This window comes from Myripristis murdjan, chromosome 18 (assembly GCF_902150065.1).
Source record: "Myripristis murdjan chromosome 18, fMyrMur1.1, whole genome shotgun sequence".
NCBI classification, from domain to species: domain Eukaryota; kingdom Metazoa; phylum Chordata; class Actinopteri; order Holocentriformes; family Holocentridae; genus Myripristis; species Myripristis murdjan.
Genome location: NC_043997.1, coordinates 23,621,310 through 23,742,978, shown reverse-complemented (window position 1 = coordinate 23,742,978; position 121,669 = coordinate 23,621,310). Strand labels below are relative to the sequence as shown.

At 40.6% G+C, this 121,669-nt stretch overlaps 5 protein-coding genes across 8 annotated transcripts; 3 read left to right on the top strand and 2 right to left on the bottom strand.

The window, feature by feature from the left end:
* Nucleotides 1–209: 209 nt before the first annotated feature.
* hmgb3a (high mobility group box 3a) lies at nt 210–14,518 on the bottom strand. The gene is made up of 6 exons (XM_030076037.1): nt 14,420–14,518; nt 8,587–8,635; nt 8,333–8,473; nt 6,085–6,224; nt 4,512–4,686; nt 210–2,163 (listed from the first exon to the last, which is right to left on the bottom strand). Exons 1-6 carry the CDS (start codon nt 14,473–14,475, stop codon nt 2,032–2,034), a joined length of 693 nt encoding a protein of 230 aa, XP_029931897.1. The 5' UTR covers nt 14,476–14,518; the 3' UTR covers nt 210–2,031.
* Nucleotides 14,519–22,311: 7,793 nt separating this feature from the next.
* cd99l2 (CD99 molecule-like 2) lies at nt 22,312–45,197 on the top strand. Its single transcript, XM_030075679.1, has 10 exons — nt 22,312–22,502; nt 28,471–28,518; nt 29,864–29,911; nt 30,839–30,937; nt 34,067–34,147; nt 41,257–41,325; nt 41,476–41,529; nt 41,661–41,780; nt 42,416–42,481; nt 44,161–45,197. The coding sequence occupies exons 1-10, from the start codon at nt 22,445–22,447 to the stop codon at nt 44,220–44,222; spliced, it is 705 nt and encodes a 234-aa protein (XP_029931539.1). The 5' UTR covers nt 22,312–22,444; the 3' UTR covers nt 44,223–45,197.
* A 7,101-nt stretch (nt 45,198–52,298) lies between these two features.
* On the bottom strand, nt 52,299–72,256 carry mtmr1a (myotubularin related protein 1a). 2 transcript variants are annotated; one of them, XM_030075677.1, is made up of 19 exons: nt 72,184–72,256; nt 71,988–72,094; nt 69,797–69,902; nt 66,341–66,391; nt 65,197–65,284; nt 64,010–64,104; nt 63,800–63,907; nt 63,409–63,507; nt 62,775–62,858; nt 62,317–62,466; nt 61,104–61,292; nt 60,487–60,672; nt 59,077–59,235; nt 58,930–58,977; nt 58,097–58,189; nt 57,838–57,951; nt 56,511–56,554; nt 56,277–56,409; nt 52,299–54,537 (listed from the first exon to the last, which is right to left on the bottom strand). In XM_030075677.1, exons 2-19 carry the CDS (start codon nt 72,092–72,094, stop codon nt 54,370–54,372), a joined length of 2,022 nt encoding a protein of 673 aa, XP_029931537.1. In that variant the 5' UTR covers nt 72,184–72,256; the 3' UTR covers nt 52,299–54,369. The 2 variants fall into 2 exon arrangements, with proteins under 2 accessions (XP_029931537.1, XP_029931538.1); XM_030075678.1 differs by lacking the exon at nt 66,341–66,391 and adding an exon at nt 68,971–68,994 and having other exon boundaries at nt 71,988–72,213.
* Nucleotides 72,257–73,788: 1,532 nt separating this feature from the next.
* On the top strand, nt 73,789–107,226 carry mtm1 (myotubularin 1). 2 transcript variants are annotated; one of them, XM_030076058.1, is made up of 16 exons: nt 73,789–73,851; nt 82,454–82,534; nt 85,664–85,736; nt 88,957–89,051; nt 90,196–90,306; nt 91,868–91,969; nt 92,129–92,212; nt 93,727–93,876; nt 94,841–95,026; nt 97,962–98,144; nt 98,390–98,545; nt 99,309–99,356; nt 99,524–99,616; nt 100,465–100,578; nt 100,997–101,173; nt 102,253–107,226. In XM_030076058.1, the coding sequence occupies exons 2-16, from the start codon at nt 82,478–82,480 to the stop codon at nt 102,442–102,444; spliced, it is 1,821 nt and encodes a 606-aa protein (XP_029931918.1). In that variant the 5' UTR covers nt 73,789–73,851; nt 82,454–82,477; the 3' UTR covers nt 102,445–107,226. The 2 variants fall into 2 exon arrangements, with proteins under 2 accessions (XP_029931918.1, XP_029931919.1); XM_030076059.1 differs by lacking the exon at nt 82,454–82,534 and having other exon boundaries at nt 73,790–73,851.
* A 3,339-nt stretch (nt 107,227–110,565) lies between these two features.
* Nucleotides 110,566–121,437, top strand: LOC115376586 (C-C chemokine receptor type 5-like). 2 transcript variants are annotated; one of them, XM_030076265.1, is made up of 2 exons: nt 110,566–110,608; nt 120,304–121,437. In XM_030076265.1, the coding sequence occupies exon 2, from the start codon at nt 120,318–120,320 to the stop codon at nt 121,434–121,436; it is 1,119 nt and encodes a 372-aa protein (XP_029932125.1). In that variant the 5' UTR covers nt 110,566–110,608; nt 120,304–120,317; the 3' UTR covers nt 121,437. The 2 variants fall into 2 exon arrangements, with proteins under 2 accessions (XP_029932125.1, XP_029932126.1); XM_030076266.1 differs by lacking the exon at nt 110,566–110,608 and adding an exon at nt 116,479–116,574.
* Nucleotides 121,438–121,669: the final 232 nt, after the last annotated feature.

Genomic DNA, 121,669 nt, shown 5'->3' with positions numbered 1-121,669 from the left:
TTATTTTTCAGAACATTAGCCGGGGGGAAGTTGACCTCAAAGGCAGGAGACTAACAGTTCATGAATTTATATATATATTTTAAATGGATGAATTATCCTTTCAAAACTACTCAAATAATATCCAGCAAACACACACACACACACACAACGCACGCACACACAACCTTTTGATATGTGCCAATATAACTGGTGGGAGGGGCTTCCTTTAAAAAGTCCATATAGGAAAATACAGACTAAGACGATAATATCGGAAACATTCACCCTTAAACAATAAGGCATATATATGAATAGATGGTTATACATTATACTACAACTTCTTTAAATGCATATAGGTCCAGTGAGTTAATGCCCCTGTGGGAAGACACTAGGTAGCACCGCTGAGGAGCATCCACACACACCAACACCCAACACACACATCCACCGCCACCGCTGGAAAATGATTAAAGGAAAAATCCACCCTGACACACTGAAACACTGCTAATGGCTTACTTTACTCTGGGTCCTTTTAAATGTTAGGTGTGTTTTTCTTCTTCCCATCGTTAGCTGGCCACATGTCGGCAACGTGACGTCACTGGCAGGATATTTAGAGCACAACTTCAGTGCAGTTTGACAGCGGGAAAGGTTTCAGCGATCTAGAGCGTCACAGGTTTTTGGTGACAGCGAGGGCTTCTTTAAAGAGCCGACATTTTGCACCAACATTCAATCATACAATCATACAAGACAGATACCCATCGTACAAGATAATGTTACCAATTTCTGCACCAACAGCGATAAGGGGCTCATCTCAGATATTTCGGCTTTATGTCGGATGATGGAAAAAAGAAGTGATAACTGAGGTAATTCAAAAACACTTAACAGGCCGACAGACTCCATTGTTCATAATACTTTATAGCACGTGAGCTGGCAGAGTGGCATTTCACAGCTGAGCAGATGGTGGTGCAGACTGTGCTAAGAAAGAAAGACGGTTATTGTTCAACTGTAAAATATGAAGTGGCCACCAACACATATCTCTATCATGACTATTTGATTACCAAAACTGAGGATTCTTTGTTCAAAATGTGCATTTTTTTTATGTATCAAAGAAAAACACTGGCCAATATAATTATTCTTAGCTGAAGTTTTTTTACTCCCAAATATCAACAGTGGTGTTGGACCCAAAAATCCAGCATCGGTCAGGCTCTAGAAATCATTAGTTAACCCTCTGAAGCCCATGAACCACAGGGTAAGGCTTTGAAATATTCTTTTTAATCCTCTGAACAAAATTCCCTCTATTTCTTTTCAAACATATCTCCACAAATTCCTACTTTGGCCCATGCAGGTGGATTTTTTTGCTGGAAAAACATATAAAATACACATGTATCTACATATAAAAGAATTAAAACAATGATAATCCTAGCCTAAACTAAAAATGCAAAACACACATACATACAGGATTTTGTTAACAGGACTAAAATCAGAAAGTCAAGGAAAGGTTATTCAATAAAAGTAGCTTTTTAGATGAGAATCTGCACTTCCTCAGCCAAAGCAGTAATTTTTAAGAGATATTTTTGAAAAGACATGAAGGGAATTTAGTTCAGGGGGTTAAAACACATGTAAAAATGTCAGCCCAGCCGTGTGATGACGGCTTTCAAAGGGTTAAAGTAGAAACAGAAAAGGTGAGTTGAGGGAAAGTGGGTACAAAAACAGGTGAGGGACAGAGTGACGACAATCCACCACAAAATAACTTCACAATTTTATGATAATTAAGAGTGTCAGAGTATTCAAGGGTGGACTTTTCCTTAAACTGCTTCAACACTCGCATGAGCACACGATATTAAACATACAGACGACACTTAAGAAGCAGGAAGAATAAAGAAGTAGAGGCTACAAAACGTTCTAAGAAAGAAAAACTGTCATCAGTGTTTCCTTCATCCCAACACTAACGATGCAAATCACCATAGCAACAACCACCATATTAACAAAGAATTATTGCCAATAAAAATAATAGTTTTCTATTGCAATAAATTAATGCAAAGCAAGACAGGACATATTCTATTCATCATCATCCTCGTCGTCTTCCTCGTCTTCGTCATCGTCATCCTCCTCATCGTCATCGTCGTCGTCATGGTTATGCATCATGGGTTTCGGGCCCAGCTTGCCCTTTGACTTGTAGTCTGCAACATCCTGCAACACAGGACAGACAGACTGTAATCCCATTTTTGGATTAATGGAGGCTAGTCCTCAGCACGGGCTCTCTCAAATTTTTTGAACTCTGTATTTTTTTTTTTTTTTTTAATAAAAAATACAAACTGTATCAGACAATTCAATTACAATCGCAGCACAGCACACAAGTTATTTAATCTAAAAACGTTGCAGAATTGGGTTGGGCATTAGCCTGATCCCGGCTATACTGCATAATTCCAGTTGAGTGGTATCTGCTTTGTATGGCGGCATATTGGGGCCACAAAAAAATTACTGAGCCAGGGAGGAAAGTTAATATTCCAAGAAAAAAAAACTCAAGAATTATCAAGATTAAAGTTGTAAATTTATGACAAAGAAACTTTGATAATAAAGTGGAAAACTTCTGAGAAAAAAACTTCTGAGATCATCAGAAATTTGCAAGAAATTCTGAGATTAAAGTCGTAAATGCATGACAAAAAAAACTTAAAAATTCTGAGATTATAAAGTCACAAATTCATGAGGAAAACACTAGTTTTTCTTCTCTGGGATTTAGCAAGAAGGAAATCCTGGTGATTTGAGCCCAGAATCACAATCTTCTCATCAGCATCTGGACTTTGAAGAAACATTGTTGTGACTTGGGACTTCTTACTAAATCCCACTGCAAAGTAAAATCGGATTATTTTGTTTTTCCAAGTTTTTTCTCATAAATTTGTGAGATTTTTCTCATAAATTTGAGGGTTTTTTTTTTTTTTTCATAAATTTAATACATAAATCTCAGAAATTCTGTGTTGTCTCTCAAACACACATCAATCACATGTTCAGGCCAAACAACTGCTCATGTGTAATTTCATTAACTGGCAACATTAGCATTGCATGGTTTGAAGCTATTGAGTCAGTTTGTGTAGTATAACTTGGCATAAAAATGTGTTTGCTAGATAGATATCCCGTTTACTTGCTAGTTACCAGTTTTGAAAACAGTGTTACTACTGAATCGTTTGAGATGGCAGTCATTCTTTATTAGCCTGCATCATAAAGTTTTGGCCTCTTACTTGCAAAGTGGAACAGATCCTAAAAATTCACAGCTAAGACAGCTTACACCTGTAAATAATAATGACAGGTAGGTCATTTCATTTGTGTCATCTGTCATGTGTCATGTGTGTGTGCGTCAAAAAAATAAATGGATGGACGGCGTCCCTGCTGTCTACTGTCACTATCTAATAAGGCACAACTGCCGGATAAATAATGGCAAAACGGCAGATGATGTCGGCATTGTGGTCTGTGGTCTGGTGTTTATTGGTGTGTGGGAATCAGCTGGTGCTTCTTCCTCTGAGACGGTAACTCAGCACATGTTCACAGCTGTGAGAGCTTCTGAAGCAGAACCCTGCCGTGTCGCCTGCTTGCCTGTTCACAGTTCAATCATGAGACCACAGGCTGAGAGACGCCGGGTGGAGTTTACCTCACACACTGAGGCAGAGGGGTTGCTGGTGTAGGGATCGACCACTATTGATTTTTCAGGGCAGATACCGATACCAATTATTAGTAATCCAGGATGCTGATAAACGACATTTAGGGCTGAGATCTACTTGGAGTCAGTTTTAAAATTGCTGTATCAAGATTTACAGTATTAGAAAATGCCAACACAAACTTTACTTTGAATTTTAAAGAATTAATTAACATTTTTACTGTTATTGTTATTTAAACTGCAAAAAAAAAAATCTTTAAAAAATTTTTGAGGAGAAAAAAGAACATTTTCAAAAATAACCTGAATTTTTGGAAAATAAACAGACAAGAAAACAATATTGGTAATTAGAAATCAGTGCATCCTCGCTTGATATCAGATTCCCTGAGTTTTAAATGCTAAATCCAATGGGAAAAAAATGAATGGAAACTTCCTGTGGCGTCTGAGTGGTTATCAAATTGACAATCATGTAAATCGATTATCGACACATTACTTGGTCGATCCCTACATTGGTGTGTGGATTTTACTTAAAGCCAGAATCAGTCCAGAAACTGTTTTTTTTGCATCAAAACTGTCAGACTTGTTAGATTGTTTTAACTCTGTATGCCTGAACGCTACCATTATGATTGAACAACAGCAGAATTGCTCAAATTTGGCAAATCACAAGCCTCTGCAATTCAAACGCACTGCTAGATTTCACACCCATAGTTATTGTTGTTTTTGTTGGCGATCCAGTCTGATTGTAATGTTACAGAATGTGGACAAGATAAATGATCCCTGTGGAGAAACTGGATGTGCTTCTGCTGAGCCAAACAATACAGCTTTGAGTCCACTGTGTATAAGGCAGAAAATTATTAGAATAAGTAAATGGATACATAAAAGCCAGTCAAACCTTGTTGTACTTGTCCTTCAGCTTGTTGGCCTTCTGCAGGTAGGGCTGCTTGCTGCTGTCCGCCAGGTTGTTCCACATCTCTCCCAGTTTTTTGGCGACATCCCCGATGCCCAGACTGGGATCCTGGGCCTTGACCTTTGGTCGGTACTCGGAGCAGAAGATGAAGAAACCAGAACTGAAAGTGGAGGAAAACAAGGGAAGTAAAGATATTAATGATGATGAGGAAATCAGAAATGAATGGATTACAAACTCTAGAAAGTTGTCATTTCTGAACTGACTTTGTGATTATCACAGCAGCTAATCATGAACAGACTGACTGACATGGATTCCTCCGTGACTTTTATCTTGCCCTGCACGTGCATGGTACTCCTTTCCCCCAGAAAATCACATTATAGAAAAAGCTGCTGCTCGGGTCTGAACTAGGACAAAACCACGAGAGCACATAACGCGCTTTCCATGAGCTACAATGGCTGCAGTGTCTTGATTTTAAAGTCTTGCTCGTGGGTTTTCAAGCACTACAGGGCTTAGTTTTTCCTTGTAATGCGCACTCCTCACTCCTGCACAGCCTTTTACATGTTCTGAGGGTTACCACCACCATGACAGCTGATGCTCTTATTAATGTTTTTAGCCCTCAGCTTTGAATTTCCCTGCCCCTGTGCACCAGAGAGGTTGCTTCAGTGGATATTTTAAGGCACTTGAAAATTTGAACTTTCATCACAGTGGTGGATCTCAGCTGGTGTTGCCTCACAATACAAACTTGTCAGGAGTCATAAGTCATGGTCCACATGTTGGCGAACTGAATAGCCCTTCAGTTTGATTTTGCAAAATGAAAAGTGCAGTAAACTGCAACACTTTCGTGCACTCAACCCTCTGAAATCTACACCGAATTCCCTTTAGCGCTTTCAAAAATGTTGTAAAAATCACTATTTTGGCTTATGAAGATGCCAAGTTTTCTTGCTGGGTGGAATGTGCAGGCTCTCATCTCAACGACAAGTCCACCTTTTCAAATGCTGAACAACAGTGGCTAACAGCCCTGTGGAGGACTGGGAGTCTGTCCTGCTGAGAGAGTGAGCGGCTGGGAAAGCAGCAGCTGCCCTGTACGGCGGCCTGTTAGGGCCACTGTGGGGAGAAAAAACACAGCGCCGGGGAGGGGGGGTGATATTCAGGAAAACTCCAAATTTTTGAGATTAAATTAGTAAATTTTACAAGAAAACAAAAAACTTGAATATTTTCTGAGATTAAAGTGGTAAATTTATGAGGAAAAAACTAAAACTAAAAAATAGTTTTTCTTATACTATTGCATTTAGTAACAAGGAAATACTCATGATGTTAGCCAGTGTTGTGACTTGGGCTGTTTCAGAAGAAAACAATACCGTGATTCATAAATTTGTGACTTTGTAGAAATTATTTTTTTTTTCTCAAATTTTAGAGGTTTTTCTTGTGAATTTACCACTTTAATCTTGGAAATTCTGAGCTTTTCTTCTTGGAATATGACCCCAGGCTCCATAGTTTTTTCCTCTACAGTGACCCTGTATGCATATAGGGCATATAAGTGTGTGCGTGTCTTCCATACGGTGGTCTCTTGGGCGCGTTGGGATCCTTCTTCTGTCCCCTCTTCCTGCCAGGCGCGTAAAGCTGCATCTCCTGGTCAAAGCGCATCTTGTCTTGCCGAGCCAGCTCCTCAAACCTGCTCTTCTCCTTACCGGACATGGACTGGGGACGGAACAACAAGAGCTCTCAGTAATCACTAAGTTCAACACTTACTCAAGTGACACACAGTGGCACACAGTGGAGTGCAATATTCAGGCTTACAGTACAACATGCAACTGTTTTTATTAGCATAAGGCAAAACAAATAGGATGTCCAAGAACAAATAAAGTAAGAGGAGTGTGGACTAACAAAACACTTCCTAACTCAAGGAGAAATGTTGCTTCAAATAACTACCCTGCCACTCCATCCATATGGAGTCAAAGTGAAATCCTCACAAACAGGGTGAGAGTTTAAATACTGCGAAAGCAAAAGCCAGCTCTGATTTCATGTGACTGATAAAAGAGCAAACACCTTTGACCCGAGTGACCTGACGTCCGAAAAAATTTGATAGTTCCAAATTATGAGCAGTTGTCCCGAATTCAGCATCTGTTTGTCCCGATAACTAGACTAAACTTGAGTTTGGATTAGTTATAGCTAGAGCTGCAGCTATCGAATATTTTAGTAATCGAGTATTTGACCAAAAATTCTGCCGAGTAATCGAGTAATCGGATAAAATGTGTTTTTGCCAAGATAAAGAGCAATTGTGTAATATATATATATATATATATATATATATATATATATATATATATATATATATATATATATATATATATGTACGGTATTATAACATTACAAATGTATTACATTAAAGGACAAGTTTTAGTCTTAGTCTTGTGTCAAATGCCCTTATTAGTTTTAGTCATATTTAGTCAACTTGTATTCTTTTTTTGTTTAGTCACATTTTAGTCGACGAAAAGTCTTGGCATTTTAGTCTAGTTTTAGTCGAAGAAAATCCAAAGTATTTTAGTCTAGTTTTAGTCGACTAAATTACAAAGTATTTTAGTCTAGTTTTAGTCAATAGTCTTTTTTTAGTCTTTGACCTGCATCATGTTGGCTTTTTTTTTTTTTAATTTAACAATATATTAAATTATTATTATTTTAAAAATTTAAATTGCTTATCAAACAGACCTAACAATTCAGCTACCAATGAATGAGCAGTAGTATGCATGTGATAACATAGATTGAAAAATAAGCCGAAGTGATACCTCTTCTCTGAATAGACAAGCTAAGCCAGTGTGCTGCTGTTAGCCAATGAAAATATAGCGGAGTGGCGACTCTTCACTTTTTTACACAGTCTATGTCAGTGCGCTGCTGTTTTAACTTTGTTCTCACCGCGCTACGCTTCAGACAGCGCCGGTGGGTGTGTGCTCCTCAGTCACACACACACACACACACACACACACACACACACACACACACACACACCTCGGCATGAACACACAGCAGCGCAGGAGGAGAAAAACTAACGCGCGGTTGTGCCACATTAAAAATAGTCCGTGCGAAACACCGCGGATTTATATTTTTATTTCTTTATTTATTAAGCGATTCTTCGAGGCAGGAAAAATTACCCGAGGCAAAAAAAGAATCGAGGTACTCGATTACTTCGAGTAATCGTTTCAGCTCTAGTTATAGCCAAATTAATTAATTAATTATTTTGGTGTTGCCCATAGACAAAGCCAACATGAATTATGGCTGTTGAAGATAGCAGATTTTTTTTTTTTTTTTTTTAGACTTTAAGTTCCTTTCATTATGTTCCATACCACTGCATACTTTAGACCAGTTCACGGAGTATTTCTATACTTTTTATACAAGTTAAATTCATAAATAACAAAAAATAAAATAAAAAAATTATACACAAAAATATACACACACTCATATTGGGGGGGTACTGGGCCATGGACCGGGGGTTGGGGACCAAACTAAAATTACAGGGAAAATATCTTCTTCCAGTTTTTTCGTGCTGTGGCAGTTTTATGCTGCCAATGGCTAACATCCTGTTGGCCTGACAAATACCCCTTTTTACAAAAAAGACCAAATCTAACACTGAAACTAATAAAAACTACACTAAAACTAAGCGCTTTCTTAACTAGACTAAACTAGCCAACACATTTGAAAAACGAATTAAAACTAGTCTTAAATGGAAAACAAAGTCAAAACAAAGTAAAAATCAGAACTAATGAAAAATGCCAAACTATAAAGGCACTGGAGCCAGATGGTGACGGTCTCACCTTCCACCTTCCAGAGCACTTTCTGGAGAAATCTGCGAAGCTGATCGGGACCTCTGGGCTCTTCTTGTTGTGCTCCTCACGGCACGTCTGGATGAAGAAGGCATAGGCTGACATGCGGCCCTTGGGCTTCCTGGGGTCCCCCTGTGTGATTGAACAACGTTAGATATTCCACCAGCCAGGCTGATTCAGAGCAAACACCTGCTCAGATAATCCATTAGAAGGAAGCAGAGCAGAGAAGAGCAGTGGGAACTGACCTTGGCCATCGTGCTGATGTGACAGGAGGAGGTCTGGACTGGAGAAAACCTGGACACAATGAAGGACACAGGTTTTATTAGGCTCTTTAAAGCTCCTCTGCTGGTTTGTGTGAATGGTTGTGTTAGGTGGAAGTCAGGATGAGAAGCACATTGGAGTTTTAGTTCGACAAAACAGTCCAGAGAGGCAGAAATATTCTCAATGGCTGAATTCAACTTGAATGGATGGAGCCACAGACCCACAGTTTTCCTGATGAATGCTGACCTGAACTGCTCACTGGTATGGCAGCGTATAAAGGCTAATTTATGCTCAACATTAAATATGGATATGGATATGGACGGAGCCTTCTGTCCATACTCTGTGTTAATTTCTGCATGTTTTTGGAAAAGCTTACGGATACGGACGAAACAGAGCAGCTACACCGAAAATCATGAGGGAGGTGCAGCCGATAGTTCAAGAGAGACCAGTCTGTGAGCGAGGCATGAAGACGAATTTTTAAAAATTGATAATTCTAGAGGAAATAATTCTCTGTCCTCCTGTGGTGATGTGTTCAATGACCTCACGGACGACCGTCTACATAACCTCCGCCTCTGCCTCTTTGTAGCAGACACATAGAAGCATGTGGGCAGTCGTGGTTACATCGTTTGAAATGGATGGATTTATTTTCGGACGTAGAGGGAGCATCAATGAGCCTTTAGGGCCACTTTAGGAGGACAAAAATGTTACAGAGCCAGAATATCCAAAATTAAAGTCAGAAATTTATGAGAAAAAATTCAAGTCTTACATTTGTGAGTTTTTTTTTTCTCATAAACTTACCACTTTAGTCTAGTCGACTTTAATCTTGGAGATTCTGAAGTTTATTTCTTGGAATATTAACCCCTCCAACCCCTCTGCTCCGGAATGGTTACAAATGAGTAAAAAACAACAACAACAAAAAACAACAACAACATACAGTACAGGCCAAAAGTTTGGACACACCTTCTCATTCAATGCGTTTTCTTTATTTTCATGACTATTTATATTGTAGATTCTCACTGAAGGCATCAAAACTATGAATGAACACATGTGGAGTTATGTACTTAACAAAAAAAGGTGAAATAACTGAAAACATGTTTTATATTCTAGTTTCTTCAAAGTAGCCACCCTTTGCTCTGATTACTGCTTTGCACACTCTTGGCATTCTCTCGATGAGCTTCAAGAGGTAGTCACCTGAAATGGTTTTCACTTCACAGGTGTGCCTTATCAGGGTTAATTAGTGGAATTTCTTGCTTTATCAATGGGGTTGGGACCATCAGTTGTGTTGTGCAGAAGTCAGGTTACTACACAGCCGACAGCCCTATTGGACAACTGTTAAAATTCATATTATGGCAAGAACCAATCAGCTAACTAAAGAAAAACGAGTGGCCATCATTACTTTAAGAAATGAAGGTCAGTCAGTCTGGAAAATTGCAAAAACTTTAAATGTGTCCCCAAGTGGAGTCGCAAAAACCATCAAGCGCTACAACGAAACTGGCACACATGAGGACCGACCCAGGAGAGGAAGACCAAGAGTCACCTCTGCTTCTGAGGACAAGTTCATCCAAGTCACCAGCCTCAGAAATCGCAAGTTAACAGCAGCTCAGATCAGAGACCAGATAAATGCCACACAGAGTTCTAGCAGCAGACCCATCTCTAGAACAACTGTTAAGAGGAGACTGCGCCAATCAGGCCTTCATGGTCAAATAGCTGCTAGGAAACCACTGCTAAGGAGAGGCAACAAGCAGAAGAGATTTGTTTGGGCCAAGAAACACAAGGAATGGACATTAGACCAGTGGAAATCTGTGCTTTGGTCTGATGAGTCCAAATTTGAGATCTTTGGCTCCAACCGCCGTGTCTTTGTGAGACGCAGAAAAGGTGAACGGATGGATTCCACATGCCTGGTTCCCGCTGTGAAGCATGGAGGAGGAGGTGTGATGGTGTGGGGGTGTTTTGCTGGTGACACTGTTGGGGATTTATTCAAAATTGAAGGCACACTGAACCAGCATGGCTACCACAGCATCCTGCAGCGACATGCCATCCCATCCGGTTTGCGTTTAGTTGGACGATCATTTGTTTTTCAACAGGACAATGAGCCCAAACACACCTCCAGGCTGTGTAAGGGCTATTTGACCAAGAAGGAGAGTGATGGAGTGCTGCGGCAGATGACCTGGCCTCCACAGTCACCGGACCTGAACCCAATCGAGATGGTTTGGGGTGAGCTGGACCGCAGAGTGAAGGCAAAGGGGCCAACAAGTGCTAAACACCTCTGGGAACTCCTTCAAGACTGTTGGAAAACCATTTCAGGTGACTACCTCTTGAAGCTCATGGAGAGAATGCCAAGAGTGTGCAAAGCAGTAATCAGAGCAAAGCGTGGCTATTTTGAAGAAACTAGAATATAAAACATGTTTTCAGTTATTTCACCTTTTTTTGTTAAGTACAGAACTCCACGTGTTCATTCATAGTTTTGATTCCTTCAGTTAGAATCTACAATGTAAATAGTCATGAAAATAAAGAAAACGCATTGAATGAGAAGGTGTGTCCAAACTTTTGGCCTGTACTGTATAAGCCATTGTGATTCATATTCACAATGGATGAGGATGAACCCTGTCAGTTCTGGTGGGCCTGTAACTTTTCCTCTAGCACCACCCTTTGGCCAAACGTCAAACTTGATATTTCATTCAAAATTGGTGGGAATTTTTCTCTGAAATTCGGCAAGCTCTTTCATGATACACAGAGCATGCTTTTATTTTGGTGACCTGTGACCTTTACTTAAGCGCCACCCTCAGGCCAAAATGTTAACTTGTATAGGATATATCACAAAATCTAATTAGTGGACTGGTGTGTTTGGTGAGTTCACACTCCCCAAAACAAGATTCCTCGATTGTAGTGACCCTATAGCCTTTCCTCTAGCGCCACCCAAAGGCCAGACATTTGACTTGATGCAAAATACACGAATGGACTGCACTGCGATTTGTTCTTTCCAAGAGAATCAACCCGATCCAGCTGATGTGTGAACCCGGTGTCAGACACAGTGATAGGACAGACAGTAAACACAACAAACAGACAACAGATACCGCAGCTTTATGGTATATGCCTGTACAACTAAAAGTTCATCTTTCCATTGTTGTAGTTGCGATTTTCCTGCTTTTCACTCCAAAGGGGCACAAATTTTTAACAGCAATTAACAAATTTAAAAAGACTAACTGTGGCACAAGTATGCTAATTACTCCAATTTTGACATAATTCCCTAGTTATAAATTAAGTAATTATGAATTAATAAAAAATTGTGATAAAGTATTTGAAATATTCCTATATGGAAATTATCCGTGGTTTTACAATGGTACGCAATGTTTAATGAAAACTTTAGAAAACTGTTTTTTTTTTTTTTTTCTTGGCATGAGTACTGACCATGGTCTGAGTTTTTCTACACTTTTTGCAGTATTTTGGTAGTCACTAGTAGAAAAATGACCTGCATAAACTTATTCATGTTTTAAAAAACCTCAAGAATGATAATTATTAATATTTCATCTTGATTATTTCATGTTTGTCTACCTTTAATTTAAAATGTTTAATACTGCTTTAATGGACCATGGTTAGGAGTATTCAAATGCAGCCGCTCAAGGGTGCACTAATTTCTTTTTGCAGTTGCAAAAAATCGCATCCATCCTTATTTTCCATTTCCAAAACAATGAAAATATTTTCCAGGACCCTCTCGTGGCCCCCGCCTACACGTCTCGAGCCGCTGGGTCTCCGTGCTGCTGCGTGTCGCTCCTGAGAGCTGGTGCGTCAGTCCGGCCAGACTGAGGGAACACAGCGGCGGTGCCGAGCCGCTGTCATCAACCACAATTATTCATCTTCCATTTTGAGAAACGCGCCTTCATGAGAGAAACACCTGTTTATTTTCCTCCCTTTTGCTGTTTTCGATCTTGTTTCTTCATAAATGTGATTGTTTTGTGTTTTTCTAACCCGCAGTGTGGTGTACACAGTCAGTAATATAGCCATTGTGCTGGGACTACTGGTCTATACACAGCTCAGCCAAGCTTCCCATTGACTAAAATGGCTTCTGCACAAACGACAGGGGAAGAAGAGTGTGAAGTTACGCAGAATTAACAACACAACTTCCGGTTGTAACTTTCAAAATAAAAGGCTTTCTTGCCGTACGTAGGGGGTTTGAACATTCTCACCAGTCACTCGCATGATAAATAACGTTCTCACCAGTATCTATAACGCCATCGCTAAGAGATTTGTTTCAAAAGTAATTTTGCTGCTCCAATAGACTATGATCAATTGACACAAATTGAATACAAATTCAGTGCAGCATTCCTGCAGTTTATGAGCAAAGCAGCAGTAAAAAAATAATCAGCTGTTTATCAAAAAATATGTAATAGACCGTTACTCCAAACCTCATTTTACTAACACATATAACTGCATTGCTATATTAAAGTAGACATGCTGTCAGGAATTTATGAGTACGGATCTCTTTTTCTATTGATTTCATCACTGATTTTTTCTAAGTGTCAAATGTCCCGTCATGGTTCAAAGTTTCTGTCTTAACGCGCATACAATACACTATCAAACTGCAGACTCGCTAACTGGGGCTCTAATTTTGAAATCAGATTTATTTCGTTTCCGGTATAATCGTGTCTAAATGTGGCACCTTGACGGGAAGGCACAGTGATGCGGAGTAACAAAGCGCTGCACACCCCCTCTGCTTTAAAGGCCCGTACGCCCAACCACGACAGTACAGCGAGAACAAAAACACAGCGCTAGACAAAATAAAGTCCTCTCTTTGGGACGGGACAGAGGCTCGGCAGCTGTCACGACCAAAATCGGCGACACACGACAAGTTTAGTGAAGTTGCAGCTCTGGCTTGGTGCAGTGCCGTCTCTAACAAAGACAGTGCGCCAGCCATTGCTAGTGACAGCATTTTTCCTGGAGAACGCAAGAAGTTGCAAAAATGTGAAAGGGAGATCAAATGGAAATTTCTTTAATACAGGGAGGTAGAGATAGAAGAATGGAGACGGAAACGAAAAGCAGATGCGTCATTGGAGCTCCAGAAGTCTTTTTTTCTCCAAAAAATCGCCGTCCGTGCTGTGTGTAGAAGCAGTTTCTTGTCAATGGTTTACACGGCCAGCCATTTTAACGCACAGGCTGAGCGTTCATGTGAGCGGAGAGCAGCAAAACACCAAAAATCATCTTCCCGTCGTGCATTTGCCATTGTTTTGACATCATTGAATAGAGATAATAAAACCGAGTGGGAAACGAATATTAACTGCGTATTTTTTTGCGTAAAAATCTGATTTCACAGCGTAATCTCGTTCAGTAGGAAGGAGACTGCTGGGCTCAGACAGGGCGCAGCCAGCCATATTCAGTGTTTAACACACAGCACACGGCTCAAAATTACACTTAAATAACTTTTGGATGGCGCAAACTTTTTAAAAATACCACCGACATTAACATAGGCAAGGGCAACACACGTTCCCTTCGTGAAAGACGGTCGTGTGAGCCAAATAAAACAGAAAAAGTCATTTTATTCGGATTTATCAGAAATACTTGGAAAATTGCTATATTTTGACTATACAAACAGGGAAAAAAACACCGCAACCGTGCTATATTAATTAACAAACACATTTTTACATTTTAGAAATTTCAGTAACGACAAGTCTACTGTTAAATACCACAAAATCAGGTAAAAAGCTGCAGATAGCGTGGAAATAAGAATAAATAACTGGCCACAATGAGAGTGACAACAAACCAATTTAGTGCTAATGTCATGTTAATGTGTCTGAGCATCCCGGGAGCATGGACAGAACGTACCTGCGTTGTGTTGATGAGCTCTGTCTGTGTTCCCAGCTCTCTGAAACCACACACATTCACCAGCTCAAACCACATACACACACATACAGTCTCAGCCATCGCGCTAGCTCAATACGAGAAGAGCCTGATTGGCCGAGAGCAGTCCGCGGTTTAAAACAGCCTCCACTGCAGCTGATTGGCCGCCGTCCGGCTCACGATCCCGGTGCCCGTCGTGCTGTTGGAGGAGCGGTAGGCCGGGCAGAGCGAGCCGCCGGCAGCACCGGAGCCATGTGACAGTTCGGTCTGCTCCCTCATTAGCTGCTGGAGCTGGCATTCAGCTCTGCGGGGAGGTGAAGGCAGAGGAAAGTCGGTGCTGCTTGATGTGGTGCTGGTAGCACAGGAGGTGAAGTGGCTGAGGTGAATGAACTTCCCACCAGTGGTGCCCTTGTGCAAGGCACACAGAGCTACAACCTGCCACTGTTCTCTTTGAGTGATGCTGCTTTCACACAGTGGCTGAAAGTCATCCTACTCTGACTTTTGATAGGGGCTGGCGAGGAGCTGGAGCGGTTGTCTAGTAATCAAAGGGTTCCTGGTTTGATCCCTGGCTCCACCAGAGAGTGTGTCAAGTGTCCTTGAGCAAGACACTGGCCCCCTGATCCCGCTGGGCAGCCTCTGCGAATGTGTGAATGTGAGGCGAACATTGTAAAGCACTCTGAGTGGCCAGTAGACTAGAAAAGCACTAATGAAATACAGTCCATTCACCATCTGACTGTTCACATAACATGCCCTGCTTTGTCCAGGATTGTCCCAGTTTCAAGCTGGATTTCCAGAGTCCTGACAAATGTCTGCAAAACACTAAAATGTCCTGGTTTTCAACATTCACTACCAAATTGTCCTGTTTTTATTCATACCCACAATTTAAATCAAACATGCATGTGTTATATACCAAGAGGGAAATGTGTCACTGCGCTTGTGCACTGACAAATAGCTTGTGTTGTGTTTTAAAAGCTAGGCTATCTGGCCAGCAGTGCATATGCTGTATAACACCAATACAATCCTTGTGTTTTGTGTTCACTAGTGTTGTTATACGGTTTTCAAAATGTTTTTTGGTGGTTTTTGGGAGATAAAACAGTTTTTGGTCTGCTGGGGTGCTGTCCATGGTGCTGCAGGGTGTGCTTGGTAGGTGTGCTAAGTGCTGAAATAAGTCCTGACGAAAACACCTGTGGTGTGTGCATGAGTGCATACACATGCATGCATGTGCAAAAACGTGCGGTACACTTAAGGGTCCTGTTTTAAGGGTTTGAAATTATGGTCACCCCACTGGTATCAGTGTGAACAGATGTGTACCATGACCCCACAACACAACAAGTGCCGCTGAACAATAAAAAATATTATTGGCACAGTTCATCATCACAATTAATAAAATAATGATGCAAGCTTTCATTTCTTGAATTATTTGCTGTGATCATAAAGCTGCTTATTACATTCAGCTCAAATAATAATAATCACTTCCAGCTCCTCTGAATTGTGACTTATGGTAATTATGATGTTTAGGTGCAGTTAAACTTGTTATACTGTTGTTTTGGTTTTGTAGTGAAGGTTTGAGACTTATGCAAATATTATATATATTCACAAATATTATGCATTCACAGTAAGTGTGAGGAGTGATTATATAGAAGTCATGAGGTTAATAGCAACATTAATAAAATGTTTGGCTTGGTTGGGGAACCGTAACACATTGGAAAACATCTGTTACAGTCAAAACATAACAAAAGCATGTGTGAGGACAAACTAACAGCAGGATGTTGCCCAGGGTGTTCCTCACTGAAGCATTATGTAACGTAACTAACTCTTGTAATACTTGTAATGGACTTTGGTGATGGCAGGCATCTAATCGGAGGTCAGAGGCGATGACACCCTGGTTGGTGAATGGCGCTGGGTCTGTGCAGACGGGTGGTCTCGACATTGAGGAGCTGGTCTTAACATTGTTTATAGACAGTGATCAGCTGCTCTGAGTTTTAAAAACATGTCCCCCAGGATTAGGGAGCTAAGACAGCCTTTGTCCGGCCATTGTTTCCAATGCAGGACATCATGGTCCATGGTGCTTTTAGGGGGTTGATTGATGCAAAAATTGTGCCTGCACTGAATGATTTAAAACTTTCTGTCCTTTGTTATTGAGAAAATAATGCATTACTGCAGTCCCCCCATAACCCACCTGTCTCCACACTGGGGCCCACAGGTTGAAAGTCACTGGCCTAGACAGAGGAAGAGCATCGATCCCTGATCCCTGGTTCATCCCTGGTTCCAGACCAGACAAAGTTTCTGCTGGAACTGGGTGTCCCAAGAGGCTGGTCTTATCAATAAGGCACCACTTAGTGGAGCCACCTCTTTTAGCACTTTTTCAAACATGAACCTACTTGTTTTTGTAGAACAGATGGATGAAAGTGCTTTCATTAGACAGTCTTTATTTATCCTATCAAATGATATCAAACTTTATTCTATCAGTAGCAATTCTACTGATAGCTGTAACAGTCATAATACCTCTTACAAACACCAATTCCTATGAAACTGAACCTGCTTAACCAGTTAAAGCACCAATTGTAATTGCACTTCCCTTCTCGTAGTCTTTTCTGAGTCTTAATGGAAAAGTTGGATAGACAACCTCCTGATAGCAACAGCATTTTTGACCCTGAGGAATGTTCCTGGGGGGAGATGGGTTTTGCCACTTGAGTTCTGGATAATGTTACCCGCTGTGGAGTGAGTGGAGAGGGGTGAAAGAGGATGAGTTATGGAGGAGGTGTTGCGTCGAAAACATACAAGCATTGGGGCGAGGGGGAGACATCTAAATTATAGGAGAGAATTCTACTTTATGCAAATTTAAGGTGGTTCGAGCTCAGCCAGACACTTCCCAGCTGGTGGAACCCTCTGTGCATGTCAAAAAGTTTTCTGATTAAGTATTATTAATATTCTGATGAAATGCTTTGGGGAATGTAAATGCACATTGTATCAGATCACTTCATTGGTTTCACCTCAGTGATTTCGCTCAGTTTGAAGAAATATTATCCATGTGACTGCAGCTCATGATGGTTTGCAGTCAAACAACTAGGCTGTGGTTCACTGGCTAAACAAGCTGATATGCAACTGTATGTAACCACTGTGTAACCATATGTAACCACTTCCCAGTCAAAATCAGCACAGAAGTTAATAATATTTTGTCAGTTCTGTTTAGATAATTCAGTTGAACCAGAGATAGGGAGATACTCCACCTCCAGGGGGCGATGTAGAGCGCTACAACTGGGCTTCATAGAGTAAAAATGAACCGCGGTCAGTGGGACTCTTCCAGAAAATCAGCTTTTTGAATTGTTATATATATATATATATATATATATATATTACTCTATGGGGAAAATGATGGTTAAGAAGATTTACATTTGTATGTGCTTAGATGAATGAAATGTAAGAACCCTGATCCCCTACGAACAGCAATTTCACATCAGCTTGTAATTATGTCTTCATTGTAAATATTGGGCCATGGAACAATGAAAGGAATAGTCCAGTTACTGGTAAATATTTGGAATCAGATAGTTATAATTTCATAACATTTAGCCCAACTGGCATCCAAATATTCAAATTTCCACTCTGTTTGGGAAGATAAGATGAAGTAAGACGTACCTTTATCAATCCTCCATATGGGGAAATTCAAATTGACACAGCAGCACAGGGGATGTAGTTAACATGATGGAAGAAATTTCCCTAAAGCCTACACATCAAAAAGGTAAGTAAAAATATAAATAAAATAAAATACTATAGATCTAATAGATACATGCATTGTGCATTGTGTGATGTCTGTGCATATATATACATGATATGCGATGCCTGTGCAATGTCTGTGTGTGTACATATGATGCTGGGTCTAAAAATATGCTGCCTCAGCTTAGCATAGAGAGGGTGAGAGGGGTCGTCCATGATAGCTGTCAGCTTCCCTCTCATCCTCTTCTCCATCTCTGTCTCCAAACTGTCCAGTTCCATCCCCACCACAGAACTGGGCTTCCTCACCAGCTTACCCTGTTTGTTGGTGCCAGAAGCCCCGATGCCACCTCCCCAGCACACCACAGAAGCCAGTCTGGCCACTACAGACTGGTATTATAATATCCATAGCAGCCTAGTGCACACATTAAAGGAGCTGAGCCTCCTCAGGACAGTGCAGCCTGCTCTGTCCTTTTCCTGTAGAGGGCCCCAGTGTTGTCCCACCAGTGCACTTTGTTGAGCTGCACCCTGTCAGAGTAGCACGTGTCTGCAGTACTGGAGGCTGCATTTTCAGGACCGCATTTCTAGGACTGTAGGAAATGTGATGGACCACCAAACGACAGAAATGACATTTTTCCCCTTACTGAGACTGTGTCCTTTCTCCAGTTTTAGAGCCTAAACCTAACTTTTCCCTAGCCTAAGCCAACTGTTTTCTTATGGCTAAACCTAACCTTTCCTTAACCTTAACCAAATGGTTTTGTTGCCTGAGCGTAACCTTTCCTTTACCTTAACCAAGTGGCTTTGTTGTCTGAACCTAACCTTTCCTTAACCTTAATAAAGTGGTTTTGTTGCCTGAACCTTAGAGCCTGGGGTCCTAGGACTGTGGTTATTTGTAACTCCATTCTAACAAATAATATGGAATCAAGACAAAGATCTCTTGTATAGTATTGTCACAGGGTATCATGCCACAGTGCACAATGTACAGAAGATCACAGCCTTACGTAAAGAGCAATTGTTTGCTTTGCCCACAATTCTCATCTATCTGCTTCTCCGGTGCTTTCCCATCGAACACATCGAGGATGAACAGGCTCTCTCATCTCTCTGCTTCACCAAGGTCATCTTGACAATTATCATGAACATAGTTGCTGCGCTCAGAGATTCACTGCACATTCCTGTGTTAACAAGTCCCACTTAGGGAGAAACATCACCTATTATTTTATTACACACAATATGCACTTAGAGCTTATTACTTATGTCTTAAACAGCACAGACTGAGGTAAAACATTAAATTAATCATAATGACTACAGATTGAAGGTAATTAAACATCAGATATGATCATATATGACTACACGTTATAACTTGAATGTGCAGATCATCATAGATTTCCCTCACACAGCCCTGAGAACTTGTAGGTGTGTACCATTTCCACTTCCTCCCCTAATGATGACAGGGGTGGGGGTCTCTTGCTGTGTCAGAGGTCCACCACCAGATTCTTGGTTTTTCCCTTGCTGAGCTTTAGTGGCTGCTGTTGATGATGTTTTTGACTAGTGATCCAAGGAGTCATCTGAGAACATCTGTAAGTGCCATGTTCCTGAATTGAAGCAGAAATCAGAGGTGTAAAGGGTGAACAAATACAGTGACAGCACCATTCAAGTGCTCAGCACTGCCCCTCATGCCCAAAAGTCTCACAGCAGTCAATGTCCGTGGTTCAGCTTCCTCTCTGTATAGACTTTGGCTGGACTCTGGTCTCCTCTGCAAAGTAAGTTTCATTCCTGCAGTCACCTCTACTCTCATAGAAATGAATGACTGACTCCTGTAGTTGTGTGCAATTACACCCAGTGACTTGGACATTTTTAAACCAATTTTAAGGGACCACATAGTGATTTTGCATTTTTAGCATAGTAATTACAACATGTATATAGGCACTTAATGGGTCTATCTTTTATAAATAGATATGTAGATAGATATTTATTGATCCCAAATTGGGATAAATTGTGAAATTCTTTTATCCAATCGTTGGTTTCCATTCATTTCACTACGATTTGAAAATGAACTTTCAGAGACTTCAAACTTTCTTCACACCAGTATTCCATCATTGTAACAAAGTCCTCCATATTGGTTTCCCTAAAAGCAGCAGCACTGTTGTGTTTTGAGAACTTGAAAGTGGGTGGAGTGAAACGGTCTCTCCACCAGGAAAAATCAAACCCCATGTGGGAAACATTTTTTCCCTCCGCAATGTCACATTAACTAGTGGTTGTGGAACAACTACAGGTGTGGTTACATTACTACAGATATGTCTATGTTACTACAGGTGTGTTATTTTACCACAGATGTGTTATATATAGGGTGAGGGCCGTAAAGCAGGGTGACGTCTTTTGAAGATTATTAATGTCAGGTTTTAGTTCCCCAGTGTCCAACACACTCAAAACAACTGTGTGTAAAATGTTGATATTTCTTATATGTTTTATACAGTTAAAACAGCCTGCAGGTCAAACTGACCCCAACTAAACAGTGATGTGTAGAAAATGTGTCCAGTACACTGAATACGTATCATCATGTTAATTTTCTATTCACCCACTTGTCCCCATTAAAACGGAGAAGTTATTAAATATGAGGCAAAACATGATGATAATCATGTATTTAGAGACGTTAAATACTGAATGGGATCAAACTGAGCCCAAAGATAACAGGAGGGTTAAAGCCCTGCTGTCTAAAAGCACTCAGGCAGACCTAGTTGGAAGTAAAAAGTGAACATACAGCCCAGCCAAGGTCACTCCTACACTCAGATGAGCCACTGCCTTATAATTAGAGTAAAGCTGTTGGTTTCGGGCAGGCCGAGCCGGGTTGTCCGGTGCGGGCCTGCCTCAGACCTGCTGCAGAGCCCCTGTCCCTCACCGGAGGCCCCACACAGACAGGACCCGCCCTTCTCTCGGTAATGTGAGGCTCCACGCCGCCGCTCTCTCTCCGGTCGCACTGCGGAGAGGGGCGGCGTCAAGCTGCTGCACACACACGCTGACACACAAACCGCTGCCCGAGGCCTCCTTCACAATAAAACTACAGCCACCAGAGCGTCACAAGAGCAACTCCGACTCCTGTGCAGGAAAACTAACCAAATAACGAAAACAAAACTGAAAAACATCTTCATTACCTGAAAATAGGGAACAGGGCTTTCCAAAAATGATAACTATCTGAAAGCTAACCAACACATTATTAAAGTTAAGTATTTTGCCAAAAATTATAGTAAGCATCTTCCTGCACAGTGAGTGTCAACCACAAATCCTGTTGTGTGTGTTTGCATGAGATCGCCACAGTGGCAAAGACAATTGAACAAAGTGACGAACTGTTATGTCATTCATATTGGAAGAAAAATAAAAGAAAAGTGTGAGGATGCTATGCGGGATGTTAACAAACACAGCCGACTTGATGCTTTTGAGTTACACTGTGGCCAAGCTGTTGATTTTCAAGGGGTGAATATCAAGCTGAATAACAAACGTCCAAAATAAAACTCAATTAAAATAAATAAACATAAACCAAAATAAAATGATAACAACGTATAATGACAGCAGCAGCAGCAGCAGCAGGAGCAGCAAGAACCACGATAATAACAAAAACAACAACAACAACAACAAATAAAAATAAAAATAACGATAGTAATACATAACAACAACGTCATCATCATCATCATCATCAACAACAGCAATAATATTAATAATAAAATAAATATCTCTGGCAAAAAATAAATAAAATAAAATAAAATAAACAACAACAACAACAACAACAACAACAACAACAACAACAATAATACAAGTAATTGCATAGTAATGGAATAATAATAATAATAATAATAATAATACATAACTCTGTCAAAAATGAAATAAAATAAAAAAAATAATAATGTAATATAGATTCCCCCTTAAATATGATTAGTGTTCACTGAGGTATTTTGTTTTATTCAATAATGCTGCATAATAATAATAATAATAATAATAATAATAATAATAATAATAATAATAATAATAATAATAGTGATACATAACTCTGAGGTATTTTGTTTTATTCAACAATGCTGCACCGCCCTGGTCAGCAGCCTGGGCTTTATATTTTGAAAGGGCGTAACCGGAAGCTCGGCTGTGTATCTCGTGTTCTTGACGCAGGCCAGTGAGCGCACCGACTCTCTGCTGGAGATCCCGAGCGCACCGGCACACGCCTAAACTGCTCCGGCCGAAAGCCCCGCCGCCCGCTGTCTCGTCGCTCCGCTGTTGTCCGCGCCTCCGCCTCGCCCGCTCCAGAGTTCCGCCATGGGAAGCCGCTCGCTGTGGTCGCTGTGTCTGCTGCTGGCGCTGCTGCCGGCCCAAGGTAAGGCTGCTTTGTCCTGCAGACCTCAGCACGTCCACATGTTCCGCTGCCGCTGTGTGCGCGGCTGGTCAGGCACCGCTTACACCACTACAGCCACTACAGTTATCATAGATTACACCGATTATTATAGGCATATGATGGATCCCGTTATTTTTAAATCAGGTCTGATAGATCCTGTTAATCTGAGATCCAGATGCTGCAGCTGCTCTTTAATCCACTCCAGCATCTGTCTGCTCTCCAGCTACATCCACATTTATGATATCACCTCTCACCACCACCAGGATGTAATTTATCACGTTATGTGTGACTGGTGATGAAGAGTGATGAAATTAGTGCAATCAGTGACCTCCTGTCTGAATGCACAACCCCAGACAGGCCCTGTGTTCCTGTGTATAACACCAGTTTCATACGACTTAACCATTGTCTCTGCTGTGAATTATCATGGGATGGATCAGCCTGGAAAGGTGGTGAACCGAGCAGATGGAAGAGGAAAAAAAAAAACGTTAGGTGGGGGTGAGGGCAGAATATAAAAGAAGAGCCTTCGTCAGGTTGCTTTCGGCAGGCTGGTCACATAGTTTGCTGGTACCAGACCAGGATGCAGCGGGCGGCGAGCACAGACACACCATTATACAATCCAGCAAACACACACACACACTCTGACGCACAGTTTCTCTTATTATTATTTCCATTATCATTATTACCGTTGGGTATTGAAAGGTGTCTGACCCCAACCTCCTCCCCTTAAAAAAATGGGGATTTTGGTGTTAAATGTCTTGGGCTTGGGTGGGTCTCACACACACATATTTTTACACACATGTGCACACACACACACACACACACACACACACACACACACACACACACACACACACACACGCTGAAGATAACATGATGTGTTGAGCAGAGTGCATTATTCTTGGCTGAAGTCACCCCTCCCTTCGTCTCCGTCTGTCTTTTCAAAAGGTTGTTCCCCCTGCCATTGCAGCTGCAGATTCAAACCTCAAGGGAGTGACCCTCTCTCTCTCTCTCTCTCTCTCTCTCTCTCACACACACACACACACACACGCGTTTGATTGGCAGACAGTGTGTTTAGCTGATCTTTTTCAGTTTCACTGCTTGTTTGTATCTTTTGTGGTAAATTATGCTCGGTAGTGCAGTCGACAGACAGAGAGGATTAGTGTGCCGCGGGCACAGTTTGACTCCAGGGCTGGGGTTTAACAGTGTGTGTGTGTGTGTGTGTGTGTGTGTGTGTGTGTGTTTGTGTGTGTCAAGATGCCTACTGAAAGCGGAAATTGAACCAACATGAAGTGTCTTAGTGAGATTTTGGTTTTCCCCTAAGGTTTTCCCCTCTAGAGAATACTGACTTTAAATGTGGTTTATCAAACTTACATTTGCAGTTTCCTATTGAACTTATTATAGCTAAGGCTAATTTTTTAAAGAATTGTGCAAGGTGGATATTTTTTTAAATTAACATTTTAAAAAATCGCACGTACCCTCTGCACTTCTCCAATGTGCCCCTAGGGGTACATATACCCCCATTTGAGAGCCACTGTAATAGAGGGATGGAGCTCCAGTCTTCCAAAAGATCCTCTACATAGAGAGAGGTCTTCTGTTTGATGTAGAAAACAGTGATGTGAGCAGATGAATCAGCCTACACCAGATTCTGGACAAGAGAACGCTACAGGCCTGGATGTTGGACCCTGACACATTGAGGGCAGGCCGTGGGGAGGATTTTCTCCTGCTAATCAATGTAAAGTTATTCTGAGGGATCATTTTTACTAAGGTGAAACATCTCTGTCCTGATGGGAGTGCTGTCTTCCAGGACGACCACGCCCTTGTCCACGGGACATGAGGCCTCACTGACAGGTTGGATGAGGTTTACAGCTAGAGCACTGGGCTGCTCACGACCACGCGAGTGTGTCCTCTAGGTGAGTGTAGGAGCTTTCGGCAAGGTAGCTTTTGTCTGAATTTTTAACAGTTAGGAGTTCAACACATTTTTCTCATCAAAGGTGAGAAGAGAGACATTGCACCCCAAAAATCTGTGACCTGTAGAGCGTTCACAAGCACTGTGTCTGTAGGGGTAGAGTGCGGACACATTCTTTTATCTGTGTCTGAACCCAATCCGAGCCCAAGATTTTGCTTGTTCTCCATCGCTAGATTGCATTTACCATCTGGAATAATCCACATGTTGCCTTCAGGGTCGTCATGTAAACTCCAGCACTATACAGGTTGAACTGAATAATAATATTGTAATAATTATTGTGGTAATGATAATGTAAAGTGTGAAGGTAAAGACCACAGTGGCTGATGGCAACATGTAGGTTATTTCAGGCAGTAAATGTAACCCAGCGTTGGAGGACAAGCAAAATCTCGGGTCAGGTTTGGACATAAAAAAAGAATGCTTGGCGGGTTCGGGTCGGGATCGGACAAAAATATGCGGACCGATCCGCACTCTACTGCAGATAGAGACGTTCTTGAATAACCACACCCGTTTGAGGGGAGGGGACAACAGTCCATGCCAATCAGTGCCGCCAAAGTGAAACAGTTGTCAAAATAGCTGTAGCTGGCTAGGTTTAGCATGTCTGAGTCCACTAGAGATGAAACAGAATTTAGAAAAGCTCAATACTGTTCGTCTTTACAAAGAGTGAAGGAAAGGAAACATGAACTGAAATGATGCAGTCTGTTAAAAGCCAGGGTTGCCGTTGACACACCACATACACGCTGTGTTGTTGGTATATTAATTATACAACAGCTAGTTCCTGTGGTGCAATCCCATTGGACAAGAGGCATTCCATGAGTGCTGATACACAGTATAACAGCACTCTTTTGTTTTACTGTTATGTATCATGCTGCTTTACTAGTGTGCATGTTCAATGTGAATGTTGGTCGGAAGACAACAAGTGGCAGAACAGAAGTTTGGAGACCAGACGCCTTTTTCTGGATTCCTGCCCTCACTGTTGACTTGCAGGGCCGCCTCCCAAGCTGTGCTTTTGGTTTTGGTTCCAGTTCTGATTAAGATGAGGGTCAGCAAGCTGGCGGTTTTAGGTGCAAGAACCCAGCGGAAACGGATACTACTGTGGAAACCTCTAGGCCAGTGTTCCCCAACCCAGTCCTCAAGGACCGCCTGTCCTGCAGGTTTTGGTTTCAGCTCTGCTCTTGCACATCTGACCCAATTAAGGCCCACGCATCTTCCTGCACGCCCTGTTCAGGTAGATCTGCTTCAACCAATCAGCGTGAAGCCCTTAAATGGATCAGGTGTGAATGAGCAGAGCTGAAACAAAAACCTGCAGGACAGGCGGTCCTTGAGGACTGGGTTGGGGAACCCTGCTCTAGGCCAGCCAGCCTGCATTCGGGAAACTGTTTATATTCGATTCAGTTCTGACGAAACAACTTGTGTGGGCGGAACCAAAAACTTTGATTTAACGAGTCCATCATAATCTGCTGTGTCCTCTTACCATCATTTGGTGAATGATGTATGTAGAACTGTGGCATAAAAGCAGTATCACTCTCAGGGTTGTGCTGATATACTGAATATCAGCACGGCTGTGATTCGGCTGCGGCGAGTTAGCAAGATGGTAGAAACTAACATTAAGAAATATGTAAGCAAGCTAACTTTGACTAGAGATTTATCCACAGTACAAGAACAAGTGTTATATTGTAAAGATAGTTTATCATACAGCAACATCTTAATCCTAGTTAAAGTTATAGCCAGTACTGTATATGACTGTAATAGAGCCTTTGTTTGAATGCTGAACTCTCCAAAATGAGTGAAGTGAATCTGGACCAGCAAATGTTTTGGGATTCAGCATCGACGCTCTTGGTGGAACTAGTGGAACGCTACACGTTGTTCCCCTCAGCACCACACAACTGGTACATGAAGCCGTTGCGTAGGGGTACTGAAACAAAGTAGTTCCTCCAGTTGGCAAACAAGAGGGCTGGAAAAAAGCGTCAGAAGTTTGGTTTTTAATCAGTCCAAGGAAACCACCTTAGATACAAGAGAATTCCCAGTATGTAGGCTAGTCCTTGTTACGCTGTTGTGTGTCATGTGAAACTAGTAGTAGTCTTCAGTGAAGGACGGTCACTGTGACTATTTTTAGTTCAATGTTACACATAGGTTGCCAGTGCTTGCAGGGGAAGTCTGTCTGTGTGTGTGTGTGTGTGTGTGTGTGTGTGTGTGTGTGTGTGTGTGTGTGTGTAGTGTGTATGTCTCTGCGTGCATGGGTACAATAGGATCTCTGTCCAAATGTTACAAGAATGTGTTGGTTCGGTCATGTTCTTGAGCTTTGTTGAAAAGCAGACGAACACACACACATACACACACACACACACACACACATGCACACACTCACTGACACATCCACAACTGCATTCTTTCCAGTGTGGAATGTGGACAGTGAAAGGGGTCGCCGGGCAGAGCAGTGTGGTTGTTTTACCGGACGTTTCAACGGCAGCCCTGAAAGCTGCATTCGTTTAGAAAAAGTCGCCATTCTCATGTCGAGGAGTGGAACTTCAGGGCTTTGGCGAGAGGGGGGGGCGTAATAAAGTGGCACACAAAAGAGCAATACAAGCGCTCCTGCAGACAGTCCTCTCTTCTCATTCCTCTGTTTTGTGCCTCCTCGTCTCGTCGAGGAGACGTGTGTGGAAATGTCAGATTGTGCAGCAGGGCTTTGCTGAAAATGTGCATGTGTGCTCAGTGAGGCATTAAACAAATTGCACAAACCAAATGACAGGCAAATTACATGAAAACATTGATTTCTCTGGGGATGTATCTTTTCTTCATATTTCTAAAAAATGATCGCCCCCTGTGTGCTGTATTATAAAAATGTATTCCATCCACAGAGGTGGAGTCAGCTGAGCTGGTGGATCATCGACCCGCTGTGTGTGTATGTGTGTGTGTGTGTGTGTGTGTGTTGGTCCATTCAAAGCCTTTTAGTAAACAACAGGCTACATACTCTGCTTCTGACAGAGCCATATGGCTCATTTCCGATGTTTCCATTTGCTGTGGTCTGCCTGGTATAGAGGAGCAGTCAACACAGCATGTTTAATTACAAAGGTTTGAAATATCTGCATGGCATAGAACCTTGTGAACAAAACTGAATAATTTAATTTTTAAAAAGGAAATCCACATAGGCCTAGTATTTATTTTTCAGCAGAATTAACAATATATAAGCCCAATAAATTATTCCTACAGTGCATATTTTACTAACACTCTATTTTTCATATACATTAGGGAAAGGCAGACTGAATCGGGCCTGTCTGGTCAAAAGTCTAGGCATGTTTAGTTTCGTCCAAGCCATCTCTAAATGACGTGAGTGTTGACATTTTTTGCAGAATTCTGTGCAATAAGTACGGTCATAATTGTATAGGAACATCGGCACATTAAAGTGAGGCATAAACTTTATTCTTTGCTGGAGAGGCTGGTGTTTGAGCTCGCGGTGTGTCCTCCTCAGAGCATTGGGCTCCGTGTCCCTGTACTGTGTCATATCATGGCCTCTGGATCGCTCTATGTGTTGCATCACACGGCTGCTGGCAGTGATTCACTGGCCTGAGCCCCTGATGCCTGGCAACGCCCCTGGGCAGAGAGTGGCACCCGTGTTGTTGTTCAAGCTTCTTCATTATTGTTGCCATCTATAGCAACTGCAGCTGCACTATAGAGTAGTATAGTATAGTAGAATACCAGTCGTTCTAAAGAGACAAAAAATATTGAATAAAAATATGAAACAATGCATGTGACCCTTTTTTGTTTCCGTGACCGAATAAAAGCAGCAGTGCCACTGAAGTGCTGAGTGAGCAGATTTAGGTCAGTGGAGCAGAGTTCCTGGATCAGCCTCTGAACTGTTGGCGGACTTTGTTTTGGCCCGAAAATGATCACGCTTAAATGTTGCCGCAAAATTTCCTACAATTCAAGAAAAAAAACATCTTTCTTCTTTTCTCCCCCTCCCTCCTTCCCTCTGTCTCTGGTTTGCAGTTCTGTGTCAGGATGACTTCAACCTGGAAGATGCCGTCGATGACACACGTAAGTGCAGCACAGCACTTTGCTTGGTGAACATGCATGAAGTCATTAAATCACAAGAAGACAAAACCAAACAAAACATGCAAATCAAAAGAAAATCATAGAGACAGGTATCTCTCTGACCAAAAAGGTGTACGCTGCAGATTTTACTTATTGCAATATAGTTTTATGAGTCTTACCCAATTTGAATTATTAGAAAGGAAAACAACATTTAAGTCAGGAGCTTTTAGACTCCAGTAAGCATGGAATGAGCATGGACTTTGAAAGCTTGAGTTCACTAGCCTGACTCACTGATAAATTATGTGCTTATGTCATATTTTTTGTCAACTGAGTCTAAGAGGGCCTCACCTTAATCAACCCATATTCCTTTTGGGAAATATAGAATGTAATCAAACTGAATTGAATCAATGGTGAATCAAGTTGGATTTAGTTGGAGGTAGTGGACTGAAATGATTCAATCACCAAAGTGTTGAGCACAATATTTCCAAAGGACACAGTACTTATATACAAGCTGTGTTTGACATGGCGATTGACATGAAACAAGTCCATCGTGCATCAACAAAATGCACATTAGTTTGCACATAGCTTGTAATTGGAGAGCACTACAAGCGAGCTGACTATTTGCAACCACAGCGGCATTTTACCTTGCTTCTCTACACTGCAAGGCATTATGGGATTTGTGGAAGAAGTCAAGCAAAATTCACACCCTTCTGCCCTCTACTGACATGCCTGATAGATGAGGGACGGCTGATTGGAGGCAGTTACTTAGCTTTTAATCAGACCTACGGCTTCCTCTCAGGAAATTCACTGATAAAATCTGACTTTATCAAACAAGACTGGTAAGAGAAACTGATGTACAGCATCATGAAAAAGCTCCTAGTGAAAAGAAAGCTTTCCTTCCAAAAGCAAGTCAGTGGAAATTCAGTTGTTGCATCACTGTCATTTTAAGATCAAGGAGCATTTCTTTAAAATAAGCCAGAGAAACACTAATTCATTCAATTTCCATGCTTGCTCATTCCAGTTCAGGGTGACAGGAACCTATCTCAGCATGCATTGGGTGGAAGGCAGGGTAACCTCTCAGCTGACAGACACATATGGGATATGTAAGATGAACTGGTCCTGTGACCCGGTGCCATGATTACTGGATTTATATTGCAGTCCATAGGGTGCAGTACATTCACTCCAGTGGGACTGAGTCAAACAGAATAGAACGGTGTACAGAATAGAGCACCGTTCAGCACGGTGGAACAAGGCAGTCAGAGATTTGACCTTGCCACTAACCAGCTGAGCTTTCCACTGTACATCACTGTACTCTCTCTGTCCCTCTGTCTGTCCCTCTACCCGACAGCAACCCCTACACCAAAACCAGGACTACCAGCAGGTGGAGCAGGAGCAGGTGAGAACCACACAGCAGCTACATGGATCATTCATCTTCTGATAGGATATATAGAAGACCTCCCACTTCTGATATTTTCAAATCATGTAAAATCGCAGCTGAAATCATATCTAAAATGCCACTTGTATTTGTTTCTCATGATGTTAGCAATGTGTGATGCAATATATTTGCTTGATAACGGAGTGTACCCTGATGGTTAATTTGTAGCTACGCTTCTGATATGTGTGTCAAACTATAGTCCAGTATTTTGTCTATAAAGAGGAGAAGGAAATGTGTAGGATGTCTAGACAAGCTGAAAATACATTTAACTTTATTGATTTGATATATATATACATATAGTATTTTCAGTGACAATATAGTTTATACATAGTACGTACAGTTGTTAGAGGGGCTAGAAGTCTTAACATTATCCTTTTATCTTTGTGAAGATGCAGTACATTTATCAAGTGTTACTGCTCTATTTGCCCCTCTGATACATAAACAGTAGTTCAACCATTTTTGAAACTGTGATATTATTTCACTTCCCCTGTTAGCTGTTAATGTATGACAGCTGACCCTGAGGTGGACTCACCCCCTAGTTAACATTTCTAAAAAATACCTGTCTTTTCTTTTCTAAAAAATAATAGTCTTTCCTGTCCTTTTCCCTTTCCGTTTTAGTTTAATGGAAATAAATAAAATTACCTAACATCTAAAATGCATGTGCTTCTCAACCCATGTTCTTATTCAGTGTTTTCAGAAATGCTTGAGCAGTGTTACTTCTTCAGTAGCCTAATGGAGGAAGTGGTCACGAGTTCAGATCTCACAGTGGCCAGCCTCCTCCTGGGAGCTAAGAGCTGTCCAATAGTTGGCCTGGAATCTACGAATTGCTGTGTGAGGCTATATTATTTTGATTGTATTCAAGTACAGAAGCATCAATGTTTTCTTTAGATGATGTCTTCAAAAATGATGGGACCACCACAACTAAAGCACCACCAAAGGTTGTCCCCCCGGCCACCAAGTCCCCAGTCAAGCCCAAACCCAAGCCAGGTGAGACAACAGATGGCACCTGGTGTCTGAACTATAACCTGAGCAGTTACCTAGCTTTCTTGTTGGCATATGAAGAACAAAAAGTGGAAAATACATTCAGTGATTAATGAGCTGATGGCAGATTGAAGACAGCAGGAAGGAGAGATGTGACATGATGGACACAAAGTTGAAGGTAGCTCGGTCAGTATAAGACATTCACAGCTAGAAACAGATTCCAGGATACTCCACACATGTGTAGTTTTGTATCCAAGCCAGAACCTTTGGATCAGGTTCTCACAACCAAAGCAGCAGTGTTTGTGTTCAAATTGTCTGGACAGATAGGACTTTCCTATCAGACAGATGAACGGGTGCCAGCTAACAAAAAGTGAGCTTGAGTATTTCTTGGGCAGTATCAGATTGCTCCCTTGGTAGCCTAACAGGTTTGCCTATTTTAATTTTGATTCAGTATTCCTATGCAGTGCACAGGACTGCTTTCTGAATTTTATTTAACGCATGGTATATGCCAAGATTGCTATCATAAGAAGCCACTGCTTTTTATACAGTTAAAGCTTGTGTAGGTGACATCTTTCTTCTTAATTATAACAAATCACCATTTCAGTGTGTAGAGGCCTGAGATGTGATACTAACCTTGGTATTAGTGCATCCTTATTCTGTATTTTTTTTTTGTATTTGTTTGTACCTACCGTAACCCCTACTAACTGGTTTAGAATGGCTTGCGCTCACAGATGAGAAGCAGAGCCAGCTTTTTCCTACCATGCGTCCAGGTCTGCTGCCCTCCACCAAACTGCCCCCTAGAAGTCTGCCTGGTTGGTATCACTGAAACCCAACACTTACTGTAGTGGACCCATTAACAACCGCCTGTCCATGTTCTGTGAAGTCGCCCCATCTGTCTTGATGACTTGTTGAGATGTAACTTGCTCCACACTGAACCCACTGAACCATTTTGTGTCTTGTCATTTGTCTGCTCTTCACACGATAGTGCGGTCACACCTCTTGACTTAAATCGGAGATAAGCTTATGTTTCTCTGTTTTTCAGGTTGAAAGATAATTACACATGATTGTATTGCAATTGAAAACCATTTTCTTCACTGGAAAATTATTCAGTCAATCAGTCAGACTTTATTTATATTGCACCTTTCATACATCTATGCCTTAATATCCAAGACAAAATTATAAAGGACATTGATAGGATTTGTGTCTTGTGGAGATACTACAATATACAGTTCTGTATCATCTGCATACCTATGAAAGGTTATTTCATGCATTTGTGTGACACTGGCCAGAGGAAGCATACAAGTTAAAGAGTTAGGGCCCTAAAACGGAGCCTTGTGGTACCCCACAGCTTATGTCATACCTCTTGGACACATGCTCACAAATGGCCAATAGAAATTCTCTGTTAGTGAGGCAGAACCTGAACCAGATCAAAACTGTGCGAGTAAGACCAACAAATCTGTGAAGTCTGTCAAGGAGGACAGAGTGGTCTGCAGTATCAAATGCTTTACTTAAATCCAGCAAGACAAGTACTGATAGTTTTCTGGTATCCGGGATTACAAATTTTATTAATGCTGTCTCATTTATAAAAGTCTCAACCACAGCACAGTGTTTTATTCCCTTAATTATTCATGATCAAGCTGATTCATGATCAATTCAGGATCAAGTCCATTTATGTTGTTCATGTCCGTGTTTCCCCCATTATTAAATAGCTAGGATGGACCATGCCTGCTGAGTGTAGATGCCTCCTACACTTACAGAATTTTATTTTAACTGGTTTTGTGGAAGAGGTTTGCTGTCACAGAATGATGTTTCAGAGACCTTTCAGTTCGATCGAGCATAAATTCTGGGGGACAGCTGGTTCATATTTGTTTTTTTCAGTGTAACTTGGCTGGAATGTAAACAAGTAGCCATACCAAAAAGTCAATTTATTGAAGACAACCTTTAAACCTGTTGATATCCACCAAATTCTGGAACTAATGACATGTGATTGGATTCCTGGCCAAAGTCACAAACAACAGTGTTTGAGCAAGTTATGCATTACTCTGTTTACAATTATACATTCTTCATTCTCACCTGAAGAATGCATGTTCAGTGTTGAGCATTTTCTCACATTTGTGCTGTGAGAACAATGGACTGTCAGCACAATCAGCACGCTACAAAATAAAATTTCCATTTGATCTGTCCATGTATGTTTGTGAACAAGTTCATAGACATGTAAGAAGCATGTTTCATGTCTTGTTAACTGCAATTGACAAGGTTTATTTCTTGATCACTTCAACCACAGACACAGTGTTTACAAAAAAGCACAGTCTACAATTGTGTACAGTTGTCTACAGAATTGATTTTTTTGTTTAATTTTAAAATGTTTAGTTTTAGTTATTATGTAGTTTATGTTCTAGTTTTAGTATTTATAGTATGTTCCGAACTTGTAACCTATTATTCTGTAATGCAAACACTATAACATTAATTCTGTGAAAAAAATATGTCCATTACTTCTTTAATACATGATAAACAAAATAAACTCCATTAGCAGACTCAGCAGCAATCAGCAGCACTTTAACTTAAGGCCTTGAATGAAATCAACTGAACAACATAGAATAACAGCTCAGGTCTGGTTATGCAATGTGTAAAATGTTGACAATTTTGTAAAATGTGATGATTGCTCAAAAATTGTAGGAGCAGTAGCAAAAAACAAAAACTGTATTGGAAAAAAAATGGATGGATGTGTCTTGACCCTAGGAATCCAGGGAAAACAATTTGTTGTGATAACTTAAGGGTGAAACGTTACTGACCAAAATGTAAAATGGATTCTTATAGCGCCACCATCTGGCCTATTGGCAGTAGTGAGATTCCCAACCAATCTGCCAAGTTTGGTAGATCTTAAAGTTTCTGAGACCCAGATGCTTTCAGAGCAGAAGAAGAGGGAGAGAAAAATCCCAACAAATACAAAATAGAGGGATTCTAGCACTGTGTGCATGGATTGGTTCTATTCCAGTTTTATGTGTTTTTTCAGTCTTGATTTTTTCCATTCAGTTAAAAAAAAAAAATCTTTGTTTGCATCTTAGCATTGGTTTTGGTTTACTGTTATAACTCTGTTTCCCTGGTTCACTCTTTTCCACCTTTTGACCCCTACAGCTAGTGATGAGTTTGACCTGGCCGATGCCTTGGACCCCAACAACGACATCGGTGGCAAGGACAGGAACAAGGGACAGGGAGGTGGGTGAATGTTTCATTAGTCCATCCATTAGACCATGGATGAAGCATGTCAACAGCAGCATCAGCAACAGCTGAAAATAAATATACTGACAATAGTTAGTTGTAAACAGAACAACAAGTGAGAAAACATCCTTAAGATTTATGAAGAATTAAAATTAAGTTTGGGAAGTATAGCCAACACGTTGCATAATGCTACATAACTTGTAGCATATTTGTATTACAACCTGACTAGTTGTTTAGCCAACCTCAGCAAAGTGTGAAATGAGAAACCATAATAGCTTAACAGCTACGAAAATAAACATCTGACACATCCATAGAGCTACCTTTGTTCACATCTTAGTGACACATCTATTAGAAACAAGACTAGGTGAACCTAGTGCAAGCCACTCAGATGCAAAATGTAATAATTTACATGTTAAATTGTGCAAATGACCATAACACAGCATGACTGTTGTTGATTTATACCAGTTATTCCACTGTTACCGTCACAGCTGCTGAGATTTCCAGCACTGAAAATAGCCAAGCAGGTCCAACCACTTTGATTTGTTCTGGGGAAAATCATCTTCCCCCTGCTCCCTAACACACACACATAGCCAGGCTGATGCCAGCATTGTGGGACAGTGAGTCTGGTATTAGACGGGTAACACACACATTTCAAGCTGCTGAAGGCCCGGACATGTTCTGGAATAACATCATCATAGCAAACTAACCACATTTATGGAACTAATGACTGGATTTTACATTTGTGGTTCAGGTGAGCAACATATGCTTTCTATCCAAGTTAAAATCACTCAACCAAGCCCCCCAAAAACATAAAGCCTCATCACTCAGTGATGCAGCAACACAAACAGTTCATTCAGAAATTACCTTGTAGCTGAGTCTGCTATTTCACCACATATTCAAACTGAAGTTCGGAGACAAACTAATCCAAAGAGTCCAACGGGAGCCTTGTGAGAGTTAATCTACCATTTCTGTCACAAAACACACTTTTTTCTTTACTGACAGCTAAGACTAGCTCAGTAAAACATGCTATGCTGTGTGTGTGTGCGGTTTGTGTATTTACAGTTAGTACTCTCAATACCATCTAGTGGTTAAAATCACAAACTGCACCTTTTTCAGCAAGGTGGAGTCAGTCACTCAGTCCTGTACAGCACGGCTTTAAGCTTTCATGGTTGAGATAGAATCGTCAAATGTAGATTATATTTGCAAATATGAAGGTAGAATGATAACAAAAATATAGTAAGCCTCAAAAACTGAATGTGCTTTTGTTTTAGTATTGTTGGAAAAACAATTAGAAATCACAGGCAAAGTGAAATGCCACCACCAGATGTCATATCATGGCTTGAACTTGGTTCCCAAGCTATATATACCAAATATCTTATTTGGCCCACACAGCTTTTGGAATTTGTGGTGCTCCCGATGGGTAGATTTTAAAATGTGCTGTAAAGATGCTTCATGAAGCCTGCTCACCATCAGTTACACATTTTTGGATGACTGGGACGACGGGGATGATAGTCAATTGTGTTATGATATGGCAAGTTTTGTGTTAGGCCACACCCTTTTTAAGGTTCATTGGTCATAGCGGCCATTCAGTGTAAATTATTGAGCCCATTTATACAGCTGTGTTACAGTTAAACAGATGAATTAAAGTCAAAAAATGACAAACATACTTTTTAAAAAAAACTACCAAACTAAAACAAACTGCTAACAAAAAACATCAGTGCACACTATGATGGTCCAACTGGCAATTGGCAAATACAAGAGAATACATGTTGCAACTTTGGGCTCAAATACCTTGAAATATTCGTGTTTAATGATAACGCCTTCATCGGGTCATAATTGATTGGGAAACAATTTCACACAACTACTGGTATTTGTTATTCTTTCAGATTTCATGTGCATGCCATATAGCATAATCTGTGTAGTTCTTTTCCATTATATGACAACACTGGAAAATTATTTTCCTCAGCACTAGTTAAATCACAAGCCTGATACTGATGATGTTCTGTTTCCCACTGGCATTACCTATTTCCAAACCCATAAAATTCAAAATAGTGCCAAAAAATTCAATTATTATGATCGTTCTGTGAAACAGAGCACCTGCTTTTTACAAACCTTGGGCAATTATTTGGTTTATTCTCATGAACTTTGGGCCATTTATTATGCAGGTAGACAGACATAGTGCACATTAAGTCCGACAATTATATTCACTGTGTGTTAGAGGTCTGCATGGGGATGGTAGACCCAGAGGACCTGTCATTAGATTGTGGCTTCTTTGCTAAATGTGGTCCAGCTTGCTGGCTGCGTGTAGCTTTACACCTTTTTTGCTGTTAGATGACAGCCAAAATAGACCTACTGAATACAATCTATGCTACTGAGCAACCTGTATAAAACGCTCAGGATCTATCAAACTATGCAGCCGCAGCTCATTATTTGACCAACTCTTATACATGGATTTGGTAGGTGGAGGTAATCAAGTTGCCATTACTGTGGTAACAATTACTATGTATAACTGAACTTTTGATTACAGACTTCCCCAAGGATTTTATACACTCTCACCTTTACCTTCTTTATACATCTTTGACAGAAGACCAATGTCTAGTAGTTCAAAAACGAACGTGAGGAGGGAATTGTGAAATTCAAATCTTTGTTGATTGATAATGACATACAAAGTCTTAGGGCTCTAGTATCGCAGACTGGGTGAGGCGGGGGCGCAAATACTCCGCCGTTCCTCCTACCGGCGCATGGGAGAAGAGAAGGTGTGGAGTGGGTTTGACACAGCCAATTCACTTTAAACCAATCAAATGAGCCCCTGTCCTCGCCTTTAAAATGCGCTCCGCGAAGGTGTAATGAAAGTTTACACAATTGACATGGAGGTCTACTACCGCCGGCGGAGCGCAGCCCAGCAGACCAGTGCGGAGCGGAGACCGGCGCGCAGTGTGGACACGTCACCAAAACCTCACAGGCAGGCCTCCAGAATGTCAGGCACATTAACAATGCAATAAATACCGAAAAAAACACTATTCAATGCTACGATCACAATCAGCACCTACATATATCTCCATATCAACTGTCCCGTCACAGCTGATGTCAGATCAAAGAAGATTGGCACCGTTTGTGCTGATCGTGAGGTTTTGGTGATGTGCGCCAGTCAGCCAAACTTCCACTGCGCCGGCTCCGCTCCGCCTTGCACTGAAAGTAGACGTGGTTTCAGATGGCGAGCTTTTGGCGCACCTCGGCGAAGCCTTTTGGCACGAAACTGTCACTGCGCCAAGCTGAATCTGTCGACACCTCCCCCTGCTGTGCCGCCACTCCCATCTCAGCGCACCTCGGTCTGTGAAACTTGCAAACCGTCCGCCTCTTGCGTTTCGCTGGTCGAAACTAGCTCTGCGCGGGGTTCGCCTCACTGCACCACCCTCCGCTGCGCCGGGAAACTAGAGCCCTTAAGACTCTGATGCTAGTTAGGACATTTGTGATGTTAGTTAGAACCCACTGTTGTGACCAGTTTCTAACTTTATCTAAAAATTGAGTAAGGTCAGCATCCACATAGCATCCACTCAAGGGTCAGGTTCCTTGACCCTTGAGTGGATGTGACTGCCTAGCATCGTCAGTTCAACCATCCATGCTTTCACTGTCAACAGTAATGATTCCTATGGCTCTACCACTGCAGCAATGCTGGTAGCACTGCCAGAACATTAAACACAGAAATTGGTTGCTTGAGTTGTCTGTAGACATCCATTCAAAATTAGTACCAAGGTTGGGTTAGCAGGAACTTGCTGTACCTCCTTCTCTGTATTGATAAGGGCATATGGTCCAAAGGTTGTGTGCACCAGTTTTGATATCATCCATCTGTTCTTCAATTGATCCATCCATCCATTTCCTATATCAGCTTATTCCTATTTGAGGTTGCAGGGGGCTGGAGTTTATCCCAGCATGCACTGGGCAGAAGGCAGGGGAACACCTTGGATAGGTCACGCAGAAACAAAGAGAATATGTAAAGGGTAAGGCAAAGATTTGAATGAGGGGAAACAAGGGTCCTCTTGTTTTGAAGGGACACTGAGTCCCTGTGCCACCACTTAAAAGTACAATATGAGTTGATGAGGAAGGAGTTGATTAGTTTTATAGCAAAAGAAAGGAATATTATTGGATTTCATGATTGATTACGTGTTGCAAAGTTTCTGAATGTATTCTCAAAGTTTCGGCTCTATGATATATCTGTTTAGGGTCCCTCCATCTCCCTCTCACCAGTTTGTTGCACGTCTTGATACTGAATCTATAATCTGATGCATGTAAGAGATACTGTATTTTAAGCAAGTGATTCAGTATGATTCCACTCAGACCTGTCTCAGTGGAATACCATGCAGCACCCACAGTAGACCTAATCAGGGTCCCATTCTTTGTACATGGTTTGATAGACCCAAGATAAATGTGATGTAATCTAGTTGAATATATCTAGCAAATCCTCATGTGGCTAAATCGGTTCTTCGAACACAGGTAACACATTGATTTGTCTAGCCTGAATGTAATTGTGATGGATTGCTGCCTCTCTCAGCTAGATTGAGTTTACTGTACCTGTGATTGCATAAAAACCTTAAATAGTATGCACCCTTGCATGGACAGGGAACATGACAAACACAATGGGTAATTTATTAGGGCCAAGTACACTTTTCTTATGGCACAACCTACAACTGATTTGCTCTCATATCACTAGCTGTGTATGGAAAATTTGCTGCCAGCAAAACACTGGAGTCTGATGCCCAGTGTTTGTATTGGTGTCAATCTCAATTGGTGACAATCTCTTAATAGACCTTTTGCAGCCTTTTTTACCCGACTATTTCATGTTGCTGTGAAAAAAGGTTTATAGGCTTTCTCTCCTGAAAGCCTGACTAATAATGATAGTATCCTCACCTCTCTGAGGAATGGAGCAGCTATGTCTAGAAACGAATTAACGGACGATAACGATTAAATAGGCATAGTCCTAATCCAGCTAACTGTGACTAATCTGCAAATTTGCAGGCTTGAGTTTAAGGAACTGCAGCTAGGGTAACAATTTTAACAATTTTAAGCTTGCCTCAAAGAACTGGGAATCCCAGGATTTTGTGAGACTGTCAACTAATTGAGTAATCCACGTGCAAAGAGTGGGCTCCTGGGCGATGACTGGATGTTGATGGTGTTACATGTACTTGTCAGATAAAGGTACAGGTGCAGGGCGTAAAGTTGACAGACCCCTCAACACAGGAGGGAACGGGGGTAAGGACAACTTGCCTGAACAGCCTTTTAACCCTAGCTTACTGTATCCTGCAAGCGTTTATGTATACTCTCAGAAAAAAGCAGAATTCTACCCTTTGTCAGTAGGTCATTATCTTTTGGTCATTTTTTTTTTTTTTTTTTTTTTTTTTTTATCCAACCACCATCATAGCAACCTTGGTTCAGTTCCCAGAGGAAGCATGTGGTAGTGTGCACCTTCCCCAATCCATCACGAAAGGTGGCAGGAGACTGTGGTACACATTGGGAATTTCAAACTACTAAATTAAGGTGTGTGTGTGTGTGTGTGTGTGTGTGAAAACAATAGGAAAAAAAAACTCAGACCCTTTTTGATAAAGTACAATTCCTATTTTTCTGAGAGTGTACTCTGTATGTTACATATCCATGGCTGCTGCTTGGAAATGGCCCTCTGACATGAACTAAATCCCCTATATCTCTGCTGTCTTTATGCGTTGTGTACCTGTGACTTTCCACTTTCTACTTCTGTCTGCTATTTCCTTTTGTTCGCTGCTTGGTCTCTCATACTCTCTGACTTTCTCTCTGTCTTCATTAACAAGGTATTCTGGGAGGTTCTGCAACAAAAAAACTAAAGCCTAATCTAAATCCCCCACATACATCAGACTAAAATATTCCTCTGTGTTTGTGTTTGCCCAAGAAGCCATGTGTATGAGTGTGAGTGTGTGTGTGTGTGTGCATTTGAATGTATGTATGGACTTGCTATGTGAGTGTTTGCGTGGGCGTATATTTTCTGCATGCATGCATGCAAGCATGTGTGTATATCTGCAAATGTGCAGCTGTGCACAGTTATATTTGAGGATGTTTTCCACCTTAGTCAGGACTTCATTGTCACTCTCCATTTTTCATTACAGGCTTAAAACACATCTGTTCACACTCCACTTCATCCCCTTATTTATCTATGTATTTGTCTATCTAAATATCTATCTATCTATATACATATACATATATAAGTTTGTGTACTATTTACTTTACTATTTATTGAATAAGGTTGAATACGGCTAAGCAAGGAGTGTTATGCATTCTGCTGGTTGTGCCATGGGGCTCAGGGGATCTTTATAGATTTTGGTCAGGCTGTTCGAAATTTGTTTGCAGAGTAAGGACAAATTCAGGTATGACCATGTTGATGAATCTTGGAATTTCTGCAAAACGTTCATATGAGGGGTTTAAGCACAGATTTGTGTGTACGTCCTGATGTGAATTAGATCCGGTGTCTGTTGCTATCTGGTAAACGTGGTGGTGGCGCTTTAGCGGTATGGTACCATCTATTGGGAGTCGTTACATTTCAACTTATTACAATTTGCATTGTATAATAAACGAGGATTGTAGGCTGTTTTCTAGGGCCAGCTGCATCCTAGGGTGCTAGCACTGTTCCATCATGATGTCGACATATTCCAAGATGATGATGCCCTGTACAAACTAAACACAAACGTTTCATGAACAGTAGAATGAAGGCGAACTACTCAGTAGATCTAAACATCTGTTGAGAGTTGGGATCCAATTACACGTTGTTCAGAATGCAGAAGGCCTGAAATTGTTCTGACGGCAATGGATGGCCATGTTGTGAAGCGTTTCTGTTGTCTTGTTCACCCTGTCGCGATATAACCACAACAGCCATCATTAAGTCAGTAAGTGACATGTTTCCAGGTCTCCTCCCTCACTAACAAGGCTCCATTAATTATAAAATACCTGACCATGTTCAATATCTGTGCGTAGTATCACTGACTTGACAAATCCATCTTTTGTGTTGGTGTGGTTGCCTTTGTTCCGGGAGCCGGATCAAATCAGAAAGTGGTTCTCTTTAGTGACACTGCTCTTTCCTCTCTAAGGTGGATTTTCTGACAGCGATCTGGCTGATGTCGGAAAGAGTGATACCTACAAACCTGACAAAGGCAAAGGTAACATCTTGACATTTTGGGGGCATCCGTGTAGTAGTATTGTTGGTACATTTTGGAAGAGACAAATGCATGATCGTGTAAAAGGACGTGGGGTGTGGTTAACTGTCCTGGTACTGAGAAGAAAAAAAAACAATGACCCGTGCTTTACAGGTGGACATACGAGTGGTGGAGGTGGTCAGATTAACCCAACTGATGACAACAATGGTGAGTTTTGTTTTGTGCGTGTGAGTGTGTGCATAAATGCAAGCTGCTCTGTCTGTGTCCTGCATTAATTCCTGTATGGCTGGGTACTGAGCCATGAGTTACAGTGTGTGCCTAATTGTGTGTGTGTGCAGACACCATGGCAGAGACGGGCACCATTGCAGGGATTGTTAGTGCAGTTGCCATGGCGCTGGTGGGCGCGGTCAGCAGCTACATTTCCTACCAGAAGAAGAAGCTGTGTTTCAGTATACAGCGTAAGGCTTTCACCCTACATTACCTTTTATGAACGAAGACAAGTAGTAATAGTGGCTGTCGTGACAATATTACCGAAGATAGTGAATAAAATGTGAAGATGCAGTGCTCTGTTAATTCCCTGACACGATGACATCATAGCAGTCCAGAGGCAAGAAAACCACAGACCAGACCAAGACTAGAAGCACTGATTAGATTTGCAGTCGGAAAATGTCAGAAAATTGCCATGTTAGTGCATATATTTTTTGTCAGCAATATGAAATGCCAATATGAACAAGATTTTCCAAATGTTAAAAGTATTGGCTGTATACTGAGAAAAATCATGGTGATTCAGTGATTCAGTGATTTCAATTTGATTACATTTATCATACTTTAACTCATTGAATGTTGACTTATCATGGTTGATAATTAGACTTAGTTGAGAATAAATAAGTTTAATGAATGACACAATATCACATAGTAGTAGTAGTTGCAAAAGAAGTAGTAGGAGCACTGGCAGCAGTAGCAATAGTGAGTAGTATTACCAGTTTTACATAAAGGTAGTAGCAGTAGCTGCAGTGGGAGTAGAAATAGTGCAGCAGGGGTAGGCAGAGTAACTGAAGAAATGCACTGAAGCTGTTCTCCTCTTTTCTATCAGAGAGTCTAAATACTGACATGGTGAAGACTGAAAACCCTGAGGCAGTGGTGGCCACAGAACCACAAGGTAGGCCTACACATCACCATGACCCTATGATCAAACCAGCTGGCATGGTTGTCATTGGGTTGGGATTGGGCCTTTTTTTTTTTTATTCATTCGTTCAAAAGTCAGTATAATTTGCGGGTATTGTTGTATTGCAGATTTATGCATTACATAACATTTTATTGAGATCTGCTATTCCTCCATCTTAATCTGATTTAAATCAAATTCTTTTCAGCAAAATAGTGAGCTCACTAGATGAGGAGTAGGATTTCTTTCCACTGATCAGAGCCTGCAGGGCCTCTCAGTCAAACCACATGAAATCATTCTTGATACAGGCCTAGTATTAAGAAAGCCTATCGAGAGAGGGGGCCAAACTGCAGACATCGCCTGTTGTGAGACAGAAAAAAAGACTGCAGTACAGTCTTTTTGACATCGGGGGCAGTGCTTGCTAAACAGAGGAGAATACATGGAGGTCAGTGGGTCTAAATGTTATAAAATGATCACTACCTTTGGTTCAAACTATTGTCTGGTAACTGGACTATTACTGTAATCACTAAACAGCCTAAAATGTATAATGAAGACAGTATTAGGAGCTGTTGTGATATTGGTGTTTGTAAAATTATGGCAATTTCATCAGATTTCCATTAGCATTGAGGCTATGTGGTGTTGACTGGTAATCAGAGAAAAAATATTCTTTTTTCCCTAAATCTTTCCAGATTTCATTTACCTAAGCACATCAAAATGTGGATCAACTTATCCCACTTATTGTGTATACTTATATGTTAAATTGTACTTATATACGAGTTCGGTACTGTTGCTGTTATCACTTATTGTTTTTGTTATCACGATTTTTTTTTTTTTTTTTAAATTATTTTTTGTTTTTGTTATTCTGTAATTTTTGAAAACTTGCAGAACATAATGTAAGTATTGGAATACAATGTACATCACCCTTCTGCAATAAAAAGAATTATCAAAAAAAAAAAAAAAAAAAGTGGATCAACTTAACCAGCATCTGCTCATTTTCACCAATGTGCAGTAAAAAAATGATCATTTAGAGAGCTGATTTTCTAGAATGGTCCTATTGACCACTGCTCATGTGACTCCTTGCAGCTCAGTTTTAACACTCTGCGTTGCCCCCTGGAGGTGGAAACGTGTTCTTGTAGATGGAATATCTCCTGTAGACTCTCTGGTACTACTCAATTCTTTCAGCTTATGCAGAAACTAGAGTTGGGGATTTTACTGTCCCCCCACCCGATGACATCAGAGGGTTGGACTGTAAATCGGTGTGCGTCTATTTGTCCGTTTGAAATAGTGACATAGTTTCCAAACAGATGCCCAGATTTGATTTGGTCATGAGCGAGGGAATAAGTGCCTAACTTTTTGCTACTCTTCGCTAAAAGTGGGCATGATTGTGGGTGTGGCAGAATCACAAAAAGGCTCATAATCTCTGCATGGATTCTCAAAAACCTCTGACAGATTAGCATAGCACCAGGAAATCTGATTGATTGATTTGACTGGTTTGGTCACGCCCACTACATATCAGGCCACGCCCACTTCAATTTCTTCTGAGTGGTGTTTCATTGTCACATGTTCCCTCCGTCACTGCTTGCAGCAGCTTGAGGTTGTTTTTGCAGGATGACAGATTTTCTCTTGATGTCATTATAATATGTGATCTATAATCAGTTGTATTTTTTCCTTTTCAGTCCAACAGACTCTGCTGGAGCCGCCCAACGCTGAACCTCCCAGTGAAGAGAATGCTATGTAACACCAGACACGCACACACACACACACACACAGACACAGACACAGACACAGACACACACACATGCATACACACACCCACCCACACACACAGACCCACACACACAGACACATACACACACACAGACCTCTGCTGTCAGCATGAAGGTCACACACCACATGCTCTCCTTTTCCCTGTACACCCCCCACCACCCCTCACTCCCCACAAACACACACACCCACACACACACACACATACACACACCATAGTGAAGGATATGTCCTGGCGTTCCACCCCAGTGATCTGTGCATATGAAGAGAGCAGAAAACTCTCTCGTAGCGTCGCCATGTTTACGATGTTTGTACCCCTCATGGTAGTTCTCCATCACAGAACCTGGGAAGTGTAGTTCCTCTAGGCCGAATGTGAACACAATTTCCTAATTCCCGGTGTCATGTTGTACATAGCCGTGCCTCTTATTTATTGAACTGTGGAAACATCAACAACAATGTTTCTTTACATGGATCCAGTAGGAGAAGCTTGACTGAACTCGGGCTTGTATTTTCCTGTGAATTTTGAACTGGAAACAGGGGCTTGCATCGTGGTTCCAGAGATGTCACAAAGTCGGAAATTTCAGCTTCCAGGATGAGAGATTCCTCAAGCTCAGCATTTCTGAGATAGTTAATCTGATAACAGCGCCAACGGGAGGTCTATATTGCCAACCAGCATTACTTTTAACGTGTTTACAACCCTGAAAAAAATATCGCAGTGCAATTTTTAGCAATGTAATCTCCGTGCCATGCCTTGCACTGGATGATTAACCCTTTGAAACCTGAGCAAATTCACCTGATGTCTTTCAAAAAGATGTGGAAAAAGGCAATACGACCATTAGCAAAAAATTTACCAGAATATTAGCAAAATGAATACATAAATAAATCAATTTACGAGAACATTGCCAGACCCCCCCCTCCCAAAAAAAAAAAAAAAAAAAAAAAAAAAAAATCTGATAATTAGCAATAAATAAATAAATAAATAAAAACATGGGGGATCATAAATTTTTGGTTACTCCCCCAAAATAAATAACTTAAATTAAAATAAAATAAATGAAGTAATTAATTATTGATTGATTCTAAAACAACAAACCAAAATTATTTAAAAATTATTCTAAAAAACAAAAGATTACAATAAAACAATTTGTAATTATTATAAATATATATCTGAAATCAAATTACAAGGACATTACCATACAGTTACCACAAAATTCACCCCAAAATGAAGAATAAAAAGAATTAGGTTGAATTTTGTTAAGAGGGTTAAATATAAAAGCCGGCCCATGGCCTCCTGGGTTTCAAAGGGTTAAAGTAAATCCATCCAAACTCCTGTGTGGTGAATGGTTTATCACACACATCAACTGGAGATGTAAAATTCTGCTCATAAATGTTCTATACTAACTTGCAAGCTTACAATATCATTGACATAACATGAGCATGGGGAACTGAATGTTAATGTTTGGCAAAGAAAGGAATTTCCCACTTTGGATTTTGAGTGCAATGCCGCATTTCTCTCGTTTTCCTCACTTTGACACATCACATGGAAAACAGTGACTGGACCATGCTGAGATATATCAAAAAGGGTTTTTTGTCATTGCTGATGCACAATGACAGAAGCCAAATGTCATGTCAATCACACTTAAGGAGTCCATCAGTGGGAAGTGTTTCTATGCTCCCTGTAGTGGTCTAGATGGTGTCGACCTTCCTTAAAGTGTGCTTTTATAATGTTGTTTCTCCACATGTGTACATGAAGTGTATTCCCAGAGAGACAATATTTCTGAAGAGTGCTTCAGAAATATTCTCCTGGAGAAAAAGCCTTGTAGCAACTGATTATGTAATAAAACTGTTGAAAATGTTTCAACACTTGTAAATGTAATGGATTATTCTTAGTAGACGTGTTACTATTGTTACATTTACTCAATGAAGTGATGGTAATTATGCATTATCAGTTCATTTTTGATGCTAATGGAAAAGCAATCACTACTTAATGTTCCATTATGTCTTACATAAATGAACAGGTTTTATTGTTACTAATTATTACTAATTATTATCAGGACTGATTACATTTTTGACCAATTGAAATGCACGTTTTTATGACAGTGCATTAAACAAGTTATTACATTATCTGACAGTTGTTATATTGTCAGTTGCTGCATGCCTGTTGCGTCCAAGTCTCCTCACATGTTATGTACCATTTCTTCCTTTAATGTATATAGTTGCCTTGCCCTAATTGGGAACATTTTGCAGTAGAGAAAAGATCAAACTTGGTAATTTATGTAGATTTAGAATCTGTGTTTTTACAGTATCGATAATCTAAAAAGAAGAATCTGCGTATGCCTTGTAATGACGTTGCCTTGTTAGGCAGCATCATTAAAAGGCTCGGAGTAGGCTTGGTTTTCCAAAGTCACTATGCTAAAATCATTTTTGTGAACTGAGTTGTCATTTGCCCATCCACACGTCTTTCAGTCAGGGACATCCTGGGCAGACCAGGATGTGTGAAAGTAGCACCCTGTAAAGCTTCCACTTCAGGGAATTTAGTGAAGCACCAGTTGTATCTCCAGCATGGATTGCACCACACCGTGAACATAATTTTTGATACTAAATCAGTCAATCCCACTGCAGTGTTTGCAGTCTCTACATTTATCTTTTTAGTCATGGAAAACAGAACTAGCTCAATTGTGAGCCAGTCGACAAAGATAATCTCAGCACTGAGATCTGTGTTCTGTGGGGAAACCAGACTGAAGACGATAGTGGATGGGTGGAGGACTTGTGAAATGTGATTTGTGATGAAGTTATTCCTACTACTAGCTCTTATTGTTTGTACTATGTTTAATCTTGTTTACGTTGAAATCTCAGTGCTTACAATGTAACTCCTATTTGACCTTATTGCCATGGTGGCCATTTTAAACTTTCATCACACTGAGTGTGATGAAATTCAGTGTGTGAAACTACCCAGAAATTTGCTATACACATAATTATTTTTTCGCCTTCTTAATCTTAATTTCAACACAGAAGTAAGATGGACCGCCAGATAGATAGAAGTTCTTATCAGATTGGCTGGCAGTGTCATAAACCACAATAACAACAGCTGCTTAAATTAAGCAGTTTGAATCTTGAATGTCTTACACGCCACCTAAAGGAACAGCTCACCTATTTTGAAAAATTTGATATTATTTCACGTGCCCCCTAACTATCCCTTTAAAATACTGGCAAGCTATCCAGGCCAGATTCTGGTGCTTAGCTGTAGTGGCCAAATCTATTACCTCAAAATGTGAACCTATATTAGGGTGACCAGATGTCCTTGTTTTGAGGGGACAGTCCTGATTTTATGCTTTGTCCCTGGATGGAGCTGTCCCCAAAAATGTCCCCGGACCTCCCCCCTTCCCTTCTCTGGACAGTGCTGCTATCACCAGGGGATGCCCTGTAATTTGTAGTTGGTATCTCTAGACCACAGGAATTCTGTCCTGCTCGTAAATGAGGGCATATCACTTCATTTCAGGCTTATAAAGGCTTTCACAAGAGTTTAAGGGGACATATTATTTTGTCAAATTCTGGAATATGTCTGTTGCATTTAATATTTGTCAGAACATCACACCTATCCCTGGATTTGCTCCCAAATATCTGGTCACCTTAGCCTATATACCTCCGGATTTTTCAGATCCATTAGTTATTAATCTGTTCCTTGTTGAATATTCATGAAAGGATGAACGTTTGTCCAATTCTTGACTCATAGGTGGGCTACAAGCCTAGAATTTCCCACCCCTGTGATGTCAGTTCAAAACGGCTGCCATGGGAATAGGTCTAGTGGAGGGTAGAGAACAGAGGAAGCCCTGTTCCTGTCACACCAGGAACTAAGAATGAAAGACCTGTGCAGAAAGGAAGACCGCAAGACAGGAGTTGGCACTGCCACCATGATGATAAATGAGTTACAGCATGATGCATTTTTAAAAATGGCAAAACGATGATATAGCTATGTAGATGAAGTTAGACAATATCAAAAGCCCTCGTGGCTCATTAGCCTTAGGATCTTGAGTAATCTCATTATGGATGTTGCTTTGTTACGTAGAGTGCAGAGAAAGTAGGGTAAGTTGTGATAATTGTAAATAATGCTGTGAGCAGTTTGTGTTTTTACTTTTACCAGTGTGCGAGTGTCCTTATTATACCTGTGTATTGTACATGTATGCGTGTGTGAGAGGGAAAGTGAGAGAGTGTGTGTGCATTTTACGCTTCCACCTGCTCTTTCTACACTTTGTACTTTGAGTGGGCTTTTGTCTTAATAACTTAGCAGAACTTTTCATTTTTTGTAGATACAAAAAAAAAAAAAAACGTTTCCTAGTGACTTTATTCCAGATAACAAACCTACTAGGGCAACTCTAAAGTGGCACTGCACTGCAAATGTTTGTTTTCCAAAACTTGTGGGGCTAAAATCTCTTTTATTCTCGACTATTATTATGAGCTCATCATGTACACAGTTTTGACATATTGTAATATTGAAAGGAATTTGTGCAGTATGTGTTGTAAGTTGTATCGACAGTGCAGTCACCCAGCTGTAGCTATGGCCTATAAGAGTAGTGCGGTACACAGATGACAGGTTGCTATTGTGACACAGTCCTACTCTATGCTGCATCCTGGTCTCTTCCGTGTTGCCTTGGAAACACACCCTATTTCTTCTAACCATACTTTCTGTGCAGTTCTCCTCTCGGCGTCTCTGAACACTGCAGTGGAATCAGTCGCTAATCAATATTCCTGATGGAAAGACAGTGACAGTGTGCCAGGTCAGGTCTTTATTTGACGTCTGGCGGAGAACGATTGCGACCCAACGTAGCTTTGGAGCCATTTTTTATGTTGGAGATTAAAAGGTAGACTTTGATCTGGACTGATAGCTGCCAGTGTTCAGGGACGAATGGTTGGAATATTAGATTGATGACCCAACTAACTAATAATCTCACCTTGTAACAGACATGCACGGCTAAACGCTGTTTCTCTCTTTAGCTGTGCTTCAGATGGTGCTTCTCTCTATGCCTTATACCCTGCTCGCTCACACTAGGGCCACCCACAGTATATAGCTAACACCGCCTAGTGAGAGCTACACCTAGGCACTAGTAATACCCAATGTCCTTCAGTTATCTTGGGTGGCTTGGGTTACCTAAGAGGATGGGTAAGGGGATGTTACGATGCCCAGGTGATTGAAAGGTGTTGGGTGTTATCTTAAAGTGATGGCTCAGGTTCTTACCCACTTTGTGCAATTGTAATAATTCCTCCAAGTTTGACCCGTCCACTATGTTCCCTGGAACAAGAACAAGCGTTTCACCGGAACAGTTCTGGAGGAGTTCTAGATTGTCCTCACCAACAGTATCACTATGGAACACCTCCCCTTAGAACTGTATGTTTCTTTCCACACCTGGTCGCCAAAGCTGTTGGGATACCAAAAACAAAATCGATCCACCAGTTAGCAAGCAAAGGCACAGGAAAAGAGTGTCGATGATGAATTCCAAACAAGTGTGTTGTTGCAAATCTATCGAAACAACTCCCAGCGAATTCCTGTGACACGGAGGAAGCTGACCGGTCAAACTTGGAGGATCTTACACTCATATGGAGTAGCCAATAAGAATCCAAACTATCACTTTAAGCCTGGGCTAGTGAGAGCTGTGCTTGTATACACACACGCAAAAAAAAGAAAAAAAAAAAAAAAGAACCCACAAACACAAAAAACATGAATGTCAGCAAGTGTTTACCGAATGTACTCCTATATCTGAGTGATATAGGAACTATTTTTCGCTTGTAGCAGAAATTCAAAACCACCAAAGATAATGCATGGATCAACTTTGGAGACTTCTTTGCCTTTTAGTGTGTGTACTGGAATTTGGATGTTTCCCGTAACAGGACAGAGGAGAATTCTCTGGATGTTTGCGCAAAAGACAATGTTTTGGAATAACCAGAAAAAAGGAAAATGAATATTAACATGATCTCTAGGCTTTAATTTGGACTAATCTGAATGTAACAAATGTGTGCTTACATAATCTCATAAAAATCAACAATAAATCGACCATCAAACCGATACACTATATAACACACCCCTGCAATACACTGTTGTCTTGATGGATTTGACTGAATCATGAGATGAGGCCTAGTATTTGCTAACTGCCTTGCACAAATCTGCAGTCCAGGTGCATGTTTAGGCGAATTCAGTACAAAGACAGCATCTTGAATGAGCCTGGAGAAAAAGTCTATCAGCTGTTGGAGCTTCACTCCTGCCTGGTGGGCTTTCCTGCCTTAGACGGACATGTGGGTTTGTAGTTCTTGGGATGATTTGTATGTGGGCACCTGGTCAGGATAACAGGGACCAGATTACCTATTTACAAGATTCCTGTTTAATCCACCCCTGAAAGTGAGTTGTTTGTCATTCTTGGCACATTGGTAGTTCTTTATAATGCAGTATGGAGAATTTGCCTGAGCTGAAATTACCTTTATTTGGCGTAATTTAGGCTAGCTGTTTTCCAGTGAGTAGGTTTTCTACTGTGCAGTTTAAACTGGCCAAAGGCTTGAGATTGCACCTTAGTTGATTCTGGGCTATATTGGTAATTTAGACACAATTAGCAGCGGTTGTTAGCACCTACTTTGCTGGTGTTTAGGTTACAAATCTGTAGAGAACATGCATGTTTTAGTGTTTGGGTAGCTGTAGACACCGGGGAGTTATTCCCTCCTTTGGTTTGAGACAGGATAGCTTGATCATATGAGGGTTTATACTCTTAGATTGAGTTAGGAAGGGATTTTGAAGGTGCGTGCACTGCCAGTGAAGTCAAAGATCATCCCAAGCAGTTTCAGGCAGAGCTGTCACTACAGGCCTTTTCAACCAGGGAACTGGCACCGTTCCAGTTTGGGAACTGTATTTTGAACCGTTCTGAGCATTTTGACAAAAAATAAATTGATGTGGAGCCTGAAAAGTCGGCTCCACTGCAAGCAAAAAGTAGTAGGACCTGAAGCAGGATGTATCGACATTTATTATTCTACAAGGAAAGATGAAGACGACGGAGAAATGGAAGAATGTGCAGTGGTCTGCCAAAGAAACGTTTCCATTTGGACATCTCCTGAATTACAGGAAAAGATGGAGGGGAGTACAAGAAAAAGTACTGTATTTTGAAATTGCTGAAGAATTGGCAAAGGCTGGCTTCAGGACCACATTATCAACACGTGAAAAACACCTAAGGAGTACAGTGACTTCAAAACGGACCCAGCAAAAATGTGGCGCTGGACGATAGAATACGCGGGAGTATTATGAACTCCTGAACCTGCAGACTGGGGCTGAATTCAGCCACAGCAATGCTGGAGTCAATGGCCAGAGACCATGACTCAGTGGCTCCACTCCAAACCGGTGCAAACACGGCCGGTTTGTGACTTAGCACCTTGGCTCCAAGAATCCTGAACAGAACTGGTTCAAAAATCCGAGCTCTTTTGGTTGAAAAGAGGTAACAATGAGGACAAAAATGCAGTTTGCTTCTCTTTGGGAATCTTCATAGTCAGAACTAGTTTTCAGTCTGAATATGTGACAGTCCTGCCTCGTCTGTTTTTAGGTTCCTTTACCATCAAGTCCCCCAGTCTGAAAGCAGGGATATTCTAACATGACAATGACCTATTATGCCAATGCTAATTTTACAAACAAAGCATTGCTTCAGATATGCTGCCACTCTGACTGTCTTCTGCATGCAACACATTTGCCTGTCTCCCACTATAGTGCCTGTCAACTACAACACGCACACACACTTACAGTCACAGTATATTCAACTCATATATATGCATAAAGAGACACTCACTTTCATGCATGTTTATACACATACATGCACACAATTATTGGTCACTGAAGAGTGCTGCTTAACTCTGTGGGTTTATCTGACGTGTGAATGTTGGACAATCTTCACTGCTTGAAGTGTAATAGTGAGCCTAAACTCTTGCTTTCTCTTATTTCAGTATCGTAATTCACTGGCAATACATCACAGGTAGCTGTTAATACCAATAAAATAAACATTTGAAAAGAAAAGACAATGTGAGACTGGACTTTTGAATTCTTCTTCTTTTTTTTTTTATTTTGAATGCGGAATGTAAGAAGTGGTTATGGCTCATAAGGGGATTTTGTGTTTCCAAATATCACAGAAATGATTAACAACAAGGACAAGATTCTCAATTCACCTGCCACTCCACTATTCAGACTTTATGATTTAAAACTTATGACATTACCCAAGAAAAAGTTGATGACAAAAAAACAAACAAACAAACAAAAAAAGAACCACAGTGATTACTAGGGGACCAAAATACAACAGGACCATCTTTATTCCAGGGGATTACAGGCTGTATGGCTGGGTTAACACAGATTAACACAGGCACCAAAGATTTGAGGCATCTGATATTTTCATAGCTGTTGTGGAAGAAGTAACCTAAATGATATTTCCATTTTAGAAAGATCAAGGAGTTACGAGGTTACCGAGTTAGGCAGCTGTCTCAGAAAGTTATCCAGTCTTTTTCCGCAGGGAGCTGGCTAAGAGCAACTTGAAATCCCCCCAGAATTCACCACAAATTTCACCACAAGGAAAGATATCAAAAAAAAAAAATAAAAAATTAGAATTAAAAAGCAGATTTCCTTCCTGTGTGTAAACATTACTTGTTGGATGCTTCAGGCCTTAGAAAATGTGGCCTTGCTTACTGGTGGAGTCAATAATAGTGAAGAATGAGTAATACTGCTATAGCCTATAAATACTCAAATATATAATAGAGCTGTAAAATGTGATTTGTTAACATAAGCAACAGTCAGTTTAATTTTAAAGTTCACAGTCTCGAAATGATGAAAAAAGGAGTTAAAGAAGGACTTTTATCAAGGGAAGTTTCTTTTTTGGAAAGTGAGAGGTACAAAGAAACCACAATAAACAGTCAGGTGACCTAAACAATATAAATGACCTGAACTCACTACACTCAGTCACTGAAGCTACACAGGCAAAAGAAAAAAAGAAAAAAAAAAGAAAAACACTTAAATTTTAAATCCAGTTTGATGCACAAAGACACAGTTTGGTTATTTTGTGAGAAACACAAGAGATTCAAGTGATTTTTCTATATATATATAAAAAAGACAGTAGTTGGCAATCACAAGAGGACAGAAAATCACAAACTCTTAAAGATGGAGGGGCAGTAACATGACATGGCTAAGGCGAGTACAAAGAAAATACAAAATGCCAAGATTTTCAAAGGAGCATAAGAAAATGTGTTCATATCCATACCAGTACTTAAATAATACATTAAGTGGTTAATGACTGAAATTAACAAACTCAGAAAACTAAAAAAAAAAAAGAAAAAAAACACCTTACTAACCCATTTTGAAGGTTATTACATTTAACTTTTTGCCTATAATTTGGGAGAAAAATAACTGGACATTTTTGTGAGATTCCACTCACTTTAGGCATCTCCTAAGAGCAGCCCTCCTGTTGGACTCAGATCTGAGTGACTGTGACATGCTTTTCTGACCACTCAAGTCATAAACCATAATCATCATCATCATCATCATATTTTCAATGCCCAAACAAAACAGTAACAGGTTTCCACACTGGTGGTTGTGGTCAAACCCACATTTCTTCCCCAGGTTCCATAAGGAAAAGACAAACATATAAGAAGAGGACAAAGTCATCACCTTCTCACAAATCTGTAACAAAGAAACATCCGTAGACATTAAATGCCTATTTCTCTTTTCTCCACATAGGGATAAAAATGGCCGCTCCCTGTCAGGGAAGTGATTGCAGTAACATGCATATATGTGCTATGTGGAATAAAGGTGAAAAAAGCAGGTGCATACTTTATATTTCTACACATTTGCAAAATTATTTTGTTATATTTCTAATTTCTTGTATTGGCAATAATCTAATAATAAAACCGTAAACATTTTGGCAGGTAGAAATATATTAGTATGATTTATTCATATTTACAATTTAAATGTTTGACTTGATGCAGGCAAAATGCTAAGGTGTGTCCCTTCTTACGACAGATGTGTGAGCTTCTGACTTCGCTGTGTTTTAACTCACAATACACGTGTAAGACAACACATGATGTAAACACAGAGGGAGTAAATGTGTGTGTGTGTGTGTGTGTCAGACAGTGGTGTGTAGGGGTGTTCCTACAGTGTGTGTGGGGGAGGAGGTGTGTTCGGAGGAGGACAGGGAGTGGGAGGAGGACGCCTCCCTCTGCAGCTCGTCCACCTTCCTCTGGAGCTCGGCCCTCAGGATCAGCAGCTCCTTCAGTGTCTGGTGCACTGGCATCTGAAGGTGAGGACAGCACAAACACACACCGGACAAATGTCACAATGTTCACAGCACTTCTGGATGGATGACTTTGTGAAGTGACATGAAGTTGTTAATCTATCAGTGCACTCATATAAATCGTTACGGTGAATATCAGCATCTGATTCAACTGTTATCACATCACTGAATGGACATTATCAGTTGTAATGACCCCCACAGGTATGGGTGGGGGTCCTTAGTGCACCTCTACTCAGAGGCTGCTATTATCTATGCCTATCATCAGTCGCTATTAAACACTCAAACACTTTTGTGAGCTTAGCCTTCATTAGCTACATGGTTAAGGTTAGGAAAAGGTGATGTTAAGGTTAGCAAACTTAACACATTTGTTAACATTAGCATGCTAATGCATAGGCAGTATTGGCTTTTTGCAAAAATAGTTGAATTTTAGATTCAGAGAGAATGAAACATTATAGACAACAAGAAGTTCTTTTTTCAGGAGTTTATGTGCAAATGAATAAAATGTTTTATTAATTGTTGAACGTTAAATGTCATTTAAACTGAAAAGCATCAGGCAAAAAAAAAAAATATTAAGCTTTAAAGTTAAAAATATTTTAAAATGGGTTTCAAACTGTTACAAAATGCTTCATTACACTTCCTACATGGTGTCTTTTTAATTTTGGAGTACATGATATTTGTTGTTTTCAGGCAGCACACTTGTTGCTCTGGGTTTTAAGAAGGTGTCCATGTTGTCAGCTAGCTGAGAGGGCTGCTACCGCTCACCAGTCAGTCCCTTTTTAACAGGGCATCACGGTCTGTGGAGCTGCAGTGGGGTCTGATAGATGCAGACATTGTGCCACCTATCATTATAGGCCTACACTGCATGATTTAGATATGCACTGATGCAGCCTTTCACGCCCCCACTGTCTCCATGCTGGGACCCCCCAGTGGGTCGGGACTCAGGACCCAGAGTTTAAAAATCACTACTATCGATATTTTATCACTATTATGTTTTTATTTTGAGAGTTTTTGTATGGAAATTTTATACAATTTGAGGCATATATTGTTGACCTTTCAGGTACCAGCCCAGGAACCAATAGCTAGACTGGTTCCAGTGTTACAGGTAGCTGGTTAGGCAGGCTACGTAAATTTGCTAACCACTACAAGTGGAAAGAAATGGCATTTAGGTAGATACTTTTATCATTTCTGACTGCTTACAAGCTTTATCATTCTGGTCCTAAATGATTTTGCACATCAATTTGCTGCCTGTAAGCTTGTCCTTTGCTAAAAAGGTGCCTGTAAAAAATTATAATAGTATTTAAGATGATCTTAACAATATCCAGTGCTCAGTGAGCATCTTGATTAAAAGATGGGAAATAAGAGTTTTTACTGGAATAGATGCTGAAATGTTAGCTCATTTTATTATTGGCAGTCCTATAGAGGCAAGGGGAGTTGCTAATAATAGAAAACCAGCCCTCCACATGACAGATAGTGTGAAAGGACAATTTAAGTAAAATTTAGCTTAGTATTGACATTACATGTAAAACTTCTTTATGCAACTTGTTTGCATTTATGAGCTGTGAGTTTCATTAAGTTCAAGCAACTAAACCAGGGACCAAACGTCCATATACATTGGGGGGGGACAAGTCCCCCCCCAGTGTTCAGGCACTCCAAAAATGTCCCCCCCAATATTGCTGGAATATATTAACAATTCAATAGCAAATTCAATATCCCCCCCCCCTGCACAAGATCCAGCCTACCTGTGGCCTCATGCATGGGTTCCAGCGGGCGTAGTAGCTGGTCCAAAGCTCCAGATGTCTGGAGGAGGCCAGCGGATACAAAACATGGTGCTCATAGTCCACATAGAATGGATTAGTGAAGTCCTCCGGCTGGCTGGTGGAGAGAAAAATCAAAGAGCCAGTTAGTTTTGTAAGTCGTTTTTTAAATGGCTGGCAGTCACTCACAAAAATGACTAAATGTGGCGTCCGTCTTACCTGTTGATGTAGGACCACAGTGAAACTGTTTTGGTCTGCACTTGCTAGAGAGGACAGAGAAGAGAAAGAAATGAAAATTTGCTTAACAACTGCCTATTAGACTGTGTTGAAGCCCAATGAGTTGATGCAGCACAGTGGTGCATTCTGCGGTACTAAAGTGATCGATGAAGTTGTGCTCTGGATGATTCTAAATGATGCCAGATAATGTTTCAATGTGATTTGAGGTCATTGGGGACATTTCTGTAAACAGAACATATTGACTTGCCACAGCTTTCAGCACTGAAATGTATAAGCTGCTGTAGAATGACCTGATATGTGCTGCTATTTCTACCCGATTAGTCCTTATTAGTCCATATCCTCAAATTCGATACCCATTTAGCCCCTTTGGTCATATCAATGGGGTATCAGATTTGCCCTGGGTCCGTGTAGTGGTAATTCTTTATCTTCTTTACTCCTGCATTTAATTCTGCCATACTCTGTGCTTTCTTTGGGTTATTTATTTCTTTGCTACTGTTACGAGCAGTTCTCCAACTGTAAACCTCTATTAGTTGTACACTGTGTTAATTTATTTTAACTGAGCCTCTCAAAAAAAGGATCTGGGTCCATCTTCCAACATCTGATTTATGGGGTCCTCTAAAATGTCATTATTGAATGTATTAACTAAAATATCATCATCTGATGAGAGGCATGAAAAAAACAGCTTGCCTTTATAATTAGCCTTTGTGTTGTATGAACTGGCTTCTTGCGAGAATTACACTGTGATCATGGTCTTGAGTAAAGCAAAGTACAAGCTTGGCACTGAGACAGACAGGATTTCTAAACTTATGTTCACTCATGATTTACTAAAAGGCGCAAGAGAGTTGGATTATTTGCCAACACATGACCCTAGAACAACAATGTGTTGTCTTCTGTGCTGATGTTTTTTGAATCACCTTTACTTGATGCAATCTATGAAAGGCATGAAAGCCAAGGGACCAACAAAACTGTACAAAACTGTGTCCTCATTTTGAAGATTTGGAAAGTGTCCTGAAAGATGCAAAATCTACCAAAAATACAGCAGCGCCATCTCTTGACCAGCAGAGGTAATGATCACTGAATATGGTGCGTTGCTCTTCGTGAAAGGCATAAACATTTTTCCTTCCCCAAAAACTGGTTCTCTATACATTCTACTTAGCTTAGTATCCATGATGAGTATCTAGATGTGGAAAATGTCCCCCTAATCTATTATTGAGTGAAGTATACCATCTAAAATATCGAGGTATCCCCTTAAATGTCAAAAACATGTCTTAAAAACCCACTACCCCGATAATAAAGTAATGGTACATACCTTGTCCACCCTCTCCTGTTCGCTGTTATAGAGGAATGTACCAAACAAACAACTGTAGAGGTGGTCCAGCACTGTGATGAGGAACAGCTCGTTGAACTCAAAGGCTGCTGGGAACTACAACCAAGACAACATAACATGTACTTAAGTAAAACTCTTCAATCACTAACAACATAAATGTAATTTGACTTGATGACTACAGCTATGCGGGTTAGCAGCTCTCCAGGCCTTGATGCCTGGTTCAAAGGTCATCGGAACTGACCTGTCGTGTCATCTGCCAAACGCAGTCGATGAACTGGAGGAAGAGAGGCGAGCGCTCTGAGTTGGCGTGGTTCTCATCACCGTGACCCACGCGCTACAAGAGGAAGAGAGGGGCATCATCAAACTTGTGTCTGAAACGGATGTATTCCTACTGAAATCACCTTTCAGTAGGAATACATCAATCCTCCATAAACTAGATGATATATATATGTAGCTATGCATTCATAATCACTGATATTAAATCAACAATTAACAGTTTTGGCGGTTGATGTGCTGTCAACAACGCTCAGGCATGAAAACAACCCTAACAGACTGACTTGTTCCTACAGCAGCTCTGCGGCTCTACGTGTTGCAAGATGGCAGAGAGTCGACATCTGTTATGCAAGCATGTAGTAAATCCACAATGAAATTTTGAAAGTGTCTTGCTTCCTTAATTTGATGTATTTTCTGTACAAACAGGATACAGGGCTGGAACATAACGAGTGGGGGAAGAGGAATCATTCACTGATGGGACAGCAGTTAAAGAGACAGAGGCAGTTTTATCCAGTTTCCCCTCAGGGATCAGTAAAGTATCTCTGATTCTGATTTATTTGTTGGAGGGGCCAGAGGACTGGTCAGTGATTGTACCACTGGTTGTAATTTTTATGTGTGCGTAGTGTGTGACGAGGTATACACAAATATCCAACATACCCCCATTTGAGAACGACTGGTGTAAGGTAATGTTAGAGGCATCTTAAAAAACAGCCTTCAGGTCTAAAGGAGTTATTGATTCTAAAAAATCATTAGTTGTTGCAGCTCATGTGTTCCCCCTCCTTCCCTCGACCCATTCCTTACAGCAGCAAACTTGTGTCCGAAACTGACCCACTCCTTCTCCACCAGGACCTGAAAACACACATTCACAGGCGTTACTTTTTTTTTTTTTTTTTTTCCAAGCTAACAGGGTTATTTCTTTATTTATTTGTCACTGTTGCTGTGTGTGACCTGGAATCCTCTGAGAGTGCGGTAGTAGCTGTCCAGCATGAGCATGGCCAAAGAGGTGAGCTGGGTGGTCCGGTCCCAGCCGTCACTGCAGTGCACCACCACAGACGTCTTCCCAGACTCCAGCTTGTCAGCAATCCTCACCGCCCCGGCCAGCAGCAGCTGAACATGACAGGATCACAGGTTAGCACATAAATGGTAGAAGCAAAATCATTTTTTAACTTGAAAAATGTTGAAACTAAATGTAAAAAATCCAGGTAAAGAGCTGCAAGCTCTACCTAATGCACTGTGTGTAGTAAACTTTCAGTAAACGTGTACACTGAAAGTTTATTTCCTGTATGTCTGGTGATTTTAGTTTACAATTTTTGGCGGGTAATTTTTTTTTTTTTTTAAATACATGTAATTTTGTTTTTACAGTTTTTTTTCTGGTACATTTTAGTGAATATTTTTTTTTTTTTTTTTTTGGGGGGTGTGGGGGTAATTTTCTAATAATTTGGTTGTAACTTCTTACTAATTATATGCCAATTTTCTGATCATTCTCTTTAAAAAAAATTAAATTTTATTTTCTGGTAATTTTTTCTGCAAATTTTCTGGTAAAATTGTATATTTTTGGCTAATTTCTTGCTAATGGGCGGCACGGTGGTGCAGTGGTTAGCACTGTCGCCTCACAATAAGAAGGTCCTGGGTTCGATTCCCACCCAAGGTCCTTTCTGTGTGGAGTTTGCATGTTCTCCCCGTGTCTGCGTGGGTTTCCTCCGGGCACTCCGGTTTCCTCCCACCGTCCAAAGACATGCAGGTTAGGTGAATTGGAGAAGCTAAATTGCCCCTAGGTGTGACTGTGTGTGTGGATGTCGGTGTTTGTGTGTCTGCCCTGCGATGGACTGGCGACCTGTCCAGGGTGTTTCACTGCCTTCGCCCTATGTGCGCTGGGATTGGCTCCAGCACCCCCCCGCGACCCTAGTGAGGATAAGCGGTTAAGAAGATGAATGAATGAATGGATTTCTTGCTAATTTTCTCATCACCTTTAGTCCCCATATTGTTGAAAGACCTCAGGTGAATTTGCTCAGGTTTCAAAGGGTTAAAGCAAACCTGCATATTCTCTCTGCTGTGGTCTCTTTCTCAGAGGAAAGGCAGTAGCAGCTCTTGTTCTAGCTCTGCTCTCTCTGCTTCTTAGTACTAAATTGGTAACAGCACCCTGGGGAGTCTCAAACACTGACTGGCATCTCCACTGTGTTTCCATTTCACACAACGCACTAAAGCACGAGCAGGAAAACGCACAAGAACACAAATCATCGTTTGTTTTTCCTAGATTAGCAGGAAACTACTCTTGTGCAGTTAAAGAGACGGGGAGGCAGTGTGTTTATATATTTGAGTGTGTGTGTGTGTGTGTGTGTGTGTGTGTGTAAGAATCACCCGGATGTACTCCAGCCAGTGTGTCTGGTCAACAGCTGAGTGCCAGTGGGCTTCATCTATGGTTGGATAAACAACATCCTTCAACTTCCTCAGCGATTCCCGCATCACATGGATGTTGGGGATCTCCAGGAAGTTCAGCTCCACGTTGGGGTAGAAGCTCTCACTCTCATACCCTCCATCCTTTGCCTGGTGGTGTGTGTTGAAGCGTATAAGCATCACTGTAATGTCTTAACAGCATGCTACACAACAACTGACCACATGACGGGGTGTTACTCAGTCGGACTGTGGCGTAAAGCAAAACTGAACTTTGGTGAAGTGTTGGCTTGTACTGTTAGCTGGGTGTGATGTGAGTCCGCATGGTGGTGAAATAGCCTCAACAGAACTTGGCCTTCGCTTTGATGGCTTCTTCACTATTCACCAGAGGCGCTAACAGCACAATATGACACCATGAAAAACTGTTAAAGCAGTTTAATATACAACAGAGACCTAAAAGCTCTGAGTGATCCGGTAAAAAAAACGTTTTTGTTGGTTTCCTCAGAGCTGTTTGTCGTTGTTCAAAGAAACATAATCAAATCACCTCCTGCTTTCCTGTCATTCTGATTCAAACTATCTGGTACCTTGTTGGTGTCTGCCACACTGCTCTGCCGGGCATCAAAGATGGTGAGCTTGTGGGACTGGGCGTTGGCATCCATGATGATCTGGAGGAAGCGCTCGTCCTCTTTACAGCGTCGGTCTGAAGGTCCGACTAAAGGCTGGCTGCAGCGTATAATAGTGGCTTGAGACTCTGGGTGTATCCAGGACAGGACCTGCAGAACCAGGAGGCCTGGTTAGAGATGATTCACTGTAACATCACCTTGAACTTTGATAGTGTTGGCTTGTGTGGCTGCATTGGTGTTATGTGAGTCCACATGGTGGCTCCCCTGGGGCTGCTAATCCACAATACTGTCTTTGTATCTCTCCCTTCACTCCCATAGCCAAACAGCTCCCAAAATGCGAACAAAGCAGATTATGCCAGTATAAAAACGAAAAGTCCTGGTACCTATTTTTGAGGAGATTATTTTTTGGTATTTCTGCTTTATTAGAGAGGGGATGACATGCAGCAAATGGACCAGGTCGGATTTGCTCCCAGGCCGCTGCTTTAAGGAAGCCTTGATATGAAGCACATGCTCTACCAGGTGATCGTCCCCAAACAGCTCACCTTGTGCCAGGAAGAAACAACCTGACAGTACTTTAACAACCAATTGTAATTACATAGAAAAAGTGAGTACTGGGACTTATTTTTTATATTCACATAATCAACCTTTTCAGCATTATGGAAGTGGACGGAGACAGAAATACAGTATTGTGGATAAGCAGCCCAGGGTAGCACATATCATCTAAGGAGGAGATTTCACCACCATGTGGACTCATATAACAGCCATGTAACTATCCAACTCTACATTCTACCAAAGTTCAATTTTTCTTTAAGGTACATTTTAAGTAGTGGAAAGAAAATGCACAAACAGAAACATGATTACAGGGATGTTTCTACCTTCTCATTGCAAAAATGTGTGAGCAAAAATCAATTTCTCTCCCACCAATTAACAAGAGCCTAAGGTTTTATAAGCTAACTTGCAAAATAGTGAGAAAAAAAAAGCATAAACGTAGATTAACAAGGTTTAAGTTGTAACTTGTGTCTGTATTGGAATTATTTCAGTTGCTGCAATTACTAACATTTTAATAATTTGTAAAGCAAGAACTATGTGAGATTTCAGGTTAAGTTAGTTGCCAATGCTGTTGATCTCTGATGTAAATTTGCTTGACTCATAGGATAGTGACAGTCAGACTGACCGGTATGCGGTGCTTGGCTCTGAAGAGAGCCACGCGTTTGATGTCGTCTTCCTTGATGCTAGTGGGGATTACCAGGACAGAGGGATAGGTATCACAGATCTCGTAGCTGCTGTTCATTTTACTGATGGTCCAGCTCTCATTGGGGAGACCCTGAAACAAAACCACCAGAGGCATGTCATCCAAATCACATTTAATATCACTGAATCTTGACTGAAGATTCATTATATATTATCATTATCCTTAACATTAAGGTTGCACTGATTTGCAAACATCAATTATGCTATGTCAATTGATAACGTATTAAACATGGCTGCAGAAAACTCAAGGTCCAAGTATGACAATCCTCAAAAGTTTCATTAGAAGTCCAAAGTCTAACAAATCTAATGAATACAGCACCATCTTTTGCCTGAGCCTGATGTCTTAGCCAGTTCCCTCCCTGCTTGTTAGTGCATGGTTACCTGTCTCTTGTATTCAGCCATCGGGTCGTACACCTTCCAGCCATCCACAGGAAACTCCTCCTTGTACAGGAAGGCAAACAGGGGCTGCAACACCACAGGAGGGTTACTGACAGGACCATCCACTCAGATGTTGCAGTCAACAACATGAAAGGCCTGTGGAGAGGGCACTGACAGCAACAGCATTCAGTGACTGTAATCACACTGAGAAAAGGCTATGTGGACTTTATGTTGTTTTTGATACTGGCTTAATCTACTCTGTTTATGTTCATTTATGTGCTAAGAGTATTATTTTGGGACCTGTTTTGCTATGGAAGTGCAAGATATTTCATCAGTGTAAGGTTTTGCAATATATCAGTATTATATCGCTATCATGATTTGAGACTAGATATCGCCATTCTACTATTTGTCTCTGGCTTCTTCCTCATCATATCCAAACTACTATCAAAAATGATCAAAAATCACCTATGTAAATATCTATGAAAGCACCAGTAGTCATCACTACAATATCAATATCGAGGTATTCAGTGAAAAATATTGTGATATTTCATTTTGTCCATATTGCCCAGCCCTAAGGCAGAGCACTGAGCAATACTCTACTGCTACGCCTTTATTTTAAAATCCTGCTGGAACTCACCAGGTTATTGGAGAGGGGGAAGCCGTGCTTGGCCACCACGTCTGCCACTTCGGGTTGTTTCTCCTCTCTCTTATAGGCAAACCTCAGACTCCTCATGTCCTGGTACAGGGAGAACAATTCAGGTATCAGGTTGGCAAATGACTTGACTGGTATAGAGCTCCAGGATTTTGGGTCTCTGGATGTAACAACCAGTAATGATGCAAATTCAGCTGACCTGAATCTGTCTAATGCATCACGATGAGCCTTAGAATCAGAAATCGCCTCAAAGTCAGCTGTTTCTCCATGTTATTGTCTCAGTTTGTAGAGGAATACTTGAAAAACATCATCTCAAGCTATTATGTACTTAAAGTGTGTGCCTGAGTGTGTTTGTTTGTGTGTGTGTGTGTCCTACCTTGCAGACCAGTTCGAGCCCCCTGGTGTTTTCTCCATGGTTTGGGACACTGATGGTTTCCAGTCGACTGATGGCCCCCAGGTTGACATCGAGAATGAACGGAGATTCCTGGACGAAGGAAAACTGGGATTACCATCAATAAAATAGGACTGGAGAGGAGGGACAGTGGATTCAAATGTTCAGAACAGCAAAAACAGAGTTAGGTCGTACCCTCTCCAAGCTGGTGAAGTAGAGCTTGTAGTCTGTGATGGTCAGAGTCCCAGTTACCAGGCCGCTGAATGGACAGATGTACATCATATCCTTGGCTGGACATCACACACACACACACACACACACACACACACATGCACACAGACGTACAAAGTGGTCAGTTTTACTTTAATACTGTCCAATTTGATGCTTTGTTTGTGCACAGACTGTACTTTCATAACATTTTAAATATAATGTTAAGTTAAAACTATATGAAATGTAGCGTGCTACAGGGCATATCCTAATGCTTCACAAAAAAAAAGCTTAGCTTGTACTGTTCATCAAATATACAGTGTGTTCCTAACATCTGCCTCTTACATTACTCGTTTGCACTGCTTCCAAAAATCAAAAGAGGAGTGTAATTACTGATATTCCTATGATTGTTTATCCAGGTGTTGAGTTTTCTGGGTTTGAACTTTCTTTCTAGCCTCGACTCTGGAACAAAATCCCAATCCACCCAACCCCATCCTTTGACATCACTGTTTGGGGCATGGCCAAAAGTGAAAAGTCTGAACATTTCAATCCAGAGAGAGCAATGCAACTGCAGTTTTGTGTTTAGTGTTAAAGGACCATACCAGTAAATTTGAATGTTTTGGCCCATTTTGCACAGTTGAGCCACATTTTTCATTGCAACAAATTATTTTGCAAATCATCCGGGAGTACTAAAGACTTCAGAAGACAAATTTGAAATTTTGCTCAAAACAGCCACTAATGTTCTGCTTCTGCTCCTAACAAAGTCATCACCATTCATAAACCACAGAACTGATAATTGGCTGTGTAAAGCAAATGTTTCCCACGGGACTATTTTCCAGCAAAGGGACCGATTCACTCCCCCCAATTTCAACTCATCAGAATGCAAGTTGGTCGACTTTATTACAGTGATGGAATACTGGTGTGAGGAAAGTCTGAAGTCTCTGAAAGTTCAATGTCTGGATAAAAGGGAGGAAAAATGATTTCAGAGTTTCAGGAAAAGATCAGCAGAAACGTGAAGTACATACATTTTGTATATTTTATATTAAACATCCAGAGCCACTGGTATGGTCCTTTAAATATAATGTATTTTGTTTCAGCAAATACAGATGACAAAGGCAGTCTTTATCCATGTGCAAACGTACTCATGGACCTACAGAAACACAGAGTGAACTTACCCACAGTCTGGATGCTCTCTCCTGGTAAGAGAGGAACCTGGTCCTGATCCATTTGGACGTGTCTCCTGTCTCTCAGAACCGGCCGGTTCTGCACAGAACATAGACCAGTCAGCTGGACACAATACAACCAGCATAACCCTGCAGCTTAGGGCTGCCTACAACGTTTTACTAAGCACACTACATGTCTATGACCAAGTTTTACTGAGCAGTAATTTGTGCAGGTGAGCTGCTCTTTACAAGCACAGTGCAGAGGCAAGGTGGTCTGGTGTTGAGAGGAACCATCCTTCAACCAGAGGAGCATGGTTTAAACTGCTACTCTGTTGATGTGTCCTTGAGCAAGACACTGAATCCTTACCAGCTTGGGTGCAGTCATATAGCTGACCCTGACATAAATGAATGCAAACAAAAGTGACTATGCCAATATATAAAACAAGTCCTGGTGCTCATTTATTCCCATGTAATTATAATTATTTTTGACAGTACTATCAAGTCATTTCTTTCTTGCACAGCGTTACTATGCGGGAGTTTCCTGCAGACACCAGATCTACTTTCCAATTCAAACAGGGAAAATAGCAAGAGAAGAGACATTTAATCTCCACAAAAAATGGGCACCAGGACTTTAGACTCTCTTTTGTATTAGCATAATCTGCTTTGTTCACATTCATTTATGCACTTAAAGTGTTATTTTGGGAGAGATAGAAATACAGTGTTTTGGATGAGCAGCCCAGGGGAGCACAGAGCAACTCATGAGGATATTTCACCTCCATTTAACTATACAGCACAATATTCTCTAAGAGTTCAACTTTGCTTAAATATCTATTTAATGTGTTTAGTTGTTGTCTATTTTCTATTTGTCTATATTTCTAGTTGTTTTTATAAATGCAACCCAGACTTAGATGTAAAAAGAACTGAAATCACTCTAAACCTTTATTAGTGTCTTATTCATATATACATAACATGATGTATGGTAATTGTACTGCACTCCTTGTTTGTGTGGGGGAGAGGGGAAAAATCACAATAGGGGATTATCGTCCAGAGCAGCTCCAGTACAAAAGTGGGACAGGGGAGACAGCAGAGGGAAAGCAGACAGGGATAGAGGCAGTTAGAAATAAACTGGTGCAAAAAGAGAAAGACAGAGACTTGCCAAAGCATCAGGATCACTTTCTCCTTGGTAAGCAAGCCCTTCATATGATTCCTGGCCCAAGCATGGAGAGGAGTGAGAGAGAAAGAGATAAAGAGCAGGAGACAAACAGAAAATAGCAGAGAAGAGGAGAAGAGAAGAAATAGGAGAGGGAGAAGAAAAAAAAGGAGAAAGCACATTGAGTTAGTGCAAGCAGAAACTGAAAGTAATGCTGTTCTTAGTTTTTGCGGAAGGAGGGCCGGTGGTTTCCATTAGCTAGGAGAGAGACACAGGCAGGAAGTGAGAGGTGAGTGTACGGGGCTCTGTGGACAGTCAACAGGAAGCCAGTTCATGTCTGTCTTCCAACATCACAGACAAACCAAACCTGTCTACATTCACACCATATCAACAAGGTATACTCAGCCTCACACAGCTCAACGACACAGTCACATCCTATTTATTTGAGAGAGGATGTTAAAAGCATTGTAAACCAGCCCTTGCACAAAGCCCATGAGCAATCACTTCAACCAATACAGGAAGTGATCTTTCTAAAAAATTAAACATGAAAACCTGTACTCTTCAAAACATTCATGCATGCTAACTTTAATGGCTGAATTAAGAATGGATGTCATCGATCAATAAAGAACATTTTGCTTTCTATCTTGAATAAACTGACCTGAGAGTGAACTGATCCCAACTGTGGTAAGATAGTAAGTGTAACTCCAACTATTTTCGACCTATATCAGCATAGAGCTACATAGAGCTACTTACATCTTGCCTGCCTGCGTGCACCAATATTTTTAGGAACTGGCACCAAAGAAACATCAGTCAGATTAAAATAATAATAATAATAATAATAATAATACTAAAGGGCTTGTTTACACAATGGGTGCAGTAATAAGGTGATAGCTCAGGTTCTTACCAATATAATGTTTGGGCAAATTGAATCGTAGGCAACTGGACTTGTATTTGTCTTAGGAAGACGTTTCACCTCTTATCCAAGGGGCTTCATCAGTTCATGCGCATCGGTCTAGTCTGACTCGTCAGACTAGTGCAGACTAGAAAGACCGACGAAACGTCTTCCTAAGACAAATACAAGTCCAGTTGCCTACGATTCAATTTGCCCAAACAGAACGATGACCTGGATAACTGAGAATATCCATAGACATACCAATATAATGGTATTTTCTACACCATACGGGTGTGATAAATCCTCCAAGTTCAACCTGTCAACTCCTTCCCTGTCCAAAGGACAGTGTCACTGTGAGTGGTCTTCTCCAAAATGAATGAAGTGTACATGGGCCAGCAAACACCACAATTCTGAGTGGTGAAACTACAAAAGCACCTCTGATCGTGTGTTTAAGGTGGCACCCAGACCAGTCTGGGACAGGTCACTGAACTGATGGGCATGAACAATGATTTGATTTGAAAAGTGGGTTTTTAGTCCCTGATCTCTTAAGTTTGTATGTGACTGGAAAATCACGGCTAAAATCTTACAATCTGAGCCTGTTGCATGGTGATACCGAAACGAAGAAGTTCCACCAATTAGCCAGCAAGACAGCTGGAAAAAAGCGTTGATGATGAATCCAAAACACAAAGTGTTGCTGTACATTCTTCAAAATATTTTTCAGCTTTGAGGTCACTGCCTGAAATGCTGTTGTCTGCTGGTCCAGATTCACTTCACTCATTTTGGAGAAGAATTGCTCATCATCAGAACAGGGAAGTGATGGTTCAAACTTAGAGGATCTATTACACCTGCAGGGAGTAGCTAATTCAACTATATGGGTAAGAATCCAAATTATCACTTTAATATTACAGGCAATGTGTAGACAAGTCTTTTCATGTACATGGAAATATACAGTAACAGTATGTCAGTATGTCCTCCAGTGAGTGATCACAACAAGGTAAATAACCACTGATAGAATCAAAAATAAATTATATTTTCAGAAAGGCTTTCATTCATAAATTTCCTCTTAAAAGAGCCTTTTTTTAAGCTCTCATACATGAGCTTGATTCTATTTATATTATGATGGATACTGTGAATTTACATCATGAAGCTTTATGTCAGTCCAAGAGGCAGTCACATCTATGTTTAGCAAAATTTCTTTGCTTGCCAAAGCGTGAATGGGTCGTGCCTGGATATGTGTATATTTGTTATTGATATTATTTATCCAACCATCTCGGGCAGTCTGGAGGCTAACTGCTAGCAACGCATTTTCTCTCTCCTGTCGACTTTTGCAATCAGACTGGGTGGTAGGACATAACAAGACTTATTGCCTCCTCCATCTTTTCACAAAGGTCAGCACTAGCCAGCAGCACTGCTACTGGCTGAGTAGTCAAGTATGTCATGAACTGAATTGATTATTATTCCCTTCCCCGGTGACTGCCCCTTACAAAGGTGGTAAACTCTCTTCTGTAAATAAAAGTGGGTCAGGTGAAATTTCTTGGCTTCCTCCATCACATGGTTAAACCTGGTCAAGGTTGATGACTAGTCATGGTTTTTACACATTATCCTGGAGCCGTGCTGTTTGTCTCATTAACTAGGACCACACACACACACACACACACACACACACACACACACACACACACAGAGACCTGCAGGTGTGTGTCATTGCCATGAATGTAGCTGATAAGGAGACTACAATTCTTACCCTCAGATGCAGCCTCTTGGACACCTGGGGGTTAAAAACATCACGTACACAGGTATAATTACACATATAAACATTTACTTGGTTTTAACACAAATAGAGCGACTTATAAAAGTTTATGATTAAAGCTATACAATTAGGCTCTGCCCTTTGTGGAATATTATATGAATGCTGCAGAATTTGGGTTTTAGTCCGTGGAATCCTGGAGGGACAAGAGAGGCGGCCAATTAAAGCCAGAAGCAGATCAGAGGCCGTAGCATCTGAAGATGATCTAAACCCGATGTGGGAAAAAAACAAATAGAGACAGGCTGATTAATAGGCTGACTGATTAATCAAGCCAATAAACAACATTTACTGGCAGCCATGTCTGAGGAACGATGTTAGTACTCACCCTAACCTGCTGTTGTTAAGTGAAGTAAAATTTTATTTATATTTCAGTCATAAATATTCTTGTTTTAGTTTTTGATTACCTGTGAACATTTATTTAGTTGATATATATATATATATATTTTTTATTTAAAATAAATGCACTGCAGACAGAGTGCAGATCTACTGAAGCAAACAGACACAAAGCAGACAATGATAATAGTGTTATTACACAATTTTGTGTCTACTTTGCCAGTATTAGGAAATCATTGTATCTTATCAGCCATCAGCTGCCCTGCTCTCTAAATATTGGCATCAGCAACGAAAAACCCACATCGGTCGATTATTATGAACAAGACCCCTGAACACACACACACACACACACACACACACACACACAGGCCTACAATCCCAAACACGCATACAGGGTGCATATATACTGACACTAGGGCCTGCCTCATACCTTGCCATCCCTGCTGATCGTGTCAGAGGGGACTGAACCCGAGATCTGACTGGAGATGGTGGCTGCTATTAGCTGTTTACACCACTCTACATGAGAGCCTGTTGGACTGGAGAGGGAGAGAGGGAGAGAGAGAGAGAGAGAGAGAGAGAGAGAGAGAGAGAGATGCACTTAAGTGGACTTGGCTAAATCTAATTCCGGCTTTCTTGACATAAGCACTCAGACAAAATAACAGACTAGACATTTTATTTCAAGAAATCATTTACTTACTTTTTCAAATAAGCAAACTATTACCTTACATTACTATTTATCCAGATTGTTTTACTGACGCAAAAACAAATAAAAAATAAAATTCCCGAGCGTTAGCAGCCAGAACACACTAATTGAAGAGATGAAGACAGCCTGAACACCATGGAAGTATTCCTGCTGTGTGGAATTTGTGAGTGCAAAGGACAAGTCTGTCATTCAGGTTGTTATTACCCTTCAGAACTGATTATAGGCCATAGATGGGTGTGCAATTTAAACACAGACTATGGTGTTAAGGCATGGCTACTAAGAATAATCATCATGTGCAAGGCATCACAGAAAGGTTCTATTTCCAGTGATGCCAAAGGTGTTACTTTTCTCAGTGGAAAACATTATAACATTGCGAGTTACATTTAAAGGCAGCTACACTGTAATGTTACTTTTAAAAGTTACTTTTACAAGTTGCATTTCCCCAGCACGACTGACCAAGGCCAGATGGACAGCTCTAGGAAAAGATTTTGTGGTTCCAAACTATTTCTATCTCATAATGATGAAGCCACTGTGTTCAACTTTCAGCGCTTCAGCAACAGAATTTGATTCTCCCAGGCCCCACTGCCCATTAGCTTTTTAAACGTGATCAATAGAGAGTGTGTTTACCTCATGTATTGTACAAGAGTGAGCTGAAGAAAAATCCAACTTGTGAATGAAACAAGTGATGACAAAAGTGACAAAAACTAAAATAAAAATAAAAATAAAAATAAAGCCCTGGATGAAAACAAACATCTTTAAACCGTGAAGGGGGTATTCACTATTAATGATCTCCTTTTGACCCAGTACTACGTGATCAACAAGCCACATTGTGAATGCAATCACTGACAGACAAATGTGAAGGAATACTTACAAGTTAACCTTACAAACTGGATATACACTAGAAATGTGCATATACCTTTAGTTTTGACTGCCATATATAGGCCTAGCTGCTCTTCAAACTTAAAAACTAAGTAAAGAAAGAACAACTACTCTATTAAAGATGACACACAGCACTATCAGGAGTAGGCTATTACACACATCTACTCAGTCATAATGTATATGTATATACATTAGGTCAAATGGCAGACTGATAAGATGCCTGCAAATACATTAATGATTAATCTTTAATCATCAGTGTATCTGTAACGCTGGTTAGAGATGGATGTGCCTCCTGCTGTTTTTATCTCTGCACTACATAACACAGTCTCCTACATCTGTGTGCATGGTCTTCACTAACAGTGGCATTTGTCTGCCTTATGTATGGCGTTTATGACCGCCTTAATAACCTGTCTATTATTCCGTCTGATAACATAATGTCGGGTTTGTCGTAGTATGTATTCCCCAGCCTGAAAACACAGTATAAGCTACTATCTTACTGTAGGTTGTAGCTAGGCCTATTCACCATCAATGATAGCATGTAGCCGTACGTAGTTAGGCTCGATATGAACGGCTCCGTCCGTAAAACGTCAACAAAAATATGGCAATTCAGTGCTGCTTTGCTAAATGGCAAAGTTTCCAAACCCAAAAAATATGATTGTATGCTGTTTAGGAATTCTTAGACGACATGTTTAACTCCGAAATATATGCAACAAGCAACATTATTTTCAGCTATTATGTTGCATACTCTGTAACTGGCTCAGGCTGCTACCGCCCATCTTGGTGTGTTTTCGTGGAGGATTAACAAAATCAATCGTAATTTTATTTAAATAAATGTCGCTTGGTGAATTATATCTAAGCCGAATTCAAGAGAGTATCATAGTACGTCAGAAAATGTTTTGAGTAATATTTTATGGGTTGTTTAGTTTTGCTAGTAAGCAAGAAAAAGTAAAAGTGGTAGTTTTTTTGAAGGAGGGGTGGCGTACAGTGCTCTCAGCACACGCTTACTGGGGCTTTGCAGCCTGTTTTAGTGTCTACTCACCTGTCCACAGATTCATCGGCGGCTGGTCCGCTGCTGGGCGGGCTCCGGGGCTTTCTGTTCGGCCCTGCTCCGTCCGCAGCCCCGCCGGCCCCGGCCTGCTTCTCCATCTGAAAAGTAAACGTTTCCTTCCTGTGTTACAAGGGGAAACGTTTTCCGCTGATGATGTGATGATGTGGACAGATGAGGGTAGACCTACTGGGAGTGATGGAGAGGAGAGCCTGCTAGGGCTCAGAGCCGCACAGATGCTGCTGCTCCTGCTGTCACGCCTATACGGCCTTTTTTGTTTTTATTTACCGGTGGGGGTGGCGCGTCTTCATCGCCTATTTTCATCTTATTGGTCATTTAGGCTCATTCTACAAGCTCAGGGGGGAGAAGGCTTCACAAACAGGAAGTGGACAATGTCCCCCAACATTGTCTGTTTTTGTACCGTATACATCTCTTCTCTATGGAAGCCCATTTCCGCCTCTAAAAAAAAAAAAAAAAAAGATGAAAACATAGCCTTGATAATAGAAAAAATGCCCATCTTAACTCATAATTATGAGATACAAAGTCATAATTATTATCTCATAATTATGACTTAAGATGGGCATTTTTTTTTAGTGGCGGAAATGGGCTTCCATAATTTTCCTATTGTATGCTGTATCTTAGTTACTTTTTGATATCTCTGTACCACTGTACCAATATTCCACTTGAAGATGTCTAAATTCATGATTAGGGTGCATGATTTTTTTCTGATGTTCATCTCAGAATTCTGAATTAAAGGCAGAATTCTCATTGTGGCATGATTGGAATGTCAGAATTTTTTATTTTTATCAGTTTGACTTTTAATTCTAAGCAAAAAAAGTCAAAATTCCGAGATTAATCTCAGAACCCATTTTCTACCCCAATCCTCTTCAGTAGATTGTCAGAAACAACCCTAAAACAGTGTTTTGTTAAGTAATGCAAACTAATTTCAATTGTTCTATACCATTACGTAAAATCAATAACTGCTAAATCTTTATTACAGACAAAACAAATAGGCCATGTTTGATCTTGGATACACAACTGCTGTGCTTTTTACACTACAAGCCAGCAGATCCTTCAAACAGACATCCACATCAGTGGGACACTTGGTATCAAATACATTGGTTAATATTCTACCTAAAGTTAAAGAAATCTATTGAGGTGGTTATTTCTTAAAAATGTTAGCTGGGGGGAAGTTTACATGAATGGCAGGAGGCTACCAGTTCCAGCCAGTATCCAGCACTCAGCACCACTACTGTAACAAGTAGAGGGGAGGTGAAATAGTATCAGATTTTTCAAAATAGGTGAACTGTCCCTTTAAGCACAGTGTAGGCCGGATAAAACCACAAAAGAACAGCTGCATCCTGATTTTTGCAGTCACATTCTGCATACCAGCAGAAGTTCCTCTAATCTGGATTCTAGGACAGGTTAGAGAGAGAAGAGCCTGGTTTCCAGCGTGCAAGACTACATTTTTCATTTGGACCAAACAAAAAAAACAAAAAAACCTGGACTATATTATATGATGCCATCCAAGCCAAGTCTGCATTCCTGATGGCATGATATATGCCCTCCTTGAATTAAACAGAATTCCTCAGCGAAGGGGCCATCTAGCATTTGTACCCCATCAAATATCACATTTTTATAACATTCAAATCATGATAAGCATTCAACTCAAGAGGGAAAAGACACATTTAACCAAAATACATTTGACAAATACATTTCCCAACATGCCGTGCGAGCTTGGGTTTGACAACCAGCCAATCCAAGCCATGACAGCCTGACACGTGACGTGGAGTAAGTTCTTGCTGCGGCCAAAGGGAAACAGACCGACATCCAGCCACGGGAGAATCGCACTTTGTGGGTAAGTAAAGCCATTTGACCACAAAATGGCCAGCATAGTGCAGCTTAGGTATTCTTCGAAGGGCATGGCTGTGGATTTGTGTGCGCTGCAATGAAGAAATAGCCTGAATTATTAGCATAACATGCAGTCGTCCCGTCTAGGCCTCTGCTATTTCCTGGTGCAGCTTCACTGCTGTTCCTGCTGCAAATGCCAAGTTGGAAAACTTCAGTTTACGGGTTTCGGAAAGGCTTTCCCAGTTCCCTCCTGCTATTATTGTTTTATGTATTCCTAGTCTTCCATAGTTACCGTTTCGTTGTTCACGCCGACTGTGGTTATAATAGCGAAATGGACTAAAATAGACGCTTTGGTTGCTGCATTTTATTCAGAGCTGCTCTGGTATGGGGGCTGCCACTGTCCAGCATTATTACACTATGGAAACCCAGGAGTTAGGTTTCCACCGTGCAGCTGCACCGGAGGGACTGGGATCTCTCAGGTGTCCAGCTGTCAGCTCAGGTGGTCTGTGCAAAATTGCCCATCACAATTACATATTAGTTTTAGTTTAATATAGTAGCTGTCGCCCATAGGCCTGATTTAATGCTTCAAAAAAACAGGTGCATTGAGTTTCGCTTCATGTGCCTTCTCAACCCGTAATATTCTGGCCTCGGTATTTGTTTTTCTGTCGCGCCCAAAAATTACAAAAAAAGCAATCAAACTGTACTGTGTGCCTCCCAAGCGCACTTCTAAAGGCTTTGTGCGATGAAATGCAATCCAGTCAAAATAAAAAGGCTACTATTAATCTGTTAACTAGCCTCGTTTGACCTGCATGCAGGGTGATGTGGACAAAATCAAATATCACACTATATTTCGCTGAATACCTCCATATCGATATTGTGACCATACTGTAGCTCTTTCATAAGACATTTACGCAGGAGAGATTTTTCTTAAACAGTCACTAGTGTTGTGGATGAGATATCCATGCAGGCAGTCAAATAATACAACAGCTACCAGGGTGGAATCATTTAGGAAAATTGTATCCATTTAATGTAATGCATCCTTTAAAGGGAGAGTTTTAATAAGATTGGTATTATGGTATTATTTCCCTCCCCCTCCTAGCTGTTCTGTAGGAAAGTAGTGGTGCTGTCCTCATCTCAGTTAGTGTTACTGAGTGCTGGATACTGGCTGGATGCTCCATATGCTAACTGTTAGCCTCCTGCCATTGAGCTGGACTTCCCCCCAGCTAACTGTCTTAAAAATAACTGCCTTGATCCACTTGAAGAAGGTTTAATGTCGTTTTACTGAAACTAAATGCTCATATGACAAAGGAGTGTTTATAGCCGCACTTTGCCCGTTATCAAAATCCAGAAAGATCCGGTAAAGTCTTATATCACTCCGCCCCAGAGGAGCAGCAGCTGCCACAGAGACTGAAGTAGATTGCTGGAGTGTGTTATCATTTGTTTTTTCTTCATTGAACTCATGTATGCATGTTGGAGGACAAAAAGAACTTCTTCATGAGTACTAAAAGATAGTCGGTGAGTAATGTTGTGGCTAGCTTCTTCTTTTCCTCCGCTCCCCTCTATCTCTTGTACCTTTAATGCTCCTGCCAGTTACCACACCAGAAAAAAATAGTTCTTCAGTTGATATTTGTTACTTTTTTTTTTTTTTTTTTTTTTTAAGCAGTCAACATTTTTTTGGCATCTTGGCTGTAAAAATTCTGCTACACATCATCAAACTTAAACTTTGTTCATTGAACAGTTTGAGTTGATTAAGGTGGTTATTTTTAAGACAGTTAGCTGGGGGGAAGTCCAGCTCAATGGCAGGAGGCTAACAGTTAGCATTTGGAGCATCCAGCCAGTATCCAGCACTCAGTAACAAGGAGAGCAAGATAGCACCACTACTGTCCTACAGAACCGCTCGAGAGGCGGGAGTGAAATTATATAAAAAATGTTCAAAATGTGTAAACTCCCCCATTCAAACCAGGGAAAAACAAATTTTGTGCTATATTATGATGTTGATATCCAAAATCACAGATGATATCTAGTTGCCCACACCGATCAATCATGGGACTAATTAGCTGTCACATGGCCTGAGGGAGCACTGGAGTGGTTTGATGTGTTCAATATGGTTAGCAAGATTACAAGCATCCTAACCCTCTGAGGCTCTCTCCCCCTGCCTTTTTATTTTTATGACAAAGGTATTTGAAGTTGGTACAGCATTTATTTTTACATGTGTAGTTGAGGGTTGTGTTGTCCCCTTTTTTTAACCCGTGGTGTTCAATAAGTGTTCCTTCCATCCAGAGAACTGCTGTAGGTTCCCGACCTTCATTATCCCTGCGAAGATTTTGTCACCATGTATTCTCCTTTTAAACAATTATTTAATCCTCATGAACACGTTACAGTTAATTCATGACTGGTGGGGGTGGAAATGGACTGCCAAGGGTGGAGTTTGGGGATCCTCATGTCTCTGAAAAGTGCATTAAATTGTATTATGTATAATCCACAAATCGACAAAAGTATGTAGCCGAAAGTTCCTTTATGTTCTATTTAAAAAAAAAAAAAAAGATAATTTGTCAAAGTAAGCAATTGTACCTGTTAGTTTTACTGAAAATGTACATTTCATAAACACATGGCTCTTATATAATTTAACATTTTAACGTTTTTCATGTGACAAAAAACTGTAGATTAATAGCATGATTATATGATTACATTGTGGCACTTAGCAATACAATATGTCCACACTAGACCAAACGAGTTCAACTGTATAGTGACATTCACATGTTTAACCAAACCAGTAATTTATTACAGGGGACAAAAACCCTTTGTAATACTCTGCATATAAAAAAGTTGACATGCATTCATCTCCATGTTGTAGTGATCATTGCAAGCAATCCTTAACTCACTGTCGGTTGATTACACAATTTACATATGAATATGAACTGATATGTTTTTGAACAGGAGTAGGCAGCCTGATCATGAGTTTGCTTGAACAGCCCTGGAGAGAAAGAGAGGCTGGCAGTATTTATGCTTGGGCCACTGACCAAACAAATGTACCACTCAGGATTATCAGGTTAAACTTGACTTGAATCCCTAAAGAGATCATAAAATAGAAAATTAAATACCACTGTGTCCTTTTACGGCGATGGTGTGGCGATATTGGCAAGTCTTGCATGTTTCTCCAGCAAATGAGAGATTTCATCCAGCACACTAATCACACTGCCTGTGACTCACAGTGATCAGAGTGACTGCAGCATCAATCTAGCAGAGATAACGTTGAAAATTAAAACGGATAAGAGAAACCTGGTGATTGCTCTGCTTGTGCTTGAGGAGAATAACATTTACTATAATGAATGTTTAGTTAAAGTTATTTCACTTGAGGTGCTGATGCCACGCTGTAGTTGATTTTTTTTTTTTTCTTTTCCCATCGCTGTTATTTATACACAGCACATTATTGTGGTGGATAAAAATACCTTGTTTCAGTAGGTTACACCCTAGCTCATGAGTGCAATTATCAAGCACTGTGTGGTTGTGACTTGTTCAAAACCACCTCGTAGTTGTTGTAGGGGAGAGCTTTTATTTTCCTCTTAGGTTTTCCCAGCTGGTGTCGTGGTTGAAACTGGTTATCGCTGACACCAGGTCACCTCATAGTCCCTGTGCAGGACATACTGGTGTGTGCAACAGCATCAGAATCTACTTAAAGGCCCCAAGAAATGACCTTACATAACTTCTACTTCAGAGCATCTTAACTGGTGACATCATCCTGCACTTGTGGGTGTGAATTAAAATTTCGTCCAATAAAACCTCCACAAATCTTTAAACGTCCCTCTCATCCATCTTATCCCTTCAAATAAAGCTATGTTTTTCTCCCCAAATTATATCCTACACTTACGAATGATCCTTCCCTGCTCCATGTCCCGCCCAAACATCCTGTTTCCACAGGAAATACGTGAAATCAAGAAAGTAAGAGACCATTTCATGACGTCTTTAAACTTCTGGAACTGAGTTTTGATTTTTGAAGGAAACCTGGTCATCACTTACCTTGCGAGGCAGCTGGACTCATAAGATCATGATCAGGGGAGAATCTTGCCATCTTGCCAAGCCTCAAGTTACACACCTGTGCTTGAACTACAGTGGTTGGGACCAGTCACAGTCTAGTGGCAGCTATTTGTCTGGTTTATGTGTGACGCTAGCAAAAAGCATTTGCACATTTTCCTTCAAAAGTCTGCAAGAGTCGTCTACCAACATGCCAGCTACATAGTTACACCGACTTATTTGGTGGCTGTCAAAGATCCTTAGACTGTGGATCTATGTAGCATGTTGTTTCTTTATCGTCACTACTGCATCTTATGGTTGATCTTCTTATGGTTTGCTGATCTGATGGGTTAAAGTTAGACTGCAACAGACACATGGTTCATCCAGTCACCTGCTAAGCATTTTTGGAAAGTGCTTGCCCTTTTCCAAACAGATTCCAGTGACAGCTTCACAGATGGTTCTGTGCAACAAATCATCCAGTGCGTCATGATAGGTCATCACCCCTGGATATCAAATACGGCCTGACCAAATAATTGGCAAGCCAATTTTATCAGCAGATATCTGCTTGTCATAGATACATCTTTATTACTGAACAAATTCTAAATAATAGTGGATTGGAGCAATTAATGCCTGCAGCATTTTTAGACACAAATTGGTCTGCAAAAGTAGGACAAAATAAAGCTTAGTCAACTCCTCCCGTTGTCGGGCCAGCTAGTTTGCCAGCAGTGTAAACAGCACAGCTTCAGTCAGCTGGGTTTTGTTGACTCTACTGCTGCAGCATGAGGCTGTGCAGTTTATACCTGGCAACGGCCAACTCACACTTGAGGCAGTGCTACACAGCTAGTAATAACTCTGCTTGGCAGATGGATGAATGGTTATTTATCAAAAATATTTCCAAATGTAGCTGCGTGTAAAACAACTGGAATCTTGTTTTTGTGTCTTTAGTTTTATCAGAAAGGCAAAAGATGTATTTGTTAAAGGGATAGTTCATAGTTTTATTATTTGGAGCCTCCAGCACCACTACTGTCCTACACAACAACCAGGGAGGAAGTGAAATCATATCAATTTTTTCAAAACGGGTGAGCTATTTCTTTAAATAACTCAGGTTTGGCGATGCAAGATGGTGTGTTTCTCTCACTTCTCTCACTTCACGTCAGTGGAGCGTGGCTAGCGGCTTCCTCCAGCACACATTTGTTGTGCTACTTGAGCTTGCAGCCCGTCACTATCTCTGCACTGGATGCAGAAATTAAATTAGTATTGATCTTCTTGTCTGACTTTGAGAGAGATAAAAAGCAGATTTCCCCAAAGTGGGTGTTCCTTTTAATTAGATTTAAGTTGCTTTGAAGAAAAGAGGGATGGTCAGATTTTGAGAGTCGTATATAGTTCGTAGTGCAGACCTTTACTCACTCAGAGCAATGAATCCAAAACAGGATGGGTGAGTTATTATTCAGGGTTTTCCCTGGCCAGTTTTAGGTCTTAGGTGGTGGGGGAAAAATTTGAATATATGGAATTGAAATACATCAATCTGGAGCACTCTTTGAGACAAATCAAAAAGCTACTATAACAATTTCAGAGTGTTTAACAAACTGCATTTTGATAAAAGGTAGTTTAATTGGCAAACAGTTATTGATTAACTGATTTATTTGGGCATTAGATTAACATTTTATAGTTTAATTAGTTTTAATTATTTTCTCAAATGTCTCCACACAAACATAAATGGCAAGATCTAAGATACTGACAAAATAGGTACAAACACAAACAGTAGCAGGAAATAAAATAAAGTACAGAAATTAATACAAAAACAAAGTGGGTGGAAACTAGTATATACAGCTGATTGTTTACGTTTACAAGCGCTAAGGCTGGACAATAAATGATTTATCAAATCAAAATCACAACTTCTGTCAGAAAAATCACAATCAAATTACAATCGAAACTTGCAATCAGAAACAAAATCGTTCAGCCCTAACAAGCACACGCACACACACACACGAAATACGAACACAATAATTGCACAAATCCGTCTCTGATTAACGTTAGGGGATTTAGTCGCTTGGGGGAGTTTGGAAAGTCGCTATGTTGCCATTGTATCACTGGTATTTGCGAGCGCTTGTGTTTTTTGCGCTAGGTGATTCATACATTCCACCACCGCCTAGCCTACAGCGGATGTGTTGCGGCTGAAAGCCATCCTCTCAGCGTTCACGCAGAAACTATTCGCTGCAGTGATTGGTTAATTCCGTTGTCAGTATTTCATGACGTATCATGATGGTCGGTGAAAACGTCTAGGCGGTGCGCCTAAGAAATTATAAGGCAGGGAAAACCCTGTTATGACATATGTGCTTTTGTCATCTTTTCTTTATATTTATCTAATTTTTTGTCCTCAATTGACACCATACTGATACTTAATGGCCACATGAACAATTTGCACAACTTTTTGCACAGGCACTGATGGTTATTAGTCTATTTGGTACTGAACGTGAGTTAAACTCAACATATCAATAGGATTACTTTTGCTTACCTATATTCAGGTTAGTGTCTCCAGTGGAATTCAGCAGGTACACATGTGCAATATGTGAGTCTTTGCACAGCACTCATGTTAACTTCCGTTTCCAGTGATTCATGGCCTCAAAACCCTTCATGAAAAAGTTCTGTCATTTATGATTATATGATATCCACCAGTTGTGCTCAGGGCTTCCTTTAGCCCTTATGTGCCACCTTTTGGATGGTAAAACCTGTAGAAAATATAATGCTGTTCAAAATTTCCAGCAGAAAATGATTGATAAGTTTTTCCATCTGTTGCCTAATTAAATGATATTATGTGACCTAGAAAACTTGCTGATGGCATAATAGTAAGAGTTTCAAAAGGGCTGGCTTTGACCCTTGCCCCTGTGGACCCTGTGGACATACTATTATGCTATTATAAAAGTATAATGAATTTATTGTGTGGCAGCTGTGCTGATACTGTGCCGGTGCATCTCAGAGGAGACTGTTTTTCATCAACACTGTCATTCTCAGCAATGTGAAACTGTCTCAGTGGAACCTAAACATTTAATGCATCAATATGCAACCCTGAAGAATTTCACATTGGCAGAAAAAAAAAAAAAATCCACAGGCAGTGGATTCAACTCATTGCCACTTGCCAATGTATTTGTCCTATCACCCAGCCCTTTTGTAGAGCTCTCTTACCAAAAACATCATCATTTCAACAAAATGTTATTCACACTGCAATTATGTATATGACTGTGGCTATGACAGAACAAGCCCAACATTTCAGTCATATTTTTTAATTTGATACTTTGGCATTGCTCAAGAAATTAGGGTTTTGCTAAATAATAAACCTTGGCTCTCAAAGGCTTTAAAGGGTCTGATATGTCTTAAGAAAGCTGTTTTTAATAACTGGAAAATGCATGGCACGTTGGTGTCCTTTTCCTATGAAGGAAATGTTACAAATTACAGGCTTTTGTCAGCAATGGTTATTTTAGTTTTTCCTCATAAAACCCACAGATACTCAGTGTAAAAAGCAGCACTTGGAGCTCATTGGCTCATCATTTGCACTTCACATGACTGAAACAGAAAGTTGACAGTAGGCTGCATTGCCTCACCCGTCCGTCTATTTCAAGGAAACACATGAGTCATCATAGAACCTGAATCTGGGCTCATATGCATAAACACTGTGGGAGTGAGAAGGGCAATCAAAGAGCAGATTGGCTGTTAAATCACTTATAGTTCCACCATCAGAGCATTTTCTTAAATTTACAGTGTGACAACAGCCAGCCCTACCAGACTGTCCATCTGTAAGTTGTTCTGGAAAGCAAATAGTACTATCTAGATAGTAGCTAACCTAATAGATAACTATTAGTATTGATCCATTGAGCTGTCATGTTTCTTTAGATGAAAAGGGATAAGCTGAGATATAGGGCTGAATGATGGGGGGAAAAAAATCATATTGTGATTAACTTTACATTCCACTCACCAGAGAAACTGTTATCCTTGAGCAGTAAAGCTCACTGAGACACAATGATGTTATAGACACCCATTAACAATTGAGCACTCCAAATAAAATAGATTGAACGTGAAATATTAACCACTTTGTGTTGATTCTTTTTGTCTACTCTTCAGCTATTTGTCATTAGAAGTCAAAGCTCTTTTTTTTTAGATTTTGGGTTGATGAACAGTCAGTGAGTTACAGGGTTAGTTATTGGGCCAGTCCAGGCCCTACTGAGCTCTACAGAAATTTCATGCAAATCTCGTGAAATTCCTTGGTCGAGTGAAATAGCTGTTTTGTGTTTGGATTCAGCAGAACCAAAGAAATCCCGGGAGAAAATGTTTCTATGACTCACAGGGGGATGTGTCTGCTAAATTTTATTTTTGGATCAGGGATCAGGGTTGGCAAAGGTAGAAAGTATCATCCTGGGTGTGATTGCAGGATATAAAATTTTTCACCCCGTGCATCTCATTTTGCATCTTTTGGGGGCCAAGGGGTTACAATGTGCTGCTGATGAACAGTGGAGACCGCATCTTGATTTTGAAACCTTTTTGAAATGTAATACAGTCGTGTCGTGTTATTTACCATCATGTATCATTGTTGTCCCCTCTCTCAGCCTGTGGAAGCCCGTCCCAGAGCGATGGCCTCACCAGTCCCCATCTATAACTCCAACCCCCTGGACACACACAGCTCCAGCGTAAGTTCTTTGTGTGTATGTGCTGCACATGACAGACTACCTTGTGTGACCTTAACTTGTGTAACTTCTATTTGATGTCGAAATTTCTAGTTCTGCATGAATGCGTTACATTTAGAGGAAGACGGACACGCACGCATACGCAACTCCAGAATCATGAAATAGTAATCCAACTCAGAGCTTTCAGCCAGTTAAGACGCATGCAGGACTCCTAGTACTATTTCTCTGCTCACACAGAAGTAGACTGCTGTCACATACTGCGGTGTAAGCATATAGCTGTATTCCCTGCAACTTGAGGAACGTTTAAGTTTGCAAAGTTTGCAAATCACAAGGTTAATGATGATACAGGAGGAGCTGAGCAAACTGTAAATAAACAGTAACAATTTAAACAACTACTAAACTCTGAACACACAGTTGCTTGCTACGGTGCATTAGTCAGCAAAGTTGTGTGAAAATTTTGACTAGTTTGCCTGGCCGAATCTGTGCACACTGTGGCAATTGACCCCAGTGTGACACTTCTTTATGCTCGCAGAATGATGGCAAGCGATTTTTCATTTTTACAAAAAAAAAAAAAAAAAAAAAAAAACTTTTTTAAAAAACCAGTGAAGCACACCATGATTTCTACGAGGCTGCAGTGCCTGACAGTTTCTCTTGACTTGGGTCTACATTTTGCTGTGAGTTGAAAAACTGTAGCTTGTGTGGCCAATTTTTAGAAAATTACCAAAAATTTGAACTTTGGATGCTTGCTATAGTGCAGGTTTTTCTTGCATTTTTTCCCCAAGTTCTTAATAATAACAATAATGATGACACTGACAACAACATGTGGGCCAAACCACCTAATAACTTACTAATAACTTGTGCTTCACTGCTTCTTACTCATGGTACAGAAACTACCAATGACATCGTAGTATTGATGAAGAATTCTGTGTGACTCTTTCACTTATTTTGTAATTGCATACTATGTATACAAAACTATATAGAAGCTTAGTGGTAACAGAGTAATAGCAGCTATTTTGACACAAAATAGAGTGTAATGGGTGTGCTTCCCTGCTATTTCATGTCATGGCTGCTATGAAAAAGGTCCATTAAGCATTGGGAGTTGGAAATCTTTACGCGAGCGGGAATTTTTGCAAAATGTGACTGCTCTGTATTGTCTCTCACTTCCCATTGTATCTAAACTCTCATTGGCTGTTGCCAGTGTCACTTTCAGATTTCAGTGCCAGTGAGTGTCTTAACACCTGCACCACTACACAAGCCCAACAGGACCTGGGAAGACAAAATTAAACATGTTTGAAAGCACTGGATCGCACCAAACAGAGAGAGAGCTGCTAATTTTGAGCCTCTAGCTCCCTTTGTGTGTGATAACGAAGATGACGTTTGATCTACACAGTTGCAGCTGTGGCTGCTGGAGGAGATTAACAAATCCATTATGTGTTCCCTTACTGTACACAGTTCACACCAGTAAGAGTGCTCTCTACCTGGTAGCTGTGCCCACTGGGCTTTGGCGATGGGCATCAAACAGCTGGCGTGGCTGGGGATTTGTTGGTTTTGTTTATATGGAGTGATGGCCTGGTGCTCCCAATTTATACAGGGTGCTGATACCCTCTGGATAAACTCCCTGCATAACCCTCAGCAGAAAAGTGTGCAGCTGATGTACAGTGGAGGGTTTTTCATGGAGCCATCGCAGCTCAGCGTGTTTCCACTGCTTGTATGTGAGCGATGTGCACATTACATAGACGTCTCTGCTTTTTCTATGCTGGCTGGTGCTCACTAACAAAGAAATGCATGAGGCTGAGTGGTTGCAGTAGCTAGAGCTCTACCTTTACGCAATCACAATAGAAAACATGGTTGACATTTTGCTATGCAAAAGTTTTTGCCTGTACTGTACCTCACATTGCTGGTTTGTCACTGTCAGCAGTTAGCTCCAGAGGGCCATATCTCTCATATCTCTTTTTGGTGGATCACCATAAAATTCGGTGACACCATTCATTTCAGCTAGAACATCACATCTGTCCATTTGGGTGACCCCATGACCCTTTTACCACCACCAGCAGACAAATTTTTGTCTTAGAAACGACTTGAAATTTGGTTGCAATATTCATGTTGCATGTTTCATGTTTAATTTCATATTGTTACTTTTTAATGTTGGTGATTCCATGACCTTTCCTCTAGCGCCACCAGCAGGCCAAAATGTTCTAACAATGGTAGTGGTGGTTGTAACGGTTGAAATTTTGTGACAATTATGTCAGCTAGAGGATGAAACCTGGCAATTTTGTGAACCCCTGACTTTTCCTCTAGCGCCACCCGCAGGCCCAGCGGAGCATCTCTTTATTAGAAGTGACACGCTTGTTTTTTATGCGACCTGTGTGTGCTTTTGGTGAACTGTCGCAGAGCTCGGGAAATTCCAAGACATGTACGGTCAGTTTCTCCTCCCTTCCTAACAGCAGTTGCGTAGTTACACATAGAGCTACAGTGCTTTCATTGGCTGCACTTTCAAAGGTCATAGCAGGTGCCTGACAGGTTCAAAGGTCAGTGTGCTGCATGCCACATATACATCAGTGCATGGCTCTAGCCAGCAAAAAAAACAAAAAAAAAAACATTCAAAACAGTGGCTGATATGTGTGCAGAGACTTTTGTACAAAAATGTGAACGCTCCTGTATTGTTGGGGGTTGGTTTTTGGTGTGTGTGTGTGTGTGTGTGCGCGCACATGTGTGTGTAGTATAAGTTGCTGTTGAGTGGCAGTTTTCTCTATCTATATCTGTCTCTTGGCCACTCTAGTATCTGCTTGGCTATGATCAGCTACAAACCTTCCCACTTTCACACCGCTGATTGGTTTGCGTGAATTATTTTAGTTGTATGTGTGTGTGAGAGTTGTTGTTATTATGTAGTCATTTAGTAATATTTAGTTCATGTAATAATCTTATCCACTTGGAACCCTGTGTTGCTTTTTCATCTCCGCCTCACTTCATTTCACACATTTGTTTATCTTTTTTATATTTTAATGTTTGTTATTATGCCTTTGCACAATAACAAAGCACTACTTAAACTCAAAGTAAGAGCTATTGTTGTAATTTCACCATTTGTGTTTTGTGTGTGTGTTTGTGTGTGTGTGTGTGTGTGTGTGTGTGTAGACATCCAGAGAGTCTCTAAAGATGGATCTGTTAGCTGATGTGAGTCTGCTGCCAGGAGAGGAGAGAGTTATAGGTGAGTCTACATTACTGCAGTGTAAACTGATAATGAAAAATAATTTCATATAAATAAATGTTCATTTTGCTGCTCTGGTGGGAAGACAGATTCTTTATTGTGTCAGACTTTTAACATTAGTGAATTGATTCAGAATTGATGGCTCATTTGGTAGACGTTGCAAAAATGACATTTCAGTACATGTTTAATCATGTGACCACATGTGTTGGTATGACATCACCAGCAGTATATTACTGTTACATACCCGGCCACTGATCCTCATGTTCCCTAGTGATGCGGATTGGAATTCCTTTTTTGAATTCCTTTGTAATGAATGAATGAATTTATCTTCAGTTGCTTTGCACAGTGAAAACAAATTCCATGCAAGTGAGGCCATGAACAGCGGTAAAGAGCAATGGTTTTCAAAGTGGGCTCCTTGATGGGTTTCCAGGGGACTCTAATTTAATTGTAATTTAATTCCCCTAGAAATTGTTATGATACAAAAAAATGCATGACTGAATAATTTAACGTTATGTTTTGATCTCACCAATTTTAATCTATTTGTTGGTGTTCAAGTACGAAATCACAACATTTTAATACTTAAAACAAGCTAAAATGTCATTTCATGTCAACGTCTTTTGGGCAAAATAACATCAAATCGGAGTCCTCAGCTTAATATAATCCAATTTGGAGGTCCTGAACATGAAATAGTTTGAAAACCCCTGGCCTAGAGGAGGGTGTTCCACCAGAGGTTAGAATCGACATCCCTCTGTTGCGTATGGTTGAAGGATAAATCCTGTGTTTTGCAACCTTGGCCCTATTATTCCACCTTTTGCGGTCCAAATGACTGACAGGGATAAAAAAATTTTGGAATTGGAGCTTTCATAGACTACCTTTGTTAGATGGGGGCACAATGAAGTTGTCACTAGTTGTGCAAATGGATCCAAATACTTCTGTCCACATAGCCATGCTATCAGGTCTTGACCATTTAGACTGGGATTATTACTGCTAGCCAAAGAGGAGAAGAAATCCTATAACAAAGCACTTTTACTTAAATACTGTAATTATCCTTTAAACTAAGAGAAGAAATTGTATCAGGAACTGGACATGGTCAGAGCCAGGTTTGAACCATTTTGTCACCCACATGCAGACCTCATGTGGCATCAGGCAGATGGAATATATATGTATAACTATAGAAAATGTGGTTGACAACCAGCTTAAGGTACTTGTGCTGAAGAATGGATGGGATCGGGCTCCTTCTGTCAAGAGACTTATGACCTAATGTCATTTCTTTTGTGGCCTCATAGCTTTGATAAGACTGATGACTCAGTCCACTAAGGTTGTACCACTGGGCTTCCTGTGTACTTGTTCCAGGTTTGCAGCCCTCAAGGTGTTTCCCCACACCTAGACAACTTATTTTGCCTTGTAAGTGCTGAATGTGCTCTGGCAGTGGGGTAAGTCTTCAGTTGCCAGGATGGGGTTCTCCTGGGTTTAAGGGTACTCCAGGGTGACCCTAACTAGGGACTGTCTAGAGCTTCCAATGATTTTTGAATGACTTTAGGAGCACGGAGATGATTTTAATCTGTCCACTGGGTCTGTCATTCATGTTCTCTGACCTGCAATGTACAGGCGTAGTAGCTCACAGACATATGGCACAGGGACATCCTAAAGTTCTCATGTCATTCTTCCGGGATCACAACTTCATTAACAGAATTATGGAGTTACTGCAGTTACCGCTACTTTCAGTATCGTTTGCACAATTGCTGCCTTGGCGGCCAGCCAATTGTCCTCTGCACTGAGGTACAACTTGTGTAACTTGCTGACGTAAAGCCATGTTCTATTCAAAACAAGCGATTAAGGTGTAGAGTAGAGCGAACAGCCATTCGATGTGCTCGTCCGCCATTGTGGATGTGTGTCTTGAGCTTGGATCATTTGAAGACCTGGGGTGCTAGATGACATGATGATTGTGCATCATTGTGTTCAGAAAGCTCCAGTGTTTTGATATTTACATACCTTGGAGGCCATTTCTGAAAAGCTTGTGAGTGGAAAACACCCATTTATTGTGGACAGAGGGCCAAATCAGAGGAATAAAAGATGGGTTTTCAGTTTAACCGGCTTGTTGTTGACATGGCTGCAGTGTTATAGCCCAAGTCTCAGGGCAAAGCTTTGTCTTCAAATCCAAATCCTTGGTGCTGGAGGTGTTCCATGCTCTCCCACACTTTATAGTGGAGGAAGAGGCACTTCATAAGTTATTGCCCATGTACTGATTGTGACTTTTTTGTTCACATAAACATTAGATGTAGGAATCAACCCATTACAACTCTCTGCCGCCAACTGATATAACACAATGTTTATTCAAATGATCATGAGTTCATGAAAGCTGCTTTCTTTTACTTTCCTAAACACCTGTCAGGTAGGTCTTCCCTGAGAAAAGTGTGGTGTAGAAACAGTGGTGGTCTTCTGATCTTTGAATCAGCATTTACATCACATCACTCTCACTCTCACTGCCTGCGCTTCTTTTTTTCTTAATTTTCTATCCCCCCCTTGTCTTTCTTAACCGGATGGACTTTAGCTTTCTTGTGTTGAAATAATTGTGAAAGGCATTTAATCCTTAGATCCCTGAGCAAATTGACTTGATTTATTTCAAAAATATGGGGAAAAAATGCAGTGAGCAACTTAGTGAGAAATATTTTAGCAAGAAAATAAAAAAGGACACAAGAAAATGACCCAGAATTATCATAAAAAAGGGAAAGAGTATAGAAAATTATCAAAAACCAGGGAAAATGTCCAGAAAACTATAATTATATTTATTATAATGACATATTTTAAATATATTCTGTGTGGGCTAATTGTCAGGTCATTTCCTTGTTGGTTTTTCCTTTTCACTTTTTTTCTAATTTTTGGGTCATTTCTTGCTTTCTTGCTTCTTGCCATTTTCCCATGTTTTTGATAGAAATCAAATGAATTGGCTCTGGTTTCAAAGGGTTAACTGAATACTGTTATAGCAGCAGTTGGTTATTTATAGATTATCTTTGTTTCTCATCTGTCTTCTTATTTTTCCTTCTTCTCTTCTGTCTGTGGTGATTGCTTCATTCTGCAGACAGTGCTCTCCAGCAATGTTAATGAGACGTGGCCCTGAGTAGTTAAGTGAGAAAATCTGCCTGATGTGAGCTGTGTCTGTTTAGGAAGAACTCCATCTTTGGTGATTGCATTCAGACGGTCTTTCTTTGTCTGTTTCCAGATAAGGACATCATCTACATCTGTCCGTTCAGCGGTGCTCTGAAAGGCAAAGTGTTCATCACCAACTACAGACTCTACTTCAAGAGCTCAGATGCTGTATGTCACATTAAATTTACATATTGGGCCATACTGGGTGATGGGGATTGTTTTTGTGTCTTAACCAAATTCAAGCCAGCTAATTTACCAGCATGCACACAGGCACACACACACACACACACACACACACACACACAGCAAAGACATGCACACAGCGACATCAGTGAAATGTTCCTGTGTTGTAACTGTTTGATCCTCCTTTTGGGCTGGTTGTGGTGTCTTAACTTTGTGTGCTACTACTTTGGTCTGTTATTACTGAGTTAGTGCCTTAAATGCCATATAATGTTGTAAAAAAAAAAAAAAAAAAAAGGGGTTTGTTGTTTTCTGGTGAATAACATACTGTACCACTGTAGCTTACATTAGTGCCTCTCCAACTTGTTTCAGTAGTGTATTGGAGATGATTTTTTTTTTTTTTTTTTTTTTTTTCAAATGAGTGTTCCCTTCTCTGGCAATAACATGTAATGTGATGAGGAAAAACAAAACAAAATCAAATCAAATAATGTAGATTTATTCAGAGTCAGAAATTAAGAAATCACAGATACTAGGTGAATACCATCAAAACATATTCTCCTTGATACTGACAACTCCTTTATCATTTTCAGTTTTCAGTTCCATTTTTTTTAATATCTTCATTTTTCCATTTTATAGAATCAACACTCACTCACAATGAAATGGTTAAAGCATGATCGACTGCAGATGTGAGCTGTCTTGTTTGTACAGAGCCCCTGAACCACCAGTTTCATCAATTATAACGCTTTGTGCGCACCATGTGCTTACTAAAAAAGTTACTAAAAAAAAGAGAATATGTCACATTGCAAAGATTGAGGATATACCTACAAATTTAACTGATTTGATTAGTGTTGGACTGTTTTAAAAATAGTTTATAAAGAGTCGCTGCATTTTTGGAAACTCGGTGTTCCTCAGTGTACTCATTTGAGAAACAATGGCTTACAGTATGTTACTCATCTTACTCAATTTATGTCAAGGGCTTGAGAATGCTTTATCATAACCATTAACCTTTTCTGCAGAGTAATTCAGCAAATAGCTGTAAATAGCCTTATTTGGTGTGTTTATGTGAGAGTGTTACTGGCTTTGGTAGTGACTTAATATTGTGTGTGTGTGTGTGTGTGTGTGTGTGTCTTAGGATTCGGCAGTGATGCTGAATGTTCCTCTGGGTGTCATCTGTCGGGTGGAGAAGATGGGCGGAGCATCTAGCAGAGGAGAAAACTCATACGGCCTGGACATCACCTGCAAGGTGAGAGGGAGAATGTGTAGCTATGCAGTAGTCATCATTTTAACAGTGAAATTTACTGGCATTTACTGTGCCAGTGAGTTTAAACCTTATTTGTAAAATGATTTGTGGAACTGGGTAATATTTTCTTCCTCTTCTCCTGCAAGAGTATTGCAATAGCCAAGTCTGCTGTAAAAAAAAGTGTTGATTAGTTTCCCTCTGTTACTGTGAAAGAGTAAGAGCTGGCAATTGTTTTTTAGGTTATACAATGCAGATTTAGTGAAAGTGTGTGCCTTACAGTTATGCTCAGAATCAAACATGATACCCAGGGTTCTTACTTGCTGGCTGTTGGTAAGTCCAAGGGAATGCTCTTAAGTAGCAATTTTCTTTCTCTGAGCTTTTGTACTAGGAACCAACCTTGTCACCACCGATTTTGTGACATCCAGGCATGAATGGTTTTAATACATTTAATATATTTAAAAAGGTCATCAGCTGGCCTCAGGGGACACAGCAACATGCATATACTTGTCATTTGCATAGCTATGAATGGAAATGCCATGTTTGTAGGTAATGCCTGATGGCATTACCAAAGGGAAGCACATAAAGATTGAAAAGTTATGACCCTTGAATTGAACCTTGTGGAACACCACAGTTTCTCTTTTTTCCATAGTTTCTCTTTTTTGTTTGTTTGTTTTTTGATTTTAGTTTTAATAATTTTGTGATCCTCAGTATCAAATGTGACAGATCCGGTCGCACCATAACAGAAGGATTGTTGGCATCCAAGTTTACTCTGATGCCCCTTTCAGTAGAGTAGTCTTAGTGCTGTGGTGGGTCTTAAAACCTTGTCACAGCAGCCTGGAGTTAATTCCGGCCTAAGCCTTTGCTGCATTTGATCCCTTCACTCTGCCCTGTCCTGTTCCTGTTTCTCTCTACTGTGATTACCCAATAAAGCAGAAATGCTGAAAATAAAATTGCTTAACAACAAATTTTAGCAAACAAATTCCTAGAATTGGAAGATGACTTGGTGCTGAGGGGTCTGCATCAACCAGCTTAAACATTCCTGTGTGACCGCGCTTAAACAAGTGGTTCTAGGTTGAAGGTTAACCACAACGTTCAAAAGTAGTTCTTCTCGGAAGGCTAGCTCTGGTTAATAATGTGGTCCCTAAGGCTAACCACAACAGGACATTGAAGATGCTGGTTACTGCACCAGGTGGTGGAGTAGGTGTTTGAGTCTGGGTTCAACCAGCAGGCACAATGTAAATGTGGCACATGCATCCTGCCACATTTACATTGACTCCTGCCTGTTGCTCAGGCATCTTTCAAAGTCTACTGTGATGATTAGATTTTCTTTTCCAGATCAGTGTATTGCATATTATTACCTAGACACCTTCAAGACTGGTCTTGAAGGTACTTCAAGACCAGATAGTACTTTTCAAAATTAGGTAGGCAGGCTTTCATGATGCAAAATAAAAATTGTGATCTTTGGATGTTGTCCTTTCCTATGTATTATGAAATCTGAGGATTTTTTTTCTCTTAATCTGTGTATTTTGGTAGTGAAGTTGGTCATTTTCTCTGCCCACATCAGGACATGAGAAACTTGAGGTTTGCCTTGAAGCAGGAGGGTCACAGCAGACGAGATATCTTTGAGATCCTGTTCAGATATGCCTTCCCTGTCTCACATGGCCTGGTAAGTCATCTCATGCACTGTATTTCTCTATCTAACCCCCAGGTTCATTGTACTGCTGTTGTCTATATCTGCTAACACCTCTACAGTTTATATGTAACACCACTATAGAGTCTATATTTAACACCTCTCTCTCTCTGCCCCCATCCCCACTCCATTTAGTCTCTGTTTGCCTATCTGAGTCAAGAGAAGTATGAAGAGAATGGTTGGAACATCTATAAACCCATGGAGGAATTCAGACGACAGGTGAGCAGGAGAAGTATGAAGCCTCCTGTGTTTCTAGATGAGTAGTGGATATTTTGCCAGTACTGGCTCCCATCTCTGGACTGTTATTTGGTTATATAATTTCTGGCTGCAACAGCAGGCAGGTCGTTGAACCAGACAGTGTCAGTAATCATTGTCGGTAACAAAATTTGATTCCCTCTTTGATTTGGAGGAAGCTATGCTCTGTCTTGAAGGTTTTCACAAAATACGTTTTTGAAAGAGGATCTGTTGGTGCTTGGTCCCACTGACCTATGTAATGGGACATAAAAATCTCAAAGACTGCAGTTTTCAGCTGTTTTTTGGGTAGCAAGCCAGGTTACTGATGTTAATACATTAAAATTCAATGTTCAGAACTGGACTAAAAATTCAGCTCTTGAAGTCATAACTACTTGGAAATGCAAATGGAACCACCCAGTGGAATAGCAGATTCATTGTTACAATACGTACAATTAGGCCACCACAGATGTTAGTTAAATCAAGCACAACTGAGGACAACTTGCACCGAGTCTGTCATGGAGTCTGTCATGGATTCCACCATGGTAAGACTATGCTGTTGTGAACTTTACGCTTTATGGATACATATAAGTTAAGGCGTCTTGCATATATATCCAAGCGCAAAGTCTGCAAGGTCATGAAAATGGCACACTCAGTCTCAACAGCTATATGATGTCAGATCAGGCAACTACAGCTTTATGTGCATCCAGACCCAAAGTCCACAAGTGTGTCTGTTGTCTGTAAACATATGCACTGCATCTCCACATGGCTCTGTGAGTTCCACAAAAACACAATCCACTGATCTGCTGTGACTGAGACCGCAGCACCATGTCTGACAATAAATTTTAGTTCACTGTTTCCCTTGGAATAACCACCTGCTTCCCTAAATTCCAAGCGGTGATCTTCCTCTGACAACAATAATAAGTTTGGTTGGCTGTTGGTTGAAAATGGTTGTGGGCCAACCAGTAGCAGTCATAGAATAGCATGTAACAGCCTGCAGATCCAGGTGCATTTCTAGAAACAATATCAAGCCAGGTAGCCTTATCTGGAAAGGCATTTTAGCTCTTGACCAGATTTCATATAATTTGGCAGTTGTTACATTTCAAATTTTAGAAGGCCATTTCTCACTCAGAACCAACCAAAATACCAAACCAACTTTGGTATCCAGATAGATCCAGCATTCCTTAAAAATCTGCCTCTTGGCCCTCCCATATCCACCATAATTATTTGGATGTGGTCGGTGACATAGGCGTGGAATATGCAAAAATGGTATGTAAATCATCTTTACGTAAATGTCATTATGGCTTGGATCCTGGATTCACAGCTAGTGATGAGTTTTTAGTCTAGAATTGAAAAACTTTTATATTAAACATGAACCTGATCAGAAAAATAATGGTAAGTACATACCAAGGTGCTGCCAAATAAAGCTAAGGACAGTATACAGCATGTAGAAATGCTGTATATTTAGATCAGCAGCTGATGATTGTCATTACCTCTTCCAGGGCTTGCCGAATGACAAGTGGCGCATCTCATTCATCAATAAGAGCTATGAACTGTGTGACACCTACCCCACTGTTTTGGCGGTGCCCTACAAAGCTACAGAGGAGGACCTCAGGAAAGTTGCCACCTTCAGGTCAAGAGGACGCATACCAGTGAGTGTGCTCATGTGCATGTAGATAGTAGGTTATTGATGGTGATCACCAGTTCCTGAGATTAGTTAGTAGTCAGTATTCCTCTTCTTTCTATCTTCTTCATCTTTCTGTACACAACAGTGCAAATATACTCAAGCTTGGTGCCAGATCTTTTGATGGTGGAGCTATAGCAGGTCTCTTCAGTTCAAAATGTTTAACATGATCTGTAGCATTTTACATGCAGAATGAATATCCTACTTGAGTTTACAATATTTGAAAACTTGAGCCCATAATTGACAAAAAGATGTCTGGCTCGAAGCAGACAGAGGATATTTGGTACATAACTTGTAGTCTGTTTCATGCATTTATCTTCAAATTTGAAATTTTAGCAATTAAAAAAATCATATTCTTCATAATGGAAAAGAATGCAACATTTATCGTAAACCTACAAACAAAATATTTAGAGGAACCACAAAACAATGAAATAGAAATATTTTCAAAGTTATTAAGTATACTGTGGATTTTTTTTTTCATATTTTATGTATTTTTTTAATTTATTGTCTTTGAGTCCTTCTATTTTGTTTTATTTCCAAAACCTTTTCTTTTGTGTAAAGTTTTAATCCTGAGTAAATCATCCCATTTCTTTTTCATTTCCCGCCTCATAAGAAATCTTGACTTCTCGTGAAAGAAAAAATCACAAAACTTTGCATAGAACAGTCCAAAGTATCAAATCAAATCTAGTGCTCATGGTAGTACCATCAGAAGCATCTAACTCTAAAATGAGTAAATATTTTTATTTTTAGTTTTTTTTGGGGGGAGGGGGAATAATGATGAAAAAGTTCCTTTCTGGCATTAACCAAATCAGACCAGTACCACTGAGTACTGAAACTTAAATAATAAATTATAGTGTCTAACGTCTTTAGGCACTGACTGATCTTAATCTCCTCTGTCGGTTTGTCATTGTCTGTCTTTCTCTCTCACTCAGGTGCTATCATGGATCCACAGGGAGAACCAGGCAGTGATCGCCCGCTGCAGCCAACCGCTTGTTGGCATGTCCGGAAAACGGAACAAGGACGACGAGCGTTACCTAGACCTGGTTAGGGAGGCAAACGGCACCTCCAAGCTCATCATCTACGATGCCCGGCCCAACGTCAACGCTGTGGCCAACAAGGTCAGAAAAGTGGAAGTACTATCGGTGGTCATGTAGAATGACAGACACGAGGGCGTAGAGCAAGTTCTAAATGACCATTTTAAGCAGTAGATGTAGGCAACATCCTTTTCATCTTCGGCTCTGTTGGCCCTCGCCTCTAACAACAATCTCAGGTAATATAACCACAATTGCACGATTGAGGCAGATTGCCATTCAGACCTGATGTTATCAAGCATCTCAAATGTATCCTCAGTGACCACTTGTGATCAGAATTGTGACCGGCCTCAGACACTTCTGAATTAGGCTACATCTTTACTTTTTTTCTTTTTTCTCTGATTTGACTCTGATTACTTACCTACCGCATTTAACTGGGGATTTTGATCACTCTAACACAACACAGGTAAATGCATTATCAAATTTCCTACTTGATTTCTTGTGTGCACATAAACGGTTTCCCTAGATTTTTTTTTTCTTTCGACAGGGCTACTACAGAAATACTAAAAGAATATTACAGTGACACAACATCCATTGAGCTTACCATGGTGGACCACATCATTGGGGAAACAGACTAAACTATGTTGTGAGATGTTAAAAGTGAAACCTAGAAGTCTTCCAACCAAAAGCGAAATGTAACTGCAAGCCTCAGATCACTAACCTGACGCACCAGATGATTTGTTACGCAGAACCGTTCGGAGAAAAACCTTTGGAAAAATCCGTCGACAAAGAATCTTGTGGTGGACTTGGCAAAAATGTAGATCTTGGATTCCTGAGTGTGTACACTCAGTCTGTCATCAATTGGATGTGTGATGAGAGACAAAACGTAAATATGTGTGTTTCAGCGCCACCATCTAGCTTGTACATAATATCAGCAAAAATATGGTTTCATAGATCATCTTTCTTGTTAATGCATTGTCTAACACATTTATTCCTCATTTATGATCATAGTTTTTTGAACATTTGCCTTTGCATTTTATGTTTTTCAGCATCTATTTACTTTGTATTTACTAATATTTATTTTTTATTCTCTTATTTCTAATCATGACTGATTCTTTCCTCCACACATTTGCCTCTGAGTACCCAATGTTTTGCAAAACTCATGATCTCATAGTAATGGCATGAGAAATTCAACAATGGATTCAGTGTTGGATTACTGTTAATTGGGGCATGAGAAATTGATTTTGGCATGTCCATTATTGAAAACATAAAGTGCAAACTTCACTATCTGCCTCAGTGTTTTGATCAGTGGTAACTTAACAATTTACTAGTTAAGATGTACCTTTTGCCTCCATGATGCACCTGTACATAGACACACTGAACATTAAATGCATTCATCTGCTGCAAGAGATTGTGCGAACAAGAATCATGGTAAGACCGAAAAAGCCTCAAGTTGATGGTTAATGGTTCTTGTTGAATGACCGAAGAAAGGAGGTCTGGTGTCAAATCTGTTGCAATTTGCTGCATTTCACAATCACAATATTTAGCCAGTTACCACCACCATTTTACCCTGACCATTTTAATCATAGTCATTTCAGCTGAGTGTCTCTCTCTTGAAACCCCTCCCTTTTACAATCTCTAAACCGCAGTCCAGCTTCTGCTCTCACGGAAACAGTCAGGATGTCAAAGTTTGGTCAATGAGATGAAAGTAGATGTCAGAGAAAATGTTGTGTCCAACAAGTCCATCTGAGTTGTTCATCCAAGAAGCTGAGGTTGCTTTCACACCCAATACTCTGTTTGCATTGTCCAGACCAACAAGTTGTTTGATACATTGGTACTTTCTTCATTTGGATTGGCTAGCTTTCATACAGATAAATAAAATTCAAATAAAATCAAAACCACAGCATGTACACCAAAGTGACATGCTTGCTTGTTAATGGTCTGAAAAGTCTCTGTAGAAGTATGTAGAAGGCTGGAGTCAGCCTACTACACCGCTTGGGGATTTCATAACTGCAGTACAGTGGTTATCTTTCTCACTTTAGATGCACTGCTCTAGAATTTGCTTGGAAAAGATCCAAGACCACCTCTTTCAAGTGTACTGATGGTGTTCTCACCTATGCAAATGAACCGCACTGAGGGGATAAACGCACCACTGTTTGATGACCTAAAAGAAGTGGAAGGGATAATGTGAGATATGTGGTAAATGTGTTGTCTTTTCAACAGGTCTGGGTTTTAAGGCTGAAAATTGGATGATTATTTAGCACTGCACTGTCCAGAATTACCTCCCAACCCCCAACTGAGTTTTGTATTCTTATCAGCTCCTTAGTCGGAAATTACTCTAGATAAGTTGGAACAGCAGCAAATATTGGCTAATTACACCACAAGGACTGAGCTTCAGTGTCTGGGTGGTCATGAAGATGGACTGACAGCATTTCTCTGGTTCCCTGTAGGCTCTTGCTAGTTGTCTCCTTGGTTGTTTTGTGGTGTCTGAAGAAGTACCAGAGGTAGAGTAAAGACAAACTAACCAGGACTGGACACAACAGCATCCTAGGTGTTGTGAAGTGTGCTCACTGCTCAAGCACAGGGGCATGTCCACTCAAAATTACTAATATTTGTGTTCAACAATTGCTTTGTGATGAATGCAAGTTTTGGCTGGCCACCTCTAGGTTTCTATGATGCTTTTCAACTATGAAGGTCGTATTATGCACATCCCTCCTCACAATTCTGATGTGACAGAAAGTGGAAATTACTACTGGCATTAGTCATACTAGTTTCCTTCAGTTTACGCTACACTAGGCTGTTTGGCTTCCCTGGGATTTGCCACAATTTTCTCTCCAACTTTTCCCAGACCTTCTCATAAAGTTCAAACAAGGTCATGGTAAACTTGGCAAATATAGAAAGTGTTGTTTTTTTGATGATTGCACTGCAGCCCTACTCTAATGTGTGCCAACACTTCCTGACATTGATTTAGAGTAGAATAGCGAGCGTCACCTTTGACCTTTAACATGTTTGCAATCCCCAGGCTACGGGAGGAGGCTATGAGGGTGATGAGTACCAGAACGCAGAACTGATTTTCCTGGACATTCACAACATCCACGTCATGAGGGAATCACTGAAGAAGCTGAAAGACATTGTCTACCCCAATGTGGAAGAATCCCATTGGCTGTCCAGCCTTGAGTCTACACACTGGCTAGAACATATCAAGGTAAGGAAGTGTTTTTATGTTGTAAATTCATATAACCATGCAGTGTCATACTTATTTCAGCATCTTGTCTCTCTGAATGCAGAGGCAATTTTAACTAATAAGCCTACAAGTGATATATCTGTTTTTCGAAGACTGTTTCATCCTAAACGCAGTATGAATGGGCAGCCTAAAAGTGTCAAACACTGTCAGAAGTCTTGTGTTAAAGTCCAGCACATCCTCCACATGATGTCCTTGTTTGTGTGTAGCTGGTGTTGTCAGGAGCAATCCAGGTAGCAGACAAGGTTTCCAGTGGGAACTCCGTGGTGGTTCACTGCAGTGACGGGTGGGACCGGACTGCCCAGCTCACCTCTTTGGCCATGCTGATGCTGGACAGTCACTACCGCACTCTCAGAGGATTCCAGGTCAGTAGCCGGACACACAAGATCACATTCTAAAACTAACAACTTAGATGATAGGTCATGTCACTCTGAATCAGGGTTTTTTTTAACTAATTGTGACCCAGAGGCCACCATCCTGGCTAAAAAGCAACCACGGGACCATTTACCTTTCAGCGAAACTTGCAAAAAGTCTTTTTCATCGGCATAATCAATTTGCTACTTTTAGTATTAGTATTTATCCAGTAAGCTAATGTTTTGGGCGCATGTGTATGTATAGGTAGGCCGGGGATGCATTAGGTGCATTCCAACATTAGCACAGCACAGGCTACCAAAGACAGGATGGGCAGTGCACTATCTGAAATTATCACCCAGAGAAGTCACATAGACATTTCTACCTTCAGATATATTTGAATTAATAGATTTTTCATAAACAAGAAGAAATAAATGGATATATGTGGAAAAAAGTGCTTCCAGCATTCAAACTCCATTATTGAATGCATGGTCAGGGACTACCTGTGGTACCTTCACAGACCACCAGGGGGCTGCAGACCACCAGTTGGTCAATTGAGGCTCCAAATGCAGTTAGGTGGTGGGTTTGCAGAGGTACAAGCTTTTTACAAAAAGAATAGGTGATGTTATCATGCAAATTATGATAACATAATTTACCCTACATACCCTACAACATACCCTAACCCTAGCAGACGCCTGTGAAAAGTTCAGACTGAACAGAGAGACAAAGAAAAAAATATTGTTGGTTTGATGATGTAACATGTGTGTTTGTGATCAGGTGCTGCTTGAGAAGGAGTGGATCAGCTTCGGGCACAAGTTCGCCTCAGTAAGGAAATAAAATTTTAAGTCGTCTCGGTTGTGTGTTTTAACATGCCAGATAAAGCATTATAAAATAATATCATAATAAAATTTTCACACATAAAATGCCTTAGTGATTTAATAAAGTGAGCTCTGTATTTGACTGTGTGTGTGTGTGTGTGTGTGTGTGTGTAGAGGATAGGTCACGGCGATAAGAACCACGCAGATCAGGACAGATCTCCCATCTTTGTTCAGTTCATCGACTGCGTATGGCAGATGACTAAACAGGTATGTTTAGGCTTTTCTTACATCTAAATCATCACCATCTTGCACTCAGTTGGGGGAGACACCTCAGTATTATTGTACAAAAAGCACCTCACCATTGTAATTCATTTAGTCTGATGACTGTCAAAAATATTATATTGTAGGCCAGATTGCACAGCAGGGACTGTGCCCATTTTTATGCCTCATTTTCTTGAGCTAAGAATACACAGTTTTTATCTTGGAGTTGATTGGACTTTAAAGTGGGAAGTATATTGGTTTTGAAGTCTTTAGAGTGTAATCCGAGCTAAATTTAAAGAAGGGTTAGAGTTATCTTTGGGTAGGGTAAGTCTTGTTCTGGCTTCCTTTCATTAGAATTGAAAGAGTAACTCTACACTAAATCATATAAGCCAGAAAACTTCTGCTGTGCTGCCCTCTAGAGCAGGGATTCTCAAAGTTTTTATGACGGAGGGCCGGTGAAGGGACCCAACATTGCATTGAGGGCCACCCAAGAAACAACAGAACTCATAATAACTCCAAAACAAATCTTTTGTTAAACCACGTTAAGCCTCTTTGAAATTGTTCAGGTTTAGTTGTGCACTCCTTGCCCATGGACTTGACATACATTTTATGACTGATGTCATGATGGGATTTTAATTAAACTCCTTGCACATGGCATTCTCCTGCTTACAGCTTAGGCACATCACTTTATCTGACCTGTGAGGTACAATGATGTAAGCCTTTCTCCAGTTTTCCTGAAACTTCCCTTTATCCTCACTGACACAGTGTTTTTTGCACAATAGCGAGTCATAAATGACTTACAGATGTCTAGTTATAGTTGGTATTAACTATATTTTCCTCTCCTCTCCTTTCAGTTTCCTACAGCCTTTGAGTTTAATGAGCGCCTCCTGCTGACCATCCTGGATCATCTCTACAGCTGCCGTTTCGGGACTTTCCTCTACAACTGTGAGAGTGCACGAGACCAGCATGTAAGACACACATACGTACACACACACGGCGTAGCACTGTGGCACCTCTCCCTGCTGCTCTACATGTGTTCTAATAATATATACACGTTGAAACCCATTCCACTGTTTCTACACCAAGTGTAGAAACACAGATCGGTGTGGAACACTTCATTTAGGGTTGGGCTGGTGTAAATTTCTCAGACCAATTTGATATCCAGCCAGTTAAAGAAGAGCCCATGAGCCTGTTTTCACCGCCACAAATAACTGAATGGTGGTTTCCTTTCTTTCTTTCTTTTTCTACCTGCCACTGCAAATATTTATTTACTGACAGGTGGCGGGTGCTTATTTGGCACCTTTTTAACAGTATCTTTCTACTCTTTATCATACACTTTCAATCTCGGTCATGCTCTCTCACACTTTCACCTTTTCTGTCCTGTAGGAGGTGCGGTTGAAGACGGTGTCTCTGTGGTCTTTGGTCAACAGTAGCAATGACATCTATCTCAATCCCTTCTACACCCCGGAGTCAGGTCGGGTTCTCTACCCTGTCGCCAGTATGCGTCACCTCGAGCTCTGGGTTTCTTACTACATCCGGTGGAACCCACGTATACGACAACAGGTAGGACTGCATGTGGGCGTGCACAATGTCATGCATGCAAGTACTTTGTCCGCCTACTAATCCATTGGAGCCAACCAAACACATTTCACACACACTCTGAAGAGTTTCTCTTTTTAGGCAGAGATACAGTTCTGCCCCAGCAAACAGTATGTGAACTGCACATTTTGTAACATTAGAGTTGATTTTATTCATTGATTAACTAAGCAGTATTGAGACTGAAACTTCTGAATGAAATGATGGTTATATTATCTATCATTTTGCTGGAGATTCTGGAACCAAGTGCAGGAGTGTGTGTTCAGTAATCTCTTAGGTATGGCAAAGTGCTTGAATGATTTTCAGGATTTGTGGACATCCTGTATTAGAGTCAGAGTATCTTTAACTGTTATCTAAACTCTGCCATGAATTTAATACAATTTTAGTATTTGAATAATTTGAGGTCTTCATTCATTTTAGTGGTCCTAGTGTACTGTTTGTGTTCATAGTGAGAATTCAGTCAACCAGCGAACCTACATTCTGAAAGTTCTATCTTTGTTTTCAGTTTCATTATTATTTAATTTAAAAATTGGTCTTGTATGAGGTTTAATTGCTGCTTTAAAAAGGTCTTAAGTCTTTTAAACCTGGGCAAATTCACTTGATTCCTTTCAAAAACATGGAAAAAGCGATTAGCAAATTTAGCAAAAGATTCCCCAAAAAAATGTGTGTAATAAAGAACATTACCATATAATGAAAAAAAAAAATCTGAATCTGAAAATGACCATGAAATTAGCAAATAATCACTAGAAAATTGGTACAAAACTGTATTTATAATCGTTAATAATTACACATTCAAAATGAAATTACCATAGGAGAGCAGGATTTTAACATAATGAGTAGATCACTGGAAAAAATTCAATGTTTTCATTAAGTTTGGAAGATTAGGTAGTAATGACAACAAGTAAAGGCGAAGAAGAAATAAGAAAGTAAATGAAAAAATAATGTATAAAATAGCAATAAAAATAAAAACCGTCGGCTTTCCCTCTGTACTGCGAGGGCTGCACGTGTGTCAGTGGAGTGATGTGTGTGTGTTTTCTCGTGTCCAGCAACAGAGTCCAGTGGAGCAGCGCTACAAGGAGCTGCTCGCCCTCAGAGACGAGTACCTGAAGAAGCTGGAGGAGCTGGAGCTCTCTGACTCGCCTTCCTCTCACCTGGCTCACAGTTCCACCAGCAACACCTCCCTGCCCGCTCCCTCCACACCCTCGCAACAATACACACACCTACAGACTCCTTTCTAAGTGTAGGCGACACACACTCACCCACACACACACACACAAAAAGGAAACAGATTTTACATACACACTTGTTCACTTGCACTTGTGCCCTTTTCACTCCTCTAATTTTTCTCTCTCACCCACCAACACAAATACACACACGCACACACACACACACACACACACACACACACACATTCACAGGAATTTTTGTACAGTCATAAATGTTGATAATAAGGAATAATAATGACATTTGATAATGAGGTAACTCGTAACACGGTAATGGCGATGATTATGCAATATATCACAGTACAGCCTTGTCAAATGACTTTTCTATACACACATCCTCTTTATACGGCGAAGCCTTAAACACATTCAGTGGCTTTCTGTTTAATACTGATCAAGGTGTTGTAGAAGTCCCACTTTTCACACTTCTTCCTGCTCACTTGCTGCACTGCTGCAGGAGTGCTGCTCAGTCCCATGAGGAACTGATTAGAAATCCTGCAGTACTAATGCAGCGGCGCTGTAGGCTTGGTTTCTATAAAGAATGCCAGTGTACGACTACAGAAAACTTCCGAAAAATCAGTAAATGTATTAGAGGTGGGAGCTTGTTAGGTGAGATTGATTGAGGTGGGCAAGGCTAGAGGAGTCTATTTAGGGTGTTGTGTTCCTGGGACAGCAAAGCTTCAATATTTCCAGCACTTCCTAAGATAAGCCAATGCTGCCCAAAGGCAAGAATATAATTCTAGGCAATAAGCATAGTAATATTTTTTAGTGAAGTGGTTTGATATCCCTCCATGTTTCAGTTCCTGTAGAGATACTGGAGGGGATATGGAGAAGTGCTGGTCACTGATCCTGGATCAGAGCTTCTACTTGTAATGCAGACCCAGGATGGAGCACCCAGCCCATTTCCAAGATAGCCTTAGCAAGTAGCTGATAATAAGCACATGGTGTGAGGGAGCAGAAATGGGGCCTCCTTACTTGGCTCCCATCTCCCCCTAAATACATTTCAGTAGATCAAGTAACTGTTTTAACAGGTGGTGCTGTCACGGAGCTGGTCTCTACAGAGCAGCGGAGCGTTCAACTCACAGGGAAAGCCATGTCTGTATTTGGCTTAAAAGGTCACATCATGTAGCCTGGTTCTAGACTTGTGGATCACACGTTCACTTTCGGAAAATTTTCAAGTGATTCAGTGGGTCTGGTGTTGCCCAAACCTGAAAACCTAACCGGGGCAGTCAGTTCCATTGCAAGCTGCATTGCAAGCTGTGCCAGATGCAGAAAGATCATCACATACTGTATAAGCTGACATGAGAAACTGGATGACAAAGTTGTAGACGCTGCTACCAACATTGTTTCAAATTAATTACAACGAAGAACACTCAGAGGAAGAGCAGCGTCGTGCACTGAAATGGGAAGATTTTTTTTGAGTTATGCCCATGTGATTTAATTATCAACTGGTATAGCTCTGTAAAGCAGCTACCGTGTTGATTGGTCAGTCGCCAGTGATTGCTTAACAGGATTCATATCCCTCCGCCTACAGAGATCAGCTAACATGGCACAGTTTCAGACTGAATAATGGAGTGGAAACAGAATGGTCATTCAGTCTGAATATCAGGCTACATGCTGTGTGTTGGAAATAGGAAAAACAAAATATTGTTTTGACAATGATGAAATTTAAGTATTTGCAGTAGCGAGCTAGCCAGATTTTGCTGACAACTCCAAAGGCCTGCATTAAACTTCTGTTTAATTAGACAAAAAATTGCACAAACCAATTCTGAAAAACACTGCTCAGTGTCAGGAAGTGATGGGATACTATACCATAACTATCCCATATTATACAATCCCAGTAACTGCTAATGCTGGGTTTAGCTGTTTTACCACCATTGCGCTATTTCTTTAATCAGTTCAGTAATCCAGTAATGAATGGTGGTTCTCCACATGATACCAGTCTGGATCACATAATCACATAAAGCAGTATTTGAAAACCTCTAGGCTTTGGCCAGAGGACTGGAGTACTTTCAGAACAGTATTGGAGTTGGACGCTGTATGTGTTGCCAGTGCAGCACAGTCCTTTAGAAAAAAATTTATTTCAAAAGATTTAAACTCCTTTCAGAACATTTAATGTTGTGGCGGGTGCAAAAGAGGCAGTCCTAAAGCAAACAAAACAAAACTGACAATTTTAAAAAATGACTGAAAGTCTCAGTTATGTTTGTTCTTGTTGACCATCACTGAAAAACAAAAGCATCTGTTTCAAGAAAAGCTACAGACATGGCCATAATAGAGTGAGAGCACTCCCGCTGCAACGCTGCTACTCTTGTGCTTCACAACCAATGGCAATCGTTAAGAAAAGTGTGCAGGATATGATGGCAGGATACATCTTGAATACCCTGATTTCTGCATTGGCTGCCACTGTAGATCCAGTCCTCCTGACACCGCAGTATCACCTTATTGTCGAAACCTTGTTCTCAGTTGGGTAATATATTATAATATGCCAGAAGTCCATTCATTTCTGATAGAAGACAGTTTTGACGTGGCAAGAACACGTCCTTTTGTGGACAATGGTTCTGTTGGCAGCAGAGTGGCAGATACACTCCTGAACTTTTGCATCTGACTTGACCTTGTTAACATAACCAGAAGTTGTTTTTTTTTTTTTTTTTTTTTAGACTGGACTTGTGAGCTACTTTTGATTTTCCTTAATACAATGAAATAGCTTTCAGTCACTCTAGATTCACCATTTTAAATTTTGAAAAAATTTTGATGACCATAACATTGCGTCACCTATGTATGATAGTCTATTACCTTGCTTTAACGAATAATATAACCTAATAGTATTGTGTGAACGAAATAAATGGCTGTCCCAGTCAAAGAGGCATTTGAGTCTAAAGGGCAAGGAAAAAACCCAAACAGCCATCAGTAAATTTTCATCCACATTGCCTGAACAAGTTCTCCAGTATTCTGACTAGATAGGGCAGCGCTGTGCTGTAAGTTGTATGTATTAAAGAGGAACTAAAACCCTAAACCCGAATCTCTGAAGCCTGATCTTTAATGGTGGAAAGTAGGGAGGTCTTTCATGCAACAGGTGGTGAGATCACCTACTTTTCTCCGTTAGAGGTCAGGCTTCACACAGATTTGGGTTTGGCGTTAAGTTCCTTTTTAAAATCACGAACGGCGTAATAAGTACTTTCCTTGGTGTGACGGGTCAGGTCTAGTTTTGTGCCTTGGTCCTTCTGAGAATCATCTTCACCACTTCAGAGGGACATTTTCTACCCCAAAAAACTGTCCTCTTTCTGTCTTGGTTCATGTTTGAGATTGACTGACTGAGATTGGCTTTGCGGTTCAGGGCTGAACAGGAAGAAGGCCTCTTATTTTGTGATTTGGAAGGATGTCATACTGTCATTTGGTGACATCAGGGTGACTCAACTGGGTGGGTTGCTAGCTTCATTATTTGAGGTTGCTGCATGCATCCTTCCAATAACTGTAGGTGTTGGGGTCAATCTAGAACAACTTCAACTCATGATGTTGAGAGCTGAGATGGGGCGGGGAAATATTAGCACTTGTTGCCTAACTGCAATGCTCTCACATCTCAAACACAAACCTGGTCTATGGAAGACACCTGGTTGGGTTAAGCCGGACAGATTAGAGGGTGAAGCCTGATTACTGTGTCAATCACTAAGAGGTGCACTGACATGGTTCAGTCTACCAAATGGATACTTTTGGCTGGGTTTTTACCACCTTGCTGGGTCAACAAATCACCCCTTTTAGTCGTGGACTATTGACGATTAGCTGTCGATGGGTCTCTATGCTAATTGCAGAAGAATCATAAAGAAGACAGTGGTATTAACAGCAATGTTTTTGTATACACGGCTTTGGCCAAACTAAATGTTAACAATATCACAAGTAGTTAATTTGAATGTTAAATTAAATTGGACAAATCATCTCTTTTGACAGCAAGATGCAGAGAAAAATGGCCCTTTGAGTTCCTGGGACTGCCCCAGACCACAACCCTTTTTGGAAAACATTTGGCCTTAATCAAAATTTTTAATTTAACAACAAATAATGACAGCAACACAAAATACTTTGTGAGTCGGAGGGGTGATTGTGTTTTTAGGGAAAAAAACAGATGAAAATCTATTTTGTTTATTTTTTATTTTGTACAAGTACCATATTGATGTAATTACCTCAATCAAAGCCTATTTTACTGTCTAAAGGTCTATTGTTGTAAGATATAATTATTTTATTTAGTGTAAAATTTGACAGTTTTATAAAGAGTAATGAGAAAATGTTTTTGTTGGTTTGAATTATTGGTATGATTTGTGGATTTCGTGCTACATTGGTTAAAATTTGGTTATCTTTTGTTTTGTTTCAGAGGCCTTTTGTTTTTCTTTCTAACCCAAAAGAAGATACAACCTTATTCATACCATTTACTTCTCACAAATCTCAGTCTGTGATCCCAGTTCACTGATGAAGCTTCAGCTTTCTGTGGCTCTGTGGTGATGATTCTGAGAACTGTTCTGCCATTTTTTACATTTTTTTTATTATTATTATTTTAATTGATTCTTTTACCTTAATGTAGGTAAACTTAGTTGTAAGGGATTTTTTTCTTTGTGTCATAGCTTAACTTTTTCACAAATGCATGTGAAATGTGTTTCAGTACATTTTTTGGCATGATAATGAAATATGCCAAAAAGTGAAATCAAAATACTTTTCAAATGTATTTCTTTCAATCATGTTATATCCTCCTCACAGTTTGTTGGATGGCTCCTATTATGTAAATAATACTGATTAAATTAATTTAAGGATTTCTCACATATCTTGTTGCCAATGTTGTGCATTATTTCATTTTTTTTTTCAGAGTTGACTTGCTTTTTAAAGTGATTCTTACTAGAAGTCATTACATCAAAACATGACCACAGATTGGAGTGTTACATAAAAGGTAGTCATAAATGACAAGACAACCATAATAGATACTGGGGCATAAAAAATTTCCACTTAGCAGCCTTAGGTTACGGATTTATCATCAGGCAACCATCATATTTTGGGTTTTATCCACATTTGTTGTGAGTTAAGTCTAAAGGGTCCCTACTTAAGTGTAATTTCACTTTCGGTAACACTATTAATAAAATTGGGGGGTTTTGTTGCCGAAGCAGTCATCTTACTACTATTAACAATAACAATGATGCAAGAAAGCAGAAACAAATATAGTTGCCAATAGTATTATAGTGAATAATAGTCACTCAACCAAACCCCAAATCCTGAACCCACAGAGAACAACAGATGGTTGCATCACCTGCCACTCGACTTTTCGCCATTAGAGGTCAGGCCTCACACAGATTTGACTTTGGGGTTTGTTCCCCTTTAAGGGATCCAAGCACTAAGAAAATTTTACCCTGATATAGCGCCCCACTAAGCTGATAATGCACCATATTAGGGCCTCAGTGAGACATGACAGACATCCATATGAAGTTTGGTGTCAATCAGACAATGGGCCCTATCTTGTGCCACCCGCTATCCGCTGCCACGACCCGCTACCCGCAAATTGCGGATTTAGGAACTTCCACTATCCCTAAACGGTATCTTGTGCCACCCGCTACCCGCTATCCGTTATGCCGACTCCGTCATTTGCGCCTGGAGGTGCGTCGTGGGCGTGTTTCATGCGCTATCCCTAAAGTTGCTATCTTGCGCACACACTTTAGGGATAGCGGATAGCGGGTGGTCCTGACCACCCGCTATCCGCTATCCCTAAAGTTTGGGCTGTTAGGAGAGCGCGCCCAGGCGGCTTCAATGCGCGCCCCGACGGAGCCTCGCCACACACACAGTCGGACTGATACCGGGACGCCGCCGGAATGGACTGAGTATATTACTCATATAGACTGTTTAGAGGAAAGACTGTTTTAATTGGACACTTACGCCAGCACGTTTTATTGTTTTATCATAAGCCAGCAGCTGTGCTGTATTTTTATTTTTAATATTTTATTTGCCCAATCTACCTTGTCAATAAATTAGTTTACACATAGTTCCACCTCTGCCTCTTGTGTGTGTGTGTGGTGTGACCCGGGGATTTTACTCAATCAGTACAACCTTGTGACACGTCCACTTGGACACATGTGGCTCCACCTCCCGAATTAACTCGCCTATAATATAATAATATAATATGTATATAAAGCCAACTTGCTTTAGCCTCAGTAGAAGCCCTGAGAAAATCTACCTCCCTCTCTCCATCGCGGGTTTAGGATTTAGGATTTAGGATAGCGCATCCTGCCCTTAAAGGCAATGGCACCTGGCACACTGATTGGTTTAACTGGCGTAACGCCCAAAACACACCTATACATAATATAGCGGGTAGCGGAGGTGTTTTGCGGATAGCAGGAGGTGCACAAGATAGCAACTTTTACGGGGGAACGCCTCTTCCTAAATCCTAAATCCGCAAATAGCGGGTTTAGGGAGTCTGGCGCAAGATAGGGCCCTTAGTGTTGTGGAGATTCAGCATCACTTCCTGTAAACCTGCAATCCAGAGGCATTTTTTCATTCGAAATGTCTGCAATATTTGTAAATGTGTTCGCTCATTTTGATAATTATTAAGCAAAAGGTCAACAGATGCAGTATATTAAGTTCTGTAGAAATGAGACTTATTGCCGATGTAGAAGTTGCTCAAGTTTTTTGCTTCACTCAAAATAGTGAAGACGATGATGTGGTGGACAAGAAAATACCCCTGTATGAAAGCTGTAGAGCAGAGATAATCAACAGGCGGCCCGTGGGCCACATGTGGCACACTGACTCTCATTTACTTTAAAGGTTGCAGTTTTCATTTTTACCACTAGGGGGAACCATGTAACTTGATGGTGCTGCCTGTAGGTCATTCTCAACCCACAGGCTTTTATGTAATGTTACTACCTACGTTTTGTCAGTGGAGGTCAGAGGTCATGACACGGGATCGCCCACCACTTTGTGACGTGCAGAGCTGAGGACGCCATGAGCAAAACAAAATTTGATAACGGAAGGTGAGTGTTTCAACATAAATGGGAGAGCGACTATGTGTTTACAGAGGTCAAACGTAGACATGTCAGTGATGAAAGAATATAACATTAACCCGCACTTAAACAGCACCCAGAGGAAAAAAAAATACAACACAAACATTTTCTTTTAATGCATCCTATTAAGTAACGCTAGTAGAGCTAGCAAAATACAAAAAGCTGTTGTCTAATGGTGAGACAGTGAATGGGTCTAACTGTGACTGTGGGTTCACTGCCTTAGGATTCACTGTGGCCCCTCATCACAACCCAAGTTGCAAATCCCTGTTGTAGAGCATGAGCTTCTGCACGATAGGAGTCCAGTACCAAGTCTGGAGCAAAGTTATCCACGTTTTAAAATTGTACATTTGAACACAGGGTGGTGCTATAGGCACAATTTGCTCTGTACATGTTTGGAATTGGCTGGAGCCAACAACGATCAAAAATAGGGTCAATAGGGTTCCAGCAGTGAGCACTTCTCATAATAAAGAAGTGGGAAGAATGCAAGAGTGTTATGTTTCAGCTAAGTGAAGCAAACACACCATTAAGGAAGATTTTTTGAGAACATTAGGCCGGTTGTCAACTGCAATAAATTTCCACTGTTCCAAAGGACTGAACATCTGGTGTGTTGCCATGGGCTGAAAGTCTGAAGTGTGTGAATCCACTAGTACCTACTCGTTGAGACGAGTAGGTACTAGTGGAAAAGCACCATTAGTGTCTTAGTAAGGTGTTGGATCACCACGGGCCAAGTCTCTGGGACTCTTCTGGAGGGATGGAGCTCCCTTCTTCCAAAAGACACTGTACACAAATGAAAACAAAATCACATCCTGGGTCCTTGACTCACCACATCTCAACCCAACTCAACACCAATGGGAGATTTTTGACTGACATGGTGGACTGCGCTCTCCATCACCATCTAACCACTAAATAAGGCAGTATCTTTTTGATCTCATGCAATTAGCCAGTCCAGTGCTGCACATGTTGCAATCCTCATGTAACAATCAGCATATTAGTTCCTCCTTGGACAGCCTCTTTCCCAGTAATCTCTCATCTGTCACCATAAATGTTTAGCAGAGATTTTCAATTTGCACAGGCAGCAGCATCACCGATTCAGAGAGTTACTCTGTGCTTCTTGTTGTGATTTGATCATCCTTACACTCCACAGCTACACAGCTGCACTGGTGAGTTCATAACTCATTCTTTTTGAGAGGGACATTCAATACAGAAAAATTGCAGCTTGCTGTTTTTGTGAATTTCTTGCATCGTGAATGTAGTTGGTGATTTGTAAAATGGGGAAAAACACTAGAGCAGTGCACTGAAGACTATGCAGAGAGGCGATGGTTAGTATTGCTACAGTATTGGTAAATAACAGTTCTCAATAACAAAATGATGCACTGAAGTAAGAGGTTTTCTGCACAAAGCATCATACTTCAGCTGTGGATTTAACTGATGGAAACGCCTCTTCAAGGAATTGTCGTCAAGAGATTTTATCATAACTTGAAGCCACAAGCTGATACTATTATCACAAGCCCTTTTTTGTGAGTGATGGATGTCCCACAATTTTGGAGTAAATAGTACTGTTTAAGCCTCAGAGTACCACAAAAAAACTTCAAAAACAATGTTGACACTCTATCACTGTTATGCATTCGAAATGCCTCATGCATTATTATAAGAGCACAGACACATAGGGTTAGAGTAGGGGAAGTAAAGAGGAACAGCATCACTTTGTAACATGTTGCTCTGTAATATTCTTCATTATTATTATTATTATTATTATTATTCCATGTCTGTACTGGAGATTTGCAGATTAACAGTGAAGTGTGTGAAACCTATGAACGGTATAGTCATTCTTATATTATCTCTCATTGGGCTAACTGCTACGCAATGAACACAGTAGTGAAATGAAAATAGATCCCATTTTTCTGGGGACCCCTTACAACCCCCTCAGGCGCCCAGGTTGAGAACCGCTGTTCTATAAAACCACTAACACTGAGAACATATAAAAGAAGCATGTTAAAAATCGATCCAAATCTTTGATGATTATCACTTGAACATCATGGTCACTGATGTCTGTTGCGTAGGGTTTGTTGGGTGTCGGTGTGATGAGGGTCTCAGGACGTCCCCCTGGTTAGTCTCTCCTCTGGGGCCCAAAGAGAGATTATTTCCCTGTTGATCAACTGTCAAAGTTTCAGGGAAGAATGACTCAGTCATTACTCAGTAGAATTCAACAGCATTCAACCACATGCCCTCATCTTTGCCAAAAGTATGAAAAATATTGTGTCATAGTTTGGCCACAGGAGAGAGACTTATCTTCCATTCACCAGACTACAGATGCTTAAACACAAGATTATCTGCGAGTTGAAGTCATGATTTGATGGTTTGTCAAGGTTTGTCTTTGCATGCAGCCTGTCTGGACTGAAATCAGGTTATAACCTTTCTGATAATAAAGAAACTAAGGGTTCTTAAACAAATGCTTAAAAAATAAAGCAAAAACAACTGACATGAATAAAAACTTGTGTCGTGTCTGGCAGCGTTCTAACTCTAGTCCACAATTTCCTTGATGACTGCTGACAGTTAACTGTCATTAAGAGTATGCCATGAGCAAAAGAAAATCACTTTTCAACAAAGCTGCACTGGTAGTTCATCACTTTTCCTTTTTGAGAGGGACATTCAATACAGAAAAATTGCAGCTTGCTGTTTCTGTGAATTTCTTGCATCATGAATATAGTTGGTGATTTGTAAAACTGGGGGGAAAACACTAAAGCAGTGCACTGAACACCATCGACCTTCCATGTCTGTACTGGAGATTGGCAGATTAACAGTGAAGTGTGTGAAACCTATGAACGGTATAGTCATTCTTATATTATCTCTCATTGGGCTAACTGCTACGCAATGAACACAGTAGTGAAATGAAAATAGATCCCATTTTTCTGGGGACCCCTTGCAACCGCCTCAGGCGCCCCTACAGGTCCCCAAACCCCAGGTTGAGAACCGCTGTTCTATAAAACCACTAACACTGAGAACATATAAAAGAAACATGTTAAAAATTGATTAACTCTAACTCTAGTCCACAATTTCCATGATGACTGCCAACAGTTATCCGTCATTAACAGGACGCCATGAGGAAAAGAAAATTTGATCATGGAAGGTGTGTGTTTCAACATAAATGGGAGAGTGACTATGTGTTTACAGAGGTCAAACATAGACATGTCAGTGATGAAAGAATATAACATTAACCCGCACTTAAACAGCACCCAGAGGAAAAAAAAAAATACAACACAAACATTTTCTTTTGATGCATCCTACTAAGTAACGCTAGTAGAGCTAGCAAAATACAAAAAGCTGTTGTCTAATGGTGAGACAGTGAATCTAAGAGTGACTGTGGGTTCACTGCCTTAGGAGTAACTGTGGCCCCTCATCACGACCCATACAAGTTGCAAATCCCTGTTGTAGAGCATGAGCTTCTGCACAATTGGACTCCAGTCCCAAGTCAAGTCTGGAGCAAAGTTATCCACGTTTTAAAATTGTACATTTGAACACAAGGTGGTGCTATAGGCACAATTTGCTCTGTGCATTTTTAGAATTGGCTTGAGTCAACAACAATCAAAAATTACGCATATGAAGTAGGGGAACCTTGAAAAAGTGGCGGAATCGGAAGAAACGTAAAAATATGAAATACCAAAACAATAGGGTTCCAGCAGTGAGCACTTCTTATAATAACGAAGTGGGAAGAATGCAGGTGTTATGTTTCAGCTAAGTGAAGCAAACACACCATTAAGGAAGATTTTTTGAGAACATTAGGCCAGTTGTCAAATGCAATAAATTTCCACTGTTCCAAAGGACTAAACGTCTGGTGTGTTGCCATGGGCTGAAAGTCTGAAGTGTGTGAATCCAGCCCAAGACTTCCTCTGCAGTGCAATTACATAGACAGGTAACAGGAAAGGAAAAAGCAACATCTTAGTGTCTTAATAAGGTGTTGGGTCACCACGGGCCAAGTCTCTGGGACTCTTCTGGAGGGATGGAGCTCCCTTCTTCCAAAAGACACTGTACACAAATGGAAAATGAAATCACATCCTAGGACCTTGACTCATCACATCTCAATCCAACTCAACACCAATGGGAGATTTTTGACTGACATGGTGGACTGCTCTCTACACCACCATCAATCCACCGAATAAGGGAGTATGTTTTTGATCTCTTGCAGTTAACCAGTCCAGTGCTACACATGTTGCAACACTCATGTACCACCCAGCATATTAGTTCCTCCTTGGACAGCCTCTTTCCCAGTAATCTGTCATCTGACACCATAAGTGTTTAGCAGAGGTTTTCGGTTTGCACAGGCAGCAGCATCACCGACTCAGAGTTACTCTGTGCTTCTTGTTGTGATTTGATCATCCTTACACTCCACAGCTTCACAGCTGCACTGGTGAGTTCATCACTCATTCTTTTTGAGAGGGACATTCAATACAGAAAAATTGCAGCTTGCTGTTTTTGTGAATTTCTTGCATTGTGAATATAGTTGGTGATTTGTTAAACTGGGGGGAAAACACTAAAGCAGTACACTGAACACTATGCAGAGAGGCGATGGTTAGTATTGCTACAGTATTGGTAATTAACAGTTCTCAATAACAAAATGATGCACTGAAGTAAGAGGTTTTCTGCACAAAGCATCATACTTCAGCTGTGGATTTAACTGATGGAAACGCCTCTTCAAGGAATTGTCCTCGAGAGATTTTATCATAAGTTGAAGTCACAAGCTGATACTATTATCACAAGCCCTTTTTTGTGAATGATGGATGTCCCACAATTTTGGAGTAAATAGTACTGTTTAAGCCTCAGAGTACCACCAAAAAACTTCAGAAACAATGTTGACACTCTATCACTGTTATGCCTTCAAAATGCCTCATGCATTATTATAAGAGCACAGACACATAGGGTTAAGGTAGGGGAAATAAAAAGGAACAGCATCACTTTGTAACATGTTGCTCTCTAATATTCTTCTTCATTATTATTATTATTATTATTATTCCATGTCTGTACTGGAGATTTGCAGATTAACAGTGAAGTGTGTGAAACCTATGAACGGTATAGTCATTCTTATATTATCTCTCATTGGGCTAACTGCTACGCAATGAACACAGTAGTGAAATTAAAATAGTTGCCATTTTTCTGGGGACCCCTTACAACCCCCTCAGGCGCCCAAGTTGAGAACCACTGTTCTATAAAACCACTAACACTGAGAACATATAAAAGAAACATGTTAAAAAATGATCCAAATCTTTGATGATTATCACTTGAACATCATGGTCACTGATGTCCGTTGCGTAGGGTTTGTTGGGTGTCGGTGTGATGAGGGTCTCAGGACGTCCCCCTGGTTAGTCTCTCCTCTGGGGCCCAAAGAGAGATTATTTCCCTGTTGATCAACTGTCAAAGTTTCAGGGAAGAATGACTCAGTCATTACTCAGTAGAATTCAACAGCATTCAACCACATGCCCTCATCTTTGCCAAAAGTATGAAAAATATTGTGACATAGTTTGGCCACAGGAGAGAGACTTATCTTCCATTCACCAGACTACAGATGATTAAACACAAGATTATCTGCTAGTTGAAGTCATGATTTGATGGTTTGTCAAGGTTTGTCTTTGCATGCAGCCTGTCTGGACTGAAATCAGGTTATAGCCTTTCTGATAATAAAGAAAGTAAGGGTTCTTAAACAAATGCCTAAAAAATAAAGCAAAGACAACTGATGTGAATAAAAACTTGTGCCGTGTCTGGCAGTGTTCTAACTCTAGTCCACAATTTCCATGATGACTGCTGACAGTTAACCGTCATTAACAGGACGCCATGAGGAAAAGAAAATTTGATCACGGAAGGTGTGTGTTTCAACATAAATGGGAGAGCGACTATGTGTTTACAGAGGTCAAACGTAGACATGTCAGTGATGAAAGAATATAACATTAACCCGCACTTAAACAGCACCCAGAGGAAAAAAAAAAAAAACAACACAAACATTTTCTTTTGATGCATCCTACTAAGTAACGCTAGTAGAGCTAGCAAAATACAAAAAGCTGTTGTCTAATGGTGAGACAGTGAATCTAAGAGTGACTGTGGGTTCACTGCCTTAGGAGTCACTGTGGCCCCTCATCACGACCCATACAAGTTGCAAATCCCTGTTGTAGAGCATGAGCTTCTGCGCAATTGGACTCCAGTCCCAAGTCTGGAGCAAAGTTATCCACGTTTTAAAATTGTACATTTGAACACAGGGTGGTGCTATAGGCACAATTTGCTCTGTACATTTTTAGAATTGGCTTGAGTCAACAACAATCAAAAATTATGCATATGAAGTAGGGGAACCTTGAAAAAGTGGCGGAATCGGAAGAAACGTAAAAATATGAAATACCAAAACAATAGGGTTCCAGCAGTGAGTACTTCTTATAATAAAGAAGTGGGAAGAATGCAGGTGTTATGTTTCAGCTAAGTGAAGCAAACACACCATTAAGGAAGATTTTTTGAGAACATTAGGCCAGTTGTCAACTGCAATGAATTTCCACTGTTCCAAAGGACTAAACGTCTGGTGTGTGTCCATGGGCTGAAAGTCTGAAGTGTGTGAATCCAGCCCAAGACTTCCTCTGCAGTGCAATTACATAGACAGGTAACAGGAAAGGAAAAAGCAACATCTTAGTGTCTTAGTAAGGTGTTGGGTCACCACGGGCCAAGTCTCTGGGACTCTTCTGGAGGGATGGAGCTCCCTTCTTCCAAAAGACACTGTACACAAATGGAAAATGAAATCACATCCTAGGACCTTGACTCATCACATCTCAATCCAACTCAACACCAATGGGAGATTTTTGACTGACATGGTGGACTGCTCTCTACACCACCATCAAACCACCGAATAAGGGAGTATGTTTTTGATCTCATGCAGTTAGCCAGTCCAGTGCTACACATGTTGCAACACTCATGTACCACCCAGCATATTAGTTCCTCCTTGGACAGCCTCTTTCCCAGTAATCTGTCATCTGACACCATAAGTGTTTAGCAGAGGTTTTCGGTTTGCACAGGCAGCAGCATCACCGACTCAGAGTTACTCTGTGCGTCTTGTTGTGATTTGATCATCCTTACACTCCACAGCTTCACAGCTGCACTGGTGAGTTCATCACTCATTCTTTTTGAGAGGGACATTCAATACAGAAAAATTGCAGCTTGCTGTTTTTGTGAATTTCTTGCATTGTGAATATAGTTGGTGATTTGTTAAACTGGGGGGAAAACACTAAAGCAGTACACTGAACACTATGCAGAGAGGCGATGGTTAGTATTGCTACAGTATTGGTAATTAACAGTTCTCAATAACAAAATGATGCACTGAAGTAAGAGGTTTTCTGCACAAAGCATCATACTTCAGCTGTGGATTTAACTGATGGAAACGCCTCTTCAAGGAGTTGTCCTCGAGAGATTTTATCACAAGTTGAAGCCACAAGCTGATACTATTATCACAAGCCCTTTTTTGTGAATGATGGATGTCCCACAATTTTGGAGTAAATAGTACTGTTTAAGCCTCAGAGTACCACCAAAAAACTTCAGAAACAATGTTGACACTCTATCACTGTTATGCCTTCAAAATGCCTCATGCATTATTATAAGAGCACAGACACATAGGGTTAGGGTAGGGGAAATAAAAAGGAACAGCATCACTTTGTAACATGTTGCGCTGTAATATTCTTTATTTTTATTTATTACTCTATAACAATAGCTCTCAACCTTTTTGGAGTCAAAGACCCCCAAACTGATGCACACCAGTGGACCGGTATTTGATAAAATGTAGCAGACTTAAATTGAATTATTCCATGTCTGTACTGGAGATTGGCAGATTAACAGTGAAGTGTGTGAAACCAATGAATGATATAGTCATTCTTATACTATCTCTCATTGGGCTAACTGCTACGCAATGAACACAGTAGTGAAATGAAAATAGATCCCATTTTTCTGGGGACCCCTTGCAACCCCCTCAGGCGCCCCTACAGGTCCCCAAACCCCAGGTTGAGAACCGCTGTTCTATAAAACCACTAACACTGAGAACATATAAAAGAAACATGTTAAAAATTGATCCAAATCTTTGATGATTATCACTTGAACATCATGGTCACTGATGTCCGTTGTGTAGGGTTTGTTGGGTGTTGGTGTGATGAGGGTCTCAGGACGTCCCCCTGGTTAGTCTCTCCTCTGGGGCCCAAAGAGAGATTATTTCCTTGTTGATCAACTGTCAAAGTTTCAGGGAAGAATGACTCAGTCATTACTCAGTAGAATTCAACAGCATTCAACCACATGCCCTCATCTTTGCCAAAAGTATGAAAAATATTGTGTCATAGTTTGGCCACAGGAGAGAGACTTATCTTCCATTCACCAGACTACAGATGCTTAAACACAAGATTATCTGCGAGTTGAAGTCATGATTTGATGGTTTGTCAAGGTTTGTCTTTGCATGCAGCCTGTCTGGACTGAAATCAGGTTTTAGCTTTCTGATAATAAAGAAACTAAGGGTTCTTAAACAAATACGCAAAAAAAAATAAAGCAAAAACAACTGACTTGGATAAAAACTTGTGCCATGTCTGGCAGCGTTCGAACTCTTGTCCATGATTTCCTTGATGACTGCCAACAGTTAACCGTCATTAAGATCTCTCCTCCGACATCCAACAGAGCCTGTTTATAACATTGTCAATTGTAATAAATAGCCTATCCCACAATTGTTGGTTTTGTCTGTATATATATGTGTGTTTGTGTCAGTCTTCTATGAGGTTACAGGTAATTTGATAAACATATATTTTTTGCTGTCTATAGATTAATCACCACCTTAATTATGGTCTCAGTCAGCAGATAATTTGAGATTAACTTTTCAGTCATTGAGCAAATCTCATGTCGTGATTACATATCATTGAGCCTTTGCTACTCTAACCATAAAACTTTACACTTAGTTTTGCAAATGATTTTCATATTCCCTTTAAAGGCACAGTCTCCCCATTTTGAAAAGGTGGAAAAACAAACAATAGCAAACTCAAGCAATCTACTTCTGTCTCTGTGGTGGCTACTGCTGCTCTGGTGTGAAGTGATACAGGAAGTGCAGAAATTTCCGGATCATTCTGGATGTTCAAGTTAACAAACTGTGTTTACTATATTTATGTCAGTTTCCGTGTCATTAAACAGGGATTTTGCAGTAAAACAAGGTTTCCAAATGTAGTAAATTTGACCCACACATTGTTGGACATCAGTGCTGTACTTCTCAGCTCACAGTGTGAGGACTGGTAGGACTGGAGAAAACAAGTAGGTCTTGTTAGATAAATAAAGACTGACCAAAGGCAGAATAAGGGTTGTAGGGGGGCCCCATGCCTGTGTTTCCCTTTGGCCCCAAAATCACAAAGTCCACCCCTGCTGATGATGATTATGTCAAATTTTATTTGCTTAAACATTTAAATCACACCAACACCCATTAATACAGCTATAGCAAAGTTCAAATTTATGTAGTTTCCCTTCACACATTTTTCCTCTCTCTCTCTCTCTGTCTCTCTCTCTCTCTCTCACACACACACACACACACACACTCACTCACTCACACACACACACACACACACACACACACACACACACACAGACAGACAGACAGACAGACAGAGACACACACACACACACACACACACACACACACACACACACACACACACACACACACACACACACACACACACACACACACACATACACTGCCAAATAAATAACTCCTCTTTTATAGAGGTAAGTCATTATCAGTGTGTGGCTTAATATATTAAATAGTCTATTGTGTGCTATACTAAGTAAATTGTGACATTAATTATGTTCCATCTATGCATCTATACAGATTTCTAGAGCCACAAGAAGAATGGAACAGGAGACAAAAATACACATTTGACAGCCATTTTTCTGTGGCTGACCCTCACCTCTCACCTCCTAGTTTAGTGTCAAAAAATGCTTTCTGGATTTGAGAAAAGGTGTTTTTTGTGTTCTTAGTTGTTTAGACTGCAGTTAGTAATGTAATGTATGTGTGAATGTATGACAATTAGGGCTGGGACTATGTACAGTTTTAACAAATTGATGTACTGGGACGAAATGATGAACAATTACTGATAATTTTTTGAATTCTTAAATGACTCAAGTCACCATTTGTGACTTCATTAGTTCAGCATTGACTAATTGGTTATCCATACCTCCATCCAAACAGCTCATCCAGTTGCATGCATGTGCTTGTGCATGCAAGCTTGATGACTGAGCATGAGAGGATTTTGTGGAAGTGGATGTTGTAGCAGGATTAGAACAAAAATCAGTGTGTTTGGGAAGCACTGGGCATATGACTGGTTTCCAAAGACTTGGATTATTTAGCATGACAGGTGTGAGCTTTTTAAATGGAACCTCTCATATTTTATTGCTGGTAAATCGTAAATTAAAAATAGGATTTTTTCTTTTTGACATGAGATGGCTGCCATTTTTGGAATACCAGTTTACTGTGAAGCCGTGTGAATAAAGCTGTGTTCATCAGGGAAGTTGAAGGCATCACACAGTGAATAGTGGATACAAAAAATATCCATTATTAGTGAAGTATCCCTTTCAGTATTGTAGCTTCCTTTTGCAATAACATTGGCTGCCAGTTACATTTTCCATGCTGTCTTGCTTTTCAAAATGCAGCCACACATAAATTGTTATGAGGTAAAAACCAGGAAAGTGTTAATCCACCTGTTATCAGTGATAAGTGGTCCCAGCCCTAATGACTATGAATAGTAATGCAGTTTTGGTAACAGCAAAAAACAAAAGCAGTGAATATCAGCCTCCTCATTATTGACTCTCTCTGCCACAGGTTGAACCCCAGTCATGGACAACAGTGACGATTTGAATGATTTCTTTGGTAATCAGTCGAACAGCAACTCCACACACCCACCCCACGTCATCGATGATTTCATTCAGTTGTGTACCAAGACTAATGTCAACCAGTTTGGAGCCAAATTCATCCCATTCTTCTACTACACAAGCTTCATCCTAAGTTACCTGGGCAACGGGCTTGTTCTCCTCATCATCTACAAATATGAGAAGCTCAACTCAGTGACAAACATCTTCCTCCTGAATTTGGTGATGTCAAACCTTCTCTTTGCCTCCAGTCTTCCCTTCTTGGCAACATACCATTCGTCTCAGTGGATCTTTGGCACTGTGATGTGTAAGCTGGTCAGCAGTGCCTACTTCATCGGCTTCTACAGTTCCATCCTCTTCCTCACGCTCATGACATTTGACCGGTATCTTGCGGTGGTGCATGCGGTGGCGGCCGCCAAGAGCAGGAAGAAGATCTATGCCATCAGTGCAGCAGTGGCAGTGTGGTGCATCAGTGTTATAGCAAGTGTCAAAGAGCTGGTTCTCCAAGAGGCGTGGAAGCATCCTAAGCACGGGCAGATGTGTGAAGAGCACGGTTACGTCGAGAGCATCATGGACCGCTGGCGCCTGGTCAGCTACTACCAACAGTTCCTGCTCTTCTTCCTCCTCCCTCTTTTTCTGGTTCTGTATTGTTACAGCAGCATCACCATCCGGATCCTGTCCACCCGGATGAAGGAGAAGTGCCGTGCCATCAAGCTCATTTTTGTCACTGTCTTCACCTTCTTTACTTGCTGGACACCCTACAACGTAGTCATCCTCCTTCGGGCCATTCAAATGTCCAATGGCAAGAATAATTACTCATGCTCAGAGTTGGAGGCTCTGGACTATGCTCTGTATGTGACGCAGAATGTGGCCTACCTGTATTGTTGCATTAGTCCTGTGTTTTACAGCTTTGTGGGTAAGAAGTTCCAGAGCCACTTCAGAGGATTGCTGATCAAGAAGATCCCCTGTCTTAGAAGACACATCAGCCTCAGTAGCCAGAGCAGCAGGACCACCTCTCAGAGAACAGAGAACACACTATATATGAGTAGGCAGCTTGCAGCATCCACTGGGTGCAAGAATGTTTAGGCCATTAAAGGAAAACAATTGAAAGTCAAATCAGGAGGAGGAGTGAAAGAGCATTTGGATACTAGTAGTTGTCATATCATGTGGTACTCTTTACAACATGGCAATATGTTTTTTTTTTTTTTTTTTTGAAGCAATTATAATTACAGCAAATTATCATATCTTTAGCATCATTTTATGCGTTCAAGCTCCTTGTTGCTTTCATCCATCAGTAATCATAGATAAACTAAATAACA

What these genes read in the sequence shown, in the direction of transcription:
- LOC115376586 (XM_030076265.1), top strand. Translation starts at nt 120,318, where the DNA reads ATGGACAACAGTGACGATTTGAATGATTTCTTTGGTAATCAGTCGAAC.
- cd99l2 (XM_030075679.1), top strand. Translation starts at nt 22,445, where the DNA reads ATGGGAAGCCGCTCGCTGTGGTCGCTGTGTCTGCTGCTGGCGCTGCTG. An exon ending in GGCGCTGCTGCCGGCCCAAG is followed by an intron (nt 22,503 to 28,470) that starts GTAAGGCTGCTT and finishes TCTGGTTTGCAG; the next exon opens with TTCTGTGTCAGGATGACTTC. An exon ending in GCTGTGTTTCAGTATACAGC is followed by an intron (nt 41,781 to 42,415) that starts GTAAGGCTTTCA and finishes CTTTTCTATCAG; the next exon opens with AGAGTCTAAATACTGACATG.
- mtm1 (XM_030076058.1), top strand. Translation starts at nt 82,478, where the DNA reads ATGGCCTCACCAGTCCCCATCTATAACTCCAACCCCCTGGACACACAC. An exon ending in TGGACACACACAGCTCCAGC is followed by an intron (nt 82,535 to 85,663) that starts GTAAGTTCTTTG and finishes GTGTGTGTGTAG; the next exon opens with ACATCCAGAGAGTCTCTAAA. An exon ending in ACTTCAAGAGCTCAGATGCT is followed by an intron (nt 89,052 to 90,195) that starts GTATGTCACATT and finishes TGTGTGTCTTAG; the next exon opens with GATTCGGCAGTGATGCTGAA.
- hmgb3a (XM_030076037.1), bottom strand. Translation starts at nt 14,475, where the DNA reads ATGTGTGTGGTTTCAGAGAGCTGGGAACACAGACAGAGCTCATCAACA. An exon ending in AGCTCATCAACACAACGCAG is followed by an intron (nt 8,636 to 14,419) that starts GTACGTTCTGTC and finishes CATTGTGTCCAG; the next exon opens with GTTTTCTCCAGTCCAGACCT. An exon ending in AACGCGCCCAAGAGACCACC is followed by an intron (nt 4,687 to 6,084) that starts GTATGGAAGACA and finishes CTCCACTTTCAG; the next exon opens with TTCTGGTTTCTTCATCTTCT.
- mtmr1a (XM_030075677.1), bottom strand. Translation starts at nt 72,094, where the DNA reads ATGGAGAAGCAGGCCGGGGCCGGCGGGGCTGCGGACGGAGCAGGGCCG. An exon ending in GAGCCAAGCACCGCATACCG is followed by an intron (nt 61,293 to 62,316) that starts GTCAGTCTGACT and finishes CTGGTTCTGCAG; the next exon opens with GTCCTGTCCTGGATACACCC. An exon ending in GCACTCTCAGAGGATTCCAG is followed by an intron (nt 58,978 to 59,076) that starts GTCACACACAGC and finishes GTGTGTTTTCAG; the next exon opens with GTCCTGGTGGAGAAGGAGTG.